Raw genomic sequence first — 133,732 nt, forward strand, 5'->3', positions numbered from 1 at the left:
CTTTCCAAGGAATTTGAAACAACTCAAATTGAAACTTATTGTTTTTTGAAAAAAAAAAAAATTAAAGTAACATTAATAATTATAGTCATAGAGGTTGAATCTCTTCAACATTGCACCCAATGTACCCACAGTAGTTACACTATGATAACACAGTTAAATTGACCAAATTGTCAATTTTACTGTGCCTGGTGATGGTTGCAATAATGCTACCAAAGGTAAATAGCAAATACTATACAGTAGCAAGCAAATATTATGTTTTGAGCAAAGTTCCCTTTTACCCACTTTTCCCAACCGCATGTGAAAGAATTATATTCTTGTCTTAATAAAACAAATTATCCTTTCCAAACAGGTGATTAAGACACATGTTTTTCTTGTACCATAATTAGCAATCTCCTAAACCTGTGGGATGGGTTAATGCTGAGGTTTGGGTGTCTACTTTAGCTGCTGGTGTTTGACTGGGTTTGTTTAATGTTGACTCCAAAAGTTGATCCGTAAACTTTGGAAGTAGAAATTATTATTGCCACTTGAAAATGTATATAGTACCACTCATGCTAATGCTAAAACACCTGCTACCCCATCTTACTTTTTAGTGATACATCTACTTCTGGAAATGTAATTATATATTCACCCCCATTTTTGTTTTACTTCATAATGTTTCATAATAGATGGAGTTCAACTTTCAAACCAATAAATATTACATAGCCTTCAATTGGGTAAGTATTATATCATATGTCTCAATCGGTTTGGCTAATAGCTAAAATAGGTCACACTTTTGGTGATCATCATGGCTAGACTTGATTTTAGCAATGTGCTACCAGCACCGTTCCACATGCATAAGACAAATTATACCATGGATCAGGGTCAATCTTACATTATGGACTATGTTTTAAGAATAATCTTCAGATTATATGCCTGAAGTTAACAGTTGATGTGCCTGTAAATAAATCGAAGGCACATAAACTGTTAACTGCAGGTACAGAATATATGAACTGCAAATACATAATTTTTGGATCACGGTCCACAATGTAAGATGGATTCTAGTCCATGGTATAACAATTGTGCACATGGCCCCTAATTTTTAGAAGATTATTTTTTAATTTTTTTTTTATTTTTGAAAAATAAAGAGCTAATTCATTAAACATAAGTTGAAATAGTTACAATAAAGATTGATAGAATGATAAAACATTTTTTACAGTCAGACATAGAAACAACTTTCCTAGCAATGCTAAAAGAAACTTGAATCGCAAACTGTGTTACAAGATTGAAGTTGAATTCATTAGAGGAACCTGAAACTTCTTTGATGTTAATGATATAGCTATCCAAGACTGACTCAGTTTGAGAAGTCTTGCATACCACCCGAGTAACTATTGCAGTTCTTCTGTCTGTAGACAATATCTTCATTAATCTGAACTGCATATCACTTCGTTGCTCAGGATCAGATAAACATACGCCATGATCAATTAAATCGTTTCACCTTAATGAAAAAAGAACTCGCCAAAGAAACAAGAGGGAATAACTCGCCAAAGAAGTGAGAGGAAATAAATTGTCAAAATAACTTATGGAAAAAGTGAAAAACACAGATCTTTAGATTAAAAAAACAGAACTCCATGCCTTTTTCTGTCAAGAAAACACCACGCCTTCTTAACATTGATCAAAGCACAAAACTTCTTGTCCTTTTTCAAAACTCAAAGTCTTCATTACCTAGATTCAAGAAAAGAACACTGACACAAAGCCTTCTTTTCCCTTTTTGTTGAAAAATAAGCGTTGACAATGGTGAGGGGCTTCTTGATTAAATCTGGTTTTGGAAGTTGTGAAACTAAAAAACAAAATACAAAGGAACTATGCAAGAATGAGACCGCCGGCCAAAGGCCGACGACCACACTACGAAGGAACGACAAGATGCAAGGTTTGGGAGGGGAGGGAGGCAGCGAGGTTTTTTTTGCAGTTAACTGGAGGTTTTTGCAGAGATAATTGATACAGGAGAAGTTTAATTTTTAAAAGGCAAAATGACGATTTTAGTCTATTAATTATACATAAGTTGTGGACTCAATCAATGAATTATTATCTAATACAATTTTTCCCTTTTAATTATGCTGAAAGTGATAGTTTCAGTCCATTACTTATAAATTTTGTTAATATTAACAAGTTATTTTGAATTTCTCAATTATTAAAATATTGGTCATTTGCCAAGCACTTTGTGCTCAAATGGCACCCGGGTTGGACTTCCATATAGGAGGTTATGAGTTTGAGCCTCAGTGGAGGCGTTATTGGCTCAGTAATTATGAACAGATACTACATTGTAATACAGTCGCATTCAAAAAAAAATATTGGTCATTTTGTAAAAAATTTTCAAATTTCCTCCATAAATCTTCATATATACGCTACTCTTATCGCAAAACACTTACTAAATATTTGTCTATCTTGATCAAGAAGGAACAAAAGAAGCAAAAATAACAAGCAAGAAATTACTAATGATTGAAGATATACCTTAATTTTGTAGCTTGACTCTCCAATTTATTTTGCTAATTGCAATTATATTAGAGAAAGATTCTTCTAATTTCCGGTTATTTTTATCATTAAATGTATTCATTATATTAATTATTATTTCAAAAAAAAGTATTCATTATATTAATTATTATTTATTACTAGATTTTGGAGGTAAATATTTTTTATTTTTTAAAAATATTTTTTACTTACATAATGAATTTTTAAAAATAGTTATTTTAATATGTTAATAATTAAATTGTTATATTACCCAATAAGATATAAACTCAATGAGATATCAATAACAATAGCAATTTACATACAACGAACAAAAGAAAAAATAAAATAAACTAAGGCTGTGTTTGGAAACCCGGAAAATTATTTCTGAAAATCATTTACCGAATTTTTGGTGTTTGGCTACACTTGAAAAATCCAGTTAACGGAAAACATTTTTCATTGACTGGAAAAAATGTGCTCAATTTGGCGGAAAATGACTTCCGCCAAAATTTGGCGGAAGTCATTTTCCGCCATAGCTATTTCATTTTTATTTAAGTTTCTGCCGAAAACCACAGCTATGGTTTCGGTGGAACTGGGTTCTTCCAGAAACCTTTTTTTTTTTTTTTTTTTTTTTTAGTTTTAAACATTTAAAATGTATTTTTTATTCTAAATAAAATAATTAAAATATTTAATTATACCATTCTACTCATTTTCCAGAAAATGAACCAAACACACCAAAACAGTTTTTCAAATGCAACCAAACACTGGAAAAGGAAAATGTTTTCCAAAAAATGACTCATTTTCCATAAACCATTTTCCAGAAGTCATTTTCCTACTTTCCAAACGGGCCTTAATATATCAAACTTACAATTTGGTCTATTTTCGATCCTAATTAATATTTTGTTTGTCATTTTTGCTTCTCAGATTCCTCCTCAATCAAGATAAATAAGTATTGAAATAAGGGTCAAATAGGCCATCAAACTGCACACCATAATGCAATTAGGCCACTGAACCTAAAAAATTAACAATTGGGTCCCTAAACTAACCAATTTCAAACAATTCTTCCAATTTGCAGGTTTCCAATAGGTCAACAGGTCATCCTCCCAAATTAATTATTTTTTTTTAAAAAAAATAAATTTTAAAAATTAATTATTTAAATTAAAAAGAAAAAAGAAAAAAGAAAAGAAAAACAGGACTCCGGGGTTTCTTCGTCTCCGGCCGGTTTCTTTGTCTCCATGGCCAGAGACGAAGAAACTCTTCGTTTCCGACCGTGGAGGCGAAGTCCAGCCATAGTGACGAAGAAACCCGGCCATGGAGACGTAAAACTCTTCGTCTCTGGCCATGGAGACGAAGAAATCGGCCGGAGAAGAAGAAGGTTCTTCGTCTCCGGCCGGTTTCTTTGTCTCCATGGCCAAAGACGAAGAAACTCTTTGTTTCTGGCCGTGGAGACGAAGTCTAGCCATGAAGACAAAGAAACCTTCTTCGTCTCCTGCCATGGAGGCAAAGAAACTTTTCGTCTCCGGTCGTGGAGACGAAGAAATCGGTCGGAGAAGAAGAAGGTTTCTTCGTCTCCGGCCGGAGTCCTTTTATTTATTTATTTTTTAAATTTTAATAATTAATTTTTAAATTTTATTTTTTTAAAAATAATTAATTTGGGAGGATGACATGTTGGAAACCTGCAAATTGAAAGAATTGTTAGAAATTGGTTTGTTTAGGGACCAAATTGTTGATTTTTTAGATTTAGTGACCTAATTGCATTATCATGTGCAGTTCGATGACCTATTTGACCATTATTCCATAAGTATTTAGCAAGGGTTTTGTGGTAAAAGTAGTGTAAATATCAAGATTCATGGATCGGAGACAATTGGCAAAATAAGTTTACAAAATGACTAATATGTCCTTTAATAATTTGAAAATTCAAAATAAATTGTTAATGTTAACAAAATTTATAAGTAATGGATAGAAACTGTCACTTTCAACATAATTTAAAGAAAAATTTTGTATAAGGTAATAACTAATAATTCATGGATAGAATATACAATTTAAGTATAATTTATAGACTATATTCGCCATGTTTCCTTTTCATAAAGTTACATGTAACTAATGCCTGATGCCCTAATAATCGGTTATAGGCTTAAAAAGAGAGGACAATTTAATTATTACACAGTATTGTTCATTTTTAACAGTCGGTTCAGATTCTGGTGCCACTTTGAGTGGGATTTGTTTTGCTTATGGGACCACATTTATTTTCATTTTTCTTTTTTTTTTTTATTCTTGAATTATTTTAATTTTTTATGTGAGGAAAGTGTTTGAATTTTTTCTTGTTTTATTTAAAAATTTATTTATAAAAAATTAGGAGTAAATTTTACCAAATTACTTGACAATAGATAGGCCGCTTTTGAGCAGGTCCAAAACCAAGTTGGATCACAAGTATCCCAATGGGCCCAGTTGGGCCTTAACTCTTTTATCTCTACTCTCCATTATTGTGTTAGTACTCGAATGAAGTGTGTTAATCAATTTTATTTTTATTTCAATTGAATTTTATGAACTAAATCATCTAAATTATTGCTTCTAATATTATAGTTAGGGTTTTACCAAATACTTTAATGTGATATACCTATAGAATACAAAAAAGATTTCAAAAAAAAAAAAAAAAAGACTATCAAATACAAAACTTTCTCTTTATTTTAAAATTTCATAATTTCTCCTCAAAACTTAACTTGTGTCCTCACTAAAGAACTAAGATCACTACTTCTAAAGAAAATAAATATTTTCTTGAGATAATACTTAATAGTAACTAATACAATCCGAAATATGTCACACCAATCTTTAATAGCTACCATTATAAGATTATGAACTGAATTCGATTAATTGACACAAACAACTAGCTATAAATAGCATACAAGGCAGAGAAGCTAGCAGGTGGTTAGCAGGAAGTTGTAACCACCAGTTTAACACTGCTATTCTAAAAGAGAATAATTAGAACTAAATAGAGACAAAACATATCAGCCATGAGTATCCTTAACATCCATAGTCTCATCACGAAGAGGCCGTCTCAAGTTAATACAATTAGATATGTCATATTTAATTAGTGGTATTGTTGTCACAACATAGGTTACCGATACTGCTTGGTACAATTAGATATATCATACTTAGTTGTATATGATAATCATGTAATAGTTATGAACATATAGAGGAAAAGAAACTACTGAAACTTTTGCAGTCTAAACATGGAAGAATAAGTCATGCTCACCTCATGCATGCCACTTATTATTACACCACTGAGCACAAACAAACAGCAAATTAAAGTTCCCAAGTCTTAGAAGTCATATATGCGTCATTCACCATGCATGATGCATAATAATTAGGAAAAGCAGAAAAAGAAAAAGAAAAAGAAAAGGGTTTTCGGAGTTAACAAGATTTAAAGAGTAGAGTTAATTAAGGTTTCCATCCTAGTTCAAGGGCGTTAATTAATCCCAGATTCTTCTTCTTTTTGCGCTGTATCGATGCAGTAGTTGCGTTGCTTTTCTCAATCTGCTTGTTGTAACCGGTGGGATGATGACTCGGTCCAGACCGGAGGGTATTGGGCCAGTCGAACTTTTGGCCACGCGGCGGCGGCGGAGGAGGCGGCGCCACTGTTATTGCGCCGCGGCGGGTACTGCTCCGGCGGGCTTCTTTCTTGATTTCCTTGATCTCAATCTTGGTCCCTCCTTCCATTCTTATATTTATGCTGACTTCTGAAAGGGTTTTGCTATCATCTGAGTTTGCACCATTATTATTGTTATTTCTCTCTTTCCGGTCACTATAAAGCCTGTGCAATCTTAGAGCAAGCTTGCATATCCCATCCTTGATTTCTTCCTCCAGCTCTCTCTCCACATCCCTCTCAAGCTCCCCCCATATCTTCTTCTCCTCATCGGACGACATCCAACTTTAATTTCCCAAATCCTACAACGTTAATAAGTTAGTGCCGACTGTTAAAAAAAAAAAAAAAAAAAAAAAACCTGTAAATAATGTACGTACGTAGAATTGGAAGCTAATGGTCCATGGCGAATCTAGCTTGAAGCTTTTTGAGTTGTTGTTTGGTTCTGGGAGCTGAGCACTGTGTTATATATATCTGCGTAGAGGATGCGATGGTGACATGCAGGATATTGGACTGGTTACCGGTTGACCAGTTGGATTGAAGACGACAGGAAGTTTAAGTTCAAGGGACAAACAACTGTTAGTTTAAGAGACGTTATTTCAGTTGGAACAGTTGATTTAGGCGCCAAATATTTGTTCAGGTAAATTGGATTATGTATAATATTATTTGAGATCAGATAGAGAATTGGAATTTGATGAAATGGTGGTTTTGGGGCATTCTCCCTCCTGGCATGTGCTTTACTTGCAAGGTATGCAAATCATTGGATTGCCTTAAAGCACAATCATGTTTCACAGAATCTTGCATTTTGATGTGAATTCAATATATGTCTTCCAATGAAAATTTAATTTATATACCATTTTTGGAGATTATTCATGCTTCAATTCTTTAATTTCTTATGCCTCTTTTATCTTTTAATTTTTCTCCACCATGGTATTTTTTTTCTTTAAATGCAATTATAAACTAATGTTTTATTTTATAAGTAATAACACTATTACATAAATTTAGTGATTAAAAATTTTGCATTGGAAAGATTTCTATATTTTAAGAGTTTCTTCTTATTTGATGTTAATACTAAGTAAAATAATTATAGAATTAACAAATTGATATTTTGCGAGACCTACTATCAAAAAAGTTAGAAAATATTGTTGTAGGTGCGCGTTGAGCCCACTTATCGGCCGCAGAGAACAGGCATGCGCTCGCTGGGTGCGTAGAAGGGCTCTCCATTTTTTTTCATCCTTTTTGTTTTGTTTTTTTTTTCCTACACTTCTATACTACATGGCATCTCAAAAATTGTATTTAAAAAAAAAAAAAAAAAAAAAAAAAACAGTTCATTTGCAATTGAAGCCTACTGGTAAAAATATGGACTTTACTAGTAAACAAGAACATAGGGTGCCTCTTTTTGTGGCTATCTTATGTACTTTATTTAATGAAGCTATAGTTTTGTTATGGTATGCCTAGTAAATAGTAATATATAGCTCCCAACGGATGACATAAACGGCAACTAATGTAGTTCCAAATTAGAATCAAAATCAAATATTTACTGAGGGAAATGAATTTTAATAAAATTAACATGTTTATTTCGCAGTAAACAAGAATTATATTTATTACAAAAAATGATGACAAATAATTGAAAGATAACTAAGCAAGGTGGGAATTATTAATAGCTGAAACTCTTTAAACGAGGATTTGATTTTAATGATTTAACCAATGATCGGGGAAAATTATGTCTGCATCGATAATGGTCTACTTTGTATGGTGGACTAATGTATATTATATAAAAATAATATTATAAGTAGATAAAAATAATATTCTAGGTACATAAAAATGACACCAACAATAGTGAATTTATTACACCAAAAAAAACAAAATAGTGAATTTATGTATTTTAAATAGAAAAGTTATATACTTGAATTTATGTATATTTAGTAATAAATTTATGTATTTACAATAATGATTTTGATGAACCAAATTTATGTATCTAAAGTAATAATTTTATATACCTATAGATTTATTTTTATTTAAAAAAAAAACAATATAAGGGTGTGTTTGGTTCGCACATGAAAATTAAAATTGGAATGGAAATCAAATACTTGGTAATGGTAATGGTAATGGGTTTTTGGAGAAAGTGTTTTGCATGTTTGATAATAGGGTGGAATTGAAATTATTACCAATATTGATGTTTGGTTATTCATGACCCTATAATAGGAATAAGGTTTAAAAAAAAAAAACAAACAAGCAAACAAAAAATTAAAGCAATTGATCGTAATATAATGACATCCAAAGCATCAATATGAACAAAAATCAATAGAATTAAATACATTTTTTGTTATAGATTTATAGGTGACATTTCACTTTTAGTCCTTTTTAGCAAAACATCCAATTTTGGTCTGAGTATTATTGTGGCATGACCATTTTTTGTCATCCACCAATAAACTTATTTAAATGTCGTTAATATGAGGGCATTTCAGTCTATTTAGTTCTAAGTGTTAATTCTTTTTTTTTTTTGTCTTAGATTTATGTGTCATTCCACCGCTGTAGAGGCTCAGGTTGCAGAGACTCTGTTGCGGAGGCGCGGATTCCAATTGAAGCCTGACTATGGTCGTGAATTTGAGATTTTTTCGTAAAAATATAACAGATTAACCAACTTTGTATAAAAAAGACTGAAATGTCTTTGTATTTAACAACATTTAAATTAGTTTGTTGACGTGGGACCAAACATAGTCATGCCACAATAATAGTAGGATCAAATATGAGATGTTCTGAAAAAAAAAAAAAAGACTAAAAGTGGAATGACACATATAAATCTAGGACAAAAAATAGAATTAACTCTTAATTTTATGTGTGCAAAAAGGAAAAGAGAAACAGAAATTAAAGAGGTAAAAAAGAAATATCTAGGTTCACTTTGCAAAGTGGACCGTAATCTATGACGTAACAACAATCATTCGGGATCCGTACTATCATTTGCTTGAAAATATTAGGGTCTGTTTGGAAACTTAGAAAATTACTTTCGGAAATCATTTTCCGGATTATATTTTTCTTGTCTCTATCGTCTCTCACATCCCTTTTCAAGCAAGTTTTCGGAATAACCCCACCCCCCGCCCCGCACCGCAACCACCACACCACTACCCTATACCACCATTGCACCACATCATCACCACTTATTATTATTATTATATAACAAATAATAATTTCATTTTTAGGAAAATGAACCAAATAGAAAAAATGTAATTTCTTAACTTCCATCACCACTTATTATTATTATTATATAACAAATAATAATTTCATTTTTAGGAAAATGAACCAAATAGAAAAAATGTAATTTCTTAACTTCCATCAAAACATAAAAAGCTAATTTTCTGACTTTCTATCAAACACTATAAAATTTAAATATTTTTCAAAAAAATGAGTCATTTTTAAAAAATTATTTTCAAATTTCTAAACGGACCTTAAAAAAACTATTGAGTTGAAATTAAGGTTGTCAAAGTAGGCCAAAGTCCCCGGGCCAACCCTAACCGCCCTACAATGGGCAGGTTTGAGCCTAAAAATTTTGACCCGTGAAAATACAAGCCTCACAGATTATAGGCTAGCCATCCATACATACATACATACATACATACATACATACATACATACATACATATATATATATACATACATATATATATATATATATATATATATATATATAGTTATAATAAATTTTTTTAATTTATAATAACTCTTTAAAATTCTTCAAGTTGACCCACGAGGGGGTTAAAAAATTTTAGTCCGCGGGTCAACTCGCAAAGACTTACAAAAGTTATAACCTAGCCCCATTTAGTTGGAATTGGATCGTTATGCTGTGCATCCATACGGATGCAAAAACGATGTTGTTTTATTAAAAACGTGCATCCCACTTTAAAAAAATTCAGTTTCGATTCTTCTTAACAGCATTATGTTGTTCATTCATTCTGGAATTTTAGTTCATAGAGTCTGGAATTTTAGTTCATTGATTATGGATATTTAGACGTGAATCGAAACTGATTTTTTTTTTTTCATTCATGCTGGATATTTAGTTCATTCATTATGGATTTTTAGTTCATAGATTCTGGAATTTTAGTTCATTGATTCTGGATATATAGTCCAAATTATGCACAATATAATGTTGTTGCTGGGAATCGAAACTGATTTTTTTTAAGTGAGACGCGCGTTTTTAATAAAACGACGTCGTTTTTGCATCCGTATGCACCATGATGCACAGCATAATTTGCCGTTGGAATTATACATGCTCTATCAAACACGGCAATTTATATCCTGCACCACGGCGCGCGTTGCATTGTGCGCCCAGATGCAAAACGACGTCGTTTCAATTTTTTTTTTTTTTTTTTTTTTTTGTAATTTCGCTACCCAGTGTTTGGCAGTTAATTTTCCTTTAAAAAAATCTCATGTTAAAAAATGTACATAATGTTATACTAGAATACACATAATTGTATACATGAATGTACATAATTATATAACAAAATACACATACTCTTTTTTAAAAGATAATATACATAATCTGACATAATACATAATAAACATAAACTTTTAACATAATACACATCAACTCTTAACATAATACACAAAAATTTCCTGATTCGGATGTGCATAATTGTATAAAAAAAATGTACATAATTGTATAAAAAAATATACATAATTGTATAAACAAATATATATAATCATGTCAACTTTCTACGCGCCTCCCAAAACGACGTCGTTTTGGGAGGCGCGGGGCGCACAGTGCACTATGCGCCGTGGTGCAGGGTATAACAATTGATCAAACACTTGCATAGGAGGGTGAAGTTTCGCAAATTATGCTGTGCATTGTGGACACGAGTCCAAAACAATGTCGTTTTCAGGAAAAACGCGGCATTCTAGTTAAAAAAAAAAAAAAAATTGATTTTGTCTCGCCGTTAACGGCGTTATTCGTTTGTGGCATTATGAATGTACAGTTATGGAATTATGAATGTAAGTTATTGAATTATGAACACAAAGCTATGACATTATGAACTTACAATTATGAACATATAATGATAAAATTATGAACATAAAGCTCTAAAATTGTGAACATAGAGCTTCAAAAATTATGAATGTACAGTTATAGAATTATGAATGTACAGTTATAGAATTATGAATGTACAGTTATAGAATTATGAACACAGAGCTCTGGTATTATGAACTTACAATATGAACATATAGTGATAAAATTATGAACATAGAGCTCTAAAATTGTGAACATAGAGCTTCAAAAATTATGAATTTACAGTTATTGAATTATGAATGTACAGTTACAGAATTATGAATGTACAGTTATGGAATTATGAACACAGAGCTCTGACATTATGAACTTACAATTATGAACATATAGTGATAAAATTATGAACATATACTCTTATAACAAAGCGGTCTGAAATTTTTTTAAAAAAAATTGAAGATAGCGGTGTCACTAACGGCACCATTACCATGTCCACAATGCATGATGGACACGGGTCCATAGCATTAGGATTGGTGAAGTTTCGGGCTGGATGTCTATGCATGGGAGGCAAATGAGCATTGTTATGTAAATTTTTTTTTTTTTTTTAAAAAAAAAAGGGTTATTAGCAATAGTTTTAGTTACTTTTGATTTGGATTTATGTATAAAAAATGCGGCACCAAATTATATTAACGCCCATAGCAATTATAGATTAGATTGAGTATTGAATCCATATGTAGGAATGAAGAATTTTGTAAAAGTAGGTGTGAGAAATGAGAATAAGTAGAAATCGGATTTTTTCTGATTATGAGCAGTGGTCTTCGTCACCTATATCTTGGATCAGTCTTCACCTTAACAGTGCTGTGTTACCAAATCTTTTCGATATTCGATCTTCGGTATATATTGTGTTTGAATCAATATAATAATGTCGTCGTCATGTCCATCTCCAGTAGTAATAATTTAATTTGCTGTTACTTATCCACCAAACTTATACCCAGATATATATGCATGAATAGGGAAACACCAACCTCAACCTGATCACCGGCTGTTTTCATCAACAAATTCAATAAATCTACCTATGTCTTAATAAGCTAAGGTGTGTTGCTTAAAAACACAAGTAATATCTCACATTTCTACCGTACGTGTGTGAAATTTGAGACATGTCATATTATTTATACTTCCATTGAAAGTGTCTAAAGTAAAGATAAATACATTTATTCAAATTCGGGGTGCAAATCCCTTTAAAAGCATCTTTGGTGGATGTTTTTAATGAGTACGTCCTTTAGTTGTTAGGGAAGAAAACAAATCAAGTGGCAGAGTGGTAAGAATACCGATGCTTTACTATTAAAATCTTGATTTAAATAGAAAATACAATGAATACATGCAAAATGCCTAGTAAACATGTGTGCACTTCACGTTTTCGCTGGACGATTGAAGTGATCATCAGTTAATTAATAACTACTTCAATTATTATATTATTTTTTTGAAAAATTTTGTTATCGTTTTATTTAACCTAAGACTTGAAAACAAAAAATTAAAAAAAAAATAATTAAAAAAAATCAATCCATTTACCATCTCGGTAGTACTGTTGCCACTGTCCTTGCATTCCCAAGGTTTCTTATGCCAGAGTTCCCTTGTTCCAAAAAAAAAAAAAAAAAAAAAAAAAAAAAGTTGTCAGGGTAATGAGTAACCCTACTCTGTTGACCAAGTTGCACACATTTTTATTTTTCCCAAAACTAGAGAATTTAGGGAGTTTATTATGGGATTAGAGAAGTTTAAGGAATCCAACATAGATGTGCTCTTGAGTCTTTTTTATTGTGATATAATTATTGAGATTTCTCCTGAAATAGTTAAAATATAAATTCTTTTTCATGTTAAAATTTAATGCATTAAATCTGTAAAAGAATGTCACCAAGATAAGAAGTGAAGTGTCCATTCATTCATCTCAATCAGACACATAAATAGCCTCCCAAATTACATTATGGACAACAAGATTTACCGATCGCTTAGTAAATCAGAAACATACACCATTTATTGAGGATGCATTTTCTTCATAAAATTTTAATATGTTTTTTTATACCCAGTATTATTTTAGTGTGTCAATCATTACCAACACTCCCATATGTGCGATGACGTAGACTAAACATAAACAAAAAGTTCCATGTAGTTCAACCGCGAGGCATCTTCTTAAGTGGTGCAAAGGTGGAAAAAAACATAGGACAAATTACAAGATAGGACATGTTTGGTTATAACCTTAAAATTGTTAAGAATATTCCTAAACCCGGGCCTCGGCTCAAACAAGAAGTTGTAAGCAGCCCTTGGACCACGGCGTGGCCTGGCTATTACGCCCAAAAAAACAAAAGTGACACGACGTCGTACTTGGTTATTTCACAGAACATGTCAAATTGTCAACATTATCCCCCACCCCCCTTTTTTGCGCCATCTTGGAATTTGGGGCCACAATTGCAAGTATTTGCTTACACAATTGCGCTGAAATTTAATTTTTATTATTTCTTCTCTTTTTTTTTTTTTTTCCATTTTGCATTTATTTTATAACAATAGAATATGAAACTACAATTCCTTCCCGAGAGATTTTTAAAAAGTAAAAAAAAGTTTTAAGGAAAATAATAAATGACCCTTTTTGTACCACAAGAAATTGCTCTCCCAAATCCCAATTACCAAAATACCCATTCTTCCCATCTCAGCTTCTTACCTATTTACTATAGTTGTTGACAACTAAGGATTATTTACTAACAGCTGGTCCAATTCTTTTCATGCTAAAAGCAGCTCCCCTCCCTTCTTACTCCATCTTTTTTGTCTTAAATTGATAACTTTTTCAAAGCTCCCAACTTTTTTTTTTGGGTTTTTGGTTGCTCTTTTAATTCTTCTTCTTCTTGTCTGTAGTGTCTGGTGAGTCCAATCTCCTCCTTTTAGTGTCTGGGTCATCACTTTTGTAGCTGAAGCATGCAGCTTCCAGCACCCCATTTGGACTGGGAGGCACTCTTCTTCTTCTTCTTCCCACATTGAGATTTGCAGCTATCCTCAAATCTCTAATCAGATCAACACACTTCAACACTCTCTCCTGCGCCAAATTTCCACACAGTCATGCCAAAGTTACAATCTTGGGACATTCTTGGCTTCTTGTACTGTACTCCCAAGATGTTCAAGATTTGGTCCTGCCTTGCCTATAGTGTGTGTGTGTTTGTGGGCACCACTTAGTTTAAATAATTTGTGTTTTTTTTTTTACCTTGTGTAGTACTTGTGCCTTAAATATGACTTCCCCTGCGGTTTGTGTGTCCCCAGAAACAGACATTGCTACTGCCGCTGCAACTTCAGATGGCCGGAATTCCAAGAAATCAATTCCTGCATTCATTCCAAGAATCCAAGAGATCAAACACTGATGATTTGGAAATTATTGGAACACAATTAATATATAAGCAAGGGGGGCACCTTTCATGGTGCCTAAAACGATGTGTATTGATTTAGAGATGAGGTCTGGTGGTGGGAGTTTATTATCACCATTAATCTTTCTCAGAAAATGGTCCAAGAAAGTGCATGGAGTGTATGCCTGCATTCTCCACTGCAAATTTGTCAATATCAGAAGCTCCATTCTTTGTACTGTTTTGCCATCAAACATAAACCTGTAACCCCCCACCTGCCCACACAATCAATCAATCAATCCCCCATTGGACAAGATTAAGAAAGAATGGAAATTGTGTTTCATCGTACCTGTATGTCCGCCGCCAATGGCACATTGATCTCCTCCATTTTGGCAGCTAACGATAAACAGCCCAAAGCCAACAACTGCACAGCCCAATTCCTGCTTTTCTATGAATCCCCAGACAAACAACATAAGGATTCAATGTCGAAACAAAAAATCTGAAAAAGCGGTCAAGAATTGCTCAAAACTTACTGCCTCTGCTATTTCATACATGGAGAGAAACCGATCCAAGTAACTTATGGATAGGCACAGACTAGTGTCTCCAAACCCACAATGGGAATGAACCTGATAATAAGAATGATTAGTTTATACAATCTTGAAATAGCATAAATTTAAGGAAAATTAATGCATTTTTTTAATTTAATGAACTCAGATCACCTTCCAAATCCAGTCAATGGCCTCTGTTCTCAAACTCAACTCTAAGTCCCCACCTCTCAATCTCTTCAGATACCCATCTCTGGGCAAATGGTGGCTCTCCCTCTCCACCATGAAACTAAAGCTTTCCTCACTCAGACTGGGCACCTCCATCAATGGCTCTGATCTTCCTCCCCCAAAGATCAAGCCTTTATCACCATTGGATTCTTGGGCTGCAGCCTCATCCTTTGCCGGAGAATCAGAATCATTAAACCACGGGCTATTCGTCTCTGCACACAGTAGGCTTGAAGCTACAGGGTCATCATAGCTGTTGTCAGCCATTAAAGCACACCCAAAAAGACAAAAAACACAAAAACAAAAAAAAAAACAAAACCAGAAATACAACACAAGAATTCTTGTTTCAATGTTCTCTACTTCAAACCCAAAACAAAATCTAGTTTCATCTCCATCTGAAGATTATTACTGGGTGTGGTGTTTGGAGAGAGATCGAAGTGGGTGTAGCTCAGAGAGAAAAGAAGAGAGTTGGGTGTGGTAAAACTGTTCCGCGAAGAGGAGCTTTATGTAGGAGTGTAACACCCAAAAGGCTTTGGTGGGTGCGTGGGGGATCGAGAATTAGAGGGAAAATTTTTCTCCTAGATTGCTCATATTATTTATTACCAAGACACAAATGGAAGAAAAAAAGGAAAATATCATAAATAAATAAATAACTAAATAAATAATCGCATGCTTTTTTTTTTTTTCTTCTTTTTTCTCCCTTACTAAACACCTACGGATTACCATAAACAGATACTCAATTACAAGTTTGGATCATTGACTTTGGATATGAAACTACTCTTAAATTTTCAGTCTAGTTGTTCTACTAAAAAAAAAAAAAAAAAGAGTGTTTAAAATGAAAGGATTAGTCACTATATAGACAGTAAAAATTATGAATATACCAAAAAAAATAAATCAACATAAGCTAAAATTCCTTTCTTTTTGTTAAAAATTAAAAACAACACTCTAATAATTTCTTCGCATTAATTCTGTCCAGATTCAACTTTATAGTTATTATAACAACCGTTGCATTCCATATATATATATATATATATATATATATATATATATATATATTATAAAGTCAAAACTTATTACATAAAAGCAAAAACAATCAAAGACAAAACATCTTTGGCATAAACACGGCTTTTACATGAGCATTCATACTTGTGTGAATTTGGTTCGAGCTATTATATTCTTTGATATCAAGATCTTAAAATCTCAAATTATCTAATAATTTGAGAAATGTGGCACTAGATAATATGATAAAATGAACTATACAATTATTTTCAAGAATTTAATATTCTTAGAAACAAAAAGAATAATATATCATATCCACTCAGAAGTATCGTGAAGTTTATAATAACATAACGTAAACTAAAAATCTCTTTAGAATCAAAATAGGATAAATGGCATCCATTATATATATATATATATATATATATATATATATATATATATATATATAAGCAATAATTCTTAATAATAATTACAAAAATATTCATAAATTTAAGTATTGGGGCATTGTAAAATAAGGGACACATATGATCATTGATGAGGCCACTCCAGAATATCTGTGCAGAGTTGGTTGTACAAATGTCAAAAGGGTTTGTGGGGTAGTCAGCAGTGAGTCAAAGGGTCACCAGTGATGATATATTAATGATTCTCTAGTTACTTATACCCATATTTCATTTCTAATACTCCATAATAAAATCTACAAATACAATATCAATTAGAGCAAATACCAATTTTTGTCCCACGAATATTATCAAAATAACAGTTTTAATCCACATGTTTAATTCTTACTAATTTTCATCCACGACTATTGTTTTAAGAAAAACATGTTAAATAGACCACTGAACTTTTACACAATGTACAATTAAACCATCAAACAAAAAAAAGTGTGCAATTAGATTATTAAAAACTACTTTTTTTAAAAAAAAAAAATTATTTTCTTTTTCTTTTAAATTTAAACAAGTGAATCAAAACTGTCATTTTACTAATACTCGTTGAACCAAAATTGATATTTGCTCATATCAATTATATAACTTATCAACATTATAAATATATATATAAAGTAATACGGAGTAGTACATTCCTCCAATTTCACCTCATAATTTTTGCATCCTTATATGTAGCAATATTTGACTGGTTTTTTTTTATTATCTTAAATTAATAAATGTATGCATTCTTAAATACGGGTAGATTCAATCATTTCACGATTATCATTGAATAAAAACATTTATATTATCATGTTAAAGTGAAAATAGCATTAATAAAATATTTACATATTTGACACTTTTATCTTTAGTAATTGATAGTCAATATTGTAAACTTTCTTTCATATTTAATTTGTTTCTATATAAACTCATCATTATTTAGTACTAGTCAAATAGTTTGAGACTCCTGGATTTAAGCCATCTTGTCAGCTCATGTATTGGGATGACTTAATCACATTTTATTTAATTTTATTTTACTACTAAAAGGTATTCTACTTATTAAAAAAAAAAAATTGCATTCTTATTAAAAAGTTAATTGAGGTCAATATTAAAAACTTCATTTAGTCCAACTGGCATTTAAATTTTTTAATGCATTATATAACTATAGATATCATCTTTTAGATTTGATATATTGTATAAATATAAATATTATTATAAAACCTTTTTATATACATTATTTAATAGCCAATAATCTTGTGATTTAGTGACACGAAGTGACTCTCTCAAATGGGAGGTCATGGGTTCGATTCTTAGTGACGGTAATAGTACATTGTTCGTTAACTCACTCAATGCTTCATATGGAAATTCCTAATATGAAATTGGAAAATAAATTATTTTTTTATAAAAAAAAAAACATTTTGATTTTTTTTTAAAAATTTCATTTCCTAGAATGTCAATATGAAATTGGAAAATCATTTTTAGTACAAAATTAATTTTATTGTCAAAGCAAAAAGGGAAGAAAATTAATACTGGTTATCATCGGTGTGTTAATTAAGTATATATAGTAATTCTCAATTATTTCTCACTTTGACAAAACATGATCTTCAAATAATGTTTATAAAATCTCAAATAACTATTGTCTTTAGGTTAAAAATTAAATGATTTTAATATGGTATCACAACTAATTTTTCTTTGGAATATATAATGCATCCCGTGGTCATAATATAGTAGAGTTAATTCTATTTGTTGTCCTAAATTTATATATGATAGCGCTCTTTTAGTCTTTTTTTTTTTTTTTTTTAATATCGGAACATCCACATTTGGTCCTAGTATTATTATGTCATGATTATTTGTGGTCCTTTATCAATAAAATAGTTTTAATGTTGTTAAATACAAATGCATTTCAGTCTTCAATTACAGATTTTTCAAAAAATAAACATAAAAAATATAGTGGGGTCAATCACTTTTTATAAAAATGACAATAATACTTGGTATTTAACGGCATTTTAACCATTTTGTTGACGGAGGATAAAAAATGGTCATGCACAATAATACTAGGATCAAATGTGGATGTTCTGATAAAAATGACTAAAAGTAGACTGTCACCTATAAATCTAGGAACAAAAATGAAATTAAATATAATATAGTAACTATAACTTTATCCAAAGTCTTTCAAAAAAGAAAAAAAAAAGAAATTTATCCAAATGAAATAATCTTGAAGTTTTTTCTTACTTTTGTTTTTCATTTGTATCAATTCTTGTTTTTAATATATTTTAGTACATTTTATATGTTTTCCATTTTTTTTTTTACTTTCTCAACCTCATGAAGCACACAGAGTCAAAAACGCCTCCACTGAGTACAAAGTGCTTGGCATATGTTTCCGTTTAAATGTTAGAACAATTGCTTAAAATTTTAATTTGACAGACGAAGAATGGACAACATATTTTGATATTTATAACAAAAATGATAAATGTTAACAGTTGCATATTTATTTTTTTTACTAATTATGTATTCATTCATAAATAATTGCATATGAATATCAAGATAATAAATATCACTCATAAGTTTTTTTTTTAAGAGTATATATTTTACTATATTTATCCGGATATTATCTATGATTAGTAAATATTAAGAGAAAATATTTAATAATATTATTAATCTTCTAGAACTATAATTGTAGATTTGTAGGGGTAATTTATTTAAGCATTTAGGTTTAAGATATTTTGCAATGTTTATATGGTGGATCCAGCTGGTTAATTTAACGTAATGCGTATTTGTCAAATAACGGTCATATTAATGGTACTATTTTATCACTCAATAATAATAGACAACAATGTGATTTTGTTTATTTTTTTTTTAATAATATAAAAGTTATTTCTCTTATTCGTACCATATGTCTTCGTCTCTTCACAATGATTCTCTGTTTTTCCAAGCAAGAAACCACAGAGCAAAAAACTTAGAAAAATATCTCTTATACTCAACAACATAAAAAGCAGTAGAAGAAGATTAGGCACCACAACAACTTGTTGGAGTTTGAATTTGAGCATAACAATCTTCGAGAATAAAATATCATAAATCTTCAAATTATGTAGATAAATTAAATATGCTAAAATTTGTGTTACTAACAAACATTTCAACAAATATCTACACATTTAACATAAATATAGTTTAATTTGATTTAGACTTGCAAATAACTAGGGTCTTACCATTGTTCTTTTTAAAATTATTGTGATTAGATATTCACATGATGACAAATGATATTATCAACTCATAGTGTGTTATTCATGTAGCTTAAGATTTAATTTTATAAATATATAGAACAAACAATATGGAACTTCATTACATAGTATTGTTGAGGATTACTATTCCATCGTATTCTAATCGAGTCACAAAAATGTAAATGCCTAGCAAGTTGATCCTTCGTAATATTCGAAGTAGTGTCCTTAGCTTCACGAAGATATCATGTTCCACCATGTAAGTGTTTCTTGCATATGCATCTATCCACATTATTCTTCTTTGTTTCATGGTGAACAAATATCATCTTTTGATAATTTTCCATAAGTTCTTTTTGTTTTTATAAGGATTTTTCGATACCATCATCATCACCATCGGTGTAACATCTTTGAATTTTCGCTTCATATCCTTTTTTCCCTTGGTCGAGGAATTACTTCTTTACTACTATCACCATTACCCTCTATATTGGCAATTGATGTTTGTTCAGTGAATTATTTACTTAATGAGTGTTGATGGGCTACGAACGAAGGTGCCCAACTTAGAATGTCTTTAAAAATTTTCAATATGTGTTTGTAGCCAAATTTTTCTATACTCTTTATGAGCACATACAAGAATATGAACATTACTATAAAACTTAGACTATAGATACATAAAATCTAAGTTGCAGGTTCACATCTAAGTTAGTTGCCAGTTCGCAGCCCGCGCGGGTGAACCAGCATAGCCTGTGAGGGCTAAAACTTCTAGGGTCCTAACCCGCTTAATCTTGGGACAGCTTAGGGCTTGCCTTCGGGCTTAGACTCACCATGACACCCCTAATTTAAGCTCCTATTTGGAGTAAGCATAAGAGTACGTAGTATAGGGGTCTTGTTCTAAGTTGGAAAATGTAGTTATATAACAGGTGTTATTTAGTGGTAAATTATAATTTTTGAAATATTACTTTTTTTTTTTCATAAATAATATTCAGGAAGATGGGAAGAGGAAGAATGAATATAGACAAATAAATAAATAAAACGTTTGCTGAAAATAAGCTACATGTATGGCTTACAAGTTTGCATTACATTAATTAAATTTTAAGGTTAGTTACATAAGAGGACAACTTTAAATTTTTAAAAAATTTAAAGTTGTCCTCTTATGAGTAAAATTAAAATCTGTATCTAAAAATAAAAATAAAAACCAATAAAATAACTAATTTATGTATAAGTATAAATTATTAGCTCAAATGTCTATAGAAGTATATATTGAATTGCTTTCAAATTATTATTGTTTCTTCCACTTGTATCGAAAAACTAAATTATTAATTAAAATGTTTACAGCCAAATTAAAAATAAGTTTTAACTTTTTAAGACCAAAATAAATACTATAAATAAATAACCACACAAATTAAGATTTAATATGTTAATATATACAGCTCTGGTCGACTTTGGTCTAAAATAGAACCTAGGATACTTTCATCGATCATCTGAATCCAAACATTTTATGATAATAAAAGGCTGCATCTTAACTTAGATCTAAAGGATCATTTCAATGCCGCATGTTTATCCTTCTTTCTTAGCCTTTGACACAACTCCCATGAATATAAGAATATTCTCCCCACCTCTCCCTCAACAAAATATTGGAGATTTATCTATCCAAGATACAACATAATTGGTCAATAAACTCAAAGCAAGGTTAATAGTGGTCTGTTTTGCTATCATTTATAGTGTGCGAGTTTAAATACGTATTGTAGAAGATTATTACAGTATAGACTATTCCGTTTTAGACACCAACAAAAAAAATATTATGTGAAACTTAAGACGATTAATTACTGGGCATGTCTTGCAGTTTATTCATCATCCACCGAGTCTCTGAAGTAGGAGTAAGTTACGACTCTCTAGTTTACTATACAAACATCTCCACCAGATATCGGAGACCAGTGAACTAGCTAGCTAGAGTCAAACTATATATCCTTGTGTATAATATGTCATGGGGAAGTCATATCATCTTAAGTTCTACTTATACATATATACGTACGTACATGTACATACAATGACATAAACATTGGGGGGTATGCCCCAAAAATTCTAGTTGGACCAGATATATAGAAAATGATCACTTTTAATTTAACATATATATATATATATATATATATATATATATATATATATATATATATAATTGCATGTATTTCTATATAAGTTGAAGCATTGAATAGCAGCCTTCAAGTTCTGTCTCAGAATTGGTATTGTAAGAGGAAAAATTGTTGATTTGGAATTAATTGTAATAATGCACACAAAAACAAAGAAGTACATTGTTGGACTTATGCATGAACGAGTATTCAAGCAGCGCAGCACATACTGCTTGCAGTAGTGGTCCAAATTCACCTTCAATCTTATACTACTTGCACTTGATTGCTTTCTTCTCATGCCTCTGGGCACCATGTCGACTCAATTAAGGGGTAAAGTGTTGGTCATATTAATATTTTTTATACAAGAAGGAATTTTAAACTCTCGAGCTCTCTTAAAGAATAAGAGTGTACGATCACTCACGTTAACCAAGTTGATTAATTGCTTTCCTTTTATTATAATGAGATTGGAGATTCGAGCTCTCCATGAATGAGTATATATTTCACTATTTAACCTCACTCTTGCCCTAAGATACTAAGAAAATGCGTATACGTGGATATATTCAATGAGTGGTATAAGTTTAAAGTTGTTCTAGATTTCATCTTTTAACCTTTTATATTTCTTATATTTCTATGACCTTAGACCCAAACGATTGAGTTTGCATCTTTGATGAAGAGTAGTTCGAGTCACAAAAAAAAATTAAAAAAAAAAAAAAAAAAAAAAAAAAAAAAAAACTTCTAATATTAAGAGTAGTAGCGAAAATATAATTTTATTTCATTATACTTATATAATAATATCCTCACAACATTTCACTTGGTCATTTAGATCTTCACCCAATGTTTGCATGTAGTATAGATTATAGTAACTGTATAAAGTGTAAAATGATGGTAGTAATTAAGTCCATTCAGTAGAAACTTGTATTTCAAGCAAACCTTGGAATCCTATGAGCCTTTGCAAGTGTTAATTTAGTCTCAGGTTTGGCCGTTGTAATTAACTCAAAACCGACGAACCATACATTTTCAGATCAGAAAACTTAAAACCAAAAAGAAAGATCAGATGAGATTTCATGGTCAAATTTCTTCTTTTGCTTTTGGTAAATGCGTTGTTGCCTTGAGAAATAAAATATTGGTGCTGGACCACATACAATATCAATGCGTATTCTATTTATTGGTTTTGATTCACCCTTTTTATCATGACCGGACCAAATATATAATAAACGTCGTTCACATAATTTATATATACCATAAGCTCCGCTTTAATCTAGAAAGTTAATAAAATAAGTCTGTTATAAGTTGGACCATGATATTAGTTTAGATTATATCTTGATAGGGTAAATTTCAATTTTGGTCATATGACTATAGGGGCTTTGTTAATTTTAGCACCCGACTTTCAAAAGTGTCAATTTAGTACCTTGACTATGCAATTTTTATCAATTTTGGTCACTCCAGTTAAATTGCCGGAAAAACTTAATCCTTCATTTAGCCTATAATCTGAGGGGCAAAATCGTCTTTTGAATTCTGGTAAAATCGTCTTTTTTCAACAAAATTTGGCCAGTAATTTAGCTGGAGTGACCAAAATTGACAAAAATTACATACTCAAGGTACTAAATTGACACTTTTGAAAGTCAGGTGCTAAAATTAACAAAGTCCCTATAGTCATATAACCAAAATTGAAATTTTCTCTATCTTGATATGATTAGTTAATTTTGTGATCAATGCATTTTGTTACAATTTTTTTAACATATATGCAAATCATATATACAGTGCAACATTTTCTGACTTAAAACTATATATATAAAAAAAAAAAAAAAAAAAAAAAAAAGCTATTGTGATCAATGTTATTATAATCTTTATTTATGAATTATAATTAAGTTGCACATTTATAACATAAACTAGTATTTATAGGCATGATGCGCTAGAATAAGCGCACAATATTAGTGTTTAATGTTAAAATCATGATTATTATATTAAAATAACTTGAAAACAAATAATACCATACACTTTTTCAAAATTCATAAAATTTATATTGTATTAAAAAATTTAGTTAATAATTTAAGTCATAATTATGATATGATTAATAATTGTAATATTTTCATTTATTTCAAGAATATTATATTTATGTTAAAGAGATAAATAATTTTTTTTTAAAGAGGGGATAAGGGTCAAATAAACCTTCTAACTATATTCATTTGTGCAATTAAGTCGTTCAACTTCAAAAACTTCCTATCAGAACCTCTGATGTACAAAAAAAAATGTGCAATTAGCATTGTTTTGTAGGTTGCATTCAGATAACTGGTAAACTACTTGATGATGAGATTTTTCAAGTTGATTTGGGAGGCTAATGTGGCTTCCACATATTTTTTTAAAAATGATATATTATATTTAATTTAATTTTTAATCAGTAATAATAATCATAAATTTAAAAAAAAAAAATCTTCTATATTTTGTTGGTCATTAGCCGTCGTCTCACTTTTTCCGTCGACAGTCTGTTGCTTACTGTCACGCCCACTGTTGTCGTTTGCCATCACCACCCACCGGGAAGAAGGTCGCAACCTTCCAGATTTAGAAGAAGGTGTCGCCGCCTTCGTCCCATCTGGAAGAAGGCAGCAACAGTGGCAAGCAAATGGAGCAGCGACAAGCCAACAACAGTAACAATGGCGACGATGATGGAAACGAAAAAGATTATTTATGGTGTTAAAATATTTTTAATAATAAAAAAGAAAAACAAAAATAAAATAAATTTAAAATAATAATATTAAAATATGACATGTTACTAACCTGTAAATAACATGCAAAAACAAGTATGAATGGGTTAATTGCTTAATTTTTGTGAGTTCAAAGGTCTAATTTGATAATTTTAAAGTTTCAGGACTTAATTACACATTTAAATATAGTTTGAGAGTTTATTTAACTCTTATCCTCCCCTTTTTTTTTTCTTAGACCACAAGGTGTCATAAGTAAGCTCTAACTATAGGCACTTTTAAATCCATACCATACTCATGTTTATTTACTCATATTTATAAACCCGTACCATACTCATGTTCATATAATGGCGTGGGCTGCTCCATGACTTGCACATTTATCTATTATGTTGGGCTTATTGAGCTAGCCTGGTATTCAATTTGTTATGAGCCAAATACCTTATAGTTTAAAAGTAAAAAATACTAAAGAAAATAAACAAAGAAAAAAGAGTTGTTTTTATCCATGAATAGTAAGTAGGACAGATAAAATGGACAGAGAGTATATTTTTTTATGGGTTTGCAAAAGATAAAAACTTTTTATTGGACTGGTTAATTGAAATAGCACCATTTTAGCAAACCAATACGAGATAGCCCCATTTTTGTGGACAGTATATGATACAGAAACAGATTCAGATTCAGGCGCATAAAGATCCTAATGGCTGACTAAAACAGAGTCCAATGCTCACACCACAAATGAACAGTCATCACAGGTTTCAAACTAATGTTTGAAATGACACAATTGATCATAGTTAAGCAATATGATATATATAATACAAGAGCCATCATCATGAGTCATAATACTTGCAGATTAAAGATGGAGACGAGAGGGGAAGTTTCAACTCAAGCTTCATCCATCTGATCCTGCATCAATAACAACACATGTACAGATTCTTAATTTCATCAACAAACTTCCAATCAATCATATGCATATCAACAGCAAACAAACAAAATGTTGGCAAGAACATGTTGCAATCCAGGCTATCATCGAGTCATGTTTTTGGCATGTTCAGCCATGTGCATCATGGTTGTATGTAACCATCACAAACTCAAATTCGGGGGACAAATATCGTGTATCTGATTTCCCTTCCATATTTTATGTCTTTGGACAGCAGAGAGGGGGCAGGGAATATTTTTTTTTTTTTTTTTTTTTTAAAGATGAACTAAAACAAGAGTTGCATGTTATGTTTTGGTGATATACATACAAATATTGTGATATGATAGTATTTGATATCATAATGTCATAAATCGGTTGCATTTTACTTGTGTGCTCAAAGACAACTTAGAACAGGTAAACAGGGATCGAGAAAATGCGTGAGGAGAAAAGTAATACAATCCGAAATATCATAGTAAAAAAACCTATTGAGAATTGCGGGCTACTAGATATTTAGTGATTTACCTGAATATCCGAAGTCCAAAGAGTGAGGTTATCCCTCAACAGTTGCATGATCAGAGTGCTGTCCTTGTAGGACTCCTCGCCCAATGTGTCCAGCTCAGCAATAGCTTCCTCGAATGCCTATATAGAAGTAAGATACATGTATAACAGTAAACCAAACTTTTGTTCTAAAGCTTCTTGCTGAAAAATTCTCTATTGACGAAGTCACAAGTTTAACCCTTTGACTCCAATACCATAACTTTTTTTTCTATCTCATTTTACGGGGCATTAATATTCCCTAGAGATAGATGGATCCAAGATTCAAATATCACATATTGATGTCAACTTAGCATTCAAAACTCTAAGAGCAATCGATGTGAACTAACCTGTTTAGCCATACTACATGCTTTTTCTGATGCATTCAAAATCTCATAGTAGAATACCGAGAAGTTGAGTGCCAAGCCCAATCGTATAGGATGTGTAGGGGCAAGATCTGCAGCCGCAATGTCCTGTAGAGCATCAAGATGAAACTTCAATTGTCAGAAAAGATGAGGGGATGCGAAAGGATTGTGCCTAATGCAATATCAACACAACATATTGTGAGTAGAAGTTGGATTGCACATTAATGGTTATATGCTCACACGCCCCTCACGTGTTCGGGACTCCAAGCAACAACCCATGACCTTTGGTCTGGCTATTAAGCATGTGCTCCATCTCAACTAAAAGCCTAAGCTGATAGTTGGATTGCACATTAATAGTTATATGCTCACAAGTAGGATGTTTGCACCTATGTATTTAAAAAAAAAAAAAAATCCAAACAAACAAAGAAGTTCTTGTGTGTTATGTGCATGTGTACATCAATGCTTGCACTCCTTGAATGGGTTTAGATCCTTAATTGAAAGCATGAAACATTTATGACAAGCAACTTAAATATGGAAATTGTGTTTTTGCCAGAGGGGAAAGAACTTGGTTTTCTTTTGTCATGGTAAGATTTCTCTTTCCATTTCAAATAGGTTTCTTTCCTGGATTTGAAAAATGGATGAAACTTAAAGTAAACTGAACTTTTGTTTGGTAAAAATCAAAATCATACAATTTAGTTGGATCAGTCAACCAGATGCAAAACAAATTGTTGAGTACAGAATCATGCAATTTGGTTTATATCCAAAAACAAACCAAACGCTCATCCCAATTGCAAGGGCAAAAGGCTTAGGAATCCATTAATTTGTACTAATGATGGAAGCTGATTTACAGTTCAAAGCTCTCGTTATCTTAATGATCTCAACAACACAAGAGAAGTAGTGAAAATATAGAGAATTTAAATCCAGAAACATAAATATGGTTTTTTTTTTTTACCTGAGCAGCTTTATAGGCTAGCATAGTCTCCTCAGCAGCCTCTTTGCGCTCATTCCCAATCTTAAACTCAGCCAAATAGCGATGGTAATCGCCCTTCATCTTCAAGTAGAAGACTTTGGATTCGGGAGCTGAAGCGGAGGGTATCAAATACTGGTCGAGGAGCTTGAGAATTCCGGCACAGACGGCGGAAAGCTCGGACTCAACCTTGGATCTGTAGTCCTTGACGAGGACGACGTGGTCGTCGTTCTTGCGGCCCTCCTCCTTCTGCTCAATCGACGAAACTATCCGCCAAGCCGCCCGCTGAGAGCCGATAACGTTCTTGTAGGCAACCGAGAGAAGGTTGCGCTCCTCCACGGTGAGCTCGAAGCCGGAGGTAGCGGAGCTGATCACCAGGCCGTCCATGAACTTCGCCATCTCCTCGTACCGCTCCGCTTGCTCCGCCAGCTTAGCCATGTACACGCTCTGCTCCCGGCTTAGATTTCCCGGCATCGCCATTCCCGTCTCGGTCGCCGTCTTTTTTACTCTTTAAAATTAAACGAGTAAATTTGGGAATTTTGAAGTTATGAAGGGGATATATATATGGGAGTGAGTATTATTATTATTTTATTTTTTATTGGGTTGTCGGATGTGTGGCCATTTGTGGCGTTTGAGGAGAGAAGGCCCCACTCGGGAGAGTATGTTTAATTTTATTGTTTTAAGGAATTTTCACATTTATGAGGTTTGCATAATTTGATGAAAGGTTGAAAGTCCCATTTTTTAATACTCCATACCAGGCAATTCGTGTATACGAGTTCGTTAATGGATCGACATGATAGCGACACAAACACGATAAGGTTAAATACATACACGACATGTTAAGGTTAATGGGTTCAAAATTCTAACACGAACACGTTTTGTTAATGGGTTAAACGAGTTGACATGATAGACACCTTTTGTTAACAAGTTTCGGGTTGTATCGACACGAAACCGGTGTAAGCCCACTAAACATATTAATATATTTATTTTTAAAAAAAAAACTAAAAGTTAAGTTATATAAAAAACAAAAATAAAACCTACAATTCAATCTATCAAACAAACTAAAAAAATATTAGGAGAAATGTCAAATAGGCCCATGTACTATTATCAAGTGCTCAATTCCCACCATGAACTAAATTAAAGGCTAATTAACCACACTTACCTACTAAATTTGTTCAATTAACTTTTTTTTTTTTGCAGGTAATTGACCTTTTTTTGCAGGTTACCAATTCAATTATTAAAAAAATAATTTAAGAATTATTAAAAAAAAATTACAGCCACCGACTGTCCGGCGAGGACAGCCGGTGGTTGTATTCTTTTACTTTTATTATTTTATTTTATTTTATTTATTTCAATAATTAAATAGGTAACATGTTATTAACCTGTAAAAAAAGTCAATTGAACAAATTTAACTCGTATATGGACCTATTTGACACTTAATTTAGTTCGTGATGGAAATCGAACACTTCACAGTAGTAGATGGGCATATTTGACACTTGTGCCAAAAATATTCAATTTATAATATTCTTAAAATGATCAAATAATATTCAAAAATCATAATTAAAGAAGTCCATACTAGTTTTTAGAATAAAATTGAACATAATAAAAAATCAAATTTCAGATTGTTGAACATCAATAATTGTTGTAGAATCTTGTCATAATGTAGTAAATTCATCTTTAGTCATGTTCATGACGTTGGTTCTTAGAAACAAGTTTGTATAAATTGATTCGTGTAAACGAGTTAACACGATAATATTAACGGGTTAAACGGATTCTTAATAGGTTTAACGGGTTGATCTGTTAACACACGCAACATAACGGATCTTTAACAGGTTAATCTGTTAATGACTCAAAATACATTAAGGCTAAACATTAACCCGTTATTTTCGTGTCGTATTCATAATTATCGTGTCTACATTTTTGTCCGTCGCGTACTTTAAGTAATTGATTTCTGTAAAATAATAATACTCCGTAATAAATTTTTGACACTTTAACGTCAATTATTATTTGACGTGTTTTTTTTTTTTTTTTTGAGAACTTATGTGACGTGTTAGTAATTAAAAACTTATCCAATGCACATCGTTTCAAATTTGCAATTAAATTTTAATTCCAAGTTTACTCAATTGTTTTTTCTTTTTCTTTTCTTCTGAGTGCTAGTGACTTATATTATTTCCAGCGAGGATCAAATCCATGATCTTCTCGTTAGGAGAATTATTTCGTGTCATTAGATTACTAAGGTCATTGTTTTTTTTTTTCATATTTATTAAGAATATATAGGCCCTATTTGGTAAATAATGGTTAGCTGTTAGCTGATTGAGTTAATTAGATGGTATAACTAGTTGATAACATTAGCTGATTGTAGAAAGGTGTTTGGTGAATTAGCTATTAGCTGATAGCTGTTTGGTATAATTTATTTATGTTCTCAAAAGGCTAATTGAAAAGCAGCTTTTTGAATTTTGATATTTTTAGAATAACAAAAAAGTTAATTAACCGAACACTTATATTCATAAAATGATAAAATAACATTCAAAAATCATAATTAAAGAAGTCCATGCTAGTTTTTAGAATAAAATTGAACACAATAAAAAATCAAATTTCAAATTGTTGAACATCAATAATTGTTGTAGGATTTTGGCCTAATGTAATAAATTTATCCTTAGTCATGTTCATGACATTGGTTCTTAGCGTATTATAAACAGGTTTGTGTAAATGGGTTCATGTAAACGAGTAAACACGATAATATTAACGGATTAAACGGGTTCTTAATAGGTTTAACTGGTTGACCCGTTAAGACACGAAACATAACGGGTCTTTAACCAATCAACTCATTAACAACTCGGAATACATTCAAACTAAATACTAACCGTTATTTTCGTGTTGTGTTCATAATTGTCATGTCTACATTTTTCTCCGTCGCGTACTTTAAGTAATTGATTTCTGTGCATTCAAAAAAAGTAATTGATTTCTGTAAAATAATAATAATACTCCGTAATAAATTTTTGACACTTTAACGTCAATTATTATTTGACGTGTTTTTTTTTTTTTTTTTGATAACTTATTTGACGTGTTAGTAATTCAAAACTTATCCAATGCACATCGTGTCAAATTTGCAATTAAATTTTAATTCTAATTTACTCAATTGTTTTTTCTTTTCGATTTCTTTTGAGTGCTACTGACTTATACCATCTCCACTCGGAGATCTAAATCCATGATTTTCCTTTTAGGAGAGTCATTTCGTGTCATTAGATCAAAAGGTTTTTTTTTTCTAAATATTTATTAAGAATACATAGGGCCTATTTGGTAAATGGTTGTTAGCTGTTACTGTTAGTTGATTGAGTTAATTAGAGGGTATAACTAGTTGATAACATAATGGCCCTGTTTGGTAAAAAATTGGCCTATAGGCCAATTTTGGCTTATTTGATCACTATTAATGGTTTGATTTAGTTAAAATATCAATATAAATGTTTGGTTAATTAGTTTTTTGCAACTCCAAAAGGTTAAAATTAAAAAAACTACTCCTAGAAACTTTTTCAATTAGCTTTTTGAGAAAAAAAAAATTATACCAAACAGCTATCAACAAACAGCTAATTTACCAAACACTTTTCTACAATCAGCTAATGTTATCAACTATTTATACTCTCTAATTAACACAATCAGCTAACAGCAAACAACTATCAGCTAACAGCCATTTTACCAAACAGGGCCTATATGATGGTTGAAATGTGTTTGGTAAATTAGCTGTTTGGTATAATTTCTTTTCTCAAAAAGCTAATTGAAAAAGCTGCTCAAAGCAGTTTTTTGAATTTTAGCATTTTTTGAATAACAAAAAGCTAATTAACCAACAATTTATATTAATTTTTAAAGTCAAACAACTAATAGTGGTCAAATAAGCCAAAATTGGGCTATAGGCTAACTATTTTACCAAAAAGGTCATAATTTTTTTTTATTGAATTGTTTGGTAACTTAAAATAAAGTAAATTATATCATGCACTATGATTCACCATGCATATTGTCGATCTGATCCAAATGATGTACATGTTGTTAACATATTATATTTTCAAGAGAAAATTATACTTTTTGTCCCTAAGTTATAAGGTAATTGTAGAATTCGTCCCTAAGTGTTGGTCATACTCACTTTTTTCCGCTAAGTTATCATTGACATTGCACTTTTTGTCCATTTACTAATAAAATACTAGGGATGCAATTTATAATTTTAGTATAACTCAGGGACGAAAAATGAGCACAAAAGGATGAAACGTTCAACACCAATTATAACTTAAGGCCGAAAAGTGAACATGACCAACACTCAAGAACGAATTCTACAATTATCATATAACTTAGGGACGAAAAATGTAATTTTCCTATTTTCAATTAACAAAATTATGTACATATTCTGATCTTGTTCTAAATTTATAATGTGTGAACGGTAGATAAATAAATTGAAAATACATAATAGGTTAATTATATGTGCATAATATGTTAATTGTATAATTCATCATATGGGTCATGATTCACATTGTGTATGGTATACCATGATCCATGATATAGCAATTTTGTTAGAAGAAAAGAAGATTTAAAATGATGAATTTACGCATTTATTATATGAGATTTGTTTGTTAAATATTTGTTAATTAAAAAAAAAAAAAAGCGTCAAGACTAAACTTTATACGAAAAACTCAACTAGTCTTTTAAAATTTTACAAATTACAATTAAAAATATTGACATGTCATTTTCTTATACCAATACTCAAGAACAAATTATTCACCTATAATACTCAGTTATTGGAGTTCTGACAAGTAAAATTGACAAAGAGGAAATTACACTTTTGGTCATGTGATTATTGTGGTCTTATTAATTTGAGTACTTGACTTTCAAAAGTATCAATTTAGTCTCGTAACTATACAATTTTTAACACATTTGGTCCTGCCGGCCAAATCGCCGGCCAAATATTGCCGGAAAAACATAAACCTTTTTAAATTAGTTATTCATGGGGGCAAAACGGTCCTTTTTTCAAGTCTCTTCTTCTTCATCAAGGGCATCCATTATCTCGTGCTCATCAAAACGCAGTTTATGGAAAGACATTAAGCTCCATTTCGATCAATAGCCCTTTTCGCTTTCTCGAAGCTCCGATACTTCTATTAGAATCAAGCCATTCCCATTATAAGCACCAAACCAGCAAACACAAACATTAACATCAGCAACCAAACATAACCAGAATGTTTGCCTTCATCTCTCCCATCACACAACCCCTCAATGTCTCCACACAACCCAGGATTCCCCAGAAAGCTGTTATTGTATATTTGCTTCGCAAACTGATTATCATTGCCCAGAAAATCAAGAAGATTTTCAAGAAAACCAATCTCCTCCGGAATGGTACCGGAAAATTTGTTCTTTGATAAAACTAAAGACGATAAGTTTGAAGTTCCGGCGATAATTTTTGAGATTTCTCTGGAAAATGAATTGTCTGCCAGCTCAAACAAGGATATATGAGACAACCCCCAAAACCCCTCCGGAACACTGCCGGAAAATTAGTTGTGCGCAAATCTCACCCGTTGTAAGTTGCGGCATTGGCTCAAACTCTCCGGAATTTCTCCGAAAAATGAGTTGTCTATCATCAAGACCTTCTCTAAAACTCCCATTTCACATAGAGTTGCCGGAATTTCACCGGAAAAGTGATTATCAGAAACATCTATCCACAGTAAAGACGAGATTTTTGGGCAAGCTTCCGTTCAGCTTGTTTCGGAAAAGCTTCAACTCATATAAGTTCGGCGAGTTTGCAATGCTTTTCGGCGAGTTACCTTCCAACTGGTTTTCGTAAAGATTGAGTGACTCGAGCGGCAACTCACACAACTCCGCCGGAATTGTCCCCATCAACTGGTTCATTGACACGTCTATTAGCCTTAGCGCCGGAAGCTCCTCGGTTCCGAAAATTGGACGACGAAAATAAAAAATCTCCACAGATTTTCCCCTTTTCTAAAAACTTAGAATAACCATTTTGTCCCCATGAATAACTAATTTAAGAAGGTTTACATTTTTCCGGCAACATTTCATCGGCGATTTGGCCGGCAGGACTAAATGTGTTAAAAATTGCATAGTTACGGGACTAAATTGATAATTTTGAAAGTCAAGTACTCAAATTAGCAAGAACACAATAGTCACAAGACCAAAAGTGTAATTTACTCAATTGACAAATGACACATTTGCCTTCTTCAATTATTCAAAGGAATCAATTGGTGGACACCTTCTTAGTTCTTACTGTAAGAACCGTGTTTAGAGATTCAAAAATAGTTTAAAATTTAATTTAGGGTAAAATAGTCGCAAAACAGCCGTACTAAACCTGAAAACAATTAAAAGAGATTTCCTTTATTTATTTATTTATTTATTTTAATTTCATCCCTTATTTAATGAGGAATTTTATTTTTCATTCACCAGTTATAGTAAAATAGTAGATGCTGTCCTAGCTTGCTAAATGGTAATGATTGTGAATTTGGTCCCTCTACTAATAGTACACATTAATGACATTAATATATATATATATATATATATATATATATATATATATATATATATATAAAGGCACTATTATTAAGTTATTAAAAATATAGCTAATTAATATTTACTTACTTATTAATAAAATACAATATCACTTGACATCAAATTGATTGGTAATATATTGCTTTTATTTATTTATTTTGAAATAGAATATATTGTTTTTAGATATAATTAAATTGTCCTTAATTATAAATTTTAGATTTTTTTTGAATGTTACTGTCCCTATTACATTGTAGTATCTGTTCATATACTTTCTCAACCTATTGAAACACAAAGAATCAATAACGCCTCCACTAAGGTTCGAACTCATTCGAACTCATAACTTTCCAAATGGAAGTCCAACCCGGATACCATTAGACCACATAGTCTTGGTATAAATTTTAGATATCATGTACATTTATTCAAATTTTCATGGTCCTCTAGAATTTTTTTTTTTAAATATATTTTATAAATTTTTTGCATAATAGTAATTTTATTTTTGAAATTTAATTAGCATTTAATAATAATAATAATAATAATAATAATAACAACAACAACAACAACAACAACAACAACAATAATAATAATAATAATAATAATAATAATAATAATAATAATATAGATTATAGTGAAAAGGAGGAGGAGGAGGATAATATTATAGATTATAGTATAATTACAATTAAATATGGGGTTGTTGCATTTTTATAATAATTACAATTAATTCATTCACATATGGATGAGTTGGGGAAATTAAATGTGATATGGAGAAAAATGAATATACTTAAGGTATAAAAGTATAATTGTACATATATTAATATAATTGACTAATAATAATTGCCTAATAATTATTATGGTAAATAAGCTAAACATTGATCGTTTGATTTATATTTTATAATAATTACAATTAAATTATTTTTCTTTTTTTTTTCCATATTTATTTTAGTAATAATATAATTACATATAAATCATACTTCGTATTACATATCGATCTTTTTAAAATAATTACAGACAAACGAGTCATATATTATTCAATTAATTGAGTGATACTTTTGCACTAATCTTATAATAATCAAATAAATGTACACGTTGAATATTAGAATTTTTAATAATTTTATCTTTAATTTTATTATCTAAATATATAATAAAAAAAAAACATAATCGATTCAACCAATTTCATCAATTGCACTATATAATATTCGGCCACCACCACGGCGTTCACTAGCGACCTTCTCTGGTGAATTTGTAGCAAATCGGACGAAGGAATGGGGGAGAAAGAAAAGAGATGCAAAAAGACTAAAATACCTTCATTATTTTAACTATTAAATTTTTCGGTGAGTTTTAGCCAGTAATTTGGCCGGAGTAACCAAATTTGATAAAAATTGAATAATTAAGGTACTAAATTAACAGTTTTGAAAGTCGTGGATTGCAATTAACAAGACTCCAATAATCACATGACCAAAATGACATTTTACTCTAAGGGAGCGTTTGGTTCACGGAATCTTTGACTACCCCAGGTAACGGGATTATCTGGGGGTAAGTAATGTGAGATTTTGGGAATGTAAGATTACCTGATGTGTTTTGTTAAAGTTGTAGGAATGTAACATTAACTTGTTTGGTTGAAGGTTATATTTTAGGTTATATTACATAAATTACTTAAATGCCCTCATAGAAATTGAAAGGTGTAAATTGCAAGTCTTGTTTCTTTTGTTGTTATTATTGTTGCTGCTGCTAATAATAATAATAATGATGATGATGATGATTGAATGCGTATTGTAAAGATGAAATTCAACAACAACAACAACAATAATAATAATGATGATGATGATGATGATGTAATGTGTACCGTAAAGATGCAATTCAATAATAATAATAATAATAATAATAATAATAATAATTATCAAAAAAATAAAAGCATAAAATGAGGAAGTCGTATGGCTCTTGTGTGCTGTAAACCATAATTTGGTCCTGAACTTTGTAACTCGGTTGCAGAATGCATATCACATTTTCTTGAAGAGAAATAAATGAGGGTAATTTTAAAATATTGAAAAGTAATCTCACATTACCTAACCAAAATTTGGTAATCAGATTACCTCAAATATACTCCCATTTATTACGTGACTGTAATCTTACATTACTTACTCTCTCAGATTACCTAAACCAAACATGGTAATCTAAGATTACCTTTCTCAGATTACCTTGAGATACCTTGAACCAAACGACCCTAATAATAAGAGTAAATACCCAAAATGGTCCCTAGACTATAGCTAAATTCACAAATTGGTCCTCAACTTTCAATTTCACCCAATTAAGTCCTTAACTTTGTAATTTTAACACAATTTGGCCCTCTGCCTATTTGACCGTTTGTTGACTGTGATTTTTGAGGATATATATGTAATTTCATGGTCCATCGTCAGTTTTTTAAGGTTCCGGTTGCATTTCCAGACCGCACTGTTACATTTGAATCCACTGTCGAAAGCAATCTACCAAACCCGGTCACCTTCTTCATCCTCCCTTTGGATTCAATGTAGTTGAATTCGTACCAGAGCGAAGAAGACGACGTGTTTCCAAACCGGTACAACGTCATCCTGGAGGCCTCCACGTGCTCCGACGAAAGCTGAAGGTTCTTCTGGAGATCGTCGATCACAGTCAACAAACGGTCAATTAGATGGAGGACCAAATCGTGTCAAATTTGCAAAGTTAAGGACTTAATTGGGTGAAATTGAAAGTTGAGGACCAATTTGTGAATTTAACTATAGTCGAGGGATCATTTTGGGTATTTACTCTAATAATAATATAGATTATAGTGAAGATCTCATAAGGATATATCAAAATTGTACTTATTTTATCTTGATAGATTTTGAAAATTTCTCTACACACAATATTCGATCAAAACTTTTATTTTCTTTGAAAATTCACTAGTGTTTACTTAATTATTATAAATATGTTTTGTTAATTGTTTGTTCGGAAAAATTTATAAATGCGTTAAATGATTATTAATTGTTAATTTAATTAGGGAACCTTTTTATATAAATGATTTAAAATGAATAGTGTAATCTAAAATGTTAATGTTATGAAGATTTACATTGTAATAGAATCACTAGTATTTCAAAAAAAAAAATATGTGCTCATTATGTTTGAGTGGTTGGTTATCTTTCCTAGTTTATAGGGAGACATATATATTGTATTATTTTGGTTTAAGTTGGATGATGAATGAGAATTCACCGTACATTTTCCCTTTGCACTCTCAATTATCGTTTTACCTTTCTCTTTCTCTCTTTGCGTTCTATCACTATTACGTAATAAGATTTTGTAATCGACGATCACCGAAGATTAACAACGGAAGATTTGCGTTCTATCACTATTACGTAATAAGATTTTGTAATCGACGATCACCGAAGATTAACAATGGAAGAAAATCTTAATATGCAACACATTATTAGCACGAAGCTCCCGGTCAATCCAGGATGAACGAACTTCAAATATTATTGTTGTTTCTCAATGGGGACTGAATTGACACTATGCTTGGTGGATAGTGCAATAACGCATGCATACTATCCTCACGAATAGGATGCATGTATTTTCATACTCTAACTAAGAAACACGGCAATATTATAACTATTGCTGATAATGAGGTCCCCATAGTGGGTTCCGGTAGGGCTTCACTTATCCTTCATAAGGGTACAGAACTAATAATTGAGGAGGCTCTTTATACCATCAATCTAAGTGTACTTTGCTTAGTTTTAAAGACATTAGGTATAATTTATACCATTATACCATTATACCTAATGTCTTTAAAACTAAGCAAAGTACACTTAGATTGATGGTATAAAGAGCCTCCTCAATTATAATGAATTCCATACCGAAACCAAAACATGGGATACAACAGAATACCTCATCATGACGCAGCTTGTTGCTGGGCAAAAACAAGAGGTTGAAGAGTTTGCTTCTCTATCCTCTGGGTTATATCATATTTACATAAACCCAGTAATGCATTATCTATGACTTTTAAGAACCCACATTCCTTCCAATTGTGGCATCCGCCGGATGGCAATGGGTCGAGGATGACTACATCCATCACCCGACCCACCTTATATTTTCTCCACCCACTCCCACCCCCAACCCGCATCGGGTGAACTTTTTCAAAATCCACCCCCACCCCCACCGGGTGTGGGTGCTCACTACGGATACCCACCACTTATCATTTTATTATTTTTTTCAAAAAATAATATTTAAATTACTTACACATAATAAAATAATAAAATTCATTAGTGGTACTAAAACATAAAATAATATAAATATTTAAATATAATAACTAAATTGTTAATTTTTAAAATAAACTTAGTAGTTTAGATATAAAAAATAGTAAAAAAAAATACACGAAGTTATATAAATTTTTATAAATAACTACATACTAGTACTTATTTTACTATTATGCATATATATATATATATATATACACACACACACACACACACACACACACACACACACACACACGGTGGGTCGGGTGTGGTTCTAGGCGGGTTTTGTACATAGAACCCGAATCTAACCCGACCCACCGCGGGTTTACTTTTTTAAGACCCACCCCGACCCACCACCCACCATCACCCAAAAAAACCCGATCCATGCAGGGTGAATTCGGGTGGATGTCCGCGGGGCAGATTGAAATTACCATCCTAATGACCGGTTAGGTCATCCAGGACAACAAATGATGAGCTAGATTATTTCTAACTCAGCTGGACATAATTTATCTAGCTCCCATATTATCCCTACACAATAGTATATGTGTGTCGCTTGCACGAATGACAAATTAATTGCTTGCCTATCACGTACTAAAGTTGGACATGAACCTCCCGTTTTTCTTCAAAGATTATAAGGTGACATTTGTGGACCGATCCATCCATTATCTGGACCTTTCAGATATTTCATGGTCTTTATTGATGCTTCCAGTCGGTGGACTCATGTTAGTCTACTCCACTAGAAATAAAGCATTCGTCAAATTTGTTGTGAAAGTCATTGAATTGAATGTCCAATTAAATATGTTAGAATGATAATGCTGAAGAATTCACATCGAAAACATTTCATGATTATTGTATCACTCTGGGCATCAAAGTGGAGCATCTGGTACCTCATGTACACACTCATAACGGTCTAGCAGAATCTTTGATTAAGCGTATTAAATTGATTTCTAAACCATTGCTTCAAAAGTCCAATTTACCAGCTACTTGTTGGGGATACGCAGTATTACATGCTGCAAATCTAATACAACTCCGGCCCACTGCATATCATGATTATTCCCCCGTACAGCTAGTACGAGGGGTAGAACCAAACATTTCCCACCTGCGTGTTTTTGGTTCTGCAATCTATGTCCTCACACCACCTACACGTCGTACCTCTATGGGTCCACAACGAAAGCTAGGTATTTATATTGGTTATGAATCCCCCTCTATCATTAAATACTTAAAGCTCATGACCGGGGACCAATTTACCGCAAGGTATGCAGACTGCATCTTTGATGAAGATCATTTCCTGGTATTAGGGGGAGATAAGAGCCCCCATTTAATGAAATACTGAGAAATTTGATAGGATGAAAAAGATCTTTAATACCTAGACGGCTGAACCCTTGCACTAGCCAAGCTGAACTGGAAGTTCAAAAGATAATTAATTTACAAAATTTAGCAAATAACATGTCATATGCTTTTACTGATTTAAGAAGAGTGACTACATCCCACACTCCTGCTAAAAATGCCCCAACAAGAGTAGATGTCCCCAAGGAAAACATACTGACACCCCTCATCGCCAGAAGTGTGGGAGACCAATAGGTGCATAAGATATAAATCTGAAGAAAACTAAGATCAATAAAAGTTCTCAGTCACTCCACAGAATATCAATCGTCTAGAAGACGGAGAACCTAGTCAACCTGCACGTGCTCCATATAATATTAACACTAGAAATGCGGAGCATCCAAATCCAAATATTGCGAGAAATGACAATGATCTGATTGATATAAATATAGAAATTGTCATACACTATGTTGATACATGAGAAACTTATAATAGAGATTTAACAGTCTTCGTCAACACTTTTACCTGCGCGATTGCCTCTAAAGTATCACGAGATAATCTGGATCCAGAACCAAAAAAAAAAAAAAAAAAAAAAAAAAAAAAAAAAAAAAAAAAAGAGAGAACAAATAGTAAAGATGAATACAATGACAATGCTACTCAAAAAGAAAATTAACAAGACTTAGAAAAATTCAAATCAAAAGTAGTATTTATTTAGGCTATCGTTTTAAGACTAAGTATTTACACTATCGATTTTACAAAGTTGCACACATTTATTTTAGTGACAATTATAATGAATCTCCTATATTATCTTTCATTCATATATTTTGAATTACATATTTAAATAAACAAATTCAACATTCAATTACCTATGTATGAACTTCTCATATATAATCTTACATTGATATATACTTTGAAATACTTATTTAAATATAAACATTGGGCATTAACTCATTTGCACGATACGCGTGTAAAATTAATATAACAATCTAATAAAACTCATAATTCCTTGTAAGTTGTCCAAGGCAGATACCATTTTTCATTATCTAGAAAACAAACACTTGGTGGGCGGACAGATGAGAGTGTGTAAATGTCACACATGAGAGATAAGAAGTCACTTCACTCAACACTACCAAAACCTCTCGGAACAGTGCTACAACAAAATTTATTGTCTACACCAAAATTGTCAGTATTTGTGAGCTTTGGAATTTGATTTTTTTTTTTAATAATTAAACGATTTAAATCCGTCTCAATTATTATTTTAATAAATTCAATTTGCAAAAGTTATTCTGTACTGTGTGTCCAAATATCTGGGGCAGCCCAACAAGGGCAGTCCGAAACCTCTTTATTTTCTAGTCCATTCATTTTGATTTTTTATAAAGAGGGGAATAAAATTTTAAATTTAAAAAAAAAAAAAAAAGAAAAAAGAAAAAAGTACGGGGTAGGAAAAGTTAAATGCAACAGATAACACAGTCTCACTGAATTCTGGAATTTGAGGACTGTATTGTAGCTGGAGAAAATGGCATTGTGCAGAGGTGTAGCCATGTCCAATCTTCCAAATCCGACGCCCTTCGCCGCCGCTCCCAACGCCCATACTCGCCTCCCATCCAAGACTTCTCTTCCACTCAAGAAGCCTTCAATTTCCGGCTTCATTCCGGGTATTCTTTCCGCCTATATTTGCTGGAATTCTGTTCCTTTTCCCTTCCAAAACAAAACACATATTGGAGTTGCATGACATGTTTGTCTTTTCTGCTTTTTATTAATCATTTTGCTCGGTTTTTCAATGTTAATTAACGTCCAAAGAAGTATAGTGAGTATTGGTCTCTGTTCAGCAATTGGCATTCATGGATTTTATAACTGTTAGCTGATTGAGTTAGTGAGTTTGAGTAGTTGATAGCATTAATTGATTGTATAAATGACTTTCTAAAAATCTGATCGCTAATTAATTAAACACTCATATTAAATGTTTAACCAGGTTAAACAACTAATAGTGGTGGATGATGAACTAACTATGTTACCAAACAAGGACGAATCTGAAAATGAATGTGATTACATGAACATGAAAAAGTGAACGTTCTTGTGGAAATTGGAATCAGGAAATGTCTTTTACACTCAAATGTAGCTATAGAGTTTTTGACTGGGTTCCATTCTGTTTTAGTTACAGGAGTGCCATACTACTCCAATTTAACTATAACATTTGCATCCTCTGGGGAAACATCTAGTTTTACACAGAATACTGTGTATGAACCTGTGCAAACTGAGACACCTAAGCAAGAAGAAAAATATGATACAGCTTCATATAATGAGGCATCCAATGACGACGACTCTTCTCTCGACTTCCAAGCACAATTGTCAAAGATTTTTGCTCAAGTCGGTATAGAGGTTTGCTTCTAATCCTTTTTGCTTTCTCATTGCCCTACGGTTTTTCTATAACATGTCTTTTACTTGTCAAAAACCATTTTTCCATCCAGTTTACATAATGGATTTTCTGTTATTCTTATATTCATGTTACGATTGTTGGGGCACCCACATCCTTTTCTTGAATGAACCCGAATTTTTCTGATGTACAGCTTCACTATTTGCAGTTAAGTTCTTGCTAGTTAGTTGTTTTGCAGAATGTTTATGATTTCATTTTTTCCTTTTTTGGTACCTTGGTGATACTTTTTGCACTAAATTTTGCTCACTAATTTCCTCACACTGATTCAAAATTTCGAATGTAGTTCATCAGACATTTTGTAAAGTTTTGTTTTCATGTTTTTTTCATCATCTTCTACTAGTACTACATTGTATTCTGTAAATAATGGTTTCAATTTCAAAGATAAAGAGGCTTTCCCATGGAAGGAGTATCCTTGTTTTTGCATCGTCAGGAATTCTCTTGATCTATTCACGTTTCTTGCTTAAGATGAAGGGAGACTGGAACAGAGGGAGCGGGTACTTTAGCATTTTCACATTCATGTTGTTGATATCATAAGGCCACTCATATAGAGTTATAGGTCCTTCATATACTTGTTTAAATATTTATATTTGTTCTTGATAAGACTCATTTACAGCGGGACTTTGAGGAGGGATTTGATAATTAAAGTGTGGTTAACTGTGTAGCCTCGCATTGTCAATATTCCTGGTATTCTTCAAGTCTTGTGTTTCAAGTGTTCAGATGATACTTCACAGATCTCATACTAAAATTAAATCAGTTCCACATATCCTCAAGAAACAAAAGTTTAAATAGGTTTATTTATTTTCATAAATTCCACCATACCATTCATTTTTGTTAGCTTCAAAATGCTTATCCTTTTTTGTTTTGAGTGTTCATTTTCCACTTTGGATTTTGTACAAGGTTTTCAATGTGCAAGCATGTCATGCACAAACTTTTCCTCCTTTATGCTTTTATTGTCTTGCTTATTTATTTAACACTCCGAGGTTTCGTAGTACATTGGATACTCGTGAGAGAAGGGAGATTGGTGATATAATTCCAGATAGGTTGCTATGATGAATTTCTTACTAAAGTTTATGAAGATTTGGTAATACATCAGGCAGTCTTTATCATTCCTGTAGTTTACCTGACCCACTAGATGTCATTTCGGAGTGGCAATGGAAACCCGCAGCCACTACCCGAGGGTGTGCACTGGGTAAACCTCGCCTTGTGACTCTAGCCAGGCAAGCCAGCAAAGGACCACAAGGAGGTAAACCAACCTAGATTGCCTATAGCTAACCGGTTCAAATCAAGAAGGCTGGGATTCGAACTCGTGACCTTATGGACAAGTTTGTATCCTTAGCCAGCTTGGCTGGGGTTACAAGTGTGCACTGGGTAAACCCCGTCTTGTGAACCTAGTCGGCAAAGGACCACAAGGAGGTAAACCAACCTAGGTTGCCCATAGCTAACCGGTTCAAACCAAGAAGGCTGGGATTCGAACTCGTGACCTTGTGGTTACAAGTTTGTATCCTTAGCCAGCTTGGCTGGGGTTACCCCCTATATGTCATTTCCCTTTCAAAATAGAATGTGCTCTATTGTCCAACAGATTCGATCTAGCTTTTCCAATCTGCTGTTGAATTATCATCCATGTCAGTCTACCTTTTGTTGTTAATTTTGATTCTAGAAGTGGAGAGAAATCGCGTTTGCGGCAGTAGTAGTTAATGTTGTTTGTTATCAATCTTCAGTAGAAGAAAAGTGGATTTAGCCAATGCATAACTACATAACTATATGTACTTTGATTAACATAACCTTTACTTCTGAGAACAGTTGATTACCAAGGCAGGTTGATAGAATTAAAAATTACAACTTTTCTATATTTTCATGGTGGTTAACAAATATCTGATTATGCATTGCAGTTTGATCCTGAAAACTCGTCCTCAATTTACCTTTATGGTGGTGGTGCTATTTTAGCTGTTTGGTTAACTTCGGCTCTTATTGGTGCTATTGATTCTATACCCCTGGTATGTAGATATTCGCTTGTTTTGTCCATGGATAATGACTTTGACCTATCACTGACAATAATGTAACGTGCTCTCCAATGTTACCATTTTCAGTTACCCAAATTGCTGGAACTCGTGGGTCTAGCTTATACCGTGTGGTTCACCATCCGGTATCTGCTATTCAAGGTAAAGTTCGAAAGAGCTAATCGATGTCCAATAGTTCCGGTTTGCCAATTCCCTAGTACTGATTTTATGTGGTGCTCAAATTTGCAGAAAAGTAGAGAGGAGATAGCAGCAAAAATCAAAGATATTAAGCAGGAGGTGCTGGGTTGAGAAGATGCTCAAAGAAGTTCTACTACTACAAGTATAGTAACTTTGAATGTATATTACTTCTCTACAAGCCCTTGATCTGATTCAATGCCTTTTTGGTCAAAACAATTTGAAAGAGAGCATCTTTGTGCATTACTCTTCCAAATGTTTGGTATATATAATATGCTGTTATAAATACAGTCAATTTGAAGTTCCTTAATTTGCTTAATCTTGATTCCTTTTCTAATTCACCCTATATATTAGAGGTGAGGGCATCCCTTACCAAAGATCAAAACTTTAAACTCCACTCCAGCCAAGTTGGTCGGATAATTAGCTTGGTAGCCACAATGTTTCAAATTCAACTCCCTGTAAGAGCTGTTTATTGTCGTTTTTTGTTTGAGTCGATCGGGGTTTCACAAGGAAAATCATCCTTATACATGTCAGCATGCTATTAGTCCCTTAGTAACATCTAGATACTATATTTGTCTTTAAATACAACATCGATACCATGTGATTACAATAATACTTGGCTCTTATTTACCGAGTAACTAGAATGAAACTCCTTTGTTTTCTCTTATCATATTACATATTACATACACGTTTATTAAGCATTTTAAACGAAGGTCTAGTAATTTATGTTGGGAGTGATGGATTAATTAACTTCAACGCTTATTATTGAGGGGAGAATAAGAATAAAGTCCTTTTCCAATTCAAACAAGCATAGTTGCCCTATTCCTCTACAAAACATTTGGTACTAAAGAAGAATCTTGTTTTAATAATGTTTCTAGTTGCTTAAATGCTCCGGGGCATTAATTCCTATGCGGACGAAAATGGCAGCCAAGCTCGTGTTAAAAAATGCACCATAGTATGGTGTATTTTTGTGATGCATTTGTACATTTTATTCTGATGCATTTCTAAACATGTGGCGGTGCATTTATGCATACTTGGTGGTGCATGACTGCATGTCCCATAATGTGGTGCATTTGCGCAGTTTTGAACACGTTGTGGTACATTTACACACACCTAATAGTGCATGACTGCACATTTGCACAACAAGGCTAAAATTTAAAGGAATTGACGGAATGACACCACTATGAGTGGAGCTTGCGGCTTAATTTGACTCAACGTGAGGAAACTTATGAGGTCCTGACATAGTAAGAATTGACAGACTGATAGCTCTTTCTAGATTCTATAGGTGGTGGTGCATGATTGTTCTTAGTTGGTGGAGCGATTTGTCTACTTAATTTCGTTAACGAATGAGACCTCAATCTGCTAACTAGCTATGCGGAGGTATCCCTCTGCGTGATAAATTTTTAATTGTTTGACATTTGGAAACAAAAAATATATTAGAACTTGATACATTATAAAGTGACGCCCTAAGAAGCTTGTGAGAAAAGGTAAATTGCATGATGTATATCTGTGACTGAGTGATTACTTATTTCTCATGACCTTACGGTCTTACTCCTTTTAGGGTTTGAACCCGGACATTTATCAAAATTATTAATGTGGTGTCCAAATAAGATGACTAAGGTTGATGTGACTTTTTTATTCTAAAATATATTTTTATACAAAATCAAAAAGTCTATTGAAGACGTGTCTCAAATAAAAACGCTTTAACTGCGTCTCCATATTGACGGAGATGCCTGGCCATTGCATCTTTGTCCTGACATCTACGGCTACGGAGTCTTTGTTAGAATGAATACACCTATATATGTTCAATGAAATAAAATAAAATTTATTTTGAGATCCAGTGCCGGAAGAAGGAAGAAGGTGACAATCATGTTATCAAATTTGCAGCCTGGTGTCTTTCTTGTTTTTGTTATTTTCAATGGACAAGAAAAAAAAAATTGAAAAAAGATTATTTTTTAAAAAATAACATTATTAGTAAATGCTAAATACTCCTTCCAAAAGGTTGAATTCCTAATCCAATTAAACATTTGGGAGGATGTAAATTACGGTGTATAAGAGATCTGTCAACTTTAGACATAATCTCCACACTATCACTGTTGAAGTTTAAACCTTGATCTATTCTCTTAAATACTATCTACTGAATCAGTGAGTTAAGTCCGTGCAAGCAATACAAGATACTTTACGATCCTTTTAGAGGCATTGTGTAGGGGAAAAAACAACTTTTCATACCCAAGTGATGAAAAGCAAGAACCAATTGAAGTAAAAAACCAAGAATGCACCTTTCGGGATATGCCATCACACGTAGATCTCCAATATCACAACAATTAAACAAATCCCAATTCTTGGAATTTTCCTCCACGTTTTGGATCCCTCCACTCCAAATTAGGATCTCTAATTTTCTTTTTTTTTTTTAGATTAATTAATATTTAATAGTGAGTGTTATTTTATTTGTTTGGTAATGCCTTTTTGTGCAGTGAGTTAGAGTGTTGATTTAATTTATAAATCGTAATAAGTTAGTCTAAGTCCAATGAACGATGTATCAAATTGAATTCATGTTTTGTATGGTGTAAAATTTAAAATATGTCAAAGATACTAAAATATTCACTTTCGCTATTATTAACATTCAGTGAACATATATATAATTTAAATCATATAAAAAATATCTTAAGACCTAAACTCTCTCATTAAACATTTAGTTGAATACTTGATTAATAATAGACCTTCATTATTTAATACTAAAAGGTTCCTTTCAACGAAAAAATCAAAAATAAAATGACAAGTTTTCTTGCCCGGGGGAGGGGTAGAGATCTTTTTTGGAGATCTCAAATTTTTTACTTAATAGGTCACATTTTAAACAAAGATGTAAAAATTATTAAAGAAACTTCCAAATTTTAAAGTAATAACTCTTGGGACACGCAATATAGGTACCAACCCCAACTGAAATTACGACAATGTCCTTGTGACAACCACTCACCCTGTGACCTACTTTATTGGCGGCTGACCAAACAGCCCCCTATTTTTTTGCAACAACAGCTGTGCCCTGATTCCCTCGACACAATTTCCAATTAATTAACATACAAAAATAAAAATAAATAAATCGTAAATATAATAGCTGCTTTGATTTTGAGCATCAATATATAAAAATACTAATATTACAATTATAATAGGAATATATAATCCTTTCATAAATCCACACGCCTTAAGAATAGAGAATAGTAAAACCAGAATTAAACTAAAAAAATAATAATAATAACTTTATTCTTTGCTTTTTCTTCTTCTTCTTCGTCATTATCATCACCGGAATCAGAAGTCCTTGAGAAGTTTACGGACTTGTTCCAATGTCACAAAGAGCACCACAGTGAAGGGTCCCTGGCGAGAAATGGTGGGGATGAAGCCCTTGTAAAGGGCCATGGGGCCCTCAGCTTTGATCGTCTTCATGGCACAATCAAGGGCGCCGGCGTACGGCGGCGCCATTCCCGGCTCCACCTTCATGTTCATCATCCTCGTCTTCAGCACGTCCACCGGATTCGATGCCACGGCCGCCACGAACCCGGCGGCGAAGCTCGCCGTCACGTGGGTCCCGAGCCCGTCCTTCATGATTCCCTTTTCGAGGATCGTTTCCTTGAACTGGTCGTAGGATGCCAGCTGGCTCGCCGTGACGAGCATTGCGCGGTTGACGGTGAGGGAGGAGCCGCGCCACAGGCTGGTGACGCCCTCGTTTTTGGCCATTTGGGTTATGGCGTCCACCACGCTCTTGTAGTTGCGCCGCTGGGCCGCCGGGAGACGGCCGTCGGCTTGCATCCGTACCATCGCCACGTCCGCCGGGTTCCCCACGGCGGCGCCGATCCCGCCGGCGATAAGCCCGGCCCCGATTTTCTTAGCCAGCGGCATGTTATTCGTTTTCGGGTCACTCCACTTCTGCTTCATCATGTCGTACAGCCCCATCCGGGTGGTGGAATAGAGCGTCTGTCGGAGGACGGTGGCGGACACGCCGGAAAACAGCGCGGCGACGCCTTCCTGTTGCACGATCCTCACACCCACCGTAATGGGCCCCACTCGCGGCGGCGGAGGAATATGAATTTGACCGGTGTGGGCAGCGGTGGTGTGAAAAGCAAGCGCCGGCCTCAGCGTCTGAACCGCCGGCGCAGATTCCCCCTGGAGCTGCATTCTCACCTTTATAAGATCCAACGGGTGGGTAGAACACCCGGCAACAATGGAAGCAATCCCTCCCTCAGCAAATCCCTTCAAACCCATATCGAACAACCAGAACAAACAAAGATTCAAGATCTGAAATCAAAAATTTCGAAGGAATTCGAGAACCAATAAATCAAGAAAACAAAAAAAAAAAACAAATCTTTCTTTCAAGAAGACCAATTGGAAGTAGAGTTCATCTCACTGGAAACCAGGAGATGAGAATGGAGGCCGAAGGCTATGGAAGAAAAGTGAGGAACGTTTGGTCTCTGAGACATATGCTATGGGAGACGAATTAGAGTTGAATGATGGGTTTGAGAGGCAATGCAAGAAAGGTATATATAGAGGGTGGAATTTTCAGAATTGATTGTTTCTAGTTTCTAGGGTTAATCACGCGGAGACGAAACAGAAGAGGAACATGGGGTTGGGTTATAGCCCTCCCTTTGGTATACTTTCCTATTCTCTCCAATTTTCACGCGGATGTAGGCCCTACCTTACAACTCACCACTGGTTAACTCCTCAATTATTAAAGGAACCGCTAATTAATGCTAAATTATTTCAATGGAAATTACATCAACTGGCACTATGTAGTATGTAGGTATGCATGTATTTACTTTATTTATGTTAATGTTCGGTCCATAACATTTTTATTGTTAAGTGTATATGTTAAGAAATTGGTAAATGTCAATATTCAATGAATTATTTATGATTGAGAAAATGGTCAAATAGGCCTCTAAACTTTACCACAAAGTTTAATTAGGTCCATAAATATTAAAAAAGTGAAATTAAATCTTCAAAGATGTCAAATTGAGTAAATGAATCCCAAAAACCGGTAAATGACATGTTATTACATGTCATTTCAATTCAGGCGACGAATTTCGGCCACCAGAGAAAAACCCGACCACCGGCGACAAAAATTGATCGTCCGGTCGTCTTCCAATAGAGAAGACGACCGTCCCGAACAGATCATGGCGTCTTCTCCAATGGAGAAGGCGGCTGTTCGGTCGTCTTCTCTAGTGGAAGACGACTGGACGGCCGAATTTTGTCACCTGTGGCCGGAATCCATCGGCGGAACTGAAATGACCTGTAATACCGGTTTTTGGGCTTCATTGACCCTATTTGACATGTTTGAGAGTTTAATTGCATTTTTTAAAAATTTAGGGGTCTAATTGACTTTTGGGGTAAAGTTTAGGGTCCTATTTGATCATTTTCTCTTTATGATTCAATTGAAAGTCGAAAATAAAAATTGATAAATGTCAATAATTGATTAACTATCTCTGAAATTGACTTTTAACATAGTTCAAAATTGTTTTATAGTTAGTTTAAGAGTTATTTCCATTTTAGTTGTATGACTATTAGGTACTTCCTTCTTTGATTATTAAGTATTATTATTATTATTATTTTTTTTACATTTGGGGCATAACTTTTATTTTTATATTGTTTTTTTAAAAAAATGAAGGGACCTTCTTTAGTAATAATAGCGAGACAACTCTCCATGTTGTTAATTATTTTGAAGAATTTATTCTACGTCAATAAAGAGAAACAAGCAAAGATAGTCAGCCATAGTGTCCTTTTACAAGATATCTTGTGGTGACATAATCATACAAATAAGAGGGTAACCTTATAAATTTTTTAAATCAAGGATAAGTATTGTATTATTTAATACAATTTTATTTGATTAGTTCATTGTAAGGACATATTGGTTTAGAAATATATATATATATATATATATATATATATATATATATATATTTATTTATTTATTTATTTATTTATTTATTTATTTATTTATGGAGCAAGAGTCTCAAAAGATTAAAATAATATAAATATAGTTCCAGTATTTTGTATTTCAAATTTGATTTACCAAATTTTATTCAAATGTTAGATATTATAATATATAACGCGTTACAATATCTCAATCTTACTAACTATTCAAATGTAAAGATTATAAGGTTTGTAAAATTAAGAATTTCATACGTAAATTGTAAGCCCATTAGTCCAAGTTTGTTACATAATCTCTTATGGCATCAAATTAAAACATACAAATTGGGAACAGCCACAAATGGCAGAAAATCCCCAAACACGATACTAGATATCATGCGAAATTGCGAATATTAAAGAAAGGATGTTCATTTGTTTGGACCCGCAACCTTGATCAATTGTCCATTCTAAATCTACTTTCATCAGTATGTTTTCACACCCTTGAATTGGCATATGCGTGCATGTATCTATCATTTATGTATATTCATGGATCAGGGTAAAAGTTTTTTTATCAGAATATAAAGAAATAAAATTATCGACATGATATACAAAATTTTAAATTTTCTTTTTAAATTTTTTTAACAGAAATGGAATAATGTGCATTTCAGTTTGAAATAATATTTAAGGAAGTAATTGAAAACCACACATTTCTTCTTCTCATTGATGTATTGGATGCCTACTTTTAGCCACCATCCCATCTTCCACTCCCTACTCTTCATCTACAACTATCCAAAATAGGGGCTGCCATTTTTGAGACTTTAGAATATTAGAATAGGTATATATTCTAGAACCCCATCAAGTTTAGGTGTCTTCTTATTGTTCTCTCTAAATTATTTTATTCTAACAATATATAATAACAGAATATATACTTTCTTATATGAGCATTTGTTATTGGGAAAACTTTTACATTTAACAAATGAAATATGATAGAAATTTGATTTTAAATTAGTAGATGTGTTGGGTGTTGTACTTAGGGGGCGTTTGGTTCAGGTCATCTTTGATTACCTAGGTAATCTGAGTCTGGTAATGTTATATTACCTTGTTTGGTTCAAGTTATGAGATTACCTGGTAATGTTATATTACCTGAAAACTGATGTGGCGATAATGTTTCAAGGTAATGTGATTATCCCCATTTTTTTAGGTAATCTTAAATTACCTTGAATTATTCCAACTTTGTCCATTGTTAACTAATCCTTATCCTTATAATAATAATAATAATAATAATAATAATAATAATAATAATAATATTATTATTATTATTATTATTATTATTATTATACTATAAAATATACATGTCTATATTTATATATTTAATTTTTTAATATTTGAACATTGATATATATTCATACATATAAATAAATAAAATAAATACACACACATAAATAATGTTCTCAGTAATATTTTAGGTTATATGATTCAATTTACAATAATGTCCTCAATAATATATATATATATATATGATTGAGGACATTATTGTAAATTGATTCATATAACCTAAAATATAACCCTTAACAAAACACGGTAGTATTATATTCCAAAATCCAAACCAAACATATAAGCTAAGGTAATCTTACATTCCAGTAATCTCACATCACCTTCCTGGAGGTAATCTTATTACCTGGGGTAATCCAAGATTCCGTGAACCAAACGCCCCCTTAGGGTTATCGCAAAAATGTAATAAGGATTAAAGAGAATATATATTGTATTATAAAATAGTGACCTCAAAATTGAGTATTACAAAGGCATATTTCTAAGTGCCATGAGAATAGTAAAATGGAGTCCATTGCCTTATGTAGCACCATGGATCATGAAGTAAGTATCATTTTAATTACACGTTAGTTTTATTTGATAATATTATTCTGTTTTTTTGTTTTATTTTTCACACACATTAGTTTCATTATAGCAATACCAAAGTATAATTGTAATTCTATTACAATTTAATTTGACAATATATATTATTGTATGCTTGGATTTTGTTTTCATTTTTCACACACACAGTAGTTTCATTATAGTAACATTGAAGTATCATTTTAATTATACTATAATTTCATTTGACAATATACGTTATTAAATGAACCCTGTTTTTTAATTTCATTTTCTACACATACTAGTTTCATTATAGATTTATAGCAAAACTAAAGTATTATTTTAATTCTACTATAATTTCATTTGACGACAATTGTCCACACAACGTTATATAGACCATGGTCCATTGTATAACAACTGCTCATCAACCGCTCAACCACTCATTCAAACACAACATTATTGGTTATCACCCTCAAGTTGATTACAACTTGTTGTCATATTGATGATTAACCATTTAGATAGATGGAACAATTGGTGCAACTTGATTCAAGTTGAGTAATTACACCTACATGTAGCCAGTAAATTAAATTAAATGTCATGCATGTTGACTAAAATGGGTTGACTTGGAAAGTTCCAATTGTCTCGTAAACCCCTTTAAAAAAAAAAAAAAAAACTATAATAAAAAATGTTGTGACTTTAAAATATATTTAAAAAAATCGGCAATATCGTATTGAATTATGAACAGACTTTTGTGGTTTAGCGGTCAAAAGTGTCCCTTGAAAATGGAATATGGGCATTGGGCAAGTTCAAAGACCAACCAAGTGGGGTGCAATTTATGTTATGATTATGATCCTATTAAATACGTGAGTAATAAATTTCGAATACAAAATTTTCATTCGTCAAAAAAATATATTAATTTAATTCATATGTTACGTGATTTGAATATTTATCATCACAAATTCACAATATAATATTAAATAAAACACTTATTATATTAAAACATAATATTTATAAATTGGATCAAGTTATATGATCAAAAAATTTCGCTAAATCTCTTTGATTTATGAAAAAAATCTACATTCGCATTATGAATTTACGCTTTGGATAAAGCATGTTCAATGGTCGTAGCTGATAAAGCATCACAGAGAAATAAGATAATCTAAGTTGTGTATAGATGACTTACTCAAATCAAGAAAATTAATTAATATCTCTGATGAAGAGTTTCACTTAAAATATTGTGATTATCAAGCTAACTATTTAACCAATTTCATTAGGCCCTGTTTGGTAACATAGTCAACTTATTAATCAAATTTGGCTTGTTTGACCACTTTTAACTGTTTGACTTAGTTAAACAGTCAATATGAGTGTAATTTGGTTAATTAGTTTTTTGTAACAGTTTATTACTCCAAAATGCTAAAATGCAAAAAGTTGCTCAAAACAATTTTCGATAAACTTTTTTGATAAAATAAATTGTACACTTAAAGATAATTTTGCATGTAATCAACTATCAACTAATAACTAATTTACCAAACATATTTCTACAACCATCTAATGGCTAATGCTATCAGTTAATCAATCCCGATAATAACTATTTGCCAAACATCCCTAAATATGGTAAATAATAAAAAATGTGTTTGTGAGACCGATCTTTGGTAGATGCTAAACGCCGTCCGTCGGTCCATGTTGATATAAGTAGAATTGAGAGCCAGATTTAATTGTAAAAATTGACTTTTATTATGTGACCGGAAATGGTATAAAATGAAGAGAAAAATGGGTGGAGAACTAACACGTGTCGGAAGGCGTAGAAGCTGGAGAACAGGACCGAGTCACCGCGTGAAATCAAAGCCGGGGGAGGTGTATTAGAGGAGGGTGTTTACATTTTCAAGGTAGTCCAGACGGTGGGGCCCGCTACCCCACTTCAAATGTGGCTGCCAAAAACAAATAATAAAAAATAAAAATTTTAAACGTCGCCTGAGAGATTCGAACTCTCGCGGGGAAACCCCATGTACTTAGCAGGCACACGCCTTAACCACTCGGCCAAAGCGACAGTTGATGTTAAGCAATTTCGTTGGAAGTATATATCAACTGTTAAAACGTCACATCATTCTTATAGCAACATAGGCGGCATAGCACTGAAATACGGAGTAGGTAAATGTTAGTAATTGAAAATTGGTCAAAATTAAATGCCGCTTAACTCTAAATATAAATGAATGACTAAAAACAATTTATATAGATAGAAATGATAATCACACGAATTAAACATTTTAAAGTTATTGTTAACTTTTATTATATTTACTAATATTTTCTATGCGCGATGCGCAAAACCATATGCCCAATATTTATATTTTTAAAAAAATTAACAAATTTTTACTAATTAAAATCAATGTGAAATAAAATGTATTTATTATATTAATCTAATATATAATGAATATATAATGTTTTACAAATATTGTTATAATTAAAGAATATAAGAAAATATATGGTAGATTCATGTGCATGGTAAGTAACGAAAAAGATAACGGAAGTTATAACGGTAAGGGTATTTTTGTCCAAAAAATTGTATAGTACAACTCTAAAAGCACAATGTACAAAATGATTAGCATTAAAAATATGGACATAAATGAGGGATATAACTTTGATTGAGACTTATTTTGTTTTTAGATTAGATTAGATTAGATATTATGTGATGCACATGTTTCATAAATTTTTGCTAAGGAGTTGAAAGATGATAAGGAAAATATTTTTGATATTTTATTTCACATTTGAGTTTATAAAAAGTTGATTTTCCAAAAAAGTACAGTAGTTTGTAATTATACGTAGAAGTATAAATAGACTTAGTTAACATGAATTTCACTTGTTTGGTTACATTTGATTCCATACATGTCTTCCTCTTACTAGCTCACTCACAATTCACAAATTGACAATGCAACTATACAAGTTGATAATGTGTTAGGTCTTTTGAATTGGGTATTATTTCTTTTAATTAACTGAACAAAATAAATAACATGAAATTTATAATAAATTTTTAGAATTAATTCCAGCAATGGTCTTCTGACTATGTTGATTTTACACAATGGTTCTCGAACGGCGTGATCGACGCGAAAGAAATCGCGCCGCTCTCCCCCTAGATCTGTTGCGTGACGAGTTTTCCAATGCATTCTGCAAACTCTTTCGGCATCGATTTGAAGTGCTCGTAGTCGATGGCGACTTTGACGTTGCCGTGACGCGACTTTATGGCGGTGATGTCTACGGGGCTTAGGTGGTTGGTTTCCCAAAAAACGTTGAACTTGCTGTTAGTCGGAGACGGGTTGTTGCCAGTGCCGGTGGTGTAATCTATGGCGAATGCTAGGATGAAGTGGAAGTCAACCCATTTTACCTGGTTTTCCAGCGCCCGTAACCGTTGTCGTTGCTAGTTTGCTACTTTCCCATGACATATTATTTTCCGATAGAGAATGAATACAAGGAAAGGGAGAAAGGCAGTGAATGACTACTTTACCCTTCAAACTGACATCCATTTAACTTTCAACTAACGGAAGGACTAATATTGGAAAGATTTCGAAAGTCAAGTGTCTAAATTGTCCAAATTAAAACTCGAGGACTAATTGTAGAAAATCAACATAGTCAGAGGACCATTGCTGGAATTAACTCTAAACTTTTAGAAAAAAAATATCAAATAAACCCTCAAACAATATGTAATATAACAATTAGACCCCTAAAAAAAGCACCTTAATAGTCACTTTGATGCATTTGGATCCATTAGCTTATAAACCTGCCTACTGGTTATACCAAATAAATATGAGTTCTTCTCATCTTCTCCCGAAGGCTGAATTTCCAGCCTCAAGGGGCGGGAATATGTAAATCACGGTGACTCAATGACTTAGTAGACAAAGTCAAATGTCAGTGCGCACAAGGGATGTCGTCGCCAAGGTTCAAATCTTGATCTCTTAATTGAAACATTAGCTTCATCTCAACTAAAAGTCTAAGTTGATAGTTGGATTGCACATTTATGTTTGTATGCTCAACACGTCCCTTACGTGTGTGGGCCGATTACTTTTGATGGGCTCCAAACAACGCGTGGATCATAATGGGCATGACTCTATATCAAATTGAAACATGCACTAAATCTCAACTAAAAAGTTAAGTTAATAGTTGAATTATATATTTATTTTTGTATGCTCAACACTCTTCTTTTAAGTAATATCGATTCAACAATTGAGCTAAGCTGGTATAGATAGAGTTCTAATCTTTGTTGATAGACGTAGACACGTAAGTACAGTCAAATTATATTGCAGTAAATTTTTATTAGTACTTTTTTCCCTTTTTATTCCGTAGTTTTTACTACGGAGTACAAAGTGACTCCCGCGTGACGTGCTGACGTCGCGCGTATTCCGAATGCTGCTGGCTCGAATTTTCTGCTCAGACCGTTCTTCAGTCTCTTTCTCTCTACCATTTTGGATTACCGCCGCCGCCACCACCACCGTCCGCGCCGCCGGGGCCTTTCTATGCGAGATAACAGACTCGGCTACCGCAGCCACGGCTATCACCGGAGCTTCTATGTGTAGCAAAACCAAAATTGGTCCTCGGAGTCGGTTAAATGCTCTTAGGGTTGCCGAGCTTCGTTGTGGTCGTTCTGCTGATTTTCGGTCTATTCATTCGCTCTATATGCAGGAGCGCGACGGATAAGGAGGAAGAGATCACGAGGTTCGTCACCGTTGCTGCCAAAGAGGCCAAACATGTCGAGCCTGATGGCTCGGTAGGGTACAACTCCGGCTCCGTGGAATCCTTGCCTCTCAAGAAGGGTCAATGTTGCGCCGTCTGTTATTGCCCCACCACTACTCGCTGCTCGCGCTGCAAGGCTGTTCGTTACTGGTTAGTATGCGCGTTGCCATTATTTCTGTTTCAACTACTCCCTACTTTAGAATTAAATCAAATTGCTTATTACTTTATAATGTATATAAAATTTTTATATGCAGTATTTAGAAACTAAAATTAAAATCACTATTAAACCCCCAAAAAATAGAATTTAAAAATTATAAGAAAATGTTAAAGAAAATATGCAAAAAAAAAAAAAAAAGTAGATTTAGTTTGATGATAAATAATAAGCAGTGAAGGTAAAATGGGAAAGAATGGGTAATATTTTTCTTGTAAATAAAAATGCATGTGTTCTTAATAAATCAATTAAAGAAAGTTCAAAGAAAGGATTGTGGACACTGCTAGACTGCTAGTGGTGCACAACATTGTTGATAAATGGCAATAATAAATTATGATTTATCTTACTTGTCCAATACAGAGTATCCTTGTATTGATTGTTATTTGGAAAAAAAGTATCGCTGTCTGTGGAAACCATATGAATAAAACCATATTGATATGAACATTTAAATACATATCAATATTTCCTTCAAAAACCATATGAAGTTCCATAAGTAATAAAATTTTAAGGTATGGATTTGGAAATTATGTTTTTCTTGTAACATCTTTTCTTTGCATATATATTACTTTGTATATTGTTGCAACATTCTTAGTTTTGCAATATATAGCTTTACTTTTACCACCAATAAGTTAGTTCAACCTTTTCTGTTGTTAATGTTAATTGAATTGTCTTTAAGTACAACCTTGTTTTGGAGTTGAAGTCACTTTCTATCCCCTGAATGTTTTATTCCATTTTCATATAGTTCTAGGAATTGTCAAATTTTTCATTGGAGGCAGGGCCACAAGGATGAGTGCCAGGCACAAATTGCATTGCACACTGACAGGGGAAGTAAACATGTTATGCCATTGACTGAGGTCAAAGCTTTCTCAAACTCTGTACACATGCGTTCTGGTCCACCATCTCCAAATATTTCACAGCCTTATTCTTCTTCTTCTACTCCCAAAAGTGAAATATCTTATGATACTTGTAGAAGTGAAGTGGCTGGGTTAGGAACTTCTGAAATTTCCTCTTCTGATGCATCTAGAATGTTCACAGATATTGGTGATGCAGGACAACAGAGATGCATCCCTTTGGGATCCCCTCTATGCTCTTCAAAGAGCTTTCAAAATAAGGAAGCTAGTTGTGGTACTGCCATGTTAAAAGAGATTACAGAAAATAAACGAATCAACTCATCTTATTGTGAGAAGGAAGACTTGTCACCTATAAGTAATGGAGCCAAATTCATTCCTGCTAGAGATCAAGGTTACAATGGCTCATCTGCATATGAAAACAATTATGCCTCACCTTTAGAAGTTGGGAATGTTCTGAATGTGTCACAACGTGCAAGCAAGGGTTTGAGGACATCCATATGGAATGTAATACAACATTTTAGACCCATTAAATATTCCAAGTCCAACACACAACACATAGAACAGGATTGTGCTAGGAAAAGTAACCATAAGGTTTGATGTGAAACTTTTATTATCTCATGAATTGTTAGTTTTTCTTGTTGAACGGCATTACAGTCTTTCACTTCTGTTGACAGGCAATATTTCCTTACGAGTTATTTGCACAACTGTACACTGTTGAACTGGTGGAACTTTATCCTTTTGGCCTTTTGAACTGTGGGAACAGGTAATATGAAGTCTGTTTTCTTTATTAAATAGTTGAACAACAACCAAAAGGAGATGAGAGGAAAAACAGTAGAATTCATAAACAATCAATAGTTTTTTTGGTACTTATTCTTAAGAATTGAAATAGATGGAGGAACCCATCAAATAACTCTTTGCAAATGTTATAAAATTGAAATTTTCTAAGCTTCATTTACTTACCTTCTACCAAATGTATCCTTAGGTTCTATTTGTCAAATACAGCTTGAGGTTTCCATATCTACTAAGTCTAATTTCCACTTTCTTCATGTTTTGTTTCGTAGCTGTTATGCAAATGCTGTCCTTCAATGCATGGCTTTTACGCGTCCTATTACATATTATCTTCTACAAGGGCTTCACACAAAGACATGCAAGTATTTGTTCATGGATTTTAATACTAACATTTGGGCTGTTCCATCTATTGATACTCTTCTTACATGACATTTTGTTAACTTCTCAGGTCAGAAGATAGATTGGTGTTTCATCTGTGAGTTTGAATGTCTCATTCTGAAGGGGAGAGAGGGGATGTCTCCTTTATCTCCAATTGGGATACTATCCCATATACAGAAGATAGGAAGCTGTCTAATTCGTGGAAGGGAGGAAGACGCCCATGAATTCTTGAGGTGAGATTGTTTGAAGATTTTACATTACTGAAGTTATGGTAAAAAAATCAATTACCCATTCAATTGTTGAAAGGGCAGGTATGCAGTGGACACAATGCAATCCATATTCCTCAAGGAAGCTGGAGCTAAAGGTCACTTTGCAGAGGAATCCACCCTTGTAGGTTTAACTTTTGGGGGTTATCTTTGTTCAAAGGTCAGTTGAATGAAGGTTAATTATCAACAGCTGCAATTTACCAAATTAGTTGTTTTATCTGTAGCATAAAATAGTTATCATTCGAGAATGAAATTTGCAGATAAAATGCTTGAAGTGTTCAGGAAGATCTGAACAGTTTGATTGGATAATGGATCTTAGTGTAGAAATAGATGGAGATATTGAAACTCTTGAAGAGGCTCTTGCACAATTCTCAGCTCCTGAAATACTGGATGGGGAAAATAAGTACAAATGCAGTAGGTTGGTTCTTTTGTCATGCAAGTAATATGTTGAAACTTTGATAAAGTTTTTTCGATTATTGCTTTGTGGTCTTTCCAACATGACTTTGAACATGATATGCCTCTGTACCTGAGCCAAAGTGCTACTTCCCCAGCCCACTAATTTATCGCATTGACCAATAAAATATGAGGGAGTCTATTTTCTACACTTCCATCTTAATGCAACCCACTGAGAGTGGACATCTAGTCACTGCAATCTACTCTGCTGATGACATTTCTGTTGGAATTGACCCGTTTTCTATAAAAATAAGCTATCCCATTGCTACTTTGTGCCATGATGTTGCAGGAGTTACTAACAAGTCATTCTTGTTTTATGGTGTTACAGATGTAAGTCTTATCAGAAAGCTGAAAAGAAGTTGACAGTGCATGAAGCTCCTAACATTCTTACAGTCATTTTAAAGCGATTTCAGGTAATTTATTAATTGGCAACCTATTAGTTTTTATCCTCTCCTCTGAACTTACTTCATAAACTGGGTTTCAGTTGGGAGGCTTGGGAAAGTTGAACAAATCGGTACAGTTCCCTGAGGTTCTTAACCTTGCTCCATTTATAAGTGGAACTACTGACAAAGATTCTGCATACATTCTGTATGGCGTGGTTGTTCACTTGGATATGATGAATGCAGCTTACAGTGGTCATTATATAAGTTATGTCAAGGACTTTCAAGGGCAGTGGTTTAGAATTGATGATTGCAGGGTATATACTTTCTCTTTGCTCTCTCATTCACAAGATATCTTTGTTTAAGAACAACCATGATGACTTTTTCTATTTAAATGTATATGTTCAGCCCTTGTAAAATCTTATCTTCTAATGACATGCATATTTAGATCTGCCAAGGAACTGGATACTCCTTGGTGTATAGTAGGCTTCGTTTTAAGACTTCTACATTATTTGTTTGTTCTCTTAGGTTGTACCAGTGGAGTCCCAGTCTGTCTTATATGAAAGGCCATACATACTCTTTTATGCAAGGTATATCATGGAACCTACTTTTAATTAACTGCTACTTTTTTTTTAAATAGTTTTTGTTTTGCTTTGTGGGGGGTAAATCTGTGACAGGAATTAATTTTCATCTTTCTAGGCAAACTCCATGCTTGGTGAGGAACTTCAAGATATCCTCTGATTTGGAATCTAAGAGGAGTTCAGAAGCTATTTCTTCTGGTAATATCAAAAAGAAAAAAAAGTCGAAATTGAGTACAAGCAGGGATTCAGGTCACCTGCTTCATAGGTCTGACCCTAATGATCATAGCTTGGATCTTGGAGGTTGGAGATCAGTAGATTCATCAAGTGATACTTCATCCATTTTCAGCTTCTCAGATACTAGTTCTTATAGTACTGACAGCACCAAGGACTCGAGTGCTGAGGAGATTTCTGGATATATATTTGGATCAAGCTAAGGTGGTAGAGGTAATCTGACTTCTTGTTTAGCAACTATGGTGCCTGATCACAATATTAATGTGATGGATGCCTGGAAGGAACTTGACAGAGGTTATATAATATATATACACTTAAAATAACACCTCTTGAAAGATCAGAAACGGCAAACATTACATTTGTAGTTGTACAAATGTGAATGCATTAAGGATCCGTTTGGAAACCTGTAAAATCGATCTCTTCATATACGCATACATACTTATATATCATGCATGAAGTAGAGAATTTAGTTTAGGGTGGAACATCAAATGAGAAACTTGACAACAATATGGTAATATAATGATCCGTGACAATTTATAGTTTAGTGCATGTGACAAAAAGAAAAAGCCTTCATATTAAAATTTTGTTTAATACTTATATCCGTCGGTCTATTATATTAAATAATTCAAATTGATGTATTTTGTGTAATTGCTTCCTATAATCTCATTAATCTATATAATTTTTTAAAGAAAGATCAATCAATTAAAAGATGTCCATTATTCATATAGAATTATAGAGTATTGATAGATAAGTTTCGCCACATTATAAAAGTAGTTGAAGTGATGATTATACAATAGATATATTAATAGAAGTATAATTTTGTACACTAAAACAACAACATATATATATATATATATATATATATATATATATATATAACATAAATTTTTGGCCAAAAAAAAAAAAGAAAAAGACAAAACATATGCCAACAAAACTATGCAAAATATCATAATTTGAACGAATATATAACTCCTAAGGATACAAAATCAGCTTCTGTTGAAGCCAATTAGCCAAGTTACCATCCAAAATATCATAATTGGTCAATTCTCTTGGACACAAAGGAAAAGCTTTTATTGTGCGGCGGGTCTTTGATTCTTTGGGTTAAAAATAATTGAGAAAGTATAAAACATATACGAATTGAATGAAAAAAAAAAAAAAAAAATCTCTCTTCGTCCACAAAACATGAAATCTTACCCTGGACAGACTTGGCAGATGTGCCCCCAGTTCATGACATCATTTGCATTTATTAGCTGATCCATTACGGGCTACCATGGATTATTGCTTATTATTATTATTATGGATCACGAGAAGGAGGAAATCTCACATGGCCTCGTCAGTCAAGGCTAATAATGTTTTCCACCTATGGCTTCAACAACTTGTCGCTTTGGCCGAGTGGTTAAGGCGTGTGCCTGCTAAGTACATGGGGTTTCCCCGCGAGAGTTCGAATCTCTCAGGCGACGTCGATTAAAGGTATAATTTTTATTTTCCAGTTATTTGTGGGAAGACTTGGGTTTCTTCTTAATTATTCTATCAAAATTAACTTTTAATTGAAAAAGAAAAATTCTCATTATATATATGAACACAAAATCACAATAAGAGAAAATCATTTCTTCATTGCAGACTTACAAATTAAAGGAAGAAAATTTTATTATGATGAGTAATCACAACACACAATATATAAATTGACAACAAATTAAATTGTGTAATATGAAGTTCCAAAACAAAGTACACTCAAATACAGAAATATAACAATAATAATGCAGGGTACAAGTGATGGTGATATAACCCCTAAACAATCGATCGATCAGCTCAACAAAATATATAAAGGGTAGATCGACTAGTTAGATGGGGGTGGGGAAAGGGTAGGAATGGTGGGGATTGAAGGGATAGTAGTGGGAATATTGTTGCTTGGGAGTGGAATATTAGCGGCCGCCGGCAAAGGAGGGAGACTCAGCTTGGGAGCTGAAGGCAATGTGGGAAGAGGCAAAGATGGCAAAGGTGGCAATGTAGTGGTCACCTTTGGAGCTGATGAAGGCAATGTGGGAAGGGGTGTGTTTGGCAAAGATGGCATTGGAGGCAATACTGTGGCTGTCGGCATCTTCGGAAGGCTTGGCAATTGCGGCAGAGATGGGATTGTAGGCAGTGGAGGCGCCGCCGGAATCTGCAACAGGCGGCGATCCCCGAGGGTGGTGTCGATGCTTGAAAGAGACAATGTTAATATCAATGAAAGGGCAACAACATTGTTCAGAGCTGCAGCCATGATGATTATTGTTGTTTGCTTAGTTGGTTTAGGCTTCAGAGAGAGAATGTATGTAACTATATATGTATATTTGTATAGCTTGTGTTAGAAGAAAGGAAGGACGATGATATGATAATCTTGATTGATATATATATGCTCATTTCATCATTTGTGAGTGGTATATATAGTGGATGTTCTGATTTTTTTTAAAAAAAGAAGAAGAAATCAAAAGTTGGATGAGATGTTTTGAAAAGCATGGAGGATCAAAATTGTGTTGTTAGTTGACCGGCCTTCTCCCGGATTGGACTTTCATGATTAAGATTCAAAACAGTAATATTAGTTCAACACACAATGCCACGTTTTACCTAATTAATTAAATTCATTATTTTATTATTTCAATAAACTAAATGGCACAAAATAATTTTATTAACAAAAAACTATGAGACTATTCCAGGTGAGACATATTTCAAATATTAAATACTTTTTAGTAAAACTATACTCCATAATATTTTTTCTATGGGTTAATAAGTATTACTGTACATTTTAGTGGAAAGTAATTATTAGGAATGAAGTGTAATTAGATTTTGATAATGCAATTATAATAAGTTAGAAAATTAGAATTCCAAATAATAATAATAATAATAATAATAATAATAATAATAAACTTTTATTAGAATTGAAATGATGTAGGCAAAATTAAGAAGAAAATGGTAAAATTTAAAAAGTATTTATAAATGTATATATAAGAAGGAAAGCTGCCAAGTATCTTGTGCGCACTTCTGTGGTTCCTCTTGAAGGAAGGTCACACGGCTGCATTAGTTAAAGAAAGTATAGAACAAATATATATTACTTTGTAACATAGTTTTAATTAAAATTAATTATAATATAACGGTTTGATTTAAAAACATTGGAAATTATTTGTATCAATATAAGAAAAAGTGTTCAAGTCTCAATTCATTAATGCAATCTATTACGTACACTAACACAATTTTCATTCCCGTTACGTTATAATGCTAACATTATTGACTTTTATTATATTTAGTAGATATAAGATTTGGATCCAATAAGAACTCGCACCAAGGAGAGAACTAGAAACAAATCAGAGTTGTTCATCTGGACCATCTAGAAAGATCTAACGACGTTAAAGAACATAGAGTGAGAACGGTGACATTTTCGTAAATAATTTAAACTTTAAGTGTAAGTAATAACACTTTTAATAACACCATATAGTGAATCCCACATGATACATATAGGTGTAGTGAAATTGTTACCTTTTATAATTTATGGTTTTGTTTTTTTTGTTTTTTTTTTTTTTTGTTTTGGGATTTAATGTTTAGCTTTGTTTAATTTGGTTTAGAAGTTCACTTTAGTATTTAGTAGTTATAAAGTACACTAGGTAACAATATTGTGTAACTTTTAACACTATACAATGCACTTTTTAACAATAGACAGTGCATTTCTAGATACTTTTAAAAATATCAACGAAAAAACTAACTTTTAAACCTAAATCGTAAATATTAAGCATTAAGCAGTAAAAAGTGAAATCCTCAACCAAACGTACAACCAAAACATCAAATAAAACCAAAACTCGCTAAGTCATAAACTCTAAAATCCAAACCCTTAAGAGTGCACTGCACTTTCGCATTGTGTAAAGTGTAATTTTTAATACTATAGAGTGTAATTTTAACAATATAATATGCATTTTTGAATATTCCTGAGAAGTGCATTGTATATTGTTAAAAGTTGCACGGTAAAATTGATGAAAATTAAAAAAATACCACCACATTATTTTTAAATTAACATTACTAATAATAAGCTTGGTTGGTGTGAGTGGTCGTGCACTCTTGTCTTTTAAGAGATGTCAGGAGTTCAAGCCCTTATTTTGTCCATTAATTCAGTCGGCTCGGTACAAACGTGGATTAGTTTGAGTATGACAAATTATATCGTGCACCGTGGTGCATAATCGATTATGCACCGCGCATCAAAATGACGTCGTTTTGTTTAATGAAAAGAAACGGCATCTGTTTCGCGTCGTTCCGCACCCTTCCGCAAAAAGTAACTCTGTTATTCAGTTTCATTTTGTATACACTGCAGTTTCAGTTCAACACAACTACAGTTTTATTTCGATGTAACTACAGTTTCATTCGATATTTATAGACTCAAATATTTGAAAATGTTATTTAATTTTATTTTATATACACTATAGTTTTATTAAAACACAACTACATGATCAGTTTGATATAATTACAGCTTCATTGTACAACATACACTCAAATATGTGAAATGTTATTCAGTTTCATTTTATATACACTGCAATTTCATTTCACCATAACTACAATATTATTTTGATATAACTTCAGTTTCATTTGATAATATAAAAAGAATACGTGAGGCAGTGTCGGTTTAGATACACTGTAGTGTTAGTTGGTAATTAACATACAAAAAAATGCGCGCTCCTTTAACACTAATGGCGCACCGTTTCTTTACTTAAAGAAACTGCGTTGTTTTGACCGCGGTGCACGTGCACCGCGGTCCACGATATAATGATTGTTTGAGTATGGTATGAGCTTAAAGGGCCTCATACAGTTAGGACATGCTCAGGGCACCTGGTGATCTGACTTAAAAAAAAATAAAATGAATAAGGGTTAAATAGGCCATTCAATTGCACACCAAACTACAATTAGGCCATTGAACTAAAAAAATGCAATTGAGCCACAAAAAAAAAAAAAAAGTGCAATTAAGCCATTGAACAACACAAATGCAATTTAGCCTTATTGAGCCATTGAACAACACAAATGCAATTTAGCCCAAAATAACATGTTTAGGTGATGTAACAAGTTACCAATTTTAAAATTAATTTTTTAAAATATTTTTTAATAATTAATTAATTTAATTAAAAAAAAAAAAGGAACTACCGGCTGGGGGCGAATCATCTCCGGCCGGCTTCGTCTCCATGGCCGGAGACGAACCTCCGTCTCCAGCCATGGAATCAATATATATATATATATATATATATATATATATATATATATATATATATATATTTATATTTATATTTATTATTTTAAAAAATTAATTTTAAAATCAGTAATTTGCTACATCAGGTAAACATGTCATTTTGGGCTAAATTGTATTTTTTTTAAATTCAATGGCCTAATTGTAGTTTGGTGTGCAGTTAAGTAGCTTATTTGACTCTTATTCCAACACCAAAAAAAAAAAAAACAATAATAATAAATTGTAAAAGTAATTTAAGCGTTAAGTCAATAACACAATATACTTCTAATAATCCCCCCTCTCTCCCACCAAATTGTTAATCCCGGGTCGCATTATTATTATTATTATTATTATTATTATTATTACTATTACTATTACTATTACTATTACTATTATTATTATTATTATTAGAGTTCTATTACATAAATTTTAAATTTCTTTTTTTTGAAGGAGAAAGTTTAATTCATTAAATCGGAAGCAAGAAAGTCAACAAGAAAAGCAGGTGGCTCATCCAACCACTCACTGCAACCTGACACAGAAAAGGCCTCCCTAGCAACAGCATGGGCAGCGCAATTCGCAGATCGCTTAACATGACAGAACTGCACATCCTGAATCTCAGATGCCAAGCTCTTTACTTCATCAACTAAATAGCCAAAAACAGAAATAAAAGAATCCGAAGTTAAAGCATCAAAAACAATCTTACAATCAGTTTCCACATCTACAGCACCCAAACCAGTGCCCTTGAGCCAACTCATCGCCTCTCGTACAGAAAGCACCTCTGCCTCCCTAACAGTATACAACCCTGGCACTCTGACATTTTTAGCAGCAAGGAAATTACCACCATCATCCCGCAAGACCCATCCAAACCCCATTGCATTATCCACCTCCCTTAACGCAGCATCAGTATTGAGTTTGAGCCTCCCAAGCACAGGCTTTGCCCAAGAGGTCACGGCATATGGTTGTTTGTTGCCAGCACCAACCTGTAGCTTTTCATTAGCTTCTCTCCAACAATCCAGAAAAGCCAAAGACCTACGCACCATAATAGATAAGTCAAAAACAGCACCCCTCCAAACACTCTCGTTTCTACCGCACCACACACCCCAACATGCCATCACAAACCTAGGCTTAGCAATCAAATCTAAAGTGCCCAGAGCCCAAAAGAACCAGTCACCAAGATGATTACCATCATAGTTGCACACATGAGGCATCCCCAACAAGTTCCAAAGGCGAACCGCCTCCCCGCACTGAACAAAAAGATGCATGGCCGACTCCTGCACCTGCCTGCACATATGACAATCCACCAGGCAAGCAACATTCTTAGATAACAAAATATCACGCATGGGAAGATAGAGGATGCTAACTGCCAACAAAAGCTCTTCACCTTAGGAGGGACCTGCAAGTTCCAAATACTTGCCCATGGGTGGTGACTCGCGTCCACTCGCATAAGTTGCCTGTAACATGATTTGACCGAGTACACACCCTTCTGCTCCCAATGCCAAAACCACTGATCATGAGGTCCCCGGTTACTGACAGGAATATTCAAAATTAAATTAGCATCACGGGTATTGAAAATATCCCTCACACAATCCACATCCCACCCCTTACCGTGTTGTTCCATCAGAGAAGCCACCGGTGCCTCATAAACTGTGTGATGCAACTCCGTTTCCACAAACGGATTCCCATCGTCAGGGAGCCACGGATCCCTACCAATTATAGTCCATTTGCCATCGCCAATGACCCTTCTACAGCCCTCCTTCAAACAGCCTTTAACCTCCAGCATACCCCGCCAAACATAGGATGGGTTACTACCCTCCCTGGCGTCAAAATAGTCACAATCAGGGTAATACCTTGCTTTAAACACACGGGCCACGAGACTTGTGGGATTGGAAACTAACCTCCACGCCTGCTTTCCTAATAATGCTTTATTCATCTCATGTAGACGGCGGAACCCCATTCCACCACATGCTTTCGGCTTTGACAAACCCTCCCATGATCGCCATCTGATCCCACGTTCACCACCCACTCTGCCAGTCCACCAGTATTGATTCAGAATTACCTCCACTTCCTGACACAGGCCCAAGGGGAGCAAAAATACCATCATAGCATAAGCTGGCATTGCTTGCAGGACATTCTTCAGAAGCACCTCCCTCCCAGCTCTAGACAAAAACTTGGCATTCCAAGAACGGACCCTGGTGAGTATTCGGTCCTTCAGGAAACCCAGTATAGCCTTCTTCCTCCTCCCTACTAGGGATGGCAAACCCAAATATTTTCCACTCGTATCACCCTCCTCCACTCCCAGTATATCAACAACCTCATTTCTTCTATTCTGTGGGACATTTGCACTAAAACATGCAGCAGATTTATCATAATTTATATACTGTCCAGAAGCCCTGGCATAGGTGTCAAGAATATACCTCATATGAATGCTTTCATCCTCATTAGCCCGTAGAAAGAGGAAGGAGTCATCTGCAAAAAGGAGATGAGAGATGGATGGTGCCTCTCTAGCAACTGAAACCCCATGCAAACGGCCCGCAGACATGCTTCTCTCAATCATAGCACTCAACCCCTCAGCCACAAAAAGGAACAAATACGGGGATAGCGGGTTCCCCTAACGGAGGCCTCTTCCTGGTATAACTGGCCCCAAATGCCGCTGATCGTGCAAAATATGATACCGTACTGAGGTCACAGATTCCAGCAAAATATCCACCCATCCACCACCAAACCCCATCTTAAGCAACACCGCCCGTAGAAACTCCCACTCCACCTGATCGTAGGCCTTCGACATGTCAAGCTTCAACGCAACGACCCCCTCACGTCCCTGGGACTTACGCTTCAAAAAGTGGTGAACCTCATAGGCAAGCATGATATTATCAGTTATTAAACGCCCCGGGACAAAGGCACTCTGAGCACATTAAATCAACTTATGCAACATGGGCTTTAAACGATTTGCACATACCTTTGCCGCCACCTTATAGATGATGTTACACAAAGCAATCGGCCGCAAATCCTTCATCGTTTCCGGCCTGGCCTTCTTCAGAATCAGAACAACAAGGGTATCATTAGCCCCACGTGGGAGCTTGGCCGTTTCCAAGAAACTTCTACAAAAAGCCGTTACCGCCCCCCCTACAATGTCCCAGAAATACTGGAAAAACCCCAGTCCAAAACCATCAGGATTCGGGGACTTATCCGGGTGCATCTGAAACACCGCAACACGAACCTCCTCCATACTCAACGGGCGCAACAACATAGCATTATCAACCTTAGTCACCTTCGCAGGAATTGCATCAATCACCTCCTGCATCTCTCCATATTCCGGGGTAAATAGTCCAGTATAATAATTCAACATGACATTATCCAACCCCTGTGGATCCTCCACCCAATTCCCATTCTCATCCTGGAGACGTCTAATAGTATTGCGCTGGCGTCTTGCTTTCACAGAATTGTGAAAAAACTTGCTATTGACATCCCCACCTTGATACCAAAACTCCTTAGCGCGCTGTTTCCAGAAATAATGTTGTTGCTCCAACAAAAAAAGCAACTCTCTCTCGACCGCCTCATACTCTCTCAACCCAGGCTCATCACGACGCCCCCTCAACCATTCTAAGCGTTGCTTATTGAACTCAATCTTACGCTGGAAATCCCTATTATAACTCCGCCCCCACCTCTTCAAATCAAGTGCACATGCTTCCGCCCTTGCTAACGTATCCAGGCCAACCGTTCTATCCCAACTTTGCGCAACAATTTCTTTACATGAAACCTCCCGCAACCACAAATTATCAAAACAGAACCTGGCACGCTTGCGGACCCGTGGGAGAATAACCGGTGTAAGAATCAAGGGTAAATGATCACTATAGGGGACAACCAGAGACTGTGCCCGCGCGCCCTGAAACAAACTCAACCACTCCTCATTAGCTAAAATGCGGTCCAACTTCTCCTCGATCATACCGCTCCTGCCCCGTGACTTAACCCAAGTATACTGTGGCCCACCAAACGGAAAATCGTGCAAATCACAGTCTGCAATAGCCTCCCTAAAACCATTTATACACCAAGGAGGATGTGGGGCTCGTCCAATCTTCTCAGACTGATCAAGGAGGTCATTAAAGTCCCCCATCACTAACCACGGTAGAGTTGACCGAGATGACAAGGTGCGCAACAACTGCCATGCCTCCCGCCTACGGTTCCTCTCTGGATACCCATAAATTTTAAATTTCTATTCTCTTATTTTTACTTCTTGGTATGATAAGGATGATAAATTATCTTCATCCTATAAGGTTCAAGAACCATCAAAATTTTTAATAAATGAGTAAAATTTGGGAGTCCAAGTAATATTTTTCTTATTATTATTGATAATATTTTGGATCAGGAGAAGGAGGAAATGAACCCCACAAAATTAATTGTTAACCGGATGGGATGAATATATCAGTATATGACCGCCATTATATTGCCACGAAACACTCATCTTATCTTGCCCAAGCAAAATAAGATCAGAATCGCAAACCCATGCACATCAGCTAATACAATATACTCGCTTGCTAGCAGCAAGTCTGACACTGACACCTTATTAATTAATACTCTCATCACTTCCCATTGTTTAGCAACCAATTAACCTCTTAGCTTCAAGTCCACCAAAATGTTGAGACAATTAAGTACCCCAGTTCCACATCAGAAACCGACCTTGCTTGCAGCCTGGAATCGCATTCGACAACTATATATATATATATATCTCAAACCTTACTTGGGCCCATGCCGGAAGCGTTAACCTCGGCATCGTTATCTCGACGCCTAAGGCTTCAACCACGCTTTCAACATGTTGTCGCTTTGGCCGAGTGGTTAAGGCGTGTGCCTGCTAAGTACATGGGTTTCCCCGTGAGAGTTCGAATCTCTCAGGCGACGTCAAATTGAACAAGAAAAAAAAATCACAGAGAAGAACATTTCTGAATTTTATTATGATGAGTTATCACAACACACAATATATATATATTGACAACGTAACAAATTAAATGGTGTAATATGAAGTGCGAAAACAAAGTACACTCAAATACAGAAATATAACAATAATAATGCAGGGTACAAGTGGTGATATAACCCCTAAAAAATGGATCAGCTCAACAAAATATATAAGGGGAAATGGACTAGTTAGATGGGGGTGAGGAGAGGGTAGGAATGGTGGGAATTGAAGGGATGGTAGTGGGAATATTAGCGGCGGCCGCCGTCAAAGGTGGCAGAGTCAGCTTGGGAGCGGAAGGCAATGTGGGGAGCGGCAAAGATGGCAAAGGTGGCAATGTAGTAGTGGTCACCTTTGGAGCTGATGAAGGCAATGTGGGAAGGGGTGTGTTTGGCAAAGATGGCATTGGAGGCAGTACTGTGGCTGTTGGCAATTGCGGCAGAGATGGGATCGTAGGCAGTGGAGGCGCTGCCGGAATCTGCAACAGGCGGCGAGCCCCGGTGGTGCCGATGCTCGAAAGGGACAATGTTATGATCAATGAAAGGGCAACAACATTGCTCAGAGCTGCAGCCATGATTGTTTTTGCTTAGTTGGTTTAGGCTTCAGAGAGAGAATGTATGTGTATTTGTATAGCTTGTGTTAGAAGAAAGGAAGGATGATATGATAATCTTGATTGATATATGCTCATTTCATCATTTGAGTGGTATATATAGTGGGATTTTCTGATTTTTTTAAAAAAGAAATCAAAAGTTGGATTAGATGTTTTGAAAAGCATGGAGGATCGAAATTCTGTTGTTAGTTGACCAGCCTTCTCCCGGACTGGACTTTCATGAGTAAGCTAGATTCAAAAGATTAATGTTAGTTCAACACACAATGCCACGTTTTAACTAATTAATTAAATTCATTATTTTATTATTTCAATAAATTAAATGGCATCAATTATTTTAATAAATTTTTAAATAAAAAATCTAAAAAAAAAAAACAAACAAACAAACAAACCGGCGCCCACCCTCCTTCATCTCCACCGGAAATGAAGAGCTTCTCTTTGTCCCCCATGATGGGAGACGAAGAGAGCAACCTGAGAGGGTGGAAAGGGGGCGATTATTATTATTAAAAATTATTTTTAAAAAACTAACACATTATTCACGTATGCAGGCAATTGGAAGAAATGAGTGTGTTAACCTGCTATCAGGTGAAATTACGTATATTTGAGGTGTTTTTTTAGTGGTCTAATTACATTTTAAAATTATATTCTGTGATCAATTTGGACCTTATTTATAATATGCATTGCACGGGTAGAATTGAGGACCTTTTTGCTCATTTGATTCTTCTTCTCCACTATACTTAAATTGCAATCAGTCGATGACATAATCACGACGGGCACCGACACTTGTGATGAGACAGACAGTGCAACCCAGTCCTCTAAACATTTTTAAGTTCTTCTTTTTGAAAAGTTGATAGGCAGTCATGGAAGAAAAAGACCAAAATTGGTCGATTTGGAGCAACTGGAAGAGATAAGATGAGGATGAACAGAATGTAGAGTTGAGGAGGAGCTGAAAGCTGTAGAAGAATGAAGAATGGGTGTTTAGGGTTTCGATCACACGGCCACACGGGTGGGTTGTAGGTTTATAGGATGGGGTGTTGGGTCGGACTGAATTTGGGACAAATTTATATTGGGCTAGATTTTAATATTAGAGTAGTCCAGATTATTATAATCGGCTTAATTAAATATTAGACGTGGTTATTTATTTTTAAACATTTCTAACTTGAGCCTTAACATATAATATTTTGTAAATTCTTTTTTACTAGGATTAAGATTACTATTTTATACATCTAATTAAGATTTGTAAAATATTTATTTTGTAATAATTTGTATTTAATCATGGTTAAATTTCAATTATTTATAGCAATAATTATATATATGTTGTGCATCTCAATAACGATGTGGTGTTATATTTTTTCAAATTCATATATAATGATTAATGACTATCAACAAAACTACAAAAGTTAAGGACAAACAATAAAGTATGTTGGTCTGTTACGTTACTAATGAATTCTAATTTTAATCATGGACAACTTTATGTGATTTAATTTTTTTAGAGTTAGTAGTCTAAAATGACTTAAAATTTTGGTTTATAGTGATTAAAATCGTCATGGTAGTAAATCTAGGGGTGTAAAAGTGGGCCGAAGCCCGCGGGTTAGCCCGCACCCACCCTACGATGGGGCAGGTTAGGGCCGCGAGAAATTAGGCTCGCGAAAATGCGGGCCTAACGGGCATGGCCCGGGAGGGCCAGAGCCCACGCGGGTTGCGAGCCGGCCCGCGGTCCAGGCCATATTTAAAAAATAAATAAATAAAATATATATATAATATCTTAATTCTTAGGCAGTGTGTAGATCTGAGGGAGAAATTCAATAATTCAATAATCTTTCGCCAATTCTTAATTCAATAATTTCTATAGTACGTAGTTCTTCAGTTCTCCCATCTCCATCCGCCTCCAACTCTATCAAACAATTACTAAAACCAAATCATCAATTCATACATATTTATGAATTACTAAATCGCCTCCAAGTCCAGCAAACATACATATTTATATATGTATTATACACAGACGGGAACGGTAGAGGGAAAATCTGAAGCCGAGAGAGAAATAGAGTATGCTGTTGAACCCTAGCTTTGATCACCCTTCTACAGTTCTGCTCAACGCGCGGTATCGATTCGGGAGATTTGGGCAAGGTTTATGGATTTTATGAAAGTTTCCGGTGCATTGAGGTGTATCATACACCATGAGGATGCGAAAGAATTATCAATAAATAGTGTCATATTTCAAGCGGTTTTAACATTTTATATACTATTTAACGTTTTCTTTTTTAAATTTAAGTGATGGCCCGCAGGTCAACTTGCGAGACCCGCAAGCTTGCATGGGGCGGGCTTGGGCTATATAGTTCCAAGCCTCCGAGCTTCGCGGACCGGCGCACAAAAGCCCACCAAATAAAAAGCCCGCGGTGGGACGGGCCGGCCTGCATTGACACCCCTAAGTAAATCTATGAATGTTGAGTACAAAAAAGTATTTAATAATTTATAATTTTAAATTCAAATTAGATTATTAGTTGTTTGTTTCTTGTGTGTGCTATTTTAATTTACAATAAATATAAATTGAAAATAATTATTTAGATTTAAAATTTTCTTTGGGTCATGGCATATAGTGTAATAAATACATTTAAGTTTTATGGAATTTTAATATTTATATATGTAAAAAAAATACTATACGTTATTTATAATATTTTTATAATTTTATACTAATTATTTATGCTTTAATTTTATATATTTTTTAAAATATTACCGTACTGCCCGTGCAACACACATGTGACATTCTAGATTTTAGTGGATACCACTAAACCATAATTTTAAATTGTATGACTCTATTTATAATAGTATTTTCATTCTTTTTAAATGTAATATATTACATATTTATAATAAAAACCTATAATTATTTATATTAATTAAATTTCCAAAAATATATATACTTCAAAAATATCATAATTATTCATTTTATTTTTTTAGTTATATGTTGTATTAAACTTTTAATATAGTTTTAATTACTCAACTTATTGTTTAGCAGCCAATATTAAAATTACTATTTTTTTTTTTAAGAGGAGGGGACACCGTACCCTAACTAGTCTAGTCTGTGAAGAGAACGCCTCTGCGACACCCCAAGAATGTGTTCATTCAATTCACCAACCCAATCTTTCACTCTCATTCCGCATTCATGACGAGTGGTTGTGTAACTATGAGAGTGAAAGATTGGGTTGGTGAAATTTACTCTCACTTCCCATTGTTTAGCAGCCAACCTCTCAACTTGAAGTCCAGCAAAATGTTGAAGTGCCCCGGGTCTCCTCAGTTCCACATCACAAAGCGATCCACCTTGCTGGAATAGACTTCGAAAACTATATAGCTCAAGCCTTAGCTTAATTAGCTTGGTCCCATGCCTGACCAAGACCTTGAAGAGCAGACTAACCTCGGCCTCGTCAGCTCCAGACCTAAGTCATTCCACCCACGCCTTCAATAGTTTGTCGCTTTGGCCGAGTGGTTAAGGCGTGTGCCTGCTAAATACATGGGGTTTCCCCGCGAGAGTTTGAATCCCTCAGGCGACGTCAAGTTTACTACTTACTGTTTTGCATCTGGGTACACTTGGTTTCTTCTTAATTATTCTATCAAAATTAAATCTTAATTAAAAAAAATTGCATTGCATATATATATATATGAACAAAAAAAGTTTTAAAACACAAAAATAGAAATCATTTCAAGTAAAGGTGACTAGCCAAAGAAAATTTTATTATGACGAGTGAAAACCTGGTGTAGAGTTCATGTTTTCATTTTGATAAGTAAAGGGAGATGATATTGAGGGGGTGTTTGGTTCAAGGAATTTTGGATTACCTCCTAGAAGGTAATATGAGATTTTGAGAATGTAAGATTACTTTGTGTGTTTGGTTTGAATAATGTAATATAATATTACCTTGTTTGGTTCAGGATTATATTTCAGGTTATATGGATTAATTTACAATAATACCCTCAAAATATATATATATATATATATATATATATATATATATATATTATGTGTGTTTTTTTATTTATATATCTATGAATGTATATCAAAACTTAAATATTAAAAAAATGAAATATATAAATATACACATATGTATATTTAATTATATAAACATATACTAATTTTATTATTATTATTATTATTATTATTATTATTATTATTATTATTATTATTATTATTATATAAAGATTAGTTAACAAGGATAAAGTTGGAATAATTCAAGATAATCTAAAATTACCTACAAAAAATGGGGGTAATCACATTACCTTGAAACATTACCGACATATCATTACCTTGTAATCTCATAACTTGAACCAAACAAGGTAATATAACATTACCAGACTCAAATGACCTGAACCAAACGCCCCCCTGAATGTAATCATAGTAATAAAAAAAAAAATATATGCAATTAAGTAGACAATGGTGAGAACGTGATTATAGTAATATATAGCTAGATAGATAAATATGTTTTTCATTTAGGAATCCGTTTTTTAAAGTTTATTATTTAGAGAAGAGAAAAATATGCTAAAACATATTTTTTTTATTTTTTATTCTCCAATTTTCTAATTTTTTTGAAAATAAAAAAATTGAAGAAAATTTTCAAAAGATTAGAAAAATTCTTCAATTAGTATACACCGGACACCGCTCCAAACGTCCCGATACGGTTGATGAAACGTACAAAGTGAGATGGAATTGAAGTCCATGATTGTCTGTATACAACTGGACACAGCATGAAACTCTGGTTTGTAAATGAAGGGAGAGGGGGGTGGACCCACAAGTACAAAACCATATCTTGAGTGGGATTTAGTGTGATAGTAAAGGAAGGATGGAAATAATGTAAACAAAATATTACTTGGACTTTTAAATTTTATTCTCGATTTTTAATCTTTTTTATAAATTTTGAATGTAATTAATTTTTGTAAACTCAAAACATGAAAATGTTTTAGTTATACTTATCATATTAATAATTACTCTGTATAATTGATGGAATAAAATTTAAAACTCAAAAAGGGTGAAAGAAAGAGATGACTGATGAGGGACAACATTAGATAAAAGGACAAATGGCATACACAAGTCTATTCATTAGTCACTACACAGCCAGCTAAACTATGTCTATGTTCAAGAGCTATCAAACCTACCCAAATACGGAATATATATTTAATATGAGTTCTAGTCTCAAATTTTATTTATTGAATTTCACCGGTTGATCTGATGTGGATTTCAATACAAATATTTATATCAAAATTTTGTAAATGAGTAATAAATAGAAGCACACTAGTTAAGTCTTTCTAGACTCACTTTGAGAGTGATGACTATGTGAGAGAACATCTATGCTATACAATTCAATAAGTCTTAGAAATGTTCTTATATAAATAGTAGTGCAAACCTACTTTTCAAATTCATATAGGACAAAAGCTTCATACAAATCTTTCCACCTTCATTTTTAAACTTTAATGGGTTTACTTTGAGAATCAATTCCTCATTCACGTATTATCTGTTTTGAGAGTATAATATATTCCAATCTCTTCGTCCCACTACGAAGAACCCGAATCTACTTTAACTCGGCTCAAATCAGAATTGGACCCTACTAATAATTATATCACAAAACAACCACTTAAAATATCATTTTATATTATTTTTCCATTGGACCCTAACATTCAAATTCTAATAATACAACTTTAAAATCAACATAATAATAGCATAATTAAACTTTTAAAAATATTAAATATTACATTGTATAGTTATACTTATATTTTTAGTCAAACTAATTCTGAGCTCAAAAACTCAAGTACGTTTTTCTGTTTCAACAACTATTACTTTCTTTGCTAATTCAGATGTCAAAAATTTAATTGGTAAATTTGTTAAATTAATAATAGTTCGTGCATCACGGGACGATTACTGGTATATATATATATATATATATATATATATATATATATATATATATATATACAAAAGAATCTATAGTACTCATGTTGGGATTAAACTTCTCATCCTGCAGGCTGCAGCTCAGCAGCTGGCGATCCTGATTCCTGATAGACAGACATTATTTGGAGAGTTACTTGATTGCATAGTAGAGTTACTCCATAGTTGTGTTTGATAAGAATTGTGAAAATAATTTAGTTTAACATTATTCAAAGGAAAGTATAAATTACTGAAAGCAAAATATATGGCACTCGTTAATAAAAACAACCCAAACCTGGGGCTTCAATTCCTGGCCTGCTTCGAATTCACCAGAAAAAGGGCAAAAGGCTTAGCTTTCTTCTCCTATCTTGTACTGTACTACTTTTTTACCTTAATTCTTTCCTTTTTCCCACCACAGAAAAATATTCCGACCCTGCCTTTTAGTTTGTACAGAATATCAAAGCTCACAATGTCCCAACCAACCAAAACCCTTTGTAGTTTGTACAGAAATCAAAGCTCACAATGTCCTAAACCAACCAAAACCCATACTCCTTTAGCTACCCACTCATCCTGTCAGTTGTCTTCACTCTGGACGGTAAAGCTTTAATGGTTTATTATTTGGTTGGACGTAGTTGAAATTCATTTTTTACTTTATTTCATGACAATACAAATTATAGTATTTTTTGAACATATCTTAAGGTAGGAAGCACCTTTAGGCATCATTGGGTTGGTCCAATTAAGAGACAAAGTGCTGATCAGATTAGTTTTTTCGTACGAGATGAGGTTCAAACTTTTGACCCTCTTAAAAGGTGAGAGTGAGAGTGCACGGCCACTCACACCAATCAAGTTGGTTTACAATTACAACTGAAGTTCATATATTTAAATTAAAGGTTGGAGCCAAGGAAGTAGTGGTAAGAAGGCGGGCGGTGGTTGAATACTATAGAACATATAACCATTAATGTGCAATTCAACTATCAGTTTAATTGAGATGGAGCAGATGCTTTAATTAATACTACGTCTTTCTTTCTCAAAACTTGTGCCAGTCTGAGAGCAAGGCCACTGGATCTGTGAACACTGAACACAAATCGATCAATGGCCAACTAAGGGCGTGTCTAGGGTTTATTGCCCTAATTATGGCAAAATTTAATGCCGCCAGCCACCTCAGTCCAGTCCTCACTCACTCCCATAATCACTCTATTTTTGGAAACAAAGCCTTCTCATCCTTTCTACATATAGTAGTAACTCGTAAGTAGTTGTCCCCGTTTTGTATCCCGGTTAATTCTGTGTTCCCTCGTTCATCCTGTCGGAAAAAATGGCAAGAGACAAGATTCAGATCAGGAAAATCGACAACGTCACGGCGAGGCAGGTCACTTTCTCCAAGAGAAGAAGAGGCCTTTTCAAGAAAGCCGAGGAACTCTCTGTTCTTTGCGATGCTGACGTCGCTCTCATCGTCTTCTCTTCTTCTGCCAAGCTCTTTCACTATTCTAACTCCAGGTCCTCTCTCTCTTCACACCCTAGCTTTGATATATACATACATAAATGTAGAATAGTTGTAAGAAGTGAAAATAGAATCTGAGTTTTTTAATTTTGGACCATTACAATAATTATGCTCACTGTTTGCTGCTGTGTTTGGTATTGAATTAAGTTTTTAGTGTAAAATGGCAATCATCATAAGAAAACTATCTCTTTTGATTTTATGAAGCATGAGGGAAATACTTGAAAAACGTAATCTCCACTCCAAGAACCTTCAGAAAATGGGGCTGCAGCCATCTGTTGAATTGCAGGTACATGTATCATTCTTTAATTTCTCCATTGCTTCATGCTTTGTGTTTGTCTCTTTATGGATTTAGAGAGTTTGGTATTACCATTTTCTTTCTTCTTTTTTTTTTTTCAACATCAAATTGATCTAGTGCTCTTGCTGGTACTTTTTTTTTTCTTTCTGAAGATCAAACTTAATTTGTGCAGCTGGTAGAGAATAGTAACCATTCCAGATCGAGCAAGGAAATTGCTGAGAAAACCCAACGGCTAAGGTGCGTTAGTTTGTGTACTCTTGGCTAAATTTCCGGGCCCGATGCATACTAAGATCAAGATGTAGTCTTGGCTATATATGAACAGGCAAATGAGGGGAGAGGAGCTTCAAGAATTGAGTATTGAAGAGTTGCAGCAGTTGGAGAGGTCCCTTCAAATAGGTTTGGACCATGTTATCAACAAAAAGGTTTAATTTGTGCTACCCGTTGATATTATGGTTATGATCAATCTTATATATATATATATATATATATATATATATATATATATATATATATATATGGTCTATTATATTTTTCACAAACATTTGTTTTTTTGACTAATTTGTCAGGGTGAAAAGATTATGAAGGAAATAAACCAGCTTCAAGAAAAGGTCCATCTGGAACCTAACAATCTCTCAATTTCCATTAACTAATTTGTATTCAGAAACAAACACTGTCAATGATCCTATACCAGTGTTTCAAAAATTGCAGGGAGTGCATTTAATGGAAGAAAATGAACGATTAAGACAGCAGGTATGGGGTCTATATAATAGAATGTACAAATTAAACTTACATTTTCCCACATAACAGGGAACTCAAAATCAGTTGTTGTGTGATATAATGTGAAGGTGGTAGAGACATCAAAAGGTCAGAGATCGATGGCAGTGGCTCCCCGGGATTCAGAGAACCTGTTGAACGAGGAAGGCGGCCTGTCCTCTGAGTCTGTCACTAATGCCTGCAAGTATCCTGGCACCCCACAAGATTATTATGAAGATTGCTCTGATACTTCTCTTAAGTTGGGGTAAACTCCTTTGTTACCACACATTTAATACAAATATAAATTATACCTTTTTTTTTTCTTTTTCTTGCATACTACTTTGCTGGTATCTGCATCTCGTTGGATGAAATTAAGTTCAAACTCTCAATCTTATATGCTTAAACGACTCAAACGTACTCTACCTTTCGTCTCTTTAAATTTGAGTCAATACAAATGGTCGTTAGAGCTCGATAGTATATGAACTTGTTAATTGGCTGTCATCCTTTTCTTCTTTCTTAAAGTCCATTCATTATGGCAGGTTGCCCTACACAGGCTGAATGGAGAATCCTAACCACTGGCTAAAGAGTCTTCTAACTTTTTTTTTTTTTTTGGGTACTCTGATGAGAACAAGGGATCGTTAACTGTACTATTTATAATTGCAGTAATTATATATGTATTAAGTACTTATATATTTTCCTAGTGTTACGTTGATACTAATGTTTCAAATTAGGATACATTGCATGCATGTGATATGCCATATGCCTACTCACGTTATGTTTGTATCCCTTTCTCCTCGTTTTATGTATAATGTATGTACATGCCAGCTCGTACATGTACAGCAATTTGAGCACCAATATGCTTTTTCATCCCATCTACATATTCACCTTAATTTGTCTAGCGTGTATTGGAATTTTTTTTATTTATTTTTTGATAATAGGTGGTGGTGGGACTGAGGGTACAATATGGTTTTAAATTTTGTATTAGTTTAGAGTTCGAGATAAATGTTAGTTTATATACAAATAATTATGGGAGTTAACCTATCATCGGTTACAAAGAGATTACTCCATGTTAAATATGGGAATCAGTCATTATTGTGTGGATCATAAATAAATGTACATTATTTGTATACATAAAGTACATTATTTGATTATTGAAAATACATTATTTTGTAAATAATATACTTTTCGTATATTAAAAATGTATCTTGTATTTAAAAAAAATACATTGTTTTTTTTTTATAATGTATTGATGTATATTCAGTACACAAATAATGTACTTTTAATATATTAAAATTAAAATTAAAATGTATAATTTTTTTATAATCCACATAACACTGTGTAAACTATAGTCCATATAATCATTTGCCGATGGGAACAGTTTAGGCCTATTTTGGCTTTAGTCCAATCGTTATGTTGTGGAACCGTGTCCACCTTGCAAGGTGGACACAAGGTGGACACAGTTCTGTGTTCATAATTACTGAATTATATGTTCATAATTATAAAGCTATATATTCATAATTTTTGAACTTCATATTCATAATTATTGAACTCTATATTCACAATTACAGATGTTCTTAATTACTGAACTATATGTTCATAATTATAAAGCTATATATTCATAATTTTTGAACTTCATATCCACACTTATTGAATCTCTATATTCATAATTACATAACTATATGTTCATAATTAATTAATTATAGAACTATATGTTCATAATTTTTGAACTATATATTCATAATTATGAACAGTTTTGGAACTGTGTCCACGATTTCCCAACATAATTTGCCGGCTTTAGTCTATTTAGGAAAATGTTTGCTTACACCATGGACCGTTCACCTTACAAGGTGGACTGACTCAAGGTTATATCGAAGGTTCATTTTTAGTACACTAAATATTCATTTTTAATATATTGAATGTTAAATTTTAGATATATATACCATCTAAAACTGAACATTCAGTACATTAAAAATAAACTTTCAGCATACTAAAATTAAACGGTCTACCCTCTACAATATAATTTACCCAATGGATTTACTCTTGAGTTTTGGGGTTGAGACTGAGAGAAAATCTACCATTGTTTTCAGCATAGTTCAACCAAAGATGAAGATGAAATGATTTAAAAAAACAAGAATCCATCCAAAATTCCAAATACAAACACATAAGTTATAAAGCCAGTGGTCTATGCCTGCTTGGCCTTGCGGAGAGCTTTCTTCCTTTGTCCAAGCATGTAGCCATACATGTGAGGGCTGCCTGCAATGGACAACACAAAATCACTCACTAAATGAATCCAGATAAGATTGCAATTGCTTGCTTAGATGAATATGAATGAATAAAGCTCATGCCTGGAACATAGATGGCCAACACAACAAATGCCATGTAGTAGTAGTCGAAAGAAAAGTTCCATTTGTTGGGCATCCAAAATGAATACTTTCCCGATTCCTGCAAATAAAATACCATTGTAAGAATCCATAAAAATATCGATCACCCAAAAAACTGTGAAGGGAGGGAGCGAGGTTAGTTTTTCTTGCAAATTGCAAATTGCAATTTAACGTTTAACATAATTTGACCCAATACAACTATACAAGAGAAAGTGATTTCAATTTTACCATGAGGTAAGGAAGAGCCTTGTATATTAAACCAACTTCACTTGTAATGCCGGTAGGATATAGCAAGATGAAGGAGCTATACCTGAATTTATTAAACGATAATGATTTTAAAAAATCCAAACTGAATATGCCGTGACTGATACTGTATATATAACAAATGTGATAGACTTTGTACCTAAGCCACAAGAGCCCTGAAGGTCCACGGCCAAATGCCTCCTTTGTGCCAAAGAATGAATACCGGATAATCTAAAGTTTATGCACAAACAAGATGGTCTTTAAAACGAATTTATACTTGATGAGAAGCATGTTTTGCCAGAAATTCATCATTTGCATACATTAAACTTAGGGCATACTCAACTGAAAAATGCTCCCCTCACTATCCTCACAGTTTAAGAGAATTCTCCATTTTATCATTTTTACGTAAATAGGGAAACTGTTCATATTTTCTGCTTTTATTTGTTTCCCTAAAAGGAGATCCAATCACAACAAATATAACGTGCACACTCTATCCTTCAACATCAAAGTTGATGTTTTCAGTGAGAACATCATTGCATAACTCGAAAAATCCAAAGCAAAGGAGACTGATGTTTAAGAATAAATTAACCTAGGCAGCTTATAAACCGGCAAGTCTTACCTCTGTGATAGACCAACTAATGACTAGAGAACTAACAAATACATGGGTCCGAATCTGCGACCAGCAAAGCATTCTATTAGTACCAACTTCACGGATAACAGGAGGCACAAATTAAACAAAAAACATCAAATATCAACCTCACCTCAGGAAAGCTATACAAAATCCCCCAAGTAACATATAATCTCGATCCTATCTGTGGCAGTGTTGCTGAAATAGGAGATCTCACAAGTCCTATACAAGAAAGACAGAGGAGATAGAGAAAGGAGAGAAGTTAATTATAGTTAAGTAGTTCGACTTTGAAGGTCTCTCTCAATAAAAAGATTATAGCTCTGACTTGTGAACTCACCTACTAGACCATGAAGTATCTGTTCCATGATTATTTTTGGACAAAAATAGGACCCCAATGTCAGTTTTCCATGATGAAAGAATTTCAAAATAATAAATGATAACAAATAAAAAGACAGGCTGCACACAATGACTGATAAAGTATGTATCTTTACCTAAACTTAAAAATCAATTACCTAGGACTATTCTTAAATCGCAGAAACAATTGCCCAGATTCCTAATATATACGAAGTAATTGCATTTGCTAGGCTGCTTAACTGATTGAAAGCATACATTTAAGCAGCCATATCCTTGAATATTAAAGAAACTACTATCCAAATTTCAGCATTCGATTGAACAGTAGTATTAACAAAGTCGGAAAGTCGTGGAATTACCTCCAATACGGCGGCGGATTGAGCTAAAAGCAGAGGCTTTTCGACGGCTTGGTAGACATTTTCGTGCCCAGACTCCATTAGAGTCTTCACAGCAAGATAAAACACCTGAACCCTGAGATCCCAATCACCAAAATCAAAAATTTTCTACAGAAAAAAAAAAATGGAAGAAAATACAGATCTGAGAATGGGTATTGAACTTGCCATCCTACAAACACAACCCAATTGTAAAGGGCGAGGTAGAAGCGCCTCAAGCCTGAAAAAACTCCACCCGCCATCGAAGAAGGCGTGCTTGAAATTGAAACCTCAGCTCAGTTGAGATGAGCGGAAGAAACGAAGAAATATGAATTGGGTGTTTGCAATTTCTAATTAAATAATATCGGAGTATTTAATTTGTAGGTGAACGGATCACCAACTCGCCATCTGTCACTCCATCTTTCCAACGATCAACTGCACGGAAGACGAACTATATCTGTTCTCGTTATCTCGTATATGCCAAATAAAAGACAAAGCACAACGACATCGTACCATTCCCAATTACTCCTCGATGTAATAGGGATTGTTTTTTTTTTTTTTGTTTTTTTTTTTATTGCAACTTACTCTATTACGTAATATAGTATCTGTTATAACTATTCTCTTAATCTACTGAAGCACAAAGAGTTGATATTGCCTTCACTTTATAAGGAGTTAAACTTTAGTGTCATTAGACCACAAGGTCTTGGAAGTAGAGATTGTTTTTAGTATAGTTTTAAAATGTATAAATTTTATATATTTAATGTCATATATTGGTGACAGGTCATTTTTAGTTCTTTTTATCAAAACATATCCATTTAGTTTTAGTATTATTGTTACACGATCATTTTTTTTTTGTCTTTCATCAACAAAATTGTTAAAATGGCATTAAATACAATGACATTTTATTTATTTTTCTTCTCCAACAAATTATTACTTATACGTAGGGATGACCACGGTTTGGTTTGAATTGAACCGAATACTATAACAATCGAATTAATAGTTTCCGGTTATGATTCAGATCTATAACCCAATATTTGAGTTTCAGTTTATTAAAATTATGAATCGAAATTCGAAAAAAAACTGGATCTTAAACCGTGAACCGATGGTTCCGGATTCGATTCGCGATTTTGAACCGTCCTTATTTTAAAATTTTATTATTTTTAAATAGCTAAATTTAACAATAAATGTATTTTAATTTTTTCAGTTCAGAACATGAACCGGCCGTTCCGGTTCACGATTTTAATAAACTCTAAATATTAGATTTCAATTCTAAATTGTAATTGAAATATTTCAATTTGACTGCTATAGTGTCTATTTGGTTTGAACCAAATCGTAGTCATAACTTATTGGAGAATAAAAACAAATGAAATATTTATTTTAAAGGTAAATATGTTCACTCAATATTTCGAGGAGGGGGGGGGGGGGGGAGGGGATTATCCACTTAAATAATTCAGAGAGAAAAGTGATACTCCGCATAAGTATATAACTCAAGAGAAAAAAAAATACTATTTTCCCTAAATTTTATTATTTGAGTCAGGCACTAAAATAAGGCACAATAGGTATTACTATAAAAGGTTAAAAATATAAGGAAATTGTTAGACTATAGTAGCATTATTTGTTTTCAAATTTAAAATTAACAAAAGTTGCTTTCAACAAAAAAAAAATAAAAAAAAAATAAAAAAAAAATAACACAAGTTGGTGTGCAACTTTTTTTTTTTCTCACCTTTGATCATCTTGTTATGTTTTTATCTCAATCGTGAAAAAGGAATAAAATTGTAATTCTTCACACCACTCTTAATTAAATGGAGAAAAATTAACTTTTTACCTTTAATCCGACGCTAAACCACCTAACATAATCCCAATTTCTCGCATGCATGTTTTTAGTGTGAGGACGTAGAAAAAGAACAACGCAATTTTTTTTTGAAAATTCATCAACTCTAAAAGCGTTTCACTTATATAATAAATTTGAATGTTTTTATCTCAAACATGACACACTAATTACATGACACCACCATTTCATCCCAAATGGCTCAATTAAAGGCAAAGCTAATCTTCAGGTGGAATACTTGTGCCATGATCTCAATCAAAATCTCTCCATGTGCTTAGATTTGTGGTTGTATGTTAGGCAGAGGTTTATAAAGGTCAAGTTTAGCACCCAATAATTAAGAAATTGTTGGACGGAGACGGGTAAAGGACTAAGTTCAGTACCCAGTGTCTCGAAAAATGTGATGACAGTACAGTTTATAAGGAAATAAAGTTGTCACCATTTGTTCTCACCGCTTCCAATAGCTATAACTATAGCTTTTGGGGTACTGGTAAGCGACTTGTCCTCACCACTTCCATTAGCTATAACTATAACTTTTGGCGTACTGGTAAGCGACTTGTCCTCATCACTTTCATTAGCTATTGTTAAACATATAATATATAAACATAAATGTACAATTTAACTATCAGTTTAGAGTTTTAATTGAGATGAAACACATGCTTCAATTTGGTATCAAAGCATAAATGTAATCAACTAAAATATATGAAATGATTTTCATTAGCTAGTGGAGAAGTTCAAATAGGAAAATACTATCTTATTATGTATTTTAACTTTTAATGATGAGAATTGAGAAACAATGATAAAAATATTTTTAAAAAAATTTCACTTTACAATTATCTATTTGTAGACATTCAAAAAAAAATGCGTGAGGCAATGCTATGCTTACTTGCTTAGTATATATTTGGAGTAGTTTTCAATATAAATATAAATATATATATAGGGAAAATGGCACTTTTTGCCCCTGAGTTATATACTTATAGCACTTTTTCTCCCTCAATTATTTAGGTAAGCACATTAACCCCTTAATTATTCTAAAAGTGGTGCTTTTTCCCCATGATATATTAAATTGACATTTATACCTTTAAAGTAAACATTTTATTTATTTTACTACTCTAACAAATTATTGCGTATACGTAGGGATGACCACGGATCGGTTTGAATTGAACCGAATACTAAAGCAATCGAATTAATAGTTTTCGGTTATAATTCAAATCTAGAACCCAATATTTAAATGTCAATTTATTAAAATTATGTATCAAAAAAATTGAATCTTGAACCGTGAACCGGCGGTTCCGGATTCGATTCGCGATTTTGAACCGTCTTTATTTTAAAATCTTATTTTTTATTTTAAAATAGTCTAAATTCAACAATAAATGTATTTTATTTTTTCAGTTCGGAACATGAACCATCCGTTCCGGTTCACGATTTTAATAAACTCTAAATATCGAATTTCGATTCTAAATTGTAATTGGAATATTTTGGTTTGGTTGCTATAGTGTTTGTTTGGTTTGAACCAAATTATGGTCATAATTTGTTGGAGAAAAAAAATAAATTAAATATTTAGTTTAAGGGTAAATATGTCCATTTAACATTTCAGGGGGGAAAAACAGCCACTACAATAATTTAGGGGGGAAAAATGCTATAGGTATATAACACAAGGGGAAAAAGTGTCATTCTCCCATATATATATTGAATAAAGTTCAAATGCGACGAGGTCTTACTGTGCGGCGGTGCGGTGGAATTCCAGAATACACCAACAGTGTTAACAATATGCACCAACAGTGTAATAAAAATACACCACAATGAAATGCAATAAAACATCACAAAATACACAACAGACTCAAAAAAATACACCATATAACTCACCACCCCCAATGGTGTATTTTCGAACAGTGTATGGTGTTTTTTCTCACACCTAATGGTGTGTGTTTGGTGATGCGGGGCTCTGTTTACTCTGTTTTGTGTGGTGTATTTTCCTAACATTGATGGTGCATATTTGTTAAACTATTGGTATTGTCATACCGTAAGAAATCGCCACACCTGAACTCGCCTCTATATATATATATATATATATATATATATATATATATATATATTTGGAGTAATTAATAAATTGCCTGATTTCCACATGTTAGTGGGGACATTTTGGTCGTTGGCCAACATTAAATCATACTGAAAAGTTCACCTAATTCACATCCTACGTACAACACTTACTTTCCAAAGCTTGAATTCCCAATCCCAAGGGTCCTCCCCACTCTGATCTAAAAAAATATTTGAGAGAATGTAAATCATAGAAATTCAATTGAATTATAGAGATTAGACCTTTGTTTACTACGCACAATAAATCCTCTCACCAGGATGTACAACACTTACTTTTGTATCGCTTGAGAAGCCTAATATAATGAATCAGGGATGGCGATAGATCCGCATGAATCGAGAAAAGCCACACTTACCATTCGATCTACTTTATAATCCATCAAATTCACATACATGTCAATTTCCCAATTAACATGTTTTACAATCTTATAAAATTTCTCTTAATTATTACATTCAACAATTAAAAAAAATCATATTATGTACAATGAATTATTGATTATTTAAGTTTTTTAAAGGCACATGTGACAATGTGAGCATTGGTAAATATTGATAAAGAAGGTATAGGTGGGAGATTCCCAAAAGTTATCCTTATCTTTAAAATTTATTCCCTTTTAAAGTGACATGGCTTACTATTTATAAATATTTTTTTTAAAAAAAATATGATGTGACTTGCAATCATGGTAAGATTTACGTTATCCGCACTCATACAATTTCCTTTCACTTTCAAACGTCACATTACAAAAATTGTAATTATTCACTATTTACTTTTTATTCATGCAATTCTTTTTCCGCTTTCAAATTAAAAATAACCCTACTATCACATCAATGTATTAAAAAAATTATTTTTATAATAATAATAATAATAATAATAATAATAATAAATATAAAAATTGTCAAAATTGTCGTTGCAATTCTGACAGGCAAATTGCAACAAATGCAATTATGCATATTAGAATTGCTACAGATAATCACTAAAAAATATAAAAAATGAAAAATAAAATAATTTCACATCAGCTTTGCAATTTAGAAGAAATCATCGATGTGGATGTCCTTAGAAAGGATCGTAAGTTGTCTGCATGGGCAGCTCAATTGGTCATAAGAGTGAAATTTGAGAAGAATGACCAGAGATCGAGTCTCACCAGCAGTAGTACTGTGAAAGCAACCTCTCAAAGTGAGGGAAACTCCTTGTGCGCAGTAAGCAAAGGTCTAGTCTTTGTGGTTCAACTGAGTTACCATGATTTACATTATCACATATGCTCTATCGGGCCGGGGTGTGGGGTGCCATTGTGGTTGAGAATTCAACCTATCGGGCCGGGGTGTGGGATGCCATTGTGGTTGGGATTTCAACCTTTAGGGAAGAAGGTTAGAAGGATTGCAAGTTTTGAAAAGTGAGAAAAAAAGTACAATGTCATGAGTGGGGAGAGAGTCTTTGTTACCTTTTTTAAATCATTTTAATAATTTCAATAATAATAACATTGATGAAAGATAATCATTTTTAATGTGATGTGAAATTTGCACCATTTTTTTGGAAGTGAGTTGACATTACAAGGGTGTAGAGAAAATAGTAAACGAATTACAAATGTAATAATTTGGCCTTTCAAAAATGTAATGATTTGGAAGTATGACCACTTTTGAAACTGAGAAAATATTTTAGTGATAAGAGCATCTCCAATTGTTTGTTTTTTGCACACTATTTTAGGAAGCCAAATGGAAGAGAGAGAAGAATGGAAGAGAAAAGAAAAGGAAAAAAAATATGACAATTAAAAAAAAAAAAACCAATGGTCAAATGACAGAGAGCTCGTAGTGTGCTCCAAGCAATTTTTGTTTTCTTCTCCTGCACAAAATAAGAGCTTTGCAGGGAAGGCAAAATAATCTATCTTCTCACCCTCTCTCCTCAACCTCAATCATGCTTCTTCAAAAACTACACTAAAGGGGATGTATTCAATCATGACTTTCATAGAGTTTTAAAGACTTTTATAAACATTAAAAGTTTGGAGGTATTCAATTCAAACTTTTAACAACTCGTTTGGTTCGCTGGAAAATATTTGAAGGGAAATGGAATTAAAATTCCATGAAAAATAAATTCCAGGAAAATTGATTCAATTGTTTGGTTGGTGGAAATAAAATTACTGAGAATATGAATTCCATTGTTTGGTTGGGTTTAGAAAGATAAGGAATAATGAATATAAAGACCAATATGCCCTTAAAAAGATGAATGAATAAATAGGTGTTTATGTAATTAAGAAATTTTCATAAGGGTAAAATGGTACACTCATGTTATTTTTCTTTCCAATCCTTGTGGAAAACAAAATCCCACCCCTTTACAAAGAATTCATTTTCCTCAACTTTGAGGAATCCATTTTCCAATGAAAAATGTTTTCCATCCAACCAAACAACATAAATCAACATTTTCCTTCACTTTGAAGAAAACATTTTCCATGGAAAATGTTTTCCATCCAACCAAACACCCCCTTAGAGAGTCTTTAAAAGTTAGGCGGTATTCAATCAAGATTTTTAAAGAGTCTTTAAAAGTCGTGTGGTATTCGATTACGACTTTTAAAGAGGTTTTAAAAGTCATGTGGTATTCAAAAAGTTATGAATTTTTGTAGACTTTTTAATTTTAAAACTTTTGTAGACTTTTCATTCTCAAATATAAATAGTTAAAATCCAACCATCAACCCCAAGATTTCAAATTTTCTTTCTAACAACTTTGAATGTTTTTTCTCTCTATTTAAACTCTATTTTTCTTCCTATTTAAATTCAATAAAATTATTTTTTTCTTCATTATCCTATATTTTCCTCATACCTAAACTCTACCAATTTTTCTCTCTCTCATAGACTTTAGAATCTTCATCTAAAAATTTGAAATAATATTATTTTTTCATCGTCAAATTTTAGTATATGTTTCATAATATTCATATAAATACTTATATATTTTGATTTTTATTCTTTTTATGTTTATATTCGTAATATATATTCCCCCCCCCCCCTTTTTAACACTAGGTTACTATGAATAGCGAATTACTGTTTGCAACAACAATTTGGGATTGCAAACAGTAGCACCTTGTTGTTGTTTGCAGTCTCAAATTGCTATTGCAAACAATAGTTCTTTGCGTGATGCCTAGCAATATATCAAGTATAATTTTATATATATTATTAATATTAGATTTTTATTTTTTTATTTTATGCAACTTATAATTATATTTTTAAATATTTTATTTAAGAGTTAATTCCAGCAATGGTCCTCCGACTATAGTGATTTTCCAAAATTAGTCCTCGACTTTTAATTTGGACACTTTAGGTCCCTTGACTTTCAATTTCTTTCAAATTGAGGTCCTTTCGTTAGAATACGGTTCATTAGACTTTAAATGAAGGGGTAAACTCATCCTTTCATCTGCCTATGTATTATTCTTCGTATTTCTCCCTTCGTATTTCACTGTTATACCTTGTAAACATCTCAATAATAAAAGAACGCATACACGAGTAGTCAGCAAATGGGGAACGACGAGGAACATTTTAGGGTTTCGACTAAGATTATCTTCATATATATCGCGTATACAATGGAGAAATACTAAGAATAATACATAGGCAGGTGAAATGATGAGTTTACCCCTTCATTTAAAATTCAATTAACCATATTCTGACGAAAGGACCTCAATCGGAAAGAAATTGAAAGTCAAGGGACCTAAAGTGTCCAAATTAAAAGTCAAGGACTAATTTTGAAAAATCAATATAGTCGGAGGACCATTGCTGGAATTAACTCTTTTATTTAATCAAGTCTTTTATTATAAATTTTATTGTTCAATATTGTTATGAATTTATAATGAAATAGTTTTTTTTTTGTTGATGTTTATTAATAATATATATAAGTAATTAGCATATAAGTCTCAGCATACTATGGATAAAAATAATAATATTGAGAATGTTGATATGGGTGAAGAACTATATAATAAGAAGAATTTTATGATATATTATAAATTTTTGTAAGAAAATTGTAAATGATAAGAATCAAAATCATTGAAAGTTTGTAAGGATGTATTAAATTTAGAATTTCAATGACTTTTGTAGACTTTTTAAAAATAAAAAGTTGACAAAAGTCTATAAATATTTTTTATATAGACTTTTATAGAGTCTTATAAAGTTTTAAAAAATTTTGAACGACTTTATGAAAGTCAATCAAAGTTTATTAAAATCTATCATTTTAAAAGTTTTTAAAACTCTACAAAAGTCATGATTGAATACACCCCTCTAAGATTCAGGCAAATTATTATGTAGACCCGGGTCCCCCTTATAAAGTGGACCTGTGTCCAACACAATTTACATATTGAATGTTCACAATTTACATATTAAATGTTTACAATTTTACATACTAAATATTCATAATTTACATACTAAATTTCACAGTGTAAATTGTGAACATTCAGTATGTAAATTGTGTATTTTAAATTTAGATCCACCTTACAAGATGAACCCGTACCCATGATATAATTATTGCAAGATTCACTGATGGGCTTACTCTAAGGATAACCTAATATAATATCAATATGACAATATATAAGTAATGGCCCAACAATGGACCTGACAAATTGTCCAGGTTGATAACATGAAATTGACAACTATTGGGCTTTGGATTAGTTAACATCCAAACCCACATCCCTTTTTTCGGATCGTTATGATATGCATGCACCATGCATGATGCATACGGATGTAAAAACGACGTCGTTTTGACGTCTAACTTAAAAAAAAAAAAAATAGAATTGTACAAGAAGTTTGTTGTTAAAGTTGAGAAAGTGAAAGGTTTGTGAACTTTTAGGTTTGGTTTTTAAACATTTATCAGTTTTGGTGTATTTATATATATATATATATATATATATATATATATATATATATATATATATATAGTCAAAAATTGCATCAATACCAAGTTATACTTACTGATTTCTTAAAGTAACAAATTATCATATATCTATTCTATTTTTGTTTATTACAAATAACGCTATAAATTAAATGAGAAAATCTAGTTCTTCATTTTATCATTTTTCTTTTAGGTGCAAAGTATTTACCTAACTATTTTTAACCTAATTTACCTCTAATTAGAAAAAGAAAACAAGTAAAATATAATCACATTTCAGGTCGGAGCTAGCTATGCTTTACCGTGGGTCAATTGGCACTATTCAAATTTTGTTATTTATTATCTATATTAGTTTTTTATGTGCTATGCGACTATGCGTAAAAATAATTGTGCAATATTAATAATCAATGTTAAAATTTTAGTTAAATTGAAATTTTTATAAATGTATATAATATTTTATAAATTAGTGACACGAATGTTAATGTTAAAAGACAAAAGTTAATGTTAATTATCAATTTTATATCTAAGTTTACAACATAGTAGCATTGAGAATGTATACCAAGTATAGCATACGGATTGGATTGTAGAAGACAAAGACAGGACGAGATATGCTCGTGATCCTTTGCATAATTGCATTATGTATGGTTTATAATAATAATAATAATAATAATAATAATAATAATAATAATAATAATAATAATAATAATAAATACTATTTCATATTTATAAACAGCTTAAGCATAAAAAGTTGTCCAAAATTATTCTCCACTGATCAGCATGGGACAAATGGGATGTGACACACCTCATCTTTTGACTGCAAGGTCTTTCATGAGGTGACCACCTGATTACGATTTTCCAAATGTTTATGTTAGTTTTTTATTCTTCTAAGCAATAATTGAGCATATATTAAACATTTCACCTAATTCTAATTCTATTGATTTAATGATACCAATACAACTGATGATTCTATATTAAATTAAAAATTTATAATAATTTTAACTGGTCAAATTATCAAATATACCAACAATAATATATATATATATATATATTGAATGTTACTAGCTTCTATTACATTGTAGTATCTGTTCATATACTTTCTCAACCTACTGAAACACAAACGCCTCCATTGAGGCTTGAACTCACAACCTTCCAAACGGAAGTCCAACCCGGGTACCATTAGACCACATAGTCCTGGTATATATATATATATATATATATATATATATATATATATATATATATATATATATAAAGAAACCACACATACGAGAATTCGAATTCATATGCATATAGTAATGTGTTTAGAGGATTGCATTTTGAATAAGATTTGACCATGCTTAACCAGATTAGTTGTATTTTATGATGTATTCACATTTGAAGAAAAAAAAAAAGAAACTCCTTTTTATTTTATCATCAATATTTTAGGTATCTTTTATTCTTTACGTTCTTGTCTCCAGCCATGCAGGCGGTGCCAGATCCTCCGTCGGGCCTCCACTCGGAGGTGGGAATGTCACTGACGGAAGGGGCAAGGATGTTCAAGAGGTTCCGCTCATCTAAATGTTCATTTGCAAGTTCAGAATGATGGTCCAGTCAAAGTATAGTTAGAGTTGTCCTTACTAGTTACTAGAATGAGGATCCCGTCAAAGTGTAAAATTGTGAAATGTAGCCATATCATCTAGGCTTACAAGACATTATAATTATTTCTAATTAAATAATTATTGGGGAATATATTTAATCATGACTTTTGTAGATTTTTAAAATAATAGATTTTAATAAATTTTTATTAATTTTCATAGAGTCGATTTAAACTTTTGTAAGCTTATAAGAGTATATAAAAGTCTATATAAAAAAACTCATAAACTTTTATTAATTTTTATAATCAATTTAGTGTTATTATAATAATATAATAAATCCTAAATTATACTCCGTAATATAAAATATCAATAATTATGTGAGGAATATTTTTGTCTTGACATTATATCTATTTAAAAAAAAAAAACGTGAAACATTAAAATTTTAGGCACGTTTACTAACTCAAATTTTTTTACAATTTTCTTTAAAAAATCGGAGAATTTAAGAACAGAAAACGAAAAACATGTTTAATAGCACAATTTTTCGTTTTGAAAATAGAAAATAATTTTATAAATAGAAAACATAATCATTTATTATCTATTTGGTTATATATCACTATACCACATTCTCACAATTATCTACTTACATATTTATTCATTACTATAATTATATTCATTATCATTTTCTTTTACTTATCGCCATATTCTATATTTTCTACATTGTATTACTTATTTAAACATAACTTATTTGTTTATACTTAAAGTTATACATTATTTATATTATCAAAATTAAAAATTAAACTCTATATCAAGTTTTATATATTAGTTGAACTCAATTGATTATTGACTTGAACATTTTTAGTTATGTTATATCGTAATACAAGTTTAGTATGAATATTGAATATTGAAATTTTACAAAATAAAGGAATTAAAATTTTGTAAAATTTCAATTCCCTTCAACTAAATCATAAAATTTACTTGATAGTATTTTTGGTTTTTTAGTACACCCGATAGTGAAATTAAACAGAAATGAAATTATAATTCTGAACGCGAAAGGCGCCGTTAGTTGTATGAAAGTAGCTGGCCTACTAGCTTTTTTCCACTACAAATATTACAAGAAAATACTATATAGATTCTTACTTTTTACTTATAACTTATATTTCCTCTCATAAATTCTTAATATACATAATAAAATATTATTTGTCATGTCAGAAAATAAAAATGAAGACTAAAATTTATGATTACATGACTAAAACTCATTATTAGATGTGGGAGGATGAAAACCCAATCCCAATTCGGAACTTGTCGGTCGGTCAAATATTTGTATTTATACTTAGTGCCAAGTACATTATTTGTACTAATTTACATTATACTTCTAGTCATATCTAATTCATGCTCATTGGTCCCACATCCCCCCTTCCACTAGTTAAGGACTTTAATTTATTTCTCCTTAATTCCCTCCTTCCAATCATACAGCTGCGTGTTATTTTATGTGTGAAGGAATAATTTAGATACCAATTAAATTATATTGGACGCCATTAAAGAGCATCTAATCAAATCTGATCTTATCTAATCTAATATTAATATTTATGCGGTGGAGACGGAGAATAGTGTCGGTGGCCAGAAACGAGGCTGTAAAGCGCAATATATCTCTCCCGCCAGCGCCACCAACCTAATAACAACTGGCGCATTTAATAAACGCCCAACTAACAAGTAACAATCCAAACCCCCTTTTTTTGCTTTCTCTTTCCCATCCATCCGCCATTACTGTACTCACCGCCACCGCAAATGCATGCCTAAAACCCATAAAGCTATCACTTTTAGCCTTAAAATTCACGAGATAATAATCCTTACATTAAAAAAAGCATTTCCCCTTACCTCACATCTTGCCACGTACATAAAGCCGACGACATCGCTTCCTGTCATGCACTTGTTTTTATCAATCTAGCCGTTGTTTCTCTTTGACTCTTTTGCCTCACCTACGGACTATTCTACACTTTTTAGACTAACTTTGCACTCATAAATCATAAGTATAGTAAAATCCTTATTTTATTAGTTTTAAAAATAAAAATCACAATTATTATTATATTATTTAAATCAGTTATTTTCTCGTAATCTTTTGCTGATTAGGGTCATCATATAAAATCCAAATATATCTCAAAATACTGGTTATAGACTTTTTCATAAATTAAAATTAAAGTAAAAAATAAATTATCTCGATATACCTTTTTATGTGTTTGAGTGGTCCGTTCATAAAGTTCAGTGAATTGTGTAAAAATATATTTTTTAATACTGAATTTTGAAACTATATTGACTGAATTTTGAAACTAGATTAAGTGATTTATATTTTAATGTACATTATGTGTTATAGTACTATTTTACTTTAGTATTGATTCATTATTTGATGTGAGATGTATAAATGTTGATTCTTTATTTGAAAGGATAGAAATAAAGTATTGTTTAAAGATGGGGATGTGGGATAATTACAAGGATTTAATATTCTTGCATACAAGGCTACAAGAAGAATGAGGGGAAATGAAATGAATGTAAATTAATCAGTGCATATGTAAGCTAATTTGTTGTTCTTAGGTGCTAGGTGGTATATGTGTATAGTAAAATTGTATGTATGTGTGTATGTATAGACTATAGAGGAGGGATGTACGGAGATAAGTGCCCCATGTGAGCTGCTTTTACTGAGGTTGATAATCACAATAATGATTTATAACAGTATTTGCTTTGCCTTCTTCTCTCTCTCTCTCCTCCTCCATGAAATGTGCTGCTTCTTTCCCTTTAAAGATCCTTAGATTACTCACTCAATAATTCTTTTTAAGTCCCTTTGAGATCTCAGGGATTCTTTCAACTCTTCAACACCACCGCCACCGCCACCGCCACCCAGTGCCGACCACCACCACCGACCACCATCACCGACCACCATGTGGATTTATGGAGGCTTCACCTCTAGAGGGGGAGCCATGGCTGCTCTTTTGCTGCTGCTTCTACCAGCGTTCTTTCCTACCCTTTTCACTACTTTCATCTATGCTTCACCTTCCATTCTCTCGGTAATTTTTTTTTTTTTTTTTTGGTATTACTGTTTCCAACTTTCTTCCTAAGTGTTTTTATTGGTCCTTCTATCCTGTTTTACCTTTCTAATAAAGTGGGTACTGTTGAGATGAAGCAGAAATGGTTGCAGGGAGAAAAAGTATGATTAAAGGGGTGGCCATCTGGGCATACTATTAAGAGAAAAATGTTATCTTGTGAACTTTAGATGGACAAAATTGTTCATTTATTCTATTTTTGTGAAAAAGATTTGGTTTTTATGAGTTTTTGAGCATATTTCTCTATTTGTACTGCTAATTAAATCCCTTTTGAAAGTTCTCATTTGGCCATTTCTATTTCTTGGAATTGTGAAATCTAGCTATAATTATTACTGATAGTAGTAGAAAGGAACTGGAGAATTTAATTTGGGTGTCATTCTAATTAGGCAGTTAGGGAAAGAATTTAATTTGAATCTTGGTACTTTTGATGTCTGATATTCTTGGGTGGCAATTGCTGAGAGACTTGAGCAGATATACTAGGATTAAAAAAATGATGTTTTCTTATGATTTGGCATAGTTGACCGGCTAAGTGTTTTGTGTTGGCAAGTATTTGCCGTTAAAAGTATGGGATTTGGTTAGTTGGATCTGTTGACTTGGGTCCAGTATTGTGTATTTGGACTGGAATAGATTTGGTCCCGAAGGATCGAATTAATTGAGGAGAATGCTTTTGTTGCTGTATATATCAATGCTTCTATGAGGCAGTAAAAGTTTAGATTTTTTTGCCATTGGGTTGGATTTGGATACTTTAATTTCCTCAGTTCATTCATAGTTTGAGTCGCGATTGTTGTTTCCAGGAATCGATTATCGCAAAACCCAGGCACTCGAGCCTTTTCAAAAGTGCTCTGCAACGTGAAACTGTGAGTAACTTCTTCTCTAGTTAATTTTTGCAAAGAAAGCTCGGTTTGTGAAATTATTTTTGGACCGTTTTATTTGGTACTGTTAGACCCCTGAAGAAAAAGCTGAAATATGGATGCCCTTGGCCAACCAAGGATGGAAACCCGTTCCTGATTCGGGTCTTTTCTCCAGTGAGTCGTGCAAATCTGTTACGTTTTATTTTCAGTTCAATTTAAACTATTTACATCAAAACCGAGCTAATTAACTGTTCGTTCTCGAGCAGAGTTCTCTGAAAAATCAGAGGGATATCTTCAGGTGTTCCTCGATGGAGGATTGAATCAACAGAGAATGGGGGTATGTTTATTACGGTCTTTTCTAAGAATACTCGACTTGGATGACAATAATTATATGTCTACACGCTTCGATTTTACAGATATGCGATGCAGTTGCGGTTGCGAAAATTCTGAACGCTACGCTCGTGATCCCTTATTTGGAAGTAAATCCAGTTTGGCAAGATTCGAGGTTTGCGTGTTCATAATATGTTGAGAGTACGAGTTATTGATGAGTCATAAATTTGCGACAATTTCAAACAATTGAACTTTTCTGTGGCCCTGCTGCAGCTCCTTCATGGATATCTTTGATGTCGATCATTTCATCGAGGTTTTGAAAGACGATATCTCTATAGTAAAGGAGTTGCCTGATGAGTTTTCGTGGAGCACGAGGGAGTATTATTCTACGGCTATTCGACCGACTAGAATCAAGACAGCACCGGTTCATGCTTCTGCAAACTGGTACTCGGAGAACGTGCTGCCCGTCCTTCGAAGGTCAGTTAAGATAATTCATTTTTGTTATGATCGTTTACATGTGTTATGTGTACCGTGTTGAGCAATATATATAAAACATAAATGTGCAATCCAACTATCTGCTTAAGGTTTTAGTTGAGATGGAGCACATGCTTCGATTCCTGGGATTGATTTGTTAAATTTCGTAAATGCATCAGTTATGGAATCGCGGCAATTGCACCGTTTTCTCACCGATTGGCATTTGACAACATGCCCAAGGATATCCAGCATCTACGCTGCAAAGTAAACTTTCGAGCATTAGTTTTCGTACCGCATATCAGAGCCCTCGGAGATGCTCTTATTCATCGCCTCCGATATCCTGCTAGCAAAGACGAAGGGCCTCAGAAGTTTGTGGCGGTTCACCTCCGCTTTGATAAGGTAGTAAAAATGTTGAGATTAACAAGAACAAGAAACAATAATAATGACAAAAAGGTAAAGAAGACAAGATTTACATGGTTAGGCAATGTGCATACGTCCACGGGAGTGAAACAATTCTGATAAGAAAATTCAGCTAGATAGATATGTTATTGTAACCTACTTTCTTCGAGATTATTAAAGCTGGCATTGCTTTTCAGGATATGGCTGCCCATTCAGCTTGTGATTTCGGTGGGGGTAAGGCCGAGAAACTCTCGCTAGCAAAGTACCGACAGATATATTGGCAGGGAAGAGTGCTGAACTCTCAATTCACCGACGAGGAGTTGAGGAGTCAGGGGCGGTGCCCGCTGACCCCCGAAGAAGTTGGATTATTGCTGGCAGCTTTAGGCTTTGACAACAACACCCGCTTATATCTTGCTTCCCACAAGGTCTCCAACAACAACACCCCCCGATATGACTATAAATGTTATTTTGCCCTTGCTGATACTGTTTCGATTTTCAGGTTTACGGTGGCGCAGCCCGGATATCAGCCTTGAGACGATTGTTTCCACTGATGGAGAACAAGAAGAGCCTCGCCTCTTCAGAGGAAAGAGGTGAAATTAAAGGAAAGGCTTCCTTACTAGCTGCAGTTGATTACTATGTCGGTATGCACAGCGATATTTTCATTTCTGCATCACCCGGAAATATGCACAACGCAATGGTAAGCACTTGATATATCTCTTCACCGACTTATCTGCAAATAAAACAACACCTAGTGTGGGTTGTTGAGCATATAACCATTAATGTGCAATCCAACTATCAGCTTAACCTTTTAGTTGAGATGTCATTTTGTTTTCTTGTGAATTATTGAATCTTATGATGTTTGAGTTCATTGGTTTCCCAGTGGACCGACTCGTGAATTGTATGATGACAAAGAAAACATGTTTTTCAATGGGGGTTTTGGGACCCCTGAGATTGAGAATCTCTCATCACTCGATCTGCAATTTACTACAGGTGGGACATCGAACGTACCATAACTTGAAGACCATAAGGCCCAACATGCAACTCCTAGGCCAACTCTTCCTGAACAAAAATCTAACGTGGCCAGAGTTCCAAGACGCCGTGATCGAAGGGCACGCGAACCGACAAGGCGAGATCCGCCTCCGCAAACCCGCTAAATCTCTCTACACATATCCTGCCCCTGATTGCATGTGCAATGCTTGAAGCTGGTGATGTGTGGGGTTATGATACTCTTTATATATATGTGGGATTGGAAACAATTGTTTGTGCATTGTATTAGTTGGAAATAAAAAGCCACCCCCCCATCTTTGTTCATCTATATAGGAATATCACTTCATTATTTAAGTTTTGGGGGTGGAAGATGATGTGTACCATGCTTAGGTTTATTGCTGTCATGACATATATACACAACTATTTCATGAATAGAGAGCTTTGTAGATTTATATATTTAATATAATTTCATTACTACCTGTTGAGTTTGCATATAACAATTTTACTGAGAAAATTAGTGAATGTTACCTTCGGTAAGGTTTCCTAATGCTTTTGTTGGTGTAAACTACAAATTTATGTTTGTTCTGGGAGGCACGGGAGTTGGTCCAAGAGGAATTGTCACTTGTGAGAGTTAAATTTAGGTTATTTCAGGAGTAGTCCCCATTTGTTTCAGGAGGCATGGGAGCTGGTCCAAAAGGAATTGTTACTTGAAAGTTGAAAGAATCAAAATTGGATTATTCTCGAAACTCACAAAAATGTTCATTTGTCACTTGAGTTACCCTTTTGAGTTAAATTTTCCTAATGCTAAAAATGACAAATAAATAAACTTTTATATCTTTGCTACCAAACAATCTCTTAAGTTTTCTAATGCTAAAAAATGACAAATAAATACTTAGTAAATTTTTATATCTTTGGCTACCAAACAATCTCTTAAAGACTTTCACTTATTTATGCAAATCAAGAGCGTAAAGTCGTATATGAAGATCGAAAGTTACTACAATAGTAGTTGTATAGTATGCTATAATAGTACGGAGTATAATATATTATGTGTGCATATCTTACCCATGATTCATATATTTAGAATCTAAATATTTGTTTATAGCTAAATATAGTTTGAGCTTTAGGGTTTGAATATATGATTTTAGCTTTTTCAGTTTGCCTAAACCTTAGGGTAGGTTTACCAAAAACATCATGTGGAATATAAAATTAACAACCCGACAAAACACTAAATAGTCAAATGATTTACACTTTTTCAGTTAGCCTGAACCTTAAGGGAGGTTTACCAAACACATCATCATGTGCAATATAAAATTAACTAATTACAAAATTTTAAAAATATCAATAAATTCTGTATGTATATATGTAGGATTGGTGTTTATAAATCTATTGAAAGGGATCAATAGGACATAACATTTAATCATTCCAGATGACCCAACTGATCACCTGAGCCTGGATGATTACTTGAACGCTGATTCTGTTGCTTTTTTTCCTTTTCTACCGAACCATTACTATTACGAGACATGGCCAATTCTTTTGCTTCTGCTGGATTTGGTGGTGGCTCCATCCCTTCTTCGATAGGAAGGGTTCTCTTTGAACCCTCCAAGGCAACACCGAGGACTATATTCTCTTCAAGGGCGGGTTTTGATGAGGATGACTGTGAGGCGGCTAATGGTCTTTCATCCCCTCTTTTTGGTTGAGAAGTCGATGGGATACTGTCTGTTTTCTCATCCCCTCTTTTAGATTGAGAAGTTGATGGCACAGTATCTGTTTTCTCTCTCGAGTCTTCTGGCAACAATGAGGAATTGTCGGTATTGGGCAAGGAAACATTTTCGAGGTTTCCTTTCTTAGGTTGCTTGTTGCTTGGGTTCTCTAGTGGATCACTGGAATCAGAACTTGACACCTCAGCTGACTTCTGGTCAGGTTTGGAGGCCACCTTTGAGGTTGTTTTCACAGTCACCTTACTCCCCAGCTTGTTGTGATCAGATGAAGAAGTCTTGGCTATAACTTTATGGTCCTCTTTGATATCAACATTTGAAACTTGACCAACCTTTGAGTCAGATGTTGATATGTCATTTGCGTTAGAGCTGGATGCTGGCGTTTCTCGGGCTTTAGAATCAGCCTTGTTGTCAGGTGTTGAGCGCTCTGTACCCTTGACTTCTACCTCGCGCACTGGTCTGGCCTTTGTCCTATCCTCCGCATTGACCTTATAAGGAGGCTCAATAAGCAGCAGTGGGCGGCTTGATGCTGCTCCTTGATTAAATACTGAATCTGATGCAAACGGTATGTTATCCAAATCCTCCGCATCACTGTATATTTTCTGAACTGTACGGATTGGAGTGGCTAATCGTGCTCGGTGGTGTCGTATAACTCTGAGAAGATCCAACAGGACAGTTTCCTGATTTTGTCAAATTGAAGATAAATATATTACTTGCAATAAAACCATAACGTATACAAACGAACAAGCTAAATACTAAATTGTCTGAGGAATAATTGTAATGTCCTTGCAAAACTTCCCTCACCATTTCATCTCAACAAGAAGAACCATTCCCTGACAAACACTTGCATGGTTGACTTTTTAAGCAAACCAGTAAACACCTTTAAAATTTGGATCGAAATTTCTTGGCATAAACTCATTTAATTGGCGAATTAAAATTTGGAATATACTATGGAAAATGTTGCCATCACTCTCAGTTCTGAAGTGCTTCATTAAAACTTTGAACAGGAAATGGAATGGATGGGAAGCAGGAAAGTTTGCTCACCTTGACGCAGAGGTACTCTTCAAAGTGTGAGGTCTTCACAAAGCAAGATATCATGATCTGCAAATTCCAGATAACACGAGACTAAAGTGCCAAATCTTGTAAGAAACAAATATTAAAAATTATGAGTCAGAATCATTTTCTGTGTGTTCAAAATGCCTGTGAATCGTGTTAAGAATGCACCTTAACAGAACCAAACTTTTGAAAGAGAAAACGATTAGTAAATCATTTTTGGTGGTCAAGAGAATAAGAATGCAACAGTGAGAAAATGTTACAGGATATAGATGCTGAAATGCTTAAACTAACCAAGAGGGCCTGGTTGTCAGGGTTAATATTCTCTAGAAATACTCTTTTATGCAACTTCTTTTGTTCTACTTGAGGATTCTTTGCTAAAACTTTCCGCATATCAGCTACAATATTCTGCAAAAGAAGAAATATCGCCTTAGTTTGATTAACTTATTTTCCCCATGCTTAGCAGCCACAACTCGGATTAAACATACTTGTACTTACATTAATCTTACTGACATCCAAGTGACTGATTGCCAGGTGAGTTTTTATACGCCAATGAGTTTTCTGGGTCATATTTCTCACAAGATTAACACTGAACTTGTGGTTTGGTATATGAACAGCTTCACGATCATCACCTCTTATAATTGTTGGTGACCACCAACCCACATGCTGCCAAGAATAGGAAATGGAAATATACAAAGCTAAGAAAAAATTTTATTTAACAATACAAAAATGTAGCATACAGAAGAAAGCAATGTGTTGGAGAATGCCAAAGAATTTCAAAAGTCAACAACAATTCAACAAATGAAATTGCTTGTATGTTATGTATTAGAGAATGACACAAGAATTTCCCAAAAATGGACACAGCACATTACAAAATTATAAAAGCTCTCTTATTTTTGTCTTAGTCCATCAAATAGTATGGTCGTAGTAAAAGACAAATAATGCAAACCTCAACAGTTCCAGAAACTTCATAACCGTCAATCCTTGTTTGAATCCATTCATTCAGGACAAAAGGTCGAGTTGCATGGATCATTATACTTGAAAGGAAATTAGTGAAGATCTGAATATCACAAGAAGAGTTGAATTAACATCTTTATCAGAAAACACAAACAAACAAATAAAAAAAATAAAAGCAAAAAAGGAAGAAATTCTCGTGCCAAATGTCCATATATACCTATTCTAAGGTGAACTGGATGAAGGAAATTTACAAACAAAGTGGAAGAATTAAAGAATTGAAACACACCTCACGACCAGCAAGAGTGATCAAGACCGTCCCAAGCCCTCCAGCAGTGAGCCACCTTTGAGTAGAGAAACCTAGCAACTCCATGAACAATGACACTGCAGCAACCCACACTGCAGTATATAGAGCTTTTCCAGCAAACTGGAAGCCCATCTGCAAAGCCAGGAAAAAAGACCCATAAATGCATAGCATAGAACTTCAGTGTCTGTATAATATAACATATTCATGATCAATAAAGATCATTAAGGGAGTGTTTGGTAAATGATGAATTCACCAATTTTTAGCGGATTTGACCAACTTTAGCATGGTCACACCACTAAAGTGAACATTTGATAAAGGGTAAATTACAGTAGCAGATTGACTCCAGTCCGCTAAAATAAAACGTTGGAATTAGTAAGCATTGCAAGTTAGCAGATTGCATTTATTTATTGCAACAAATGACTACTTTTCCCACTAATGATAAAATTACATCTATTGTGAGTATTGTCATTAACTTATCTTCATATAATAATTTAAAAATAGAAATGTAAAACATAAAACCTATTAATTTCATAATTATAATATAACATCATTATCAATAATAAAAATAGAAACAACTGTTAAAAGTTAAAACAGCAACAATAATACTTTTTAAATTTAAATTATTATGAAATTTATATCTAAAATAAAAAATTGAAAAATTGTTAAATAAATAAAACAGTATACTCATATCCTTATAAGTCATTTTATATGTTATTAGCTAATAGCCTAACAGTAAACAACTAATTTACCAAACACATTTTCTACAAATAGAAAATACTATCCATAGGCCATGTTTTCAGTTATCATCTAACACAATCTGCTATGGACTGATTGTCCCCCTAAACCTTTGCCCTCTGGAGCAGAGAAATCACAAATAATTGATAATTTCCAGGGTTAATTATGTCTGAAGGCACTAAGATTCATGAACTCCACTTGCATAGTTGCATGCAAATGGGAAAATTTCCCATGGTCAATTATTTCCAAGGATTAAGAGTTCAAATTCCCAATATGATTGATTAAAGTTCTATGAGGATACAATACATGTAAGTTCACACTATTAATTGTGGCAGAGCTTTATAATTACATTTCTTGCATCAGAGGGCTCATTCGTCTCCATGAAAAACTTCTGCGTATGTTTTATCACACTGCATCAAATATTGATAAAGAACTAAGACATTAGCAATTTAACCACAACTTCAGTTATTTAAATTCTTAAAAACCTGCTACGCACACTGCATTAACGCTTGATAGAGAAATAGAACTAAGACATTAGCAATTTAGCAGCAACTTAAGTTATTTAAATCATTACAAACCTTCTACACCAGAATAGAAGTATGAGAATTGAAATGCTTTACCAGCAACTTCAGCACTCACCTTGACAAACAATAAGCAAAAGCTAACACTGTTGACAGTGATCTCACAAAATTTAGAAGTCGTTGTTTAACAATTTGACTAGCTTCTGTTGGAAGAACCATAGGATCCACTGCTCTGTATGAAAAATTAAAAGTGCATAACTATTCTTTAGTCACCAAAACATTGGATGTTTTGGCATGAGAACTATATTTTCAATTGTATTAGCTAAGTAGCTAACCTGCAGACAAGCATTGCTCCAGTCCATAGCACCAAAGGTTGAAGATAATAGGTCATAACATGATATGTCATACTCTTGCCCCAACTACTATCACTTTTCTGTAGATATTATTGCACACTGTCACAAACTATAGAAAACTAAACCACACTGTTCAAAAAGCAAAAGAAACAAAACTAAAACACATGACCTACATGGGGAAATAGGTTTCTACTTTGGCGCAAGAGCGGTCCCAAACCCCATATCCCAAAAGCCGTAATTCCAACAGCTGGAATCAACTTCAGGACAAGAGGGCTGTTTTGTAAACAACTGTGTGAAGCAAGACATTAACAAATTCAATTCAGGAGCAAGCCAAGATGTACTTAAGTTGAAGACTAAATGAACAAATCCTACTAGGGCGAATTAGACTCATAAACATGAAGGCACCATACATAATACATGAACAATGAACAGACTTACATAAAAGCTAGTAGACTCTGAATGAAAATAAAGCCACAAAAACAAAAAGATAACCTTGATAAGCCAGACCATAATCCCTGCCAATTCATCAATATGTCATAGTGCATCTAAACCAAAGTAAGAGAATAATTACCTTGTTACTCTTATAACGGCATTCTTTGTACATGTTATGTCAACAGGCTGGCCTGGTTTCAAGAAAGCATTACACCTAAACCTATTGTTTCTATACCAAAGATCATGTCTGTCCACTTGTAATCTCTTTGAAAGGTGAAGACTCCAATATTCCCGCTGCTGAAAATGTAAAATAGGGTATAAATATATATAAGACCTTAGAACATTTATTTTTGGCAAAGAAGAACATATAGAGAAAGTGATAACATTTCCTTTTTGCAAGCAAGTCAAAAAAGCAGATGCCCACAGTATTAATCTATGCTATGAAAACACACATTTCTTCTGATCTATCCTTGGTTCTTTGGGACAATATGCAATCATTATTTTTTACCTGGAAATAAGAGGAATGGTGAGAAGAAATTTTGTCATCTATCCTTTCCTATAGACATGAATGTGTACAAGCCCCCTTGTTGCATTATAATTGTTAATTTCTATCGTTGTTTCATTACAATTATTAATTTCTCTCCCCTTGTTCATCACAATCTTTAATTTCAGAGAGAATTGGGGTATGTAGTACAATACAAACTAGCTATCAAGCTATTGGAGTGCAATGCTGGACTTAGACACAAGCAAATCTATAACACAAATGCACTATCATATATATCTTCAGTACCAGACTGGAATCACTGGCAAAACTTAAATTTTCAGCAGGGGTCCACATTACAAATGCGGGCAGCCTAGTAGTAAAGCTTTGCAACACCATTCATGTTGTATAAGGAATGAAATGCTGTCCTCAAGAACACACACATCATACCATGATTGCAAATCATCATCATCAAAGAAAGACTCCAAACAGGCTTAGCATTCCATTGAATTTAAAAAGCAAAATAAACCATACCACAACAAATGAGGACAGCCTAGTGTTAAAGCTTTGCAAATTGTTCCCTCCAATTTCATTCTGTAACAACAAACATGGTAATTGAAAATCCGAGACGCTAGCATGGAAAGATATAACATAAAAGGATATAAAATACTCCGTAATAAGAATACCCGAAACCGGCGATGATGGGCATGGTTCTTGCAAATTCCCAGATGATGGGGAAGTTGCAAAGAGCCAACAGCTGCCATTATAGGAAGAAACTAATTATGCACCAGAACTTGAGAAGCAGCATAAGATGATAATCCCGCTAGTCAGTATTCAATTCAAATATCTCTTACGAGCTGAAAAACTAGCCTTGTCCCTAGACACCAGATAAATTAACAAAACCTAGAAATCTGCTAACCCCTGCTATGGCGGGAAAGGGGATATATATAGATATATATATTACAGAATCAGAATTATGAAAAACTGAACCTAAAATCCAAACTCTTAACAGCAAAATCTGGAATTAGGCAAAATAATAACAACAATTGAAGTGATACACATTGGAATTGAAAGTGGAAACCTAAAAAAGGTATTGAGGATTCGTTCCTGAAAACGAAAAATATAGAGGCAAAAGGAAATAGAAAGCTTGGTGGAGCAAAAGACAAGAAAGAATAGGAGGTTTGACGTGCAGAGAGATTGTTGGTGGAAGGGGAAAGACGACGCCGTTTGTATGAAATACAAACCATAGGATAGGAAGGCGGCGAGCTACATTTTGTGGGTCCCGCCCTTTACTTAGGACTTGTTTGGGAAATTGGAAGGACACAGGAGAGTGTGATCCGCGTTTCATTCTGAATGCTACAATCAAAATTTTAATGAAAAAATCTCGTAATGTACTAAATAAAATCTGTTTCTATGTAATAATTTGTAATTTAATTTTTTTTTTTTTTGGTGTGAACATTATACTTCATCTAATTATTTGTTTTGGATCAATCAGAATTTTATTTTAAAAATTATGATCTTTTATCTTTTAATTTAACAATAAGGACTTACCAAACATCACATAATAATTACTCTCCATATATTCCAAGATTCCATGGTGTATACCAATATACCATTTTGTTTCTTGTGGTTTGGATTCAACCATACCATGGCCATTTTAAAGGAAACAAAACAGGGAGGTAGACAAACTATGGACCAATATTTATTTATTTGTTTATTTATTTGCATTTTTTCACTTGTTTTATATGAAGAAAATATAAATATTCAATATAAATTACAGGGATATTTGGTAAATAAAATGTTAGCTGATTGGGTTAGTAAGTTTGACTAGTTGATAATATTAGCTGATTGTAAAAAAAGTATTTGGCAAATTAATTGTACGTTAGCTAGTAGCTGATTACATGCAAAATGACTTTCTTAAAAAAATGATTGAAAAAACTGTTTTGAACAACATTTTGAATTTTAGCATTTTGAAACAATAAACTATTACAAAAAAATAAACTAATTAATCAAACACTCATATTGATAGTTTAATTAACTAAGTTAATTAAACGACTAATAGTAGTCAAATAAGCTAAATATGTTAGTAAACATGAACATATATAATTTTAGGTCTAGGGGGTTGATAGATAGCAATATTATTGCTTTCCATATGGAAAGTCTTAACGTTACAATGAAACACTGCATACAATATCTTATAAAATATCAAATTTGCCTGCATCATGGATAATGTTTATTCATTAACAATTCAACCATCCAAAATCAAACATTTGATTTCAAATTTATGTCCGAGTGGACACCTTAATCTGTTTGAAAATTCGAAAATATTTTATGGAAAATGAGTCTTTTTTTATGAAATTATTTCATTTTCAATGTTTGATTGCATTTTGAAAAGTTGTCTTTGTGCGTTTGGCTTATTTTTCAAAAAATTAATAAAATTGTTTAATTAAATATTTTAATTGTTTTAGAAAAAATTGTACTTTTTGTCCCTAAGTTATAGGATAATTGTAGAATTCGTCCCTGAGTGTTGGTTGTGCTCGCTTTTCGTCCATAAGTTATCATTGGTGTTGCATTTTTCGTCCCTGAGTTATAGAGTAATTTGTAGAATTAATCTATGAGTGTTGGCCATGCTCACTTTTTGTCCCTAAGTTATCATTGGCGTTGCACTTTTCGTCCCTGAGTTATACTAAAATTGCAAATTGCGTACCTAATCACTACTACATAAATGGTATACTACGTCACTTAATAGACGGGTGTTTTTTAAATAACCATCGTCTAATATAATTTGTTATACTACACCACTTAATAGACGACGATTTTTTTAAATAACCGCCGTATATACCTTAATTAATTTTTTACGTCATACACTTTAAATAACCACGAGCGATTTTTTTAACACATACACGGCAGTTTTCGAAGTGTCGTGTGTGTAAGTGACTAACATTGTAAAGATACACTTTCTACGGCAGTTTTGAAAACCATCCTGTACGTTAACTATATACGGCGGTAAAACAATCACCATGTATGCCAACTATATACGGCAGTTATTAATTAAACAACCGTCGTTTATTAAGTGACGTAGTATAACACAATATATTAGACGGCTATTATTTTAAAACCCGTCATCTATTTAGTGACGTAGTATACCATTTATATAGTAGTGATTATGGACGAAATTTGCAATTTTAGTATAACTCAGGGGACGAAAAGTGCAACGTCAATAATAGCTGAAAAGTGAACATGACCAACACTTAGGGACGAATCCTACAATTACCTTATAACTAAGGGATGAAAAGTGTAACGCAAATGATAACTTAGGGACGAAAAGTGAGCATGACCAACAATTAGGGACGAATCTACAATTACCTTATAACTTAGGGACGAAAAATGCAATTTTCTCATTGTTTTATTTAGAATATAAAAATATTTAAATAATAATAATAATAAAATAACAATTTTAAGTGTAATAAAAATAAGTAATAATATTCTCAATAAAAATAATTTTATTTATTTATTAAAAAAAAACTCTTAGTTTTTGCTATGGTTTCCGAAGCCAGAAATCAGTGCGGTTTCCACATCTTTTCGACTGTGGGTTTTTATCTCATACCTGAAAATCGTCTCTGGTGGCCGATGTTAGTCAGATCGGTCACCGAAAATAAAAGAAATTCAAAACTAAAGAAAAAAAAAAAGGAGAAATATCTTGTTTTTTTATTCGACAAAAGAGAAATATCTTGTTGGTTGATGGAAGAATGGATTTGTGAGAAGACAATGAATGCCAAAAGTTTGTCCAAATTTGGACATTAAATGAATGCCGGACGTTTAAGAAATATTTCAGCATAAATTTGAATCTAATTTCAGCATGCTTTGACAAATCTTTTTACACCAACATTCCCCATCAAACCATTTTGGATTGTTGGGGTTAATTTAGTGAAATAAATTCCTTACAATTATACAAACTTATCGTGAATAAATAATTAATTCATAATTAAATTTTTTATCCACCATCTAATAGTACATCTAATTATGTATGGTAGCTCAATTAGTCATAGAGGTGAAAGTTTGAAAGAATGATCAGGGATTGAATCTCACCCGTGACAGTGAGTGTGGGGTTTTATTGTGTGCACTGAGCAAAGATTTAGCCCCTGTTGTGCCCTTAAAGTTGGGGTTCAACCTTTTGGAATAATGTAATTATGTATACTCCATAACTTTAGGTAATTGAAAATTAGATCACACACTTTTAAATCATGAACTTATTTTATCTAGAGTTAATACCCAAAATAGTCCCTCGACTATGTCGTAATTACCAATTTGGTCATCGACTATCATTCTTACCCAATTAAGTCCTCAACTATACAATTTTTACCCAATTTAGTCATTTGTCAATTTGACTGTTTGTTGACTGTCAAAAGTGGAAATAAAGTTGTAATTTTACAAGTTTTCTCATTCCTCCTCATTTAGCAGCGCCAAACCATGTAGCAATAAGCTCCGGTTGGGTTCTAAACCTATCAGTATCGAAGTAGTGGTTATGCATCGGATAGCCCATGAATTTGATTTCCAACGATTTTTTGACGATCGAAATCTGATCGGAGTGTATTGCTGCATGGTTTGGCGCTGCTAAATGGAGAGGAAGGAGAAATCTTGTAAAATTATAATTTTATCCCGACTTTTGACAATCAACAAACAGTCAAATTAATACAGAGGACTAAATTGGGTAAGAATTGTATAGTTGAGGACTAAATTGGGTAAGAATTGTATAGTTGAGGACTTAATTGAGTAAAAGTTACATAGTTGAGGACTTAATTGGGTAAGAATGGTAGTTGAGGACCAAATTGGTAATTATGACATAGTCGAGGGACCATTTTGGGTATTAACTCTTTTATCTATAAATTTCCAACACAACTAAGGGACCGTAGCACTATAAGGATAATTTTGAATGTCTATATATATATATATATATATATATATATATATACTGAGGAGCAGAGGGAGTGATGTGAGGAGGAAGAGACTAGAGAAGCAGGAAGAGTTGAAAATGTTTTTCTTTGACTAAGACATATTTTTTATTGACGACCCTATTTATATCCTCTTGCCAAACACTAAAAACTCAGAAAATAATTTTCGAAAATCATTTTCTGGATTTTCAAACGCACCCTAATTCTCAAACTTCATGCAAATCCTCCATTATAAGCAAACATATTCACTCTCCTTGTTCATTCCTCAAAACTCATCGGAGATAAGTTTTGGGTAGCCTTATATCACTAACAATTTTTTAAAATTTATTTTTTAAAAACTTGTTCATATGAAATTAAATTTATTCTTAAAAAAAATCATTTATGAGGAAAAAAGTAAATAAATAGCACATGGTTACTATTCATCAAAATTTGTATTTAAAAAATTCTATAAATCTATCTTTAAAAATTTATATGATATCATTTTACGGATCTTTTATCTATTAAACGCCGAAGCATACACGCATCCAAATAAATTTAGGGTGTGTTTGGTTGGTGGGTTTTGCCCATAGGAATGGGTATGAAAGTGATTGTTGTTGTTTGGTTAATAGGTTTTTAGAACACTACTATAGGTTTCGAATACTCCATCAATTGAAAAACCCATATCCAAATACAATAAGGGTTTCATTCCCTTATTCATTCTTAACCACTACTATTAGTAACCATTCCCATTCCACCCTACTACCAAACATGTTAAATACTTTCACCAAAACCCATTACCATTACCAAGCATTTGATACCCATTCCGATTCCGATTCCTATGTGCGAACCAAACACACCCTTACATATTTGACTTATTTATTGTGACTACTGAAAAGGAAGTGATCCAAGAGGCAAGAACACACTGTTAATAAGTTTGACCTTTTTCTAGAAATCTCTTATGATTTCCTCATTTAACAATTAACCTTATCAGCATTCCAAAAAAAAAAAAAAAAAACAATTAACCTTATCACCTCATTTTCTAAACCACTTTAAAGTGAAATAGTGATTTTTTTATTTTATTTTGGTACATGTGAAATAGTGAATTTGGGATTTAGTCTAATGGACCGCACATCATTAAACCCAGACTTAATCTTATGTATTTAATAACTACTGAAAATGACATGATCCAGAAACACGCCAAAGAATCTCCTATCACTTCCTCTATTATCACATGATTTTCTGCACTATACATAATATATAGTGGCGCCTCTCCTGCGGAACTGAGCCTACTTTTCACTAACCGAAAGTAGCGATTTAATGGACATAGACAATGTTTCTTGTATCAGTAATCAAAAGTAGTGTTACAAATGAAAAATAGAAAATAAGACTCGCTGCCATAATTAATTATTTTAAATATTACTTGACAATTTTTTGTGAAATTAATATGAGATTGTATTAAGTTAAAAATAAGCATAGACAAATAATTTATATAGATGGGCATCTAAAGTAGCGTGGTTAATATTAGAGGACGGAAAGATTAATTTAATGGAGGTTGTGGGTGGGGATGGAAGGGATAGTGTTGGGCAGGTTGGGAAGAGGAATGTCGGTCAAGAGGGGAGGGAGGGTCATCTTTTGGAGATTTATATTGTAATGGTTAATTAATAATTCAGAGATAATATTTTGAGTGTTGGTAATTTGGTATTATAAGGCTCTGTTTGGCAACGCTAAGCTAGGAGCTTATAGCTTATTTTAAGCTACTAATAAGCTATAAGCTCTGTTTGGTAATGTTCCCAAAATAAGCTCCTAGCTTAAAATAAGAGTTTATTTTGGAACGCTACTTTAGGTAGCGTTTCAAAATAAGCTCCTAGCTTCCTAACTTTTTTTCCATCTTTACCCTTATTATTTTAAAGTAATGACATATTTTAACCTTATGAATTAAAACCCTTTCTCTTCCCCTATCTCAACTTTCACGTCAATCCTTCCTTAGTCATGTTTCCTGCTAAACAATTATGTTGAAACTTTAGCTTATTATTATTATTATTATTATTATTATTATTATTATTATTAAATTAGCAATATGGCTTCATTCCCAAATTGAACAAGAGCCGCCAACGAAAATTTAAGTCACACCTCTAATATCTCAAATTCAAGTAGTAATATCTCCATCAACGAAAATTTAAGTCACACCTCTATGGAGATGAAGGAGATTCGCAACAATATTGCTACTTCATTATGGGATGCTAGATCATGATCATGCTAATAGTTTTATTTTAAAAAGTGTTTACTTTTTTTGGAAGACGAAATGTTAAATTTTAATATGTAAACAAACTAATTTAAAGTTTATGAAGATGTCATTTTTAGTCTTTTTACATTTATCAGCTTATCAAAAAGCTAATTTTACCAAACACTTTCAATCATAACAGCTAGCTTAACAGCTCTTCAATTTTCAGCTCCGAGCTTATAGCTTTTCAGCTTTCAGCTCCTTTTCAGCTATCAGCTCCTAGCTTATAGCTTTTCAGCTAGGTTTGCCAAACAGAGCCTAAATATTAGTTTAAATTTGCTAACAATATATATATATATATATATATATATATATATATATATATATAAATATATATATATATATATATAGGGTCCGGATCAGGTGAGGACCTAATCTTAGGTGAGGACGTGAGGACTAATCTAGACCATTAAATCAGAATGATGTATGGCTGAGATTAAAAGGAACAAATCACACGGATTAAGAAAACAAATTCCTTTAAAATATTAAAATATATAAATTTAGGGTAAATCAGTCTTATTAAAAGATGTGCATTCTATACAAAATGTTGTGCATTCGTATACTGAGTGTTGTGCATCGATAACTTTATTGTTCTGCATTCAAACCCCGCCAAAAAATCATGCAGCGGACATCCCAATGTCCTAAGATGCACTGAACTATGTGCTATAATGCACAATTCTCTAGCCTATAGTGCACAACTTACAACGCTATGTTGCACAATCAGCACACACGAATGCACAATTGAACTACCCAGGCATTTATACATATACACGAAAATTCAAATATAGACAATATTATACTCAAAAGAACGAGGGAAAAAAAAATAAAAAATACTGATTAGTTTGCTTGGGCGAACACTCAATCAATGATGAAGAAATCGCGGCTCCAAATTGCAACGGTGATGATCCAAGAAAATAGGAAACCAATTTGGCCAAGGATTACACATGCGTTCACACTTAAAAAATAAATAAAAAAAAAAGGCACTACTACCCACTTTAACAAAAAAAAAGATCAATCCATGTCATCTCAAGAACTCAAATCTGGGCCATCCAAATAAAAAAACAAACGCACAAGATTAGTCTTCACGTCCTCACATAAGATTAGGTCCTCACCTGATCCGGATCCTATATATATATATATATATATATATATATATATATACATATATATATATATATATATATATATATATATATATATATATAGAATGTTATTCAGGTGCGGACTTTGCCTAACGTGTATATTTGTGCACTGTTATCACTCGTTCCTTTTTTTAATATGGACGGATGCGATCTGTGGTGCACAATACACCGTGTGCATCTGCAGCACTATATATTTTCCCTGTTAAGGAGGTTTAACAATTTTAGTATTATCAGGCTTAGTCGTGCAGCCTTCTCAGGTTCTACCACTGCTCCAAATTCGTGCTTGGTTTTCCTCTGCTCCAAATCCGTGCTTGGTTTTCCTTCGATCTGCATCTGACGTTCAATTTGTTACCGCGTGTGCTCATGGCGAAATCGAATGTTGGCCGCCGCTCGAACCGTTGTAGGACCAGCCATCAATTACCGCCCACAACTCCCCCCCCCCCCTCCAGACCCTTTAAACGGCGATCGCATCGCCGGACCCCTAGCTCCGGCGGACGCTGCGGATTCGATCGGGCAGCGCCTGGGGTAGCGTCAAGGGTGGCTGCACGGGTGAGGTCGGCGCAATGATGTTAGTTCTGCGTTTTTTTATTATTATTTTTGTTGGTCCCGGGGGGGAGGGGAGGGGGGATTGGTTGCTAATATTGGTGTGATTCAACTTCTAACACTGTGCGTAATGCATTATGTTTTATTAAAATGGGTTTGTGTGGTTAATCACTGTTCGTAAAACGATTAGCTCTGTGCTTGCCCCGGTTCTTTTGTTTCCCCCCCCCCCCCCACCCCCCCATTTTTTTATTGGGTCTTCACTCCTGTAATCTGTTGTTATTTGGTATAGCTAGGCAAACATGTATCATTGTAATCACCTCATTTTTTTAATGTTTTGATGCTATTACGCTTGAGAATTCAGTACTATGACTATTTATTAATCCCAGGTTGCTCATTGGCTAACATTTTTTGTGCAGGCTGTAATCTTCGCCAACCAGTGCTTGTAAGTGACGGGGGTAGTGGGTCGGATGAAGAGTTCCACACCCCGCCGCTGGTCTTGAACGAGGTTGGAGTGCGGGGAGTGCCGCGGCGGTGCATGCAAATGCGGGGGACCAGTTCCCGTTGATCAACATGCATGGATCGCCAAAGGAACTAGCAAACCTCGTGGATGCGCTAACACCGAGGCAAAGGCAAGATGTTATTAGTGTTGGTTTGGGAGCGCTTTTGGGATTTCAGATTACTGAGCTACTGCTACGGTTGGGACATTGGTTGGTCACTAACTTTGACCCGACTAAAATGAGGCTTGACCTAGGTGATCATCACTACATTGTTGTCACCAAGGAGGATGTCGCGGCTGTTTTGGGACTCCCGGATGGACCTATACCCATTTCGGAGCGGGATACTCAGGTTGTGAGCCCCGAGCTGCGGGCCTGGAGGGACGAGGTGAAACAACGAAAGGGGAGAATCATAGTCAGGTCTTTGTGCAAGCAGGTCAAGGAACTTACGGAGGGCGGGCCGTGGTTCAAAATCCATTTCAGTGTTATCGCGGTCAGCACCTTGGTTGCTAGCACCCCGAATGGTTATGCGAACCAGAAGATTGTTCACATGTTGAGTAAGGTGGACACGATTAAAGACTTGGACTGGTGCGGGTACCTATTGCGCTCGTTGATTTCGACCCATGGGAACTGGACTAAGGATTCAGCTCGCAAATTCACCGGGCCACTACTATTTTTGGTGGTAAGTTAAATTCGTTGTTGGGTGTTGCGTCCAGGTGTGTGTACTACCATTGCGAATAACTGTGCATTTGTCTTTGTACTAGCTTTTGTATATGGATAGGGTACCAGTTGGCATACGAGATTTGCCAAGGAGGATCCCGTTGATCGACGGGCGGACCACAGGTTCCATCAAAGCACGCGAGTGTAGTGAGGTAGACTCTGGGGGGTTCGGACGTGGCCAGGTGGATATTCCTCTTAGTGCGTCATACACATGTGCACCGCAATCCAGCCCCCAACATCACGTGTCTGATTCTGCCCTTGCCTCAAGCCCACATGGGGTATGCATTTTATCAAGCAGGCTAGGGGGGTGTTACCGTGGGTTCAGTGGTACTTAGTTGCATTTGAACATTAACATTTTGGTCTGGTGGTGTAGGGGTTTGGTGATGAGTTTGCAGCAATTGCTGGTCGCTTGCAATCATTGACTACACAGGTTGTTGCACTAGTTACCCAGCACCCCAAACAAGCATGGGAAGACACGAACTTTAACAGGGTGGGGGATGTTGGAAGGACTTGTGAAGGAGTCACCGAGGCAAAGTGATACACCGGCCCACCAAGAAACTGCACTGCCGGTCACGTCGCCTGGACGCAACAATGAACCTCTTTGGCATGATGAAGGGTTCTTGAGGGAGCTGGATCGTGCGGAGTTGGCCGCGACAGGGACTGTCGGCATGTCTGATGTGTCTAGTTTTAGCCTAGGGATGACACAAGAGCTAGCCACTCAGAATCAAGGGGAAAAAACGAGCCACCAGCCGGATATCGCTAGGACACCACCTCAGGTATACACTTGAAAATGGGCACACTAGTATAATTGTGGATGTTAATTTGTACTAATGGTTGCAGGTACCTGTTTGAGCACAGCGGGGGGGGGGGGGTGCCACACCTCAGCCTAGTACGCCAATCGGAGCCCTGCGTAGGGAGGATGTCCCAAATCAAATAGGGGAGGCCCCACTCATTCAGAGAGACCGATCAAATGGCATTTTCTTCAACACCACATATGGTTATCCAGCTATTCCCCTCCCGCATGTGTATGTCGTTTGGATGTGGATATTCGGTTGCCCGCATGGTGACCTGTAAGCGGACTTGGTGCATCTAATAGTCTCCTAGTTGCAATTTATAGTTGTTCCCATGGAAGGGATCAGGTACGGGAGGGGCTTTCCGTGCGATCGTGCGGTTGGACACACATTAAGCATTAACTGACGCACTTTAAGTACACAACACAAGCACATTAAGCACACAAACAGAACACCTTCAGAACACAAACTCAAGCACGTTAAGCACAAAACTCACGCATGTTAAGCACAAAAAACATGCACACTAGTACAAAATGGAGCAAAGAAATATAACTTTAGGCTACCCTTCTTTAAACAAGGGCAGTGTATTGTTTTTTTAAAAAAGGAACGGTGGCATAATTGTAAATAAATCACCGTAAGCACAAAACCCACTCACTTAAGTTTTAACAACAATGCACATTAAGTACATACCCACGCACATTAAGCACAAACCAAACGCACATTAAGCACAAGACTCATGCACTTGAAGTACAAAATTGATGCATGTTAAAACCGCACAACCGCACGGGAAACACTTTAATATAATGCACTTGAACTTAATTATATATATATATATATATATATATATATATATATGTTTAAGATCAGGTGAAAAAGTTACTTCCCGTGCGAAAATGCGGTTGGTGCACTTGAAGGTAAAAAATGTGCACTTGAAAGCAAAAAATTGCATTTGAGGCAAATAGATGTGCTATTGATGCAATTTATGGTACAAAAAATGGAGATTATTCAACTTAAGTGTTATTAAATCAATTACACATACAAATCGTTTGTAAATCTCACAAATTTCATTAGAAATTTCGTTATATGTTTGAAAAGAATGCACAAGATACAACAAATATTGCCTAGAAGTTGTGCACTTGAAGGTAAAAAATCTGCACCGAAGGAAAAAAAAAAGGAGAAATTAATTATGCACTCTTAGAATGGAGACCATGCACTTGAAGGCTACAAACATACACTTGAAGGCCAAAAGATTGGCACTCAAAGGCACAAAAATGTGCACTCAAAATAGAAACTAAGTATTGAAATAAAAGTGATGCATTCGAAGAAGAAAAAGTATGCACTTGAAGAAGGAAAAATGTGCATTCGGAAACAAAACACAAGCTGACTTATTTGCTCAAAATTACAAAATACCACGGCGCGTTTGTAATTAAGATTCAATTTGAACGGGTGATTTGGAATTTTGGATTGGATCTATAACTTATCCGCATTTTTTACCTAATGACACTTTTTTATTGGATCCTTATTCTATATACTAGTTTTTTTACGCGCATTGCGCGATTGGGATAATGCCCAATATTTTTTTTTTAAATAAGTACTTTAAAGTATATCAATGCAAGATTATATTGGAATTGTTCATGCATAGATAATTGAATGTTAATTGTGTATTTAAATAGGCAATTCTAAGTTTACAAATGCAAGATAATATAGTCAAGATTGATTATAATTGTCAATGTAATAATTCTATAGGTATGGTTGAAACCAAATACGGGACATAAGGAGAGAAAATAAAAATTAGGGCATAAAATATTAAATATATACTAATATTGAAGAGCTAACTCCTGATTGTCAAACAATGACATTGCGAGATAGTTTCCACTTCAATTTGTTGTGTGATTTGAATACTCTTTTTGTCAATAAATCCTCAAAGTAGTTAATATAATTGGTTTAATTATATTTTTTTATTTCTTTATTTTTTTAAAACAGTCATTATCATCATTATTATTATATATTTTTAATTTTTTTCATCGTATTAATAAAATACTTGGTAAATAAATATATATCACTATTTTGTATTATAACTTTGTTATTTAATTAAAAAATAGTGCAAAAAAAAAAAAAAAGATAATAGACAATGTAGTGAATATAATCAATTGATGAATTTGTACATTGGAGAAATATAAAGACAATATAACTAATAAAATTATTTCTCTTAACTAATTTATTGATAATGAATAATTTTTTTTTTAATAAAGACATTGTAAGAACAATGTAGCGAATATAATCAATTGATGAATTTGAATGTAAAGAATTTTTATATTGGAGAAAAATAAATACAATAATATAACTAACGGAATTATTTTTCTTATTTTTTTTTTTGAAAGCAATTATTTTTCTTATTTAATTTATTGATAATGAATAATTTTTTTGAATAAAGACATTATAGACACATAATTCTAAATTAAAGAAATGCATATGTATTATTTTTTGTTTTAGCTACTAAATGATTATTATTATTTTATAATTTAATAAGAATAAAATAGAGTACTAATTATGCCAACTTTGATTGGGATGGGGTTCGAACCTAAGACCTTTCTTATTGAATTCAATGAGTAAGTTAACGGTGAACTAACAAAAATTAACGGAAAAGATAATATTTAACGAAAAAGTTAATGGAAAATCATATTATTAAGGATAAATTAGGAAATCTTAAGGAAAAATTAAAATCTGATCAATCTGAGCCATTCATTTGATTAAAAATTTGTGTAAAAAATTTGACTGCCATTTTTTCCATCCATTATAGGCCTAACTTTCTTGGCCTCTTATTAGTATAGTAGATATAGAGAGCGTTATTTATTTATTTTTTATTGCGAGTTGTCTTCTTGTTTGATTTATCAAAAAGAAGAGATGTTATATATCTTTAGAGAAGATTATTAGGTCGGTTGGGGAATTATTAATAATCTTAGAAGTTAGATCGGCTATTGTTGACCAGGACTATGTGGTCTAATGGTATCCGGGTTGGACTTCCATTTGGAAGATTGTGATTTCGAGCCTCAGTGGAGACGTTATTGGCTCTTTGTGTTTCAGTAGGTTGAGAAAGTATATGAACAGATACTACATTGTAATAGAGCTAGTAGCATTCAAAAAAAAAGATCCTGTTGAAAATTTAGTAAAGCTAGTAATTGTGAGGTCAGCATAACTGAGATCCTGTTGAAAATTTAGTAAAGCTAATAATTGTGGGACCAGTAGAGATTTGAAATTTGAATACGCCTCTGCCGAACTTGACGTATATGACCTGCAAATAACGAAGCTTCGGCATGACCTTCAATTCTTGGTTGGCAAAATTAACTATTTTGCCATTCATTTCGTTCTATATATGTGTGAATTAATTAAAATTTTGATTTTAAATTATGGTTATTATCCATTGAAAATTAGAATTGTAGCCTCCATAAAATTTTCATGTAATTTCAACTCATTGAAAGTTGAAACTGACCATTCTGCTAGTTGTATAGTATAGAGTGAATTCTATTTTTGGTCCTATTGTTAGAGGGGCGTTTCTAATTTCAGTCCATTTTAATTTTTTTGTCACTTTACAACCATTGTTATTGAATGTGTTTCACTTTTAGTCCACCGTTAATATTTTCGTCAAGAGGCCGTATAATCAAAGGGTATTTTGGTCTTTTATGTTTGTCTCTTCTCTTTTAATCCAGGCGCTTCGTCCTCCTCCGATATTCGAAGATGGTTCTTCGAACAACGAGAATGGGAAGCCAAAGCTACATTGTTTCGTTCGTTTCAACATGAGCCGGCGAGGTTTCTTAGGTTTTAGGTTTAATGTTCTCATTTCTTTAGTCAAACATAGTTTTGGATGAGAAGAAAGGTCAAAATACCCATAGATTACACGGCCTCTTAATGAAAATATTAACGGTGGGACTAAAAGTGGAACACATTCAATAATAGTGGTTATAAAGTGGCAAAAAAAATTAAGGTGGACTAAAATTGAAAACACCCCTATAACAGTAGGACCAAAAATAGAATTCACTCTATAGTATAAATTGATTTATGGAAATATATTAGCTTGTTTAATTTATCTAAGTTATTGGTTTAAGGATGACAATGTGTTGAGTACTCGTCCATTTAACACTATTCGAACCTGAACCCCAATACTAATACCACTATGCGACAATTTATATCGTGCACCAGAGCGCGCATTGCATTGTGCGCCCTGGTGCAAAACATCGTTGTTTTGATTTTTTTATTTTTATTTTGAAAATTTCGCTTTTCTATGTCTGTTGTTAATTTTATTTTTAAAAAATCTCATTGGTAGGGAATATCCCGACCGACACAGCTTCACCACGACCGAGATGCCTTTGTCCTTTTGTCTGTGTCTTTGCAGGTAACAGGTCGGGCTCCTTGAGGAGAACCCGGTCGGGGTCCGACCGGGAGTTGCCCGAGCGATGCTATGAACCCCGAGCGGTGGTCCTTAGGCGAGAGAGCTGGCTAAAGACACGTGGCGGCTCTTTACATCGACAGGCAGGGCACCCAGGAGGAGGGCACGTGGTGGCTACGTGGAAGACATGCCGAGCAGCTGGGATCTTGTCTCCGGCACAGCGGCTATAAATGCCTACAGTAGCTACAGTGTAGAGGACTTTTGGACGATCGATAGGTTGTAACTAGAGACTCCCGACCGCAGTCAGTCGGTACTCAGTGCAACCAAGTAGATTGTACTTAGGAACTCTACCTTGATCAATAAAGAATTACTTGCTTTACTTGGTCTTGTGTTATTTATATTGCTTACGTAGAATTAGCAGTATCATTTTGGCGCCGTCCGTGGGGATCCGTGCAACAAGCCAACGTCTTGACGAGCACCCGATCACCATACCAACATGTATCCGTGGGCACATAACAACTTCGCCGACGACCAGGCGGATGCAGCGAGCTCCTCCGACCACTACGCTACCCAACAGCAGGGTCAGACGATGGACCTCAACCTCAACCTTTCACCGCCACATCCGTCAAATACGTACCCGGCCACCCAGCAGCCGGTGAATTATATACAACCGGGATACCCACCACCCGGTCTGCCTTACCAGCAGCAGCCGATGATGTATCCCGCCCAGTACCCGTATCCGGTTCCACCTCCACCATACGGGTTTTGGCCAGGCCAACCGATGTGCTACACTTCCCCGGTTGGCTATCCACCTTACACGCCTGTCTACACAGCTCCAGCCGCCGCCCCTCCAGTACAGTCGACCGCACAAGTAGAGCCGCAGCGTCAGTCCACTTCCCGGGCTCGACGCTCGGCTCATTCGCGGTTGGGGTCGGGGAGTGCTGACGCGATGGAGGCACCAGTTCAGGCCGTTCAAGCGGAGGACCCAGAAGAGGTTGCCCGAGCGGTAGCTTTCGATCGTCTCCGACCAGAGATGCGCCAGCGTCTGGGACCCCAGGACCCGAACCCCAGGCAAGAGGACGAACAAATGCGGGAAGCTAGCCACGAGGCCTCGTCCGGGTACAGCGGGTCGAGATCACATCGACGTCGACGCGCTCGGGATACAGCCCAAGCCGCCCAGAACGCCGAGCTCAACGAAACCCGAGGGTTGCTCTACAACCTCCAGGCGGAAGTTGCGCAGCTAAGGAATGCATATCCTACAGCACCCCCGACCGACCGATCGACCCTCCACCAGACGCCTTTCACAGCAGCGGTAATGGCTCAGCCTTACCCGCTCGACTTAAAGGTCTCGGGAGAAAAGAGCTACGACGGTCGGACAGATCCTGAGGCTCACGTGAACGATTTTTTCAGCAACATGATGCTGAAGGGCGTTTCAGACGCCGTGATGTGCAGGGCCTTCTACTCAACCCTCACCGGTCGGGCAGCAGAGTGGTTCCGCACCTTGCCCCCGGGGTCGATCGACAAATTTGAGACCCTGGCGATCAAGTTTGTACGGAAGTTCATTACTTCCAAAGTGGTGAGGAAGTCTTACATGTACCTCGAGAAGGCCAAGCAGTTGGAAGGGGAAAGCTTGACCGACTTCCTTATCAAGTGGAAAGCGGCGGTCGGAGAGGTCGAACCCATGGATGATGCGACCGCCACCCACATGCTCCATATCTCCCTTCGGGCGGGGTATCTGTACCAGGATTTTATCCTCCACCCCCCGACCACGTATGAGGAGGCCCTCCGAAGGGTCACGGATTACGCCAATGCTGGTGAGGCGAATGCCGTGAAACGTTCACAAGAGGTCGGTTCTTCGTCCCGTAAACCGGCCGGCCGGGCGGAACATCGATCGGGAGACGATCGTCCCCGATCCCGCACCAGGCCTGGTGAGTTTACGGCCTTAAACCGATCTGCAGCGGAGGCCATGCAGTATGCTCAGTCTTGCAACCTCATCAAACTCCCCCATCCCGATCGAGACGGCCCTGATAAGAGTAAGCATTGTGCTTACCATCGATGCGCCGGGCATGACACCGAGGAGTGTACCCACCTGCGCCAATTATTGGAAGATTTGCTCAATTTGGGAAAATTGGACAAGTGCGTGGGGAAGAGAGAAGAAAGCAAGAGGAATACCGATCGGAGGGATCACAGGCGATCTCATCACCGCTCCGATCGGTCGGGTCAGGACCGAAGAGACGATCGAAGGGACGATCGTCATGAAGACCGACGGGACCCTGATCCCCCGACCAGCAGTCGCCCGGTCGGCAAGCCCACCATCCATGTCATATTTGGTGGCTTAGAAGACGCTTCCCGGCCGAGGACGAATTGCCCGGTTGCGATTGTGGATTCCCGAGAGACCGGGAAAAGACAAAAAATGGAGCCCATAACCTTCACCTTAGAGGACCAACCTAGCAGCAGTGACCACGGCATGGAAGCGCTCGTGGTCACAATCGACGTCAAGGGGACGGACGTCCAAAGGGTTATGGTGGACACGGGTAGCAGTGTGAACGTCCTATACTTGGACGTGTTCGAGAAGCTTGGCCTTGACAGGAAGGAGCTGACTCCGGTCGGTGTACCACTGTCGGGATTTACCGGGGCCCTCATTTACCCCGAAGGCAAAATCACTCTCCCGGTCGAGATCGACACCCCCCCGAAGTCGATCAAGACAGAGCTTGAGTTCGTTGTGGTCAACCTCCATTGCGTCCACAACATCATCCTAGGCCGACCCGCCATCATGAAGATCGGTGGGATAATTTCCATGCCCCATCTCTGCATGAAATTCCCCACCCCAAATGGGGTCGGTGTGGTCCGTGGCGATGTCCAATCCGCCCGGAAGTGCTACACCCGAGCGGTCAACAGACGCGATTCCGGTCCGTCTTCCCGGGTGAACACTATAGCCAAAGAGGAGGCCAAAGAACGGAAGGAGCAACCCGAACCTTCCGAAGAGATAGAAGAAGTTCCCCTATCCGAGGACCGCCCGGATAGGAAGATTAAAATTGGCCGGGCCCTCACCCCCGAGCTCCGAGCGGAGGTTCTGAGCATACTCAGGGAGTATGCTGATATTTTTGCGTGGGGACCCGAAGACATGCCCGGGATCGATCGATCGGTCATTTGCCATAAGCTAGCCGTCGATCCCGCAGCGAGGCCGGTCGTACAGAAGACACGACACCTATCTTCCGATCGCCGCGAGTTTGTTAGAGAGGAGGTCAAGAAAATGGCGGCGATCGAGCACATCCGCCCGGTTATCTATCCCGAGTGGGTGGCAAACATTGTTCTAGTTCCAAAGCCCCCAGCTTGGAGGATGTGCATAGACTTCACGGACCTCAACAAGGCCTGTCCGCTCGACCCTTATCCTCTACCGAGCATTCATCAAATGGTCGACGAGACGGTCGGGGCCGAGTTGATGAGCTTCATGGATGCCTTTAAGGGGTATCACCAGATTATGATGCACCATGAAGACGAGAGCAAGACAGCCTTCGTGACCCCGGACGGGCTGTATTGTTACCGAGTGATGCCGTTCGGCCTCCGGAATGCTGGAGCGACCTATCAGAGAATGGTCAATATGCTCTTCGCCGATCTATTAGGCCGAACGATGGAGGCTTATATTGATGATATGCTGGTCAAGAGTCGGGACCGGTCCGACCACACTCGGGACCTCCGGGAGTGCTTCCAGATCATGAGGAAGTACCAGTTGCGGCTGAACCCGACCAAGTGTACATTCGCGGTTCAGACCGGCAAGTTCCTCGGTTACATGATGACCAAGAGAGGAATCGAGCCCAACCCGGCCAAAGTTAAAGCGATTCTGGACATGCAACCACCTTCTACCGTTCGGGAGGTCCAGCAATTGACCGGTCGGTTGGCAGCCCTTAGCCGGTTCCTCTCCAAGTTAGCCGAGCGCGCTCTACCTTTCTTCAAGGTATTGCGAAAAGTTAATGGGTTCGTCTGGGACGAAGAGTGCCGAGCAGCTTTTGACGAGTTGAAGGAGTACCTCATGTCACCTATTGTGCTCTCAAAGCCTGAGCTCGGAGAAGAGCTAGACGTGTACCTCGCCGTCTCCGATCGTGCAGTAAGCGCAGTGTTGTGCCAAACCGATCCGGAAGGGGTCCAGCGACCGGTGTACTATGTAAGCCACGCGCTACATGGTCCCGAGCTCCGGTACTCCCGGTTGGAGAAGGTCGTCTACGCCCTCTATACCGCCGCGAAGAAGTTGGCTCCCTACTTCCAGGGTCGAGCGATTCGCGTGTTGACCGATCAGCCGATCGGACCAGTCCTCCGCACCGCCTCTTCATCCGGTCGCCTAGTCAAATGGGCGTTAATGCTGACCCAGTACGCGATCGAATACCGACCGAGACCAGCAATCAAAGGTCAGGCTCTGGCAGATTTCTTGGTCGAGTGCACCGCCCGGGATACCCGACCCCCCGAGGTTGAGGATCCCGAGGCTGAGTGGTGGTCGCTAGCTACTGACGGGTCAAGTAGCAAAAAAGGAGCGGGCGGAGGAGTAGTGGTCACGAGCCCAGAAGGTTTCAAGGTGTATTTCGCTCTGATGTATCAGTTCCACCCGACCAACAACGAAGCCGAGTATGAAGCATTTGTGAATGGCTTGCAATGCGCTCGGGACTTGGGGGCTGAATACATCCGAGCCCAAACCGATTCTGCGCTCGTGGTCGGGCAAGTTCTCGGAGATTATGAGGTCAACGGAGAACGCCTACAATTATACCGAGACCTCGCCATGGAGAAGCTTGCACAGTTCCGGGGGTACACCGTCCGACACATCCCCCGATTGGATAACGCCGATGCGGATATCTTGTCTAAATTGGCCCAAGACGCCCCGGAACACATGTCGAAGATAGCTCGGATCTTGGTGATCCCCAAACACAGTATCCATCGCCTGCCGGTCAACCCAATCCAACCGGTGGAAGATAGCTGGATCACTGATCTGAAGGAATACCTCGAGCACGGTCGACTCCCGGACGACCCGCAGCGTGCTCGAAAGGCCAAGCTGAGAGCCCCGAGGTTCCAGGTCTCGAACGGTCGTCTATATCGACGATCGTATGGAGGTCCTCTCATGCGATGCCTGACCGCGTTTGAAGCGGATTTAGTGATGAAGGAGCTTCACTCGGGGATCTGCTCCTCGCATCAGGGAGGTCGATCCCTGGCTCGTCGTATCATGGTGATCGGGTACTATTGGCCGTCCCTCCAGTTGGACTGTGAAAAGTTAGCTCGGGAATGTGAGACGTGCCAACTATACGCCCGGATGCCTGGACGCCCGGCAACGTTCTACCAGCCAGTCACGACCGCAATTCCTTTCGCTAGATGGGGGGTGGATATCTTAGGCCCTTTCCCTCAGCTCTCCGGTCGGAGAAAATTTGTAATCGTTGCAATAGACTACTTCTCCAAGTGGATAGAAGCCGAGCCCTTAGCCACGATCACATCTCAGCAGTGTGCTCGGTTCCTTTGGAGAAATGTCGTTTCCCGTTTTGGCGTGCCCGTACATCTCATCAGCGATAACGGTCGCCAATTTGTGAGCCAATATTTTTAGAATTTCTTGGCCACGATCGGGACAACTCATGTTCGGTCATCTGTCGCTTACCCGCAGGGAAATGGGCAAGTGGAAAATGCTAACCGGACGATTTTGGAAGGTCTGAAAAAGAAGTTACACTCGGCCGGTCGTAGTTGGGCCGATGAGTTGCCATATGTCTTATGGACTTATCGGACGACCCCGAGGGAAGCTACTTCGGAGACCCCTTTCGCCCTGGTTTACGGAGCTGAAGCCCGGCTCCCGATCGAGGCGTGGATCCCGACCGATCGAGAGAGAACCTACAACGCGGAGGACAATGAACATGCCATGGCTGTGGACCTCGATGCGGTCGAAGAAAAAAGAGAGCTAGCCGCTCGGCGTATGGCCGAGTACCAGAAGCGCGTCAAGAGCTCGAAGGACGTCCGGGTCAACCCTCGTTATTTTCAAGTCGGAGATTACGTCTTACGACGAAGGGAGGCCAGTCAACCTTTAGAAGGGGGAAAGCTAGCTCAGAATTGGGAAGGGCCGTACATCATCAACGCTGTCATCCGGCCGGGGACATACCGACTAGAGACAACGACGGGTCGGTTAATAAAGGGGACTTGGAATTCCGAGCACCTCGTTCTTTTTAGGCATTAGCCTATTTTTTGTATTTTTAGACGAAGTGGGGGCTGGACCTGCGAGTTAGTCCCGGTCGTCGTTTCTATGTAAATTTTATGATTGTAAAATTAGTTTAACCGCCTGCGAGCGGGAAAGTTTAATGTATATACGATCAATGATTGCTCGACCGTTTGTATGCGGCGGCACGATCGGTTATTTCCTTTCACCCTCGTCATGAGCAGATCATTTCAACATTCAATCGATCGGGCGAAGTCTGTCGACCGGTCAAAGCGCGCTCCACATAGGCGGACACTCAAGTCACGCCACCGATCGGGGAGGTCAGGAGCTCCCACCATTATTCCCCGATCCGTCCAACTTCTGTCCACTATCGCACCCACTCGTGCCTCGAGCGCACAATAGTGTGGGGGCTGGGATAAGGAAGTATACAAGGCCCGTCGCTCGGTTACATTCCGACCGTAGAGGCTTGCCTGTTCTCGGCCCGTCGCTCGGTAATGCTCCGACCGTAGAGGCTGCTCGGTTACATTCCGACCGTAGAGGCTTGCCTGTTCTCGGCCCGTCGCTCGGTAATGCTCCGACCGTAGAGGCTTGAAATTTTTTCGGCAAAGGCCCGGAGGTCGGGTCAACCCGATCGGTTGGCCAGTTTGAAGTCGAAACATCGAACGCACGACCAGGCCATAAGGCCGTAAGGTCGGGCGTTGAGCGGATCGAGTATCGCGAGACCGGGTCTAAAGGCCAGGTGGTCGAGTGATTGTGATCAATGTGTGCAAATGGGGAAGCAAGAAAATAAAAAACGAGCGACATAAGATGGAGTAAAAAGGAATTTTATTAATCGGCAAAAGATGCCCGGTACAATGCGGGACCGGGCTCCCGACTAAGGTCTCTTACAAAAAGAAGGAAAGAAGCCTAAATCTACTTCTTCGCCTCCTGAGCGCCGGCGGTCGCCTCTTTCCCGCTCGAGGCAGCAGCCGACGAAGCCCCAGGCTCGGTTGCCTTGGCTTTCGGGGTCGGGGTAAAGGGTGAAGGACCGGGATCTGCCACGTCCAGGGGCAAGGCCGACAAGACCAGTTGGAGATCATCGGCGTCGAGGGCCTCCTCCAACCGCTTGCGGGTGCGCTCGAGCATTTTCTGCTTCCCGGCCGTGAAGGCCCATTTCCCGAACGAGACGATCAACTCGTTCCCGACCTCGTCTCCTCGAGCTGCGGTCAGGAAGGCCGTGCCCAGCTCCTTGTTCTTGAAGGCCGCCCGCACCAGATCGCTCGGGTTCTCGAGCTGAGCCTTCAGCTCCCGGGCCTCCCCAATCGCCCGGCTGGCGACCTTCTCGGCCAGCACCCGCTCCTCGTCACCCTTCTTCAGGGCCTTCTGCGTTTTCTCCAGCTCAGCCTGGAGTTCCTTGATCTCCTTTAGACGGCGAGCAGCCGTCTTCTTGTGGTGATCGGCCTCCTCGGCCAGCAAAGCTTGACCCTGAAGAAGTTGGGTCGCCCGGGAGATCTGCAACACAAAGAAGATAGTCAAAGTTAGCCCGATCAACGATATTTGGGCAAAAAAAGATTAAAAGCTGGGACTCACCTCGGCCAGATCGTGGCCAATCCGTTCAGCCACCTGGCTCGGGGTCATCTTCCCCAAATCCGCTCGGGCTGGCGCGGCATTACCAATCCGTGCCAGCACGGATGTAGGCTCCCTCTCCCGCCCGGCCGAAGGGGTCGGGCTGTGCTGCTCACGGCGGCGCTTCAGGCCGCCCGCCTCGGTCGCGCCCTGGTCGGCGACCTTCTCCTTGCCCCGGGCGACCTCCACCCGAGTGACCAGGACGTCCGGCTGCTCCACGATGAAGCCCTCGCCCGTCGTCACGGTCGAGGCGCTCAGAGGTCGGGCAGATGGGATCTCCTTCTCCCCGGCCGCCTTGGTCTTGGCCTTCTTCTTCCCGCCGAGCGAGATCTTGACGGGTGGGGGAAGGGCGGTGTCTTCATCGCCGAACTCGGCCATAGCTGCAAAACAAGAAAGTTAGTTAGATCGAGGTAATAGGTCCGATCAGGAAAAGTAGCTCGTGCCAAACCTTTCTTCTTTCGTTTGGACGGCTTGGCGACCGTCACGCCCATCGGAACGGGCAGATACTTCTCCGGCAGCTCGTACGTGGGGGGCGGGAGCATGGCAGCTGCGAGACTTTCAGCCGTCCGGTAGATTGTGTATTCGTGCACCTCGCTCGAGATCCGGCTGACCGCGTCCCTCAGCGCCTGCGTCTCGGCCGGCACCACTTGTTTCCGGAAATGTGTGCTCCAGACGCGATCGACCGGGAAGATCCAGGGCTCGTATTTGAGGGAGAAAATCCTGTTTTTCCACCCCTTGTTGTTCCTGGGCAAGCCTCTGATCGAGCACATATCCGTTCGGGACTGCAGCATCAGGAACCCACCCCCGTAGCGGCCCGGGAGAACCTTGATCTGGTAGATGAAGTTAAATAACTCCATCGTGCACTCGGCCACGTGCCGAGCGCATATCTGTGGGAAGCAGGCCAAGATCCGATGTGCGTTCGGGCAGATCTGGGCCGGGACGACTCGGTAGTAGGCCAAGAAGGCATTTAGGAGGGGGGTGAAGGGAATGGCGATCGGGGCTGTCAGGGAGTCATAGTGCATCCCGATCCACTTGCCCCGATGCCTGTCAATTACATTTCCCAGCTGCCGGCTCGTGTCGAACTCTGCCCGACCCCTGAGTATTTCAGCAATCCGAGCCGCCTCGCCTTTGGACAGCAGGCTCATTTCTTGCTCGACGCTCTCGCTGTTCAGGAACTCGAGCTCGACGGCTGGTCTGGCCGGCCCGGCCGGGTCTTCTTCGGTCTGCTCGGGGGTATTTTCTCGATCGCCCCCTCGAGGAGCAGCTTCCGGGTGGTCCCCAACCACCCGGGTAGGCGTTTCCCTAACGCCCTCGGTTGGAGAACCCCGCCCGCTTGACGTGGCTCTCTCTTCTTCTTCCTCGCTGGAGCTCCCCGATCCGCTCGAACTCGAGCTTGACGATCCTGAGGAGCTCGATGCATTGTCTCGCTCGGCGGCTTGCTCGGGGGCTGGCGTCGCTCGGGGACTAGCGTCCGGGGTGTAGGACATTATGTCCACCTCCTCGTCGCTGATGCGCTCGACCTCCTCGTCGTAATCAGCAATCGAGGCGTTTTGACTGTCGGAGTCCGTCATATCGATCTACCTAAAGGTCGGTCGGAGTTAGTAAGGACTTGAGACGTCCGGGACAGTTAGTTGCCCTAGTAGTTCTACCTATAAATAAGAGCCCAAAGTAAAGAGGGGGGTTGAGGGCTTACCGATTGAAGGAAGATTGAAGTTTGAAGCTTGAAAGCTAAAGTTTGCTTGCTCGACTGCCTTGCTAAGCTGCTCTGCTCGGGACGCTCTGAGGGTACCGACCGGTGCGAAAGAGTGAGGAAAGTTCAAATGAGGGCCTCAAGGGCCTATTTATAGGAGGACATTTAGGCGGGAAATGGGCCAACTTGCCTGACACGACCCGCGCTGAATCCGAGACGACGGATGGGATCGCCAAGGCCGGCAGAGGCCGACACGTGGCGTAGAGTGGAATGACAGCTGGCGGGTCGGCTTGGTGGCTGACGGTTGGGCTTCTTCATCCCGTCCCGTTTTTTCCCGACTGATCAAAAAGGCCCGGGCTGGGGGGCTCTTGGTAGGGAATATCCCGACCGACACAGCTTCACCACGACCGAGATGCCTTTGTCCTTTTGTCTGTGTCTTTGCAGGTAACAGGTCGGGCTCCTTGAGGAGAACCCGGTCGGGGTCCGACCGGGAGTTGCCCGAGCGATGCTATGAACCCCGAGCGGTGGTCCTTAGGCGAGAGAGCTGGCTAAAGACACGTGGCGGCTCTTTACATCGACAGGCAGGGCACCCAGGAGGAGGGCACGTGGTGGCTACGTGGAAGACATGCCGAGCAGCTGGGATCTTGTCTCCGGCACAGCGGCTATAAATGCCCACAGTAGCTACAGTGTAGAGGACTTTTGGACGATCGATAGGTTGTAACTAGAGACTCCCGACCGCAGTCAGTCGGTACTCAGTGCAACCAAGTAGATTGTACTTAGGAACTCTACCTTGATCAATAAAGAATTACTTGCTTTACTTGGTCTTGTGTTATTTATATTGCTTACGTAGAATTAGCAGTATCACTCATGTTTCGAAAATTACATAATTGTATATTAGAATGTATATAATTGTATAAAAGAATATATATAATTGTATAACAAAATACACATACTACTTTTTGAAAAGATAATACACATAATCTAACATAATACACATAAACTTTTAACATAATACACCTAAATTTCCTGTTTCAGATGTACATAATTGTATAAAAAATGTACATAATTATATACTATAATATACATAACTTACCAAAACAACGTCGAATTGGGAGGCGCGAACGCACAGTGCTATGTGCGCCGTGGTGTAGGGTATAACGATTGCCACTATGCGTACTCGTCTCAAACTCGGTTAAACATTACCTAACTTATTCCAATTCAAATTCATTTACCCAATTAGCCCTACTCGTCGGATACCTAAACCCATTTAAAATATTTTAACAAAAATAAATAAATAAACAAAAACCTTCAAAAAAAATAAACAAAAAAATTCAAATTTACAGATTAATTATTTTATATTTATAACTTTTACATTGATAATAATTCATTATTATGCACAATTAAATATTATAAAACCAATTTCTTATTTTAACTTATCATAATAACTGTACACTATAATAATAATAATAACAACACAATATATATATATTCTTAATCTCATGAGAAGAAGGGTTTAGGTGAGAATGTGTGGTCAAATCATATTCATATCCCAAGTGAGAACATGCATTGATTTGCTTGCTCCTTTGACCATGTTTAGTAAATTGATGTTAACGGTTAGCTAATTGGGTTAATTAGAAGGTATAACTAGTTGATAACATTAGTTGATTGTAAAAATGTGTTTGGTAAATTAGCTATTAGCTGATAGTTATTTCGTATAATTTTCTTTTTCAAAAAGTTAATTGAAAAAGTTCTTTTTAAATTTTAGCATTTTAAAATTACAAAAAACTAATTAACCAAATACTTATATTAATTTTTTAACTAAATTAAAAAATTAATAATAAGTAAATAAGCCAAAAGTGACCTATAAACTAACTATTTAACAAACGGCCTCTACAAAAATT

General features: G+C 35.2%; 11 protein-coding genes, 1 long non-coding RNA gene and 4 other non-coding genes across 22 annotated transcripts; 8 read left to right on the forward strand and 8 right to left on the reverse strand.

Moving 5' to 3' along the window:
- Positions 1-5,710: 5,710 nt before the first annotated feature.
- Positions 5,711-6,553, reverse strand: LOC109180280. The gene is made up of 2 exons (XM_019329772.1): positions 6,502-6,553; positions 5,711-6,426 (listed from the first exon to the last, which is right to left on the reverse strand). Exon 2 carries the CDS (start codon positions 6,403-6,405, stop codon positions 5,920-5,922), a length of 486 nt encoding a protein of 161 aa, XP_019185317.1. The 5' UTR covers positions 6,406-6,426; positions 6,502-6,553; the 3' UTR covers positions 5,711-5,919.
- A 7,148-nt stretch (positions 6,554-13,701) lies between these two features.
- Positions 13,702-15,693, reverse strand: LOC109180276 (cyclin-D4-2-like). The gene is made up of 6 exons (XM_019329767.1): positions 15,211-15,693; positions 15,025-15,117; positions 14,841-14,939; positions 14,562-14,766; positions 14,359-14,474; positions 13,702-14,193 (listed from the first exon to the last, which is right to left on the reverse strand). The coding sequence occupies exons 1-6, from the start codon at positions 15,526-15,528 to the stop codon at positions 13,990-13,992; spliced, it is 1,035 nt and encodes a 344-aa protein (XP_019185312.1). The 5' UTR covers positions 15,529-15,693; the 3' UTR covers positions 13,702-13,989.
- A 9,629-nt stretch (positions 15,694-25,322) lies between these two features.
- Positions 25,323-28,050, reverse strand: LOC109180616 (14-3-3 protein 1). Its single transcript, XM_019330300.1, has 4 exons — positions 27,481-28,050; positions 26,514-26,636; positions 26,152-26,268; positions 25,323-25,616 (listed from the first exon to the last, which is right to left on the reverse strand). The coding sequence occupies exons 1-4, from the start codon at positions 27,973-27,975 to the stop codon at positions 25,596-25,598; spliced, it is 756 nt and encodes a 251-aa protein (XP_019185845.1). The 5' UTR covers positions 27,976-28,050; the 3' UTR covers positions 25,323-25,595.
- A 12,982-nt stretch (positions 28,051-41,032) lies between these two features.
- Positions 41,033-44,535, forward strand: LOC109180481 (protein CURVATURE THYLAKOID 1A, chloroplastic-like). 2 transcript variants are annotated; one of them, XM_019330093.1, is made up of 5 exons: positions 41,033-41,245; positions 41,746-41,969; positions 43,914-44,018; positions 44,112-44,183; positions 44,271-44,535. In XM_019330093.1, exons 1-5 carry the CDS (start codon positions 41,107-41,109, stop codon positions 44,328-44,330), a joined length of 600 nt encoding a protein of 199 aa, XP_019185638.1. In that variant the 5' UTR covers positions 41,033-41,106; the 3' UTR covers positions 44,331-44,535. The 2 variants fall into 2 exon arrangements, with proteins under 2 accessions (XP_019185638.1, XP_019185639.1); XM_019330094.1 differs by having other exon boundaries at positions 41,752-41,969.
- Positions 43,167-64,513, reverse strand: LOC109180482. The gene is made up of 4 exons (XR_002054079.1): positions 64,501-64,513; positions 55,262-55,264; positions 43,413-43,554; positions 43,167-43,233 (listed from the first exon to the last, which is right to left on the reverse strand). It is a non-coding gene; the product is annotated as an uncharacterized LOC109180482 (long non-coding RNA).
- Positions 47,390-48,730, reverse strand: LOC109180479 (mitochondrial uncoupling protein 5). Its single transcript, XM_019330092.1, has one exon. The coding sequence runs from the start codon at positions 48,468-48,470 to the stop codon at positions 47,520-47,522; it is 951 nt and encodes a 316-aa protein (XP_019185637.1). The 5' UTR covers positions 48,471-48,730; the 3' UTR covers positions 47,390-47,519.
- TRNAS-GCU lies at positions 53,940-54,021 on the reverse strand. The gene has a single exon. It is a non-coding gene; the product is annotated as a tRNA-Ser (tRNA).
- On the forward strand, positions 56,286-61,279 carry LOC109180478 (ubiquitin carboxyl-terminal hydrolase 17-like). 2 transcript variants are annotated; one of them, XM_019330090.1, is made up of 11 exons: positions 56,286-56,843; positions 57,647-58,346; positions 58,430-58,518; positions 58,817-58,902; positions 58,993-59,155; positions 59,234-59,348; positions 59,449-59,606; positions 59,970-60,054; positions 60,126-60,338; positions 60,550-60,616; positions 60,717-61,279. In XM_019330090.1, the coding sequence occupies exons 1-11, from the start codon at positions 56,569-56,571 to the stop codon at positions 61,034-61,036; spliced, it is 2,271 nt and encodes a 756-aa protein (XP_019185635.1). In that variant the 5' UTR covers positions 56,286-56,568; the 3' UTR covers positions 61,037-61,279. The 2 variants fall into 2 exon arrangements, with proteins under 2 accessions (XP_019185635.1, XP_019185636.1); XM_019330091.1 differs by having other exon boundaries at positions 56,287-56,843; positions 60,550-60,611; positions 60,721-61,279.
- Positions 62,212-62,293, forward strand: TRNAS-GCU. Its single transcript has one exon. It is a non-coding gene; the product is annotated as a tRNA-Ser (tRNA).
- A 6,365-nt stretch (positions 64,514-70,878) lies between the features above and the next one.
- TRNAS-GCU lies at positions 70,879-70,959 on the forward strand. Its single transcript has one exon. It is a non-coding gene; the product is annotated as a tRNA-Ser (tRNA).
- Positions 70,960-71,050: 91 nt separating this feature from the next.
- LOC109180149 (uncharacterized PE-PGRS family protein PE_PGRS24-like) lies at positions 71,051-80,149 on the forward strand. The gene is made up of 2 exons (XM_019329621.1): positions 71,051-71,632; positions 80,139-80,149. Exon 1 carries the CDS (start codon positions 71,230-71,232, stop codon positions 71,599-71,601), a length of 372 nt encoding a protein of 123 aa, XP_019185166.1. The 5' UTR covers positions 71,051-71,229; the 3' UTR covers positions 71,602-71,632; positions 80,139-80,149.
- On the forward strand, positions 75,082-75,163 carry TRNAS-GCU. The gene has a single exon. It is a non-coding gene; the product is annotated as a tRNA-Ser (tRNA).
- LOC109180147 (MADS-box protein JOINTLESS-like) lies at positions 78,544-80,757 on the forward strand. The gene is made up of 8 exons (XM_019329619.1): positions 78,544-79,017; positions 79,226-79,307; positions 79,489-79,553; positions 79,639-79,738; positions 79,883-79,924; positions 80,025-80,066; positions 80,162-80,334; positions 80,609-80,757. The coding sequence occupies exons 1-8, from the start codon at positions 78,836-78,838 to the stop codon at positions 80,625-80,627; spliced, it is 705 nt and encodes a 234-aa protein (XP_019185164.1). The 5' UTR covers positions 78,544-78,835; the 3' UTR covers positions 80,628-80,757.
- Positions 80,758-82,054: 1,297 nt separating this feature from the next.
- On the reverse strand, positions 82,055-84,501 carry LOC109180148 (very-long-chain (3R)-3-hydroxyacyl-CoA dehydratase PASTICCINO 2). Its single transcript, XM_019329620.1, has 9 exons — positions 84,233-84,501; positions 84,032-84,143; positions 83,659-83,677; positions 83,455-83,543; positions 83,313-83,366; positions 82,854-82,924; positions 82,679-82,760; positions 82,415-82,511; positions 82,055-82,322 (listed from the first exon to the last, which is right to left on the reverse strand). Exons 1-9 carry the CDS (start codon positions 84,304-84,306, stop codon positions 82,252-82,254), a joined length of 669 nt encoding a protein of 222 aa, XP_019185165.1. The 5' UTR covers positions 84,307-84,501; the 3' UTR covers positions 82,055-82,251.
- Positions 84,502-97,304: 12,803 nt separating this feature from the next.
- Positions 97,305-100,985, forward strand: LOC109180477 (uncharacterized protein At1g04910-like). Of its 2 annotated transcripts, none has more exons than XM_019330087.1 (10): positions 97,305-97,447; positions 98,278-98,340; positions 98,427-98,508; positions 98,598-98,671; positions 98,751-98,839; positions 98,938-99,141; positions 99,318-99,537; positions 99,735-99,962; positions 100,037-100,234; positions 100,528-100,985. In XM_019330087.1, the coding sequence occupies exons 1-10, from the start codon at positions 97,322-97,324 to the stop codon at positions 100,735-100,737; spliced, it is 1,494 nt and encodes a 497-aa protein (XP_019185632.1). In that variant the 5' UTR covers positions 97,305-97,321; the 3' UTR covers positions 100,738-100,985. The 2 variants fall into 2 exon arrangements, with proteins under 2 accessions (XP_019185632.1, XP_019185634.1); XM_019330089.1 differs by having other exon boundaries at positions 98,601-98,671.
- Positions 100,986-101,754: 769 nt separating this feature from the next.
- LOC109180475 (mechanosensitive ion channel protein 2, chloroplastic) lies at positions 101,755-108,314 on the reverse strand. 4 transcript variants are annotated; one of them, XM_019330085.1, is made up of 14 exons: positions 107,762-108,314; positions 107,610-107,669; positions 106,734-106,891; positions 106,336-106,450; positions 106,145-106,242; positions 105,928-106,041; positions 105,638-105,698; positions 104,536-104,685; positions 104,242-104,352; positions 103,791-103,958; positions 103,587-103,700; positions 103,284-103,340; positions 102,265-102,919; positions 101,755-102,216 (listed from the first exon to the last, which is right to left on the reverse strand). In XM_019330085.1, exons 1-14 carry the CDS (start codon positions 107,837-107,839, stop codon positions 101,942-101,944), a joined length of 2,214 nt encoding a protein of 737 aa, XP_019185630.1. In that variant the 5' UTR covers positions 107,840-108,314; the 3' UTR covers positions 101,755-101,941. The 4 variants fall into 4 exon arrangements, with proteins under 4 accessions (XP_019185630.1, XP_019185628.1, XP_019185629.1 ...); XM_019330083.1 differs by having other exon boundaries at positions 101,755-102,919; XM_019330084.1 differs by having other exon boundaries at positions 101,755-102,919; positions 106,734-106,888; positions 107,762-108,089.
- Positions 108,315-133,732: the final 25,418 nt, after the last annotated feature.

Source organism: Ipomoea nil, unplaced genomic scaffold (assembly GCF_001879475.1).
Source record: "Ipomoea nil cultivar Tokyo-kokei standard unplaced genomic scaffold, Asagao_1.1 scaffold1026, whole genome shotgun sequence".
Taxonomy (NCBI): domain Eukaryota; kingdom Viridiplantae; phylum Streptophyta; class Magnoliopsida; order Solanales; family Convolvulaceae; genus Ipomoea; species Ipomoea nil.

What these genes read in the sequence shown, in the direction of transcription:
- LOC109180481 (XM_019330093.1), top strand. Translation starts at nt 41,107, where the DNA reads ATGGCATTGTGCAGAGGTGTAGCCATGTCCAATCTTCCAAATCCGACG. An exon ending in CTATTGATTCTATACCCCTG is followed by an intron (nt 44,019 to 44,111) that starts GTATGTAGATAT and finishes TACCATTTTCAG; the next exon opens with TTACCCAAATTGCTGGAACT. An exon ending in TCCGGTATCTGCTATTCAAG is followed by an intron (nt 44,184 to 44,270) that starts GTAAAGTTCGAA and finishes TCAAATTTGCAG; the next exon opens with AAAAGTAGAGAGGAGATAGC.
- LOC109180276 (XM_019329767.1), bottom strand. Translation starts at nt 15,528, where the DNA reads ATGGCTGACAACAGCTATGATGACCCTGTAGCTTCAAGCCTACTGTGT. An exon ending in CATTGGCGGCGGACATACAG is followed by an intron (nt 14,767 to 14,840) that starts GTACGATGAAAC and finishes TTGTGTGGGCAG; the next exon opens with GTGGGGGGTTACAGGTTTAT. An exon ending in AGGCACAAGTACTACACAAG is followed by an intron (nt 14,194 to 14,358) that starts GTAAAAAAAAAA and finishes AATTTGGCGCAG; the next exon opens with GAGAGAGTGTTGAAGTGTGT.
- LOC109180148 (XM_019329620.1), bottom strand. Translation starts at nt 84,306, where the DNA reads ATGGCGGGTGGAGTTTTTTCAGGCTTGAGGCGCTTCTACCTCGCCCTT. An exon ending in TTAGTTGGTCTATCACAGAG is followed by an intron (nt 82,925 to 83,312) that starts GTAAGACTTGCC and finishes CATAAACTTTAG; the next exon opens with ATTATCCGGTATTCATTCTT. An exon ending in AGGCTCTTCCTTACCTCATG is followed by an intron (nt 82,512 to 82,678) that starts GTAAAATTGAAA and finishes TTTTATTTGCAG; the next exon opens with GAATCGGGAAAGTATTCATT.
- LOC109180149 (XM_019329621.1), top strand. Translation starts at nt 71,230, where the DNA reads ATGGTGGGAATTGAAGGGATGGTAGTGGGAATATTAGCGGCGGCCGCC.
- LOC109180280 (XM_019329772.1), bottom strand. Translation starts at nt 6,405, where the DNA reads ATGTCGTCCGATGAGGAGAAGAAGATATGGGGGGAGCTTGAGAGGGAT.
- LOC109180147 (XM_019329619.1), top strand. Translation starts at nt 78,836, where the DNA reads ATGGCAAGAGACAAGATTCAGATCAGGAAAATCGACAACGTCACGGCG. An exon ending in TTTCACTATTCTAACTCCAG is followed by an intron (nt 79,018 to 79,225) that starts GTCCTCTCTCTC and finishes GATTTTATGAAG; the next exon opens with CATGAGGGAAATACTTGAAA. An exon ending in ATGAACGATTAAGACAGCAG is followed by an intron (nt 80,067 to 80,161) that starts GTATGGGGTCTA and finishes TATAATGTGAAG; the next exon opens with GTGGTAGAGACATCAAAAGG.
- LOC109180478 (XM_019330090.1), top strand. Translation starts at nt 56,569, where the DNA reads ATGCTCTTAGGGTTGCCGAGCTTCGTTGTGGTCGTTCTGCTGATTTTC. An exon ending in AGGGCTTCACACAAAGACAT is followed by an intron (nt 58,903 to 58,992) that starts GCAAGTATTTGT and finishes TTAACTTCTCAG; the next exon opens with GTCAGAAGATAGATTGGTGT. An exon ending in GACGCCCATGAATTCTTGAG is followed by an intron (nt 59,156 to 59,233) that starts GTGAGATTGTTT and finishes TTGAAAGGGCAG; the next exon opens with GTATGCAGTGGACACAATGC.
- LOC109180475 (XM_019330083.1), bottom strand. Translation starts at nt 107,839, where the DNA reads ATGGCAGCTGTTGGCTCTTTGCAACTTCCCCATCATCTGGGAATTTGC. An exon ending in GGCTGTCCTCATTTGTTGTG is followed by an intron (nt 106,892 to 107,609) that starts GTATGGTTTATT and finishes TTACATTTTCAG; the next exon opens with CAGCGGGAATATTGGAGTCT. An exon ending in AAGAGTACCTCTGCGTCAAG is followed by an intron (nt 102,920 to 103,283) that starts GTGAGCAAACTT and finishes TGACAAAATCAG; the next exon opens with GAAACTGTCCTGTTGGATCT.
- LOC109180477 (XM_019330087.1), top strand. Translation starts at nt 97,322, where the DNA reads ATGTGGATTTATGGAGGCTTCACCTCTAGAGGGGGAGCCATGGCTGCT. An exon ending in TGATTCGGGTCTTTTCTCCA is followed by an intron (nt 98,509 to 98,597) that starts GTGAGTCGTGCA and finishes TTCGTTCTCGAG; the next exon opens with CAGAGTTCTCTGAAAAATCA. An exon ending in GTGCTGCCCGTCCTTCGAAG is followed by an intron (nt 99,142 to 99,317) that starts GTCAGTTAAGAT and finishes TAAATGCATCAG; the next exon opens with TTATGGAATCGCGGCAATTG.
- LOC109180616 (XM_019330300.1), bottom strand. Translation starts at nt 27,975, where the DNA reads ATGGCGATGCCGGGAAATCTAAGCCGGGAGCAGAGCGTGTACATGGCT. An exon ending in CATGTAGTATGGCTAAACAG is followed by an intron (nt 26,269 to 26,513) that starts GTTAGTTCACAT and finishes ACTTCTATATAG; the next exon opens with GCATTCGAGGAAGCTATTGC. An exon ending in TTTGGACTTCGGATATTCAG is followed by an intron (nt 25,617 to 26,151) that starts GTAAATCACTAA and finishes TTATTGATGCAG; the next exon opens with GATCAGATGGATGAAGCTTG.
- LOC109180479 (XM_019330092.1), bottom strand. Translation starts at nt 48,470, where the DNA reads ATGGGTTTGAAGGGATTTGCTGAGGGAGGGATTGCTTCCATTGTTGCC.